The following is a 142,500-nucleotide window of genomic DNA, read 5'->3' as shown; positions in this document are numbered from 1 at the left end:
AGGATGTTTTTGATATTGTTGTGGGATATGTTTCAAGATTCAAGGGTGAAATAAACTATTATGCTGGATGGAAGGTTGAGGCGATCACACTTGAGGACCAGATATTTATCACTCTGATGAAACTGAAACAAAATTATACCAATCTACATTTAGCCCAGTTGTTTTCATGCAGTGTTGCAACTGTTGCTAACATAGTACTAACTTTTGTCCATGTTCTGCATTCTCTCCTGTTCAAAGACATCATGACAACTGTGCCATCTAGAGAAAAGAACAAGATGTGTTTGCCATCTTCTTTCACTGAGTACAGCAGTTGCCGCATTGTGATTGATTGTACAGACATTGAAATTGCTGCACCTAAGCTCATGTCCCAGCAGAATGCTACATATTCCAGCTACAGGGGAATGAACTCTTTCAAAGTCATTATAGGGGTTGCCCCAAATGGAGTTATAACCTATGTTAGTGATCTTTTCCCTGGCTCAGTCAGTGACAAGGTCATGGTTAAAGAGTCTGGGTTTTGTAAACATTTGAGTGCTGGTGATCTTGTTCTGGCAGACAAAGGTTTTCTCATCAGCGATGTAGTTCCAAGAGGTGTTTCAGTGAACATACCACCATTTCTCAACAATGAAAAGTTTACAGAGAGTGAGGCAAGGGCGACAAAATCAATAGCTCGATGTCGCATCCACGTAGAGCATGCAAATGCAAGACTTAAGAGTTTTCGCATCCTTGGCTTCATCCCAGCATTTTTGAGGTGCCATGCTGACAAGCTATGCCAACTGTGCTCAGCTCTTGTTAATTTGCAGTATCCATTGATCAAGGATGGCTGCAAAGACTTTGAATTTGACTGAATAGAACTTTTTTTCAACTAAATTATAGTACAATGAGTTTTTAATATTATTTTTGTATTACTAGAAGCCCTACTGTAACAGATCAAATGGTATTGACATAGCTTTGGTCAAAAATATGATGTGGTCAGTTTTACATTTTTCTGATATTCATCTCCTTTATGTTCATTAATACAAACTACTATGTGTTCTGTGAAAATAGATTATAATGAAAACCAGTGACATTCTTAAATTGTCATTTCAACTAAATCCAGGTCAGGGGCATGTGACCAGTATGGAATTCTTTCGTCCAGTAGTTCCAAGTGTGAAAGTCGTGCTGGCTTAAAGGTTTTACTTTTGTGTCTGTGAAGCTGGGAGCCTGAGTCCAGGTGTATAAAACTAAAGCCACACTTCAATTAGCTTAAGGGATGGTGAGAGGTAGTCAGAAAAAATAACCTGTGCTGCATGGATTTTGTTTTGGCTCTCACCCCTTCCCTTTGCATTGCTATGCAAGCCTACTTAAGTGTGGCATAAGTTTTATGTACCTGGGCCCTGTTGAGTAACCAGGATAAGTGTTACCAGCTACCAGTAGCCATTGGTTGCAAAAAAAAAATTGTTTAAGCTTGCTTTCAGGAAGAATGTAATTTATTATTAAGTTACTATGCTAAATGGAAAAATGTGGGTTCTTTATCTTGTGTCTCTATCTGAGTGTAGAATATGTAATGTTATATTAAGAAATTAATGTATGAAATTTAAAAAAATACCTTTTAACATTAGCTACTGCCTATTTACATTAGCTCCCACTCCCCCCCCCTCCGATTATGTCCAGCATCTGTGCACCACTTTTCAAAGTTCTCCCTCGGTAATCTTTGGGAATAGTTGATGAAAGTAAAAATCACTCAAGATAGTAATATTGTGCTCCCAAGATTCATCTCGTTCAATCTTGATAACTACACTATCCTTTGTGGTCCATACAACAAAGTAGCAGAATTTGCGCTTTGTCAGGAACATCTGGCCTTGACACTGATGCCAGTAAACATGTGTGGTAGACAGCGTATAATTCCCTTCCTTCTCCTCCAAGTAAAAGTCTTTGTGCCCACAAGCTTCCTTGATTGTCGCATTTCGATGTGTGTAGGGGCACTTACACTCAATCACCGAGTCGTCTCCCACAAGTCCATCAGGGGAAGCACCCAGAACTCCCGACTCGTGTAGCCAAAGGCCGGTCTGTACAGGTGTAAAGTTTGTGATGTTGGTGAAGGATTTCAGGGCCTCAGTCTCATTGTCCTGTCCCCATGCAATTGCTTTAACTCCACTCAAGTTGTATTCCCCAAGTAGTCGCTTGATAAGAGACGGTGTAACTCTTTTTGCCTGGAGGACGGAGCCAAAATTACTGGCAGTCAGGCGGCCTCTACGAGCTTGGTGCCATGCAGGGCTGTTTCGCTGGCCAGCCGTGAGGGTGCTCACAACATTTATGGTTCTCTCCTCTACTTTGGCATTCTCAATCAAGTACTCTAATTGTTTTTCCTTCGTAGATGCCATAAGGAAACCTTCTGAGTAAATGATATCCTCAATCGTCTTGATCGGGAGAGGGGTAGCAGGTTGTGGTTCGGGACTCAAGATCCAGCAGGTCCCTGTAAATTTGCCATAGCGCTTTAGTTCGCTGTACAGCCACATCCGATCTTCTCGGCTAGGATCGCGCGCCAAAGGGCTGTAATCCTTCTTCTTCGGTGGCGCTGGAAACATCTGGCTTGCAGACTGTACGCTTTCTGCCTTTCGCTTTCGTTTCCATTGGCATTGCAGGTCCGTCCTGCTAAGGTTATGGATGCCATAAATAAATATGGCTGCCGCGTGACTGCACTTGAACTCGCCGCGAGGACACTCGCATTCTGTGTTTTTTATTTCAAGGTTTTCATCGAGATAAATCTGATAAAAAGATAATTCGAAACAGACACGTAAGTTGCAATATATATTCCGCAATATAAACATTAAATTGGAGGTGAAATCGGGGTTGGGAGTTCTTCGAATTGAACATACGTGTTGTGATCCCAAATTGGCAACTTACTGTGACTTTGTAGTCCTTATTTTTCATGCTTGCTTGGACTTCACCTTTGATGACTCCCCTGGAATAAATAAAGCTTTGGACATGGTCGGATTTGAAGTGGTTTTCTCCGCGATCAAGCGATTTCCGCTCTCCAGAAAAGAAAGAAACGAGTGAGCATATCGATAAAGACGCCATGTTTGAAGTATGAGTTTAAACTGTTTAGACCAGAAAAAAATGCTGTCATGGCAACGTGACGTCACACTTTAGGACTCTATGGCGTCCTCGACGAGACCACGACGGCAAACACGCGAGGCAGGAGTTCTCGTGCGCACGCCCGGTTGTGTAAATTTACTTCCGGTAGCCGTCCTAGCTCGTCCAGTCGTCCTATCTTAAGGTCCCTAGTATTTTCATCTTCTTTTGACTTGTAAAACGATGCACTCGATTCCAATTTCATATATATATGGCGGCAACGACGGGACTCGTCCCAGTCTTACTCTTACAGTGCCGTCCCCGTCGTAGCTCCCCGTCCTGGTATCTTAAGGTCCCTACTCACGTTCTCGACACGACGGCAAAACTCCCTAAATGGCGTCCTCGACGAGACCACGACGGCAAACACGCGAGGCAGGAGTTCTCGTGCGCACGCCCGGTTGTGTAAATTTACTTCCGGTAGCCGTCCTAGCTCGTCCCGTCGTCCTATCTTAAGGTCCCTAATGACCCTGGGGGACGGGACGGCAGTGGAGGAATATGACAGTAATGGAGAATTTGTTCGCAGTTTTGGAGAAGAAATATTGAGGTATGCGGTGGATATCACTGTTGCTAACGATGGCCGTATTTTAGTATTGGACAATGATGATCCCTCCCGTAGCGATACTCTCAAAGCAGATTTGGTTGTTCACATATTCAGTGAACACGGCGACTATCTGAACAAGTTTAAACTGAAAAGAAGTTTCTTTAAGTACACGAGCATCACATTTCAACCAGCAGGTGAACATGTCGTCGTCGCTGGTATAGACTTAAACAGAAACCTCCTGGAGGTTAAAATATTGAGCAAAGATGGTGAGTTTGTTCGTAGTGTACAAATCCAAAATTGTGACGAGTTCTTTGAAGTAAGAGGGATTGCAATGAACAATGATGGACGCATTGCTGCTGTTACAACAAATTTAAAAAATGGTAAAGTAGTCGTTTTATAAACTGCTGTTTCTTGTTCCAAATTGTTCGCTAATTTTTTTTGGCTTGGGAATTTGTTCAAAATAAATTTAGTCTCAGTATATCGTAATTCGGTAAAATCAGCTAAGGCACCCGTTTGTAACAAGTTGTCGCGTTCTGAATGCAAACCCACGTCCGAATTTTCATTTCAGAGCTTTTGTCATCGGTGAACATGCTGTTCTCGAAAACTGGTTCATTCATATCGCCATTTAATCCAAAAACTAATAAGCTCTAATCGCTTATTTTAATGGTGTTGTGTTACAGTATGCTTACCTGTCACGACTACTTCTTGCTCTGACTCGTATGCAAATTTTTAAGAGAAACCGGATTTGCTTTTTGTTTCGACATTTGTCAAATCATTGATCGATGTTCACCAAATTGCTCGAAAAATGGGAACGGAAAAATTTACAGCAGGATACACATAGTTCAAGTTTGTTTAAGACTCGCCGGCGCGTACAATTAGGTAAAACATCAATACCATGGGTTGATGACAGATTTTAGAGTCTGTTCTGAAATATTTAGACGTTATTGACAGACACTTGCATATTAAGATACTGAACGGTAGTCTGTGGAAGCGTTTTCGGTTTTTTTAGGTGCATTTTCGTCTTTGACATTGCGATTTACTTAAATTTGACCTTTCATCGTTGTAACATTATGCGCTCCGCAATCAAACAAATCATCACGAGCGAAATGAAACTGTTTACATTCCAGTGCGTAAACACTGAAGCGGGCGCCGATTGCAATGAGTAAAAGTGAACATCATTCACAATCTTAAACAGGATATTTTCCGGCAAAATTTTCGCACAGCGCCGTACTTCATTTTGCATCCATATATGGAGCTTTATCATTCAGTGTAGCACCAAAGATGTGCATGCATAATGAAGTTTAGGGCTGTGCGGAAATTTACCTTATTTTGCTTCTGATCCTCATCGAAGGTGATCGAGGTAGGTTCGAAGTTTCGAGGAAATCATCACGTACGATGCAGACACCAAATTGTTTACATTCCGCGACGTAAACATCCTAGGGAGCGCTGATTGCAATGAATAAATTTTGAAGCATATTAGTGAGTATTTGTTTCGTTACTCACTCAATGAAACATGCGTTTCGATGCCTTGAGTAAGTGACATTTTCCTTCCCAGCTGATTCATCAGCAACTCATATTAAGCAAATCTACTGCTACTGCTCGTTATTCAATAAATTCGCGAAGCGACGGGACATGCGTGTGTAACATGGTAGCTTTTTTCATTAGGTAAATTTTTTGTTGTCTTCTCACCGCTTTTTCAAACCTAAAAGTTCTTTGTTTCACCCAACAATGTAAAACAAAGGAAACTTGTGTTACTGAATAACAAAGGCACACGAGTCGCGCATTTTTTTCGACCGTCCGCACCAAAAAATCGTATATACGCGTCTGACTACCCTGCTCAGTACCCTGAGCGGTACTGTAATTTTCAAGAAGTCAGTTTCCCACTTCCTTTTTGAGATTAAATTTACAAAATGTACCTGGCTTTAATCTACTGGTAGATTCTTTAAAGATTATGTAAGGTTTCTGTTTTTTATTGGAATTGCACTGTTGTTCAAGAGTTTTCTAGTCATTCAATAATAACGGTGTAATAATTTATAGCTGGTAATCACCAAATCCTATCTAAGGGTTTGACTAATTTCTTTACATTTTCTTAACATTTTCTTGCTTTACTGAAGTAATTTACCAATTTCGTTCACCAGATCAATTTGTATTTATTGTAAATATCAAATAGTATACAGTTAAATTTTGTTGCTAATTTCTCTTTTGATAGGGGAGGCGGGAGGGTGGGGAATGTGTATGGCCTTTTAGGGATAACATCACAATTTTCCTTCATGACATTTATTTGCTGCTATTCCTCTAGCCAGGTTCATAAGTTAGTTTCATAAAAGTAGTTTGAATACTTTCTTTTCATATAATACTTTTATATTATTTTTACAGTATTGTTTTCCTTAACAAAGGTGCTGTGCTTGTGATTGAAGGGACTACTTAGATATTGTAAGTGAAAAAACACTTGATCAATGTCCTGGGCATTGAAGCTAAAGCCCTCTATACTTTTTTCTCACAACAAATTACTTTATGATCACTTCATCCCAAAAGCCTTGCATAAGAGACTTAATCATTAGGTTAAATTAAAACAACAACAGCCCATTACTGGCTTAAACTCCAGTCAAACACTGTTATCTCAAAATCTCTTTTGAAACTCTTGACAAACTCCCAGACAAACTTTTCTAAAACGAAAACAGTATTTGAAATGCTTTAACATAATATAAGGAAATACCGTTAGTAGCAATCTTATTCTCTTTAATTTTGACCACAAATTTCAAGGTAATGATGTGTGATTCATTTGGTTTTGTATTCTTCAGAATTTGCATTTAATTTTTCAATATTGCTACTGAAAAGACCTGTTCAGAGAGTGCAATAAATGTATGTATGTATTTTTGTATGTATATATGAATGACTGTAGGCCAACTTTCATAGAAGACCATAGTAGCCTTCTTTAGCTTCTCCAAACAGTTGAAAGTCTTTGGAGACAGAAAAGATTATATTAAGTGACTGACATCTTATGTGCATTTTTTTAGAATGTTTTGGAAGCTAATATTATAATATAACTAACATTTTCCTAAGCATTATAGATTGTAAGACAACACTTAGAAGAATGTTTTAGAAAGTTACAGAGCATTGCATAATATATTGCTCCAGTATCCATATGACATAACTAGTTGGCTTCTAGAAATTCCCAGAAACTCCCTATATGTAGCTGCCCTCTATAATTACAAATTAGGGAGTGATCCTCAAAGTTGGAGAAGTGTGAATAAATCATGTTATGACAGAGTCCATATATTGGTTGAGCACTCAAACAGATGAGCTATGAAGTCATATGTCACAATCTAAAATGTAATTGTGGGGTCTTTGCTCCCATACAGGAATGTATGAGCAACAAATGGAATACATCTCGTTTTGGTCTGGGGATGATTGCCACTAATGGAGGGATTCTTGGCTTGCTCCTGGTGTGTGCATGGCTTTGTAGCTCAGATGGTAGAACACTCAACTATGAACACTTACAGAGACATGGGTTCAAACCCTGTCAAAGCCTGAATTGTTTCAGGCTTCTTCTTGTGGAATTGGGCTTTTCAGGGCCAATACAAACACATTTTAAATGAACAATGTGAATAAACACTAAAAATCTCTTAACTGGCCAGCTGCAAACCAGTAGGCCAAAATAGGAAGCACGGCCAACTATTTGACCTTAACGTAACCAAGAAAAAACTCAGTGAGTAGCAAGGTGGAAGGCTTGAACCTGGAACCATCTGATTACAAGACCAGCACATTAATCCTTTAATTCCCAAGATCTGATTGTTAATTCTCTCCTCTTGTTGCTACACAATTCCTTGTAAATTAGTTACAAGAATTTGGTGTTAGATCAAGATAAAAACTTTCAGATAAGTTTGAGTATTCTCATAAACTGTTTGCTAGAAAACATGGATATCATAGGAAGAAGTTACATGTTGGTCACTTCTGGGGGTTTAAGGGTTAACCACTCAGCTACACTGCCTCACTATGTCATGATTTTTTTTCGCAGAATGAAATTACATACCATAGTACCTGTAATAAATCTGAGACATATCTTGTGAAACAATGAATTTATTTTTCCTTAGTGCTATTTTTAAATCAAACTAAAAAAAAACGAGATCAACTCTTTCTATTATAAAACATAATTATTTCATTGAGTGTAAAATTATTTTATCACAATCAACCAGTGATGTTTAGTTGCTTTTTCAACTATCAGTGTCAAAGCAAAACCAAGAACAGAAAATAAAGATTGCTCAAGATTGATGATTATGAAATTCTGATTGTTTTAATTGTATCTTCCTTATTTTATTAATTACTTTTGTGATTAATGTTGATATATAATTTTGTCTTTGGCTAAGAATGATTTTGGGGATGAAATTTTCTCCAAATTGAAAACTGATCTTCACCTTAATGAGTCTTGCTCTTCATCTTATCCTCTGCAATCTTTAAGGTTGACTGGTCATTACCTTGAAAAAAAAGGAAACTAGTGACTTTAATGATCAAGAATCTCTTTCTTAAATAAAAACTTGTTAATTGTTTTGTCACAAGGGCAAAGAAGGGAAATAATCTCAATCCCCCACAGTCCCCCAAAAGGGATTGACCCCTGGAACTTCTGATGTCAAGTTAGGCCTCAATTAAGTTCATTTGTGACAGGTACAGTCAAAACGGTCTTACATGTAAGTAGTACTATATTAAGTGATCATCCTGTATTAGGTGATTGGTTGTCAAAGTCCCAAATATTTTCTCTTAACAACTGTAATTTTCACTTCTGTTCCGTGTTCGTGGTCACCCCTAACTGAATCTTAAAGGCAGGCTTGTATTATCTTCCACCTGCATTGAATAGTCACTTATAGCACAACCACTAATTAAATAAAAATAAGAAAAATCTCTCAGGTGCAATGTATTCCACATATATCTCCCCAAATCAATGTAAGTACTCTGAGTTAAAAAATGACCTCAACATTGCAGTTTACACACAAACATTGGGCAAGTCATTTGCTCATCAACTAGTATTAAGCTTTGACATGCTGCCATTCCCTAAGGGTGGGTGACTGCTTAATACAGGTTTGACTACATCTTGTGTACTTTTATGTTCTTCATCCTCAGCATATTCATGAAAAAAACTTTTACCACCTTTCTTTAACCCTTTACACCCTAATATTGGTATGCATATTCTCCTAACTATTCTCTATACAATTTCTAAGGTGCTGACAAGGAGAATTTGTTCAATAATCAAGAGCTTCTTAAGTTGGTGATCATTTCTTTTATTCTCATGACCTTGATGTGTGATTTAGGGGGTGACATTGTAAGGAGAATTAGATGCTAATCACTCTTAGGGGTCATGCAATCAACAACACAGCCTTCCTATTCTTTTTTATTCACTTACTTATTTTTAGGAATTAATATTAAAATCATGTGGAGGGGACATATTTTAAAAAAATTAGCTAATTAAGGCGATCTTCTATTCTATTATTTAATTATATTATTATTCTTTCTATGATAAGGATTACATGCCTTCCACTGTGCTTGAGCTTAACTTCTGAGGAGGAGTTGAAAGGAAATTACTACAATGAAGAGATTTGTGGATTCTGTACAACAAGAAGTGAGACAGCATTAAGGTTGGTTATTAACAAAAAATTCTTAAAAATGTATGGCATATTCCTTCTTCTTGGTTCACTATTTATGTGTGGAGTTCGCCTGCAGAACAGGCATGATTTTAACAGGCATTTTCTTAGTGAAAGTTATAGCTACCATCTCTGACTTTTTCAGCAGTGGAAGGCTCTGGAAAGAAGGAAATATTTACCAAGGGGGTGGGCAATAATCAAAAAGATGGAGAGGGGAGGGGGTGGGGCAATAGAAATTTCTTGTTGTCTTTCCATAGCACCTCCACAAATCAAACAAGCTTTGCAGAGCTTGTAACAATACCTTGCCTTGGTAAGAAGCCCTTACTGCAGGCAAGTGTGTGGGATGTCTTATTTAAAAACAAATATTCCAAAGCAAAGAAGTGTCTAAGGAAAAAAGGGTCAGTTGTGGCATGCTGGTTAATTGAAGACCAAATTCTCAAAGTTGGAATCCGAAGAAAAACAAGACAGTAAGTGCTGACAAAACATACTGAAATCTTGGAGGTAAACGATTATATATTATGATGACTAGAGACAACGAATGGAAGAGTTACATATGCACAGTAAAACAATGGTATGTAGTCACCTGTTTCACAAGGGTAATTTACATATATGCCAACTCTCCAGAATTGTCCGGGAGTCTCCCGCTCTACCGCACGGGTGACCAAAACTCCCGGATAAAAGGAAGGTTGGAACAGTTGCCCACAAAAAACTACAATTTAGTCTCCGTTTGTTCCAAAATTTCAAAATCATCTGGCTTCTTATGCTTGTATTACGGTTTCTTGTTTGAAGTCCCTGATAGATAGATCCACGTTTTTCCCTCGAAGTTGATCGGTGGGGGGGGGGGGGGAAGGGGATAGAGAGTCCGAATCAGAAAAAATTTTTCGGGGTGGGTCGCATTGGCAAATCCGGTCGGGGGGGGGGGGGGGGTACTGGTCCGGAAAAAAGTCTCAAGATTTGAGATCTCCAGAGATTGGCATCTCTGAATATGGGTATTATCAACTGAACTGATAACGTAAATTGGCTATAATAAAGAATTTCAAAGCTGACGTTTCGAGCGTTAGCCCTTAGTCACAACTACGGTCTCGGAAAAACCTCCAATCGGTCATTTTACAGCTATGTAACTTAGTTGCCAAGCTTTTGATTAGGACTGAGGCTGAAGGTGACCTTGATGACCATTGCCATGTTTTATGGAAGTCAAGATGGCCGATTCTTAAATTCTGGACACCGAACGTCGTAAAGACAAGGATAATCGGGCCATAAATCAGCTAATTTATCTTCCAGCACTGCATCAGCAACTATCGAGTTGTTTGCCGCCATCTTGACTTCAATAAAACATGGCAAGGACGCATGCGCGTTCGCATTGATTCCTGAACTGATAGCTCAAAACGCGCGCACACTGTGAGTCAATGTTCACTCGTGCACGAAATTATTCAACATGTTGAATATTCTAAGCTCATGGCACGCGTGACAAAAATCGCAGAACATGACACCGCACACTTGAGGAAACAGCTTACGCCAACAGCCACGAGTGACGCTCAGCTCAGCTGATAGCTCTAGTGTGCGCCGGGCTTTAAGACTCTAAAAGCTAAACTGTAAAGCTGAATAAACGATTATGAGTTTACAAGACACTATATAACATTTGGTTCTACAAGTGCAAGGGAATCAGTTTCAAGCGATGAATTTACTAAGATATGTTTTGTTTCGAACAGAGCATAAGAGATGAAACAGCAGAAAGACACTTAAAAGGTCAACAGCTGTTTTAGTAATCATATATCCTTTTCATTTGACACAAGCAGAGGCATATTCCTTTTCTGTCAATCATGCTGGCAAGAATTTCAATAGGTATAACCTGAGGGTGAAAGGAGGAAAATTTAGAACGGACGGGACTAACGTCAGACGTATGGACTCGTTACTGCAACAAAAATGAAGAAGACAAAACAAATGTTACACAAAAAAAATTGAAGGCATTCCGACTAAAAACGAGCAAGATGGCCGCGGTAAAACAGTCTACAAACCCGCCCAACTATAGTAAGGTACATATGTAGTTTGTTTCATTCAACACTCATATCGCTCAGATATTTGAATAAAGAATACGACTGCTTATTATCATACAAATCGTTATTTTTTTCAAGATGACTAGATGGCTGTAATAATAATAAGTTACTATCGCTCATTGTGTGCTTGAGTGCAATAGTGTTGATCAGTATCAAGTTAGTTTGCTGTACCTCTGTCCGTCCCAACCAACTCCAGTATAGATGAGTGTGAATATATGAAAATCATATATGTGGAATGCGGATTAAGAGGCGAATATGAAAGCGATCTTCTCAGTAATTATTACCATTTGAACAGTACTGAAGATAAGGCCAGAAAAAAAATTCAGGGTTGTGCGGGATTTCAACCTACGACCTCTGCGATACTGGTGTAGTGCTCTTCCAACTCAATAAACGCGGGAGCCAACTGGGAGCTATTCATTACGGTGGTTTCAAATCAAACCCGTGAAGTGATGAATAAATGAATGTGAATATGTGAAAATCATATACGCGAATTGCGGATAAAGACGTGAATATGGAGGGGATCTTCGCAGTAATGAACACTACTTCAGTATACTACTCGCAGTAATAAACACTACTCCAGGATAGCTGCTAAGCATCGCACGTGACAACGTGAAGTACCGACGGTGCTAAAGCTCATTCTAACCAGAGATTACAAAGTCCAGTCCTATCGAATGAATCTAATTTTTAAGTTACTAAAAGTAAAGACCTACTCTGATATCTTCTATAAACACACCCTAAAATAAATTTGATCAGAGCGCAAGAATAAGAAAGATCACATTTAGTCTCCACTACACAACAAAAAACACAGTAGTGTACACCAAATAAGTTTATTTAGGGAAGCCTGCCGAGAACCAACCCGAGGCACATATGGCCCGAGGCACATATAGCCCGAGGCGTGCATACATACATTCGCAACTGATATACCATATACAATCCTGATATAAAGTCAATTCCTTACACATTCAAAATAGGTATACATTACTAACATGCACACTTCACCAAGTCGGGATTAACAGAGGTGGGCAACCGCTTACAAGGACATTACTACGGTTATACGGAGGTCAGAAAAAACCTGCCAGAAAAAAAAAACCCCTTTGGGGAAAAAATATGACAGGAAATCTGGGTAGGAACCATGGCCCACACTCAGAGCAGTTGGCAGCCCGTCCTACGAGGCTTCACAGTTAAAGAAAATAAGTTTCAAACTAAAATAAATTTGTCATCAGTCAGAGGTGGACGGTTGGTTCTGAGGCCTAGATGGACGCCACGTGCTATACTCCCCTTTATATACCACTGCATCATTACCCATGATGCTCGGGCCTAAGGCCCGGGCCTTGTCGTATCTCGTGCCGACAATATATTTATTTCTGCCTTATTCGCAGACTCAATCGTCAGAAATACCATATTTAGTCTCCACTACACAACAAAAAACACAGTAGTGTACACCAAATAAGTTTATTTAGGGAAGCCTGCCGAGAACCAACCCGAGGCACATATAGACTGACAAAGAATTGGGCAAGACGCACGAGGTTAGGTGATCTTATACCACTAAAAAGAACATGAAAACGCCCTCAGAGCCCAAGAAAACGCGATACTTCGAGTCGTTGTTCAAGGTTATCGTCTACGTATGTGTCTTTAGCTTGTACCGATTTCCAACGACCATGTCGTTGGAAAACCCTGTCGTTTACTCCATTATTCGCAGCCATAGTGGCTCCTCCAGAACGTAGGGAATGCAAACCAAACTTGGATGGTTCAACTCCGAGACTTAGCAGGTCCCGGCGAAAAGCCCCTCTAATGGTAGAGTAACTAATTGGCTTATCAGGGGCAACAAGCTTACAAAAGCCCTTCCCTTTAGAAATGGGCTTGAAAATAAAATCTTTGGAGTCAGGGGGTATCTTAAACATAGCTAAATACCTCTTAAGCAACTCAACAGGGCATGCAGAACTAGACAATTGGGAGATAACGACTTCGTCACCTTTACGGAGCTGGTCATTCTTGCTTTTCAAAACCTTAACAACCATAAAGCCTGAAAATGCGCTCATCGGTTGCTTTTATAGTCCCATCAATGGTGTCGAGAACCACACCCAACCAGGTGATAACTTGGACAGGCTCCCAAAGGGACTTTTCCTCATTAGGAACAAATCCAGACTTGAGCAAATCTGAATGGATGACTAAACTGTTAACTTTAGCAGAAACAAAATCTGTTCCCCCTCCTAAACCGTCGTCAAGGAAAATAGCTATAGGGATGCCCTGGCTCCTCCAAGATTTCTGTAATGGCTTCAAAATTGATGTGAAAATATACGGAGCTGAAGAGAGCCCGAAAGGGAGCACACAGAACTGAAAATATCTTGAAACCCGGTTCCCAAAATCCCACTCAAAAGCGAGAAATTTTCTGTGGTCCGGGAAAATTTCAATGTGGTGATAACCAGACTTAAGGTCAAATTTAAACAAGTAATAATTACGATCAAATAACTGCGTAGCTACGCCCAGATCTTCGCATTTAAACTTCTGCTTGTATAAAAACTGGTTGACATGTCGAAGATCCAAAATGAGCCTTTGCTTTCCCGAACTACGGGTAGAAACCGAAAGCGGGTTAATGATATTGGGCTTACAAGCAAGTTCTTCAATTAGGTCCAAACGAAGTAAATCGTTGACAGCTTGCGAAACAAAATCACTATTCTCACGAGCAGAAGCATTGTTTCTCTTAGCAAAAGGTGTGGGAAGTTGGAAGAAGGGAATTTTGTAACCCTGCATAATGACATTCAGGACGAATTGCGAAACTTCCAAAGTACGCCAAAAATCCACAAATTTTCTAAGTCTTCCACTTACAGATGAATAAGACAAATCTACTGCAAGACAGCCTGAATCTTTGAAGGAATCTAACAGGAAATTAACAGCGCAAGCGGCAACACTAGGATCCGAGTCAATGGCACTGCCTAATTCCGATTTCGAAGGCAAACTACTAACTTCAATATTAACAGAGGAAAGAACTACACCTGAGTTGTGGCGGTCCTCTAGTCACTTTGTAGATGTATTTTGCTGGGCCATTGTTGGACAGGATGCGCGCCAGTGGCCAGGTTTACCACACGCAAAACATGTCCCGGGTTTGGGTCGAGGTGAAAAACCAGGCAGAAGTGCGGGAATAGGCCGCGGTTGGCTTGACACGGTAGACTCTGCCGGCGCCGAAGATTTCTTCTTCTTCTTCAGTGAGTTGACAAAAGTACGAGCTCGCGATTCAGCCTTGAATATCCACTTCTCATCATCCGAGTCAACTGCCAAACTGTGCTTTTTATATTCATCAACCGTAGCCCATCCGTAATCTGACTTGTCTGCCAATAGAATGTGTTTCTGCCGCTCAGAAATTAGTGTCTCACCTTCTTCTAAGCTGGTTTTGACTTTCTCGAGCTGTAAATTTTCGGCGGCGGATTTGGCGCTGTCAAGCGTCTCGCTCAGCTTCTGGTTAAACTTGAATTGGTCCTCGTTAGCCTTTTTCTTAAATTTATGCGACTCGTTGAATTTGAGGCGCTTGATCTCCTTCATCTGGCTTTCCGCCGATTCTTCGTTCGACCGTTTGATCTGGGAAACCGTCTGCTCCAAGAGGCCTTTGAAAGAAGCGAGAAGGTTGTCATTGTTAGCCTTGATTAGTGCTTACACGTCTTCTTTCTCGATTGACATGGCGACAGCAAGAAGGAAAGACCAGAAAAAGACCAATAAATTTGTCATCAGTCAGAGGTGGACGGTTGGTTCTGAGGCCTAGATGGACGCCACGTGCTATACTCCCCTTTATATACCACTGCACATTACCCATGATGCTCGGGCCTAAGGCCCGGGCCTTGTCGTATCTCGTGCCGACAAAATATTTATTTCTGCCTTATTCGCAGACTCAATCGTCAGAAATACCACAATATATTTCTAACAACGCATAAAAATTTTCCGAGGTTTCCCTCAACTTTATTCAACCGCTATGTCCTCGATAGTAATATCCGTGTTCAAATCCACCATCGGTTTGCTAGCCAGCAAAGGCAGAGATAAGGTCGCAGAGATTCTGAAAGATGGCGATGTAACAGATCAAAAATTCCACTCCCTGATCGTCAATGAAATCGAAGACATCAAGTCAAAGTTGGACGCGTTATCGAGGAAGGATTTAGAAGCGAGTATCAGTTTCTTAAGGGAAGGAATTGCGTTGTTGTATGAAGTGTTTAAGATAGCAAACGCCAGAGGCGAGTGTGGCACGGTAACAGCACAAGCAGCTTGCAATGAAGCTATTCCTCTTGTTGAAGGAATCAGAAGATTAGAGCTTACTGGCCTGGATGAATCTGCTATAAGAAAGCTTTCCACTGCAAAGAAGAGATTTGAAGATGCTCGAAGAGAAGCGACGAGGGCCTTTAAAAACGAAGGCCTTAAAACATCTGACCGCATTCTGGCCATGAAGTATCGAGTAATGGCGACCATATTAGAGACAGTAGACAATCCCGCCGATGCAGTGGTATCATGCAGAGTGTGTGTTGAGGAACTAAACTCTCTGCCAGCAGTACAGAATAACTTTTATGTTCAGCTCAAGAAAGGCATTCAGGCAGTGAGAGGTTTGTTCAATAAAGAGGAAAGAAGGGAAATCATCTCCAGTGTCTGTCACGTGAATCATGTCATCTACGATGTCACGCGAACATTCGGTGGAGACGTACACTTTTGGAACTGGCCTCCAGTTGATACTGGAGACAACAAAATCAATCCATTGTATGACGCAAGAGTAACCGAAGTACTTCTTCAACAAGGCATGGAGCATTGTTGTGTAACACCATGGTCATTTGGTCAGAAGGGTGAGGATGAACACAAGCTGAAGGTCCCGAAAGGTATCGCTACCAACTCCAGCGGAGAACTCATTGTCGGGGAATTTAAAGATCGTTGTGTGAAGGTGTTTGACAGAAATGGTACGTTTGTGAAACATATCAGTCTCCCTACCGATAACATAGATAAAGAATCTTTTGTTGTAGATATAACCACAGACATGTACGACAATATATTTGTGCTGACCAGACTGGAGACGCGTCGGCGAGAGTTATCTTCCTGGGTTTATAAACTTACTGAAACCGCTAACCTGCATCACAAGTTTCGTCTGAGGGGGGAGGAATACGATGGGTATAGCGGACTGACAGTCAGTGATAAAGGGAAAGTACTGACACTGAGGTTCTGGGGAGCAGTGGAGGAATATGACAGTAATGGAAAGTTTGTTCGCAGTTTTGGAGAAGAAATATTGAAGTATACGAAGGATATCACTGTTGCTTATGATGGCCGTGTTTTAGTATTGGATAGTGATAAGAAGTTCTACTCTGATAAAGGATATTACTTTGTTCACATATTCAGTGAACACGGCGACCATCTGAACAAGTTTAAACTGCAAAGAAATCACTCTTATGACAAATGCATTGCATTTCACCCAGGAGGTGAACATTTCGTCGTCGCTGGTAAGGAGTGCGGGAGCAAGTTCCTGGAGGTTAAAATATACAGCAAAGATGGTGAGTTTGTTCGTAGTGTACAAATCCAAAATTGTAAAACGCAGATGCAAGTAAGAGGGATTACACTGAATAATGACAGACGCATTGCTGTTGTTACAAGCAATAGTTATGGATTTCGTCCTCCCATTGCTATTGTTATAAACAGTGAAATATTCGTTTTATAAACTGCTGCTTGTAATGTTTTCTTGTTGTTCCAAATTGGTCGCTAATTTTTTTGGCTTGAATTAGTTCTTTAGAAGAAGTCAATTTCCCATTTTCTTTTAGAAATAGAATTTCCAAAATGTACCTGGCTTTAATATAGATTCTTTTAAGACTATGTTAGGTTTTGGTTTTTTATTGTAATTACACTATTCTTCCAGAGTTTCAAGTCATGCATTGATGACGGTGTAATAATAATAATGATATAGCAGGTAATCAGGGTTTGAGCCAGGCCGCGCCATTGCGCCAATCCCGCAATAAAATTTAAAATGTCCCGTCCAAAAATGATTCAGGGGTCAATTTGTCCCCTAAAAAAGCGAGCGATTTTTGCGACAAATTTTACTGAAGTATTTGTGCCCAAAAAAAAATTGCAAGAGTTGAAATTCAACATAAATTCGACCATAAACGGCCCAATTTTTCAATAAACAATTTGGTTTTAGCCGCAGAATTAATACGCTAACAGCAATTTTTGTGAAGGATAAGAGAAGCAAGATTTAGATGTTTGTTTTGTCTCATTTTGACAACATCGGAAACTGACCAATCAGAAGCAGTCATTCCCACGGCTTGTGTAAACATTGCAACACGATCTGACAGAACTCGGCTGAGTAAAGCGTTGTTTTTTTTAAACTACAAAATTGTGATTCAAAATAAAAGACTTTTAGACTTATCCTGACTCTTCTTCTCCCAAAACCACTTTAGTAGTGTTTCATCCAATTCTGGATACTTTGACAAAATGTTCAAAATTGCGGCTTTTTCCCCCGAAATTGTTGTGAGAGAGGCTTCAGTTCCCAAAACAGGATTAAAAATGCATTGAGAAACAGACTAAAAGCCAACAGGTTAGATGTACTTATGACCATAGACATCGAGGGGCCACCTTCTGTGGACTTTGATTTTTCATTAGCCCTTGAAGAGTGGGCTACAAAGAACAGGAAAATTTTGAAATCGTGAAATACTGCTATTATAAATGTACATGTAAGATGTTAATTAACTAAGAAGGATCTGCAATGAAATGTAGAAGCAAGAACAAATATGATATTGTTAAAATGATAATGGCACAACAGAGTTGTTGGTCTTGTTCTTTTACAAATAGTCACTTTCTTAATTATTTTAGTGGCCATGATCAGCTGCTGGTTGTAAGAGAATCATACAGTTAAGAGTTTACAGAGAAAGATAAAAAGAAGCATGCCACCTTACAATATAACTTGTTGCTATTTCATTAAATGTTTAAAATTTTAGTTCAGTTTGAAATTTTCCCTATGCTTAAGCGACCCTCAGAAATGGAAAATGTCCCCCCAAAAATAATCTGAAGGGACAAATTGACCCTAAATAGTCAAATCCTAGCTCAAACCCTGGGTAATCATCATGATGTTCACCAAATCCTATCTTAGGGTTTTACTCATTTCTTTACAATTTCTTGCTTTACTGAAGTAATTTACTAATTTCATTCACTGGATATGTTGCATTTATTGTAAATATCAGATAATAGACAGTTAAGTTTTGTCACTGATTTCTCTTTTGATGGGTGGGTGGGTGGGTGGGGAATGTGTGTGGCCTTTTAGGGATAGCATAAAGAATTTTCCTTCATGGCTTTTAATTGCTGCTAATCCTCTTATCTATGTTCATTAGTTAGTTTCATAAAAGTAGTTTGAATACTTTCTTTTCTTAGAATACTTTTATATTGTTTTCTTTAACATTATGGGGTTTTAAGACAGAATCTACATAGAGTGAAACAGAAGACTAATAACCAAGGTTATGTGCTTGTGATTGAAGGGATTACTCAGATATTGTAAGTTAAAATATACTTGATCAATGTCCTGGGCATTAAGGCTAAGCATAGTTAGTAGAGGAGACTAACTATGGGCTAAGGCCCTCCACACTTTTATTTCACAACAAATCACTTCATGATCACTTCATTCCAAAAGCCTTACTTAATTTCTTTAAGAGAGTTAGTTATTAGGTTAAATTAAAACAACAATAGCCCATTACTGGCTATTGGCCCAGTTGTCACCAATATAAAAAATCGCAGTAACCACTGTTTTCTCAAAATCTCTTGAGACTCTTGACAAACTTCTTGGCACTCTTCTGAAACAAAAACAGTATTTGAAATGTTTTTAATTTAACATTGGGAAATATTGTAGCACTTTTTTTTCTTACATTTTGACCATGATTTTTAAAGCAATTACTTTTAACTCATTTGATTCTGTATTCTTCAGAATTTGCTTTTTTTTTTCATTATTGCTGCTAAAAAGACCTGTTCAGAGAGTGCAATCAATGTATGTATGTCTGTATTTTTGTATGTATGTATGAATGACTGTAGGCAACCTTCCATAGAAGGCCACAGTAGCCCTCTTTAGCTTCTCCAAACAGTCGACAGTCTTAACAGATGAAAAAGATTATTTTGTGTGACTGACATACTATGTACATTTATTAGTCATTCTAGAATGTTCTGGAGGCTTACAAAATTAGTAAATTTTTTTCTAAGCATTATAGATTGTAAAACAACACTTAGAGGAATGTTCCAGAAAGTAACAGAACATTGCATTAGATGCTCCAGTATCCATATAACATGACTAATTAGCTTTCTAGAAATTTCTAGAAACTCCCTATCTGTGGCAACCCTTCATAATTAGAAATTAGGGAGTTGAAGAAGCCAAAAAAAAAACAGGATTTGACAGAGTACCAATCTGCACCTCCATATATCAGTTGGGCAGTGAAACAGATGAGCTTTGAAGTCACATGTCATAAGCTAGGAAATTATTGTAGGATCTTTGCTCCCATACAGGAATGTATGAGCAACAAATGGAATAAATCTTGTTTTGATCAGGGAATAATTGTCACAATGGAGTGATTTTTGGCTTGCTCCTGGTGTGTGGCTTTGTGGCTCAGTTGGTAGAACATTCAACTAGGAACACTCACAGAGCTTTGAGTTCAAACCCTGTCAAAGCCTGAATTGTTTCAGGCTTCTTCTTGTGGAATTTCCGTATTACATTTTATCTGGAAATATCACTGGATTACTTCCAGTGTATAATTTACACCTCCAATAATAACACAAATTGACCTTTCCCCTATTGGGGCCTAGGGCCAATACAAACAATTTGGAAATGAACATTATAAATAAACATAGACTTTAAATATCTTAACTGGCCAGAGGCAAACCAGTTGGCCAAAATAGGTACCATGGCCAATGATTTGACCTAAGGCAACCAAGAAAAAACTCAGTGGGTAGCAGAGTGGAGGGCTTGAACCTGGAACCAGCTGATTACAAGTCAGACCAGTGCCTTAATCCTGTAACTCCCAAGATCTGGCTGTTAATTCTCTCCTGTTGCTGCTACACAATTCCTTGTAATTTGGTTAGGAGAATTTGATATGAGATCAAGATTAAAACTTCTTCCTGGTAAGTTTTGGTATTCTCATTAACTGTTTGCTAGAAAAAGTATGGATATCATAGGGAGAAGTTACATGTTAATCACTTCTGGGAGTTACCAGGTTAACCACTCAGCTACTTTGCCTCGCAATGCCATTAATTTTTTTGCTGAGTGAAATTATATTGTAATACCTTAATAAATCTGAAACATTTCTCAAGAAACATTTAACTGCTTTTTGCTTAGTACTATTTTAAAATCGAAGTAAAAAAAAAAGTGAGATCAACTCACTCTTAAGTCTATCTTAGATTCCCAAAAGGTTATAGGAAACTTTTTATAATGATTTCCTCAAACATTTATAGAATTACTGTTAGTGTTTAGTATTATTGGTTGCAAACCAATTTTTAAGTTGCCTTTTTATTATTATTAAAATAATATTTCAATTTCAAATATTATACCAATGCACTTTTGTATCTATAGAAGCTAGCTATTAACTTAGGATGAAATATAATTTTTCATTGTGTACATGACAGGACGGAAAATGCGTACACTGTAAGTATCTCCCGTTGTCCTATACAAAGCCTTAGAAAAGTTTTCTAAGGCTTTGTATGGGACAACGGGAGGTACTTACAGTGCACTCGTTTTCCGTCCTGTCATGAATTATCTTATCACAATCAACCAGTAAGGTTTAATTACTTTTTCAATTATCAGTGTAGAGGCAAAACCAAGAACAGAAAATAAAGATTGCTCAAGGTTGATGATTATCAAATTCTGATTGTTTTAATTGTATCTTCCTGATCTTATTTATTAATTTTGTGGTTAATATCGATATATAATTTAGTCTTTGGCAAAGAATGATTTTGGGGATGAAAGTGTCTCTAAATTGAAAACTGTTTTCACCTTCATGAGTCTTGCTCTTTATCTTATCCTCTGCCATTGCAATTTTTAAGGTTGACTGGTCATTAACATGAAAGAAATGAAACTAAAAGTGACTTTTATGTGCTTCATCCTCAGCATATTCATTAAAAAAAAATAATCAACTCTCTTAATCAACAACACAGCCATCTTAAATTAGCACATAAAGGTGACTTTCAATATTCTTTCTATGATAAGGATTCCATGCCTTCCACTGTGCTTGAGCTTAACATCTGAGGAGGAATTGAAAGGAAGTTACTACAATGAAGAGATGATTATTCTGTACAACAAGAAATAAGACAGCATTAAACTTGGTTATTAAAAAAAATTCTTTAAAATGTATGGCATGTTCCTTCTTTTTAGGTTCACCATTGATGTGTGTAGTTAGCCTTCAGAACAGGTGTAATTTTGGCAGGTGAGTGGTTAGTATTTTATCAGTGAAAGTTAAAACTGCCATCTTTGACTTTTTCAGAAGTGGAAGATTTAAGAGTGAAAGAAATTTTTACCAAGGGTTTGGGCAATGATCAAAAGGAAGGAGAGGGGAGTGGGTGGGACTATAGAGATTTCTCCTCATCCTTCCACACAGCTTCCCCAAATCAAAAAGCTTTAGAGAGCTAGCAACATTAACTCGGTTTAGTCGGAGGCCTTTACTGCACCCAATAGTGTGGGTTGCCTCAATGAAAAGCAAATATTCCAAAGCAAAGAAGTGTGGAGAAAAAAGGGTCAGTTGTGAGATGCTGGTTGATTCAAGACCAAATTCTCAAAGCTTGAATCTGAAGAATACAGGACAGTCAGTGCTGACAAAATATATTGAAATCTAAGGAGTAAAAAGGTTAGATATTGTGAGGACTAGTGACAAAGGTTGGATGAGTTACACATGCACAGTAAAACAATGGTATGTAGTCACCGTTTCATCATTTGGGTACTAACAACTGAGTCGATAACAAGAATTAGGCACCTTCAGAGCAAATGATGAAGGGTTAATGCTCAAAATGTCAGCTTTGATATTCTTAACGATAGCCAATTAATATATCTTAAACTTAGTTCGCATATAATACCAAATTACTTTGTTGGAACAGTTACACATGCACAGTAAAACCATGATATATGTAGTCACCAGTTTTATCAGCTTGGTCAAACACTGTGTTGTAATGGAGGACACTGCCTTTTTGTGCATTTCAGTCACTGTTTAAGGTAACGTTTTGATACTGTCTGGTCACTTGGTTTCAAAAGCATCAATTAATACTATTAGTCAACCTAGCCTTCAAAGTAACTGGGCAATTTTATGACTGCTGATATCTGAAACACACAAAACACACCCAAAACACTCAATCTCCTGTCATTTATTTATGTATCATCACCTGTCATCTCTAACTTTCTGTGTTATGAATGCAATAATTTAAGAGCAGCTATTGAAATGCATAACTAGAACTTAAAAGAGTATCTTGGAATATGCAAGTCTCCTAAAGTGTTATTAAATGAGAGTCACAGAGAAACACTTTACCTGAAAGAATAGATGTAACCAACTTTCCTTGCTTGTTGACCTCTATTTTCTTCCCATACCCTGGGCCATGTATCTCATTTGTTCCATTTTCTATTTTTTTTTGTAGTTTAAAATAATTACTGGTGTGCATTTGCAGTGGGTTTGATTGCTGTTGTCTAGATAAGGAACTACATGGTCTCAAAGTATTTATTCTGAGCATTTTAAATTCTTTTCCTTTTTGTTTTTGGAATAGATGACAGTGTAGATTCACCAGGATTCTGTTGATGGAAAACAAACACAATGTTTCATTCAGTGATTATTCAGTACTGTTAAGACTTGAAGGGGGGAGAAATAATTGAAAGACTGGGAGAGTTGACTTGCTATCACAAGGTTTAAAGTGATTTAATAATTAAAGTTATTATATACTGATATAACTATACCTTTTTGACAATCCAAAACCAAATTCTCATGACTGATGTCTATAAAGTTCTTTCCTTCTTGGTCCATAGAATTTGGTGATAGATTCAAACATTAATGCAGTGGATCAAAATTGTAACAAGTAATCACTCTAGGAAGAAAAAGTTGACTCAACTTCACTGTTCTTATTACCTGAATAATATGAAGCTGCACATCTTCTTCAGCTGAAGATGAAATGTTATTTGTACTCTGACATGCTCCTGAGAGCTGCAAAGGAAGAAACCATTGCCAGTTTGGTATGATTATTCTGGGTGATATACTCTACAGTTTACCCCTAACTGTTTACAACTTTGAAAAAATCATCACAACTTCAATGTCCATGTACAATACTGTAAATCACATTGCACTCAAGCAATAGAAGACATTCTCTGTGTTTGAATAGCCTAGTCTAAACATGAGAGGGGTTAGAAGGATTCCAGAAAGGTATGCAAATGGAGGCGGTCAAGGGTTTGCATAACTTTTGGGAATTCTCTCCAACCCTGAGGTCTGATTATTTAAACAAACTTTAGCTGTTGTTTAACAACCCCATCCTAAACAATCTTTAATGTAGCTGTTAAATATATCTGAACATTTATTTTTGTGAACAGTATCAAGAGGGCCAAGAGCTAACAGTGGAAGGACATTTATTTCAAGAAATCAACCCTTCAGCATAAAACCCTGGTTTGGGTTAGACATCATGTAAATAACCAGCCCAAAGTGTTTACAAGAGGGCATAAAACACTAAAAAAATTCGATTGCTTTTTTAAAAAAAATATTTCTGAGAAACACCAATTGTATTCTCACAATCACATTCACATACTCTCATCAAAATTAACGTTCATCGACCAACAAGAGCACTTTCTATCATAACTACTTCATAATTTCTCATAATATTGTATGACAGACCAGATATCAATGATCAACATCAGTTTATTCACATATTAACTATACCTTTTGAATTTTGTTTCTTATAGTGTAGGCAGTTTTATCAAGTGAGTCATCACCAGTCTGAGAAACAGAGCAAAAGAGATGTAATAAGTAAATTATCCCTTGTAGTTGTTTCACATTTCTAGTAACCACCTGCATATCAGTTAGGAGAATTAGGGATTATGCATGTCTATAAAGGTAACACACTTAAGTGAAAGGATTCTTAATTCTCATTATCCCAGTTAACATTTGACAATGTGTTGGCATCTGAGAGTTGATAAAAGGAATATTTGAAGGAACATTTTCTTGGACACACCTGTATGAATACCTCCCCCCCCCTCTTCCTTCACTAGTATACACTGAGATATCACCATCTTAAAATTACACTTATTAATTAACCCTTAACTCCCATGAGTGACCAGAACAGAATTTCTCCTTACAATATCAATACAATATCAAGCGCACAAGTAATAAAAATAAAGAAAAATATCAACAAGGAGATTATTAGTTGAATCCAATACCAAATCCTTGGAACTAACATCATGAGAATTATATGGAAGACAGTAAGAAGCATTTATTTACTAATGAGATCTTTGGAGTAAAAGGGTTAAATGCTGAACCACCTGACAAGGTAATAAGTGTTTGCCCATACATGTAAGAAAATTCTATTCATGGATCAATACCATTCATAATAAGTTTGCTAATTTCCTTAAATCTCAAAAAAATAAGTTTTGAAATTTGATAGTATCCCTTCATGAAAAAAAAGCATGGGTATCAATTCTACCTAAAGATTGGGAGTCTTCACTTCCTTATTAAAAATATATAACATGCAGAATAGGAGACTGCTTTGGCATGATAAATTTACATTCCCAATTTTTATAAATTATAATTCTCCTGAAAATTTAGTTGCACAGTTCAACTTAAGTACAGACATACTCAAGGATGTGCCAACAGAGATTTTAACAATCATAACATCACAACCCAATTTTCTCAGCTTGAAATTTTTGGTGGTGTGCAGTGGTCTGTCTGGTTCTTTAGTTTAATATTGGCTGGTAGAGATGTTATGATGAAAAAACCATGAACACTTTCTGAGATAAATCACAAAGTGCAAAAGAACCTATTAAACACCACAGAAAAGTTATCACTGATGTTTTCTGTTCAGTTTCCTTGTAACTGACTCACTTCTTCCATGGAGAACGATACCATTCTTTTCATTAATATTTGTGGAATTTATATCCTCAAAATTAAATTGATAAAAATATTTATACATCACATAGTATCACTAGCACAATATTCACCAGTGAAGACTTGCTTGAAGAAGACCTGAAATGCAATAGAACCCACTTGTAGTTAATTGCAGTGTCATCAAATACAAATGATAGTCACAAATATCCCAGCAGCTAAGCCTTGATCATTTAATTATTGCATTGCAAAGATCTCCTTGAGCATGAGTACAAAGCTTGTCTTGATGTAAATTTGCTTCACTTCCATCAGATGTCAAATTGATTTTTTTGAAATTGAAATTGAAAATTCAAATTTGTGTCTTTAAAACTTGATAACAGCTGTTTGGTATTTTGAGACTGCGAGACTATGACCAGTCTAAATATGGCTGTTTAAGGAGGAGAGTGGAGTAGAAAAAAAAAAAGCATGGGTATTGATTCTACCTAAAGATTGGGAGTCTTCACTTCCTTATTAAAAATATATAACGCGCAGCATAGGAGACTGCTTTGGCATGATAATTAAATTATATTGCTGAGTATTAACTCACCCCTCTTCAAGTTGTGGTCCAATCATAACTTTTGACATATAAACAGTAAAGGCCTTCCCTTGTCTTGGAACTTCACTTTTGTTTGCACCTGTATCATGGCAAGTGCGTGATTCTACAGAATGGAATTTAGGGGGAGGAGAAGGTGGAGGTGGAGGTGGTGGGGGAGGGGGAGGGGGAGGAGGGGGGAAATTTTGTAAATAGGCTGGAAGTGTTGCATGTGCTGATGGTACACGGGGTAATTCCCATGGGGGTGGGGGAGGGGGATATTGGTATGGATGAACATGTTGAGGGGGTGGTGGAAGGGTTGGGTAATTGAATGAGGAACTTGATGACATTGTGTACATTGAGTAATTTATTCCATGTGACAAGCCTCTTGATGGACCACAGGGGTCTGTAATTGAAGCAGTAGTTTCAGTTGAAGATGATGCTGAGATTGTTTCATTGAAATCCTCTCTTGACCTCTTGGTTGAGGAGGCAGCAATGGGTGCAACTTTTGTTGTACATGCTTTCTCTTGTGCACCAAATAATTATGTAATGATAAACAATTCACATATTAAGGGCCTACAAACACATGTACTGCACAATAAAAAAGTTTCCAATGGTTGTTTGTCTGGAGTACAAGGGGGGGGGGGGGGCGTGTTCATTGTAAACAAGGGCAGAGAAAGTTGCATACCTTTTGAAAAATTCCTGTACTGGATAGTAGCCAAGGGTACTCTTTTTTTTTTTACCTTTAAACCCTCAGAGTGACCAGCATCTATCTTCTTCTCACAACCAAAATTTCCGATTCAGAATCATTCATTAAGATCATGAGAATAAGGGAAATGATTGCCAAACTAAGAAGCTTTCATTGTTCATAAAAAATTCTCCTTGTCAGTGCTAAAGGAATTGTGTAGAAAAGAGTATGGAGAATATGCATATTGATGTTTGCGTGTAAAGGGTTCACTGACGGCTCAAGCAAATCACAAAATCTATTTTTTCAAGTAAAACTCATTTATCGTTCTTCTCATTTAAAATCAATGTATTCCAGTAATTTTGATCATACTGCATTTATTTCTTCAAATCATATTCACCTCTTGTCTTTTTGGCAATGACTTTTCTTCTTTCTTGGAGTTTTTCTCTTGTGTCGTCAACTGTTTCAAATTCTGGTGCATAACACACATGCAAAATGCCTCCAAAAAATGACCTGTTATCCAACTTCTTTTTTGCAGTTCTAAAAGTGGGAAACGATTTTTATTGTGAAATATACAAGAGAAAATTACCAGTATTCTGATATCATCCTTAGTAACATTTTTGGAACATTTTTGGAACTACTGTTAAAAAACTTGTCTGATTAAATCATTAATTCAGATCTTACACACAGTTAGGATTTGTTAAATGCCCCCACTGAAACAAATGTTTGAATTGAAACTTTGTGCACCTGGCATTTGGAAAATGTATTCCTTTGCCTTGTGTACAGATCATGTGAAGGGTCCTCAAGGGCAAAACAATGAAATAATTCTGTGCACATGGAAGGGGCTTTTTTTTGACAATTATAACAATATGGGTAAGTTCAAACATGAACAGGGTCCAAACCAAAAGTTCCCTTAATTACTGTCTCCTATAGCGCTGAACATAAATTGAATTTGGCTGTTTTTCACTAGAATGAACCATTAGGCAATTTTTAAAGGTAATGCATATTTTTTGGTACCTTGCTGAATTGATTCTTTGAAACTTGATCCAATAAACTTCAGTGAAAGGTTCTGTTGGGTAGTCATCTAGGATGCGATACCTTAAATATTCAATAAGAAACATATTGAAAAACTTCAATTTTGAAGAAATTAAGGTGTCAAATGACAAAAGGATGCAACCGTATTGCATTCCAAGATGAACAGCAATACGTGCATCAATGGATGTCTCCTTTTTGTTCCTTTTTTTATACATATCTAACAAACAGAAAATATCTCCAGTTTACAAAAAAGGGAAATATTTCTACATTAGCTCGATTTTGTGGTTTGCACTAACATGATTCTAATTACCTTATGGTAAGGGATATTTCTGATAGAGGTTCATGAATCCATTCTGTTCAAACTTTCACTTTTAGAACAAAGGTCATTGAACTCAACAATAGAACCCCACCAACTGGGGTTAGGGGGGGTTAGAGTTAGCTGATAGTAAATAACTGAAAAAATAGGGTCAAGGGAAATCAGACCTTGTTTTTAGTTAATGGGGATTCAAGTCGACTGGATAAAGGTTAGGAAAGTTCTACAGTATTATTTTTGATAGAGTCAGGGGATTCAAGTTAACTGGATACCAGTTGGGGAAGATCTACAATATTAATTTTGATAGAGTCAGGGACCCTCAAACAAAAACAGTTTTGCTTATGTCAACATATATCAAAATATTGTGGTTTTCTTTTTTTTCCTGGCTAATAATTTTTAAAACCAGCCTGATTTTCACTTCCTTTTGTTTAAGGTAATGGTAACAAATACAAGACAAAGGAAAATAAGATCGGCAGGTTTCATTATGGAACAAAGCTGCTCAAATATCAGGTAAGCTTACTCATCAATAGCTCCATAGAGTGCAAAGAGTTCCAAGAGTTCCTTTTTCGCACCCACAGCAGGAATACCCTGGACCAGAACATACTTTGACTCCAGATTTATGGTGTAAACCTTGAAAATATAACAAGTCAAGGTAATGTGTCAATCAATTCAAAGCCATTTGCTTAGAAAGGCAGACTCTTTACCTTCAAACTCTTTGTGTATTCTGCTTGTTCAAATTTCCCACCCCAGCTGAGCAAGGTTCAAATTTTCATAGCACCCAATGTCACAGGTATTAACAAATACAAGCATAGCAGAGAAAGAAGACCATTCTATTCAAAACCTATCCCCCACATCCCAGGTTAATTTTTAGAGAAGACAGCATCAGCATGATTTATATAACTTTCTTGCTTCTTTTCCTCTTTGCCAGGAATGAGATCATATGATGTTCCTCTTGTCTTCCAACATTTTAATATCAGTGCACATGTTGAAACCTTTCAACTTCCAGTGAATCACACACTAGCGCAAGTAAGTTGGATTGCGTATTCCGATATAGACACGATTTCCACAAAACCCCGTACTCTGTTATGCTCGTGGTTCTAGGGTAAAAGAAAATGATAGAGTGCCTCTGGGATAACGAATGACAGAATAGTATGAGGTTATATGGAAATCTTTCCCTAGTATTTTATGCCAAATCACACCCAGATGCTCTTCAACAAGCCGACAACACCTGTATTCCACCTCTTCCCAATATCTACAGTTCGTTTCATAGACTGGTGGTAAGTTAAATTTGAACTCAGTTTGTACGAACGTAGAAAGCTGTTCCTAGTTCATAAAATGCTATCTTTTCACGCTTTTACTGTTTCAATTTCTTTGTTGTCTTTGTTCCATGTCACATGTGAACAGAACAGTTTCTTACACCGAATATGCAGCCACTTCTGTGGCCGGTGAGCCTTTTTTGCTCAAGTTTATTTGCAAACATGATGAAAACCCAACTAAAGATAGTGACTACAACACAATCACATACCTTTACTGCCCTTTCCCAACGAGCCTCTCGGTACTTTGGCCTATTATAATTTAAATTTGCCTGCTGGTGATGTTTCTTTACTGTAGACACTCTGTTCGAGTCATCCGCCATTTTGCCGAATAGTATCACATCAATTATATCTACACCACATCAGGAAATATCCTGTGATCGCCGCTGACTGTGACACACAGCAGAAGACGAACGCGAGACAAAAGAACAAGTCACGCTAAAATCACGAAATACTTAATATTGCGCTCCAAATTATTTTTGGTTATTTGGTTAGCATTTAATATTTTTTCAGCATGACCACGAAGAAGAAAAAACAAGCTTCTAGTCAACAGAGCCAGAAATCTGGCTCCGCAGGCACAGCACAACCCAAAACTCACGGGCGTTTCAAAATGAAACCAAAACAAAGAGACCAGAACGCTAAATATTCTTCACCGTCGATTGTTCCATTTACGAAATATGGCATCGGCTACGCTTCTTTAGTATTGATTATCGGTATGTATTTCGTGCTCTTAAGTTTTTGCTGTTTCCTAGGATCAGGTTTTCTTACACGTGAGTTCAGTGAGGCTTGAGAATTTCTAAAGTATCTTCAGTTTTGTGACATGTATTCCCAGATAACCCTGACTTGAAAATTTCTGATTCTTTTCTGTAGCTGTGAGTTTTGGGATATTTCAAAGGTAAAGTTGTCTTTTTAAAATGATTGCATTTATAATAATCAATATCGTCTGGTAGACTAGAATTAAAATTTTAATATTAAGGATACCCTGAACAATAAAATTGCAATTAGAACCTTTAACAATGACTGTAAACAATTGCGCTCATCTGGTGGTTTATTTTTGTTCTTTCAGCTACCACGTGTCTAGAATGTTTGAAAACGAGCGATTTTTCTCGCATTTGTCAGCGTTGGAAAGAGAATTGTCTTTTAGGACAGAGATGGTAAGTTCTTTATCTCTCTTTTGAAGACACATGCGGGGTTTTCATGTAGAAGAGAAAGGATCGAATAATTGTGAAGTAATGACGGCCCCACGTTCGAATATGATATAGTTAAGACTATCAAGAGCTCATTGTAATTTAACTGGTTAATTCTTCAAGTAAATATCTTGTACCTGAAGCAATATGTTTAGATGTACTGGCAAATCCAGGGAGTCGCTTAGGGTCTCGAGGTTCTCCCGCTCCCCATTGGTTATAAGGATTTTTACTATTGTTTGACACCAAAATTCTTGCAACAACAGGATTAAATATTACTACTAAGTATAAAGTGTTAAAATTTCACTTCTTTATGAAATATTTTTTTAAGGTTATTTAGGCTATAGTGAAAAAAAGAACTATCTTTTCTGATTTAAAGTTTGGAACACTTCCCACCCTCCCAGTCAAACACATGCCAAGTTTTGCTAATTTATTGGTCAATAACACTTTGACACTGAGAGAAGATGGAGATTCCATGAGACTGCCTCAAAGCCAACACCGCCACTGCTATATATAAATTAACTCATAAAGCAGTCTTTTACTAAACTCCAATAAGCAAATTATTTTTTGAAATTTGCAGTCAAAGGAGCATGATATATTAAGACACTGTTAAGATTCATGTAGAGTTTTTCCATCCTCCAAACCTGTAGAAAAAGAATGAGAGTATTAAAAACTATTAGTTGCTCAGGACCTTTGGAAGAAGCAAATTATTTCCCTGAAGTTATTTTATTATATTGAGTGTAATCTACCAGTAAATATTTTGACAGCTTTTTTATGGTTTCATGATTATTTGAAAGTATAACAACAATGTATAATTAAATGATGTGTTTTATCCAAACAGGGCTTGTACTATTCATATTACAAAACTATTGTGGAAGCTCCAACATTCCTTGACGGAGTTTATTCTGTTATGAATTGCAATGTAACAGAATATCCAGACACCATCAACACTCTGAAAAGGTTTAATTTATATCCAGAGGTAAATAAAAAGGAATTTGGTCAATGACTAAGTGGATTAGCAGGACTCTTGCTAAAGAGTGAACTCCTTCAACAATGCAACACTCTAAAGAAAAACTGATGGTACATGTATACCTGCTAACTCTGCTAATTTGGGTTTTCCTTGTTTCTCACGACTTGGAAAAAAAACTCAAGTTTACTTAGCCTTAACTGATGCATTATTGAAATAATAAAATACAGGGTAAGATAAACTTGAATCAAACTGAGAGAAGGAAAGAAAATATGAAATTATGTGGCCTGCTTCCAACATATGCCTTTCTGTAGCTTAACCCTTTAACTCCCATGAGTGACCAAGACAGAATTTCTCCTTACAGTATCAATGCAATGTCAAGAACACAAGTGATGAGAATAAAGAAAAATATCAAGTAGGGGATTATATGTTGATCCAATACCAAATTCTCCAGACTAACATCACAATGACAGATTGTAAGGAGAATTACTGACAAGATCTTGGGAGTTAAAGGGTTAATGAATAAAGGAGATAAGATTGTAAAGAAACAATGGTGCTGTGTCAGTGGGAGAATATAACAGGGTAATTAATTATTATCAACTGGTATGATAACATAAATTGGCCACTGTAAAAAGTTTTATACTATTTACAGTGGCCAATTTATGTTGTAAACTCAGCTGATAATACATATAAAACAATTAAACTTTCCATAGCTTAGTTGCTAGTATTGCTCAACTGTTACCTCTGAGGCACCAGTGTGAATCTTGTTGAAGCCTGAATGTTTTACTGGCTTCTTTTCTGCAATTGTTTAAATTACAGCTCACCTGCAGGGATCATTGCTTTATTTAACCCTTTAACTCTCAGATCAAATTTGTAATTCTCCTCACTGTCAACCACACAATACAATTCCTATTAATAATGTTTGTTTAGAGAATTTAGTTTTGGATCAACTAATTATCCCCAAATTGATCTTTTTCTTTATTCTTATCACTTATCTGGTTGATATTGTATAGATATTTTAAGGAGAAATTCTGTCTTAGTCACTCATGGGAGTTAAAGATTAAGTAGGTATTACATGTCTCAACCCTTTTGTTGCTCATTGTTGGTCAAGAAAAGCCTTTGTATGTAAACATAGTTCCTTTTTGCCTACAGGTTGTGTTAGGATTTGCTTTCCGCATGTATGACTGGTTAACCACAAGTTTTAATATCCACACCAAGACATGCTATACTGTAAACAGAGGTTACAACCAACCTCCTGTACAAAGCTGTGAGGGTAAGAAATACAAACAATATGCTTATTGATTTCCCTAAATGTAATGTTTTGCTGGTATTATTTTTCAGACAAACTCTGCCGATCAATTCAAAACTTGCCTTGCTTTACTCTTTAACCCCTAAGAGCAACTTGATTAAGCATCTTATTTCTCCCAACTGTATTATTCCTGAAACAAACATTTAGGTCACGAGAATAAAGGAAATGATCACCAACTGAAGGAGCCATTGATTGTTATACAAATTCTCCTTGTGAGCACTAAAGGAAATGTATCAAGAACATTATGGAGACTTTACATACTGATATTAGGGTATAAAGGGTTAACAGTTTTTCTCCCCTTTTTATGTGATTTGTCTGCCTCCAAAGGACTGTATTGATAATATTCTGCTCATTTTTGCATCTGTGCAAAGTGAAATTTGTCATGGTTTGTATTTGATAGCATAATTCTGTTTTTTTATTTTTAGGTATGGGGGAGCTGTCATTTTTCTATGTTTATGCCATCTTCTATTTAAGTGGACTCATGATATCCATGTTTTTCTTGCTCTGCTTTTATCTCAGGTAAATTTTTTTTGTGTTGTCATGACTAGATATGATTCTCATCAATGGTCTTAGGTTGTTATTTTGGGTGTAATAGATATTTGATCTGCTAAAGATCAGATACACATGCATTATTGATTAAGCTTGTTTGGTCAAGATGGCTGGATATTGACCAATTTCTTTTTTTGTGTGTTTTCATGGATGGAGAAGAAGTCAAGGCTTATGCAAAAAAGGAACAAGACAAATATCCAGCTATTTTGACCAACAAACTTGGTCAATAAAAGATTCATTACTTAGCAAAAAAATTTCACTTCGATAAGAATAAAGAATGACTTTTTTTTTTTGAGAGCTGGGAAAGAAAGCCGGCCATGTTCCCAACACAATAAACCCACAAGAGTCATTTAATATGTTTTCTTGGTTTATTTTTTTTTTCTACCACTTTTTACGAACTTTTTAATTCCACTCCATGAAACTCTCATGGGATCGAAGCAGGTATTTCTGAGAGAGCAAGATGTGCCCATCTTGCCTGCTTACTAGGTAACCAATCAAAACACAAGATTTGCACCATATTGCCCACAGGTGCTGTCAGCAATGTAAAAGATGATATGACTGTTCCAGAACTGTTGGCCTTTTAGTACTTGTTTTTAAGGTCTACATATGATAATAAAATTGAATTGAAAACATGAAACTTAAATGCAGATATTTAAGATTAATTAAAGAGCCAGTGACTAACTGACCTTTATTTTAGAGAACACTGCAGGTCTGTTACAAGTCCTCTATATTTTTCTGTTGTATCCGTTCATTCATATTACCTACTGCCTATTCACCCTGGCAACATTCAAGCTTGGAGTTTTTATGTTTGAGTTCAGTAGAGTCAGCTTTGTTGCAGGATTACAATGAATACAAATTGCCTGGCCAAAATGTTTTGGATTTTCTTTCAATTACTTTGCTATGAAATTGTTTCAAATAACTCATGCTGGCCACTCAAGTAAAAAAACAGATCACAACTTAGTCACTTAAATTTTCTTGCACAAGGTCTCTTATTTTTTATTTTCTATTTTTAATTGCTTTCGCCATCAAGGTGCAGGACACACAACAGAGCGAGGCTCCAAATTAAGTGTGCCCCTAACCCTTTAACTCCCAAGATCTCATTAGTAATTCTCCTTACTGTCTACTATACAATTCTTGTAATGTTAGTTTAAAGAATTTAGTATTGGATCAACTAATAATCCCCTAATTGATATTTTTCTTCTTTCTCATCACTTGTCTACTTGATATTGTATTGATATTGTAAGGAGAAATTCTGCCTTGGTCACTCATGGGAGTTAAAGGGTTCAGGGAGGCACTGTGACAGTAAAGTGTCTTGCCCAAGAACACAACGCATTTTCCAGGCCAGGCCTCAAACATGGACCTCTCACCATGGAATCAAGTGCACTGACAATTAGGCCACTTGTTGTATCGATGCTAAGTTCTGACTGATCCCCCTTAAATTTTTTTGTACTCTTGTGTTTGTTAGTCTTTAACTTTCTGTATAATAGCACTCGATGGAAATACACATTATTTTATTAACTGTCAGATTTTAAACTTTTATTTTCTAGTGGCAGTATTCTTGGTGGACTTATAGGCACATTGTCATACTTGTATAATCATGGTGAGGTAAGTATGGGAAGGGGACAATTTTCACAAGAAACTTCAGTTGCCAACCAATCTCAAAGTTTTCTGTGATCTATCTTTTTTCACTCGTACAATTCTCCATATTTAAAGATATAGCACTCATATTCTGCTGGAAAGACATGATACTACCGGTTTAAATTCATGGATGAATTTGAATGGGGATGAATTTGCTTGGATGACAATGAAATGCCTGTGGGTTGCCTGGTTGGAGAGGGGGTGGAATATTGAAATTTCAAATTAATGGGTGGTTTATGTTTATGTTTATGTACAAGGTTTTATTTCTAGTGGGAGCTTGCCTTAGAAGTGATCAACTTGTAACTTCTCACTGAAATTCTAGTATGTTACCTTACAAACAGGTTATGAGAAATGAAAAGCTTATAGGCTTTAGGGTGTTATCTTGATATACCTCCAAATTCTCCTGTCTAATATACAAGGAACAGCAAGGCAATCAGTGGGGAGAATTACTAATTGGATGTTGGGAGCTAAAGGGTTAAAACTGAGCTCAAACTTTACCAATTTCACAACCTATATGAACTTGGTACTTGTTAGAAATCCTTTGATGTGAAATAATGTGAATAGGGATCTACTCAGGATGATTATGGTGCAAAATAAAGCTATGCAAATGCAATAAGTGTTTGTGGATGATCTGAGAATTGTTAAATTCAAGAAAGAGATGTGTTTCTGATAAAACTTATTTTATTTTTAATCAGTGCACTAGAGTTATGTGGACACCACCCCTACGAGAAAGCTTTTCATATCCTTTTCTTGTCTTCCAACTTCTGGCTGTTACCTTAACAATTAAGTAAGTCACCAGTTGTAGATCTTTTTATTGTAGACTAATGATAAAACACTTGTGGTCCCATATGCCACAAGGAGAGGAAGGAACAGTTTACTGGAGTAATGATGATGATAAAAGGACTGAACAACAAAGTGCTACTAGACCTCTCTCAAGTCTGTGAAAATGAAGCCCTGCTGCAGGGCAAATGGAATGAAATTTATTCTTTTGAATTTATTTAGCAAGACACTTCTTAATTGTGTTTGCCACCAGTTTGAGTTTGACTTAGTTTATGTGAGTAAACCCAGAAATTATGCAGATAATAAGCCCCCTATACATGTCAGTAATAAAATATTATCACAGAATTTACATGTCTTTCTTTTTTATTTTTTGTTAGGTCACCTAAGGCTGACTGGAGACACCTATCATTAGTTGCCATAACAACAAGCTTATTCATGATTCCATGGCAGGTATGGCTAATCATTGGGGGTATGATCAACACTTTCACTCTGATGATCTAAAGATCAGTTATCAATAAATTCCCTGTAATTCTGGAACTGATAATTTGACATGAAATCAAATGATATCCCCTAAATGATATTTTTGTCTTTATGGCCAGTAACATAATAATTTTGTAAGGATAAATCATTTGAAGTCACCAGTGTTAGTGAAAGGTTTCAATGTTTGATATATTTTATGAAATAACTGATACCCTCATGCATGTACTCTAGTTAATGAAAAATGGGTTTTTAATGTGAACTTATTAGTTACCAATAACACCTGTTGGTAGATGACAAATTTTTAGATGTTTTACTTCCTTAAAATTTGAAAAAGAATAAAACTGTTCTCTTTTGATCAAAGCAGGACATGCATATCGTTTTATTTTATACTTTTTCATGAATTGATTTAAAATTATAATTTTTTCCTCTGTTCTTTTAAACTTATTTACTATCTGTTTTGATTATTTGATTATTGATAAAGAAAGTTCTCTCTCCTTTTTTTCCCAGTTTGCTCAGTTTGCACTGCTAACACAGGTGGGTAATTGCAGTAGTATACATAGCAGTGAAAGATTCTTGTACATACTCATGGTAAAAGGTGGTTGAGTCTTGGGTCTTCATGATTTTTTGGCTGTCCTTAGAGCTGGAAAACCTTGTGGAGATGCCCATAAAATGTGCACCTTATTATAATCCAAGGCTTACTAGAAATTTTATAGCTTTAGCTTCTCACTGGGTTCGACAAACTCAAAGAACTGATTATGAATGACATTTAAGTGAAGTTTTTTTATCCATTTTTTAATTTTTTGTTTAAAGTGAGCTAGAAGAACATTGCAGAAAGGAACAAACTTTTTTAGATTGTACATTACTTATTCAATATTGTGACAAGTGTATTTAAAGGAGAAAACTGTATTTTGTTGCAGACTTGTGCCTTGTTTGGACTGTACTTTCTTAAGTTTATCACTTCCCGTAAACTGTGCATTGTGTTATATGGATTGCTGGTATGTAATTTCTTCATTTTTGGTACATCCGTTAGTTTATCAATTACTTTGTGTCAGTTTGGTAGTTCATAGTCTATCCGTTCTCAATGAACAACAGCAAAAAAAGATTTAAATGAGTGTCAAGTTTAGGGACGAAATTAATTCAAAACTGTTCCTTATCTATTATATGCAGGTGGGACATTTATTAAATTTTGTGATTCAGTTTGGAAACTCCATGCTTCTGAGGTATGCAGTTTGGTTTTCGTCTCAGAGGAGTGATAAAAATAAAACTTCTTCCTACAATTTAAGTACGTTGTCGCATAGACAGGTGATGAGAAAAACGAGAATTATCAACAGTAGGGTGCTTTCTTGATAAAACTACATATTCTCACCACTACAGTACATAGAAATGTAAACACTATAGAGGAGAGGTTTCCTTAACGTTAGTTTTCAATTTTAAAGTAGAGTTTCATCAGGTGACTCAGCTTGGTAGGATCTTAGTAAATAAAGACGAGCGAAAAGAAGGGTGCGCGAAAGATGGCAAACAAGTGGACGCGGAGGTTGTGGCCATCAACGAGACAGTTGCGTTGCAATTTTTCTTTACTTCCGCTTGTTTTATGAGCGACAGTTTTTGCGCGCCCCAAATGTTCGCTCGTCTCCTCTGGTTGAGAGTCTGACACCGCCTAGAAACGAATGCCTTTTTATGGAATTTCATTTGTGTTTTAGTGGTCGTTGTATCATTTGTTTTTCTTTGAAACTGATCGAAGCTATATTTTTGAACCATCAGCTCATTCTTCTTGTCGGCCCTCATCACAACTTTGGTGAGTATGTTCAGAATTTTTTGAGAACAAAAGTGCACTCAACTCAGTGATTAAAGTGAATCTTCTCTCTTTATACAATAAATGACCGTAAGCTGTTTTTTCCCGGTGTAATGCCGCCCACAAATAAGCGCTGCAGGTGGAAGAGAAGCTACATGTCCTTATAAAAGCTGCCCAAGAATATACAGCGCAGAAACATGTGTCGTGTATTCGAGGATAACGATAAAAGCCTTACAAGTACGGTACTTATCGGTAATTTGCATCATCTAAATTTTGCAATCACAAGGGAGACAAATTCGATTCTATCCCGGCGAAAATCGAAACTTTGGAACCTTAGACGTGCTTCTGTTGTAGATAATAGTTTAGAAATGGTCTCTAATATTCGGTGTTCAAGAAATTTGATTCTGAAGTACACGCCCTCGATTTGAATAAAACCCGTTCGTGGATAAACGCTGCATCCGAAACGCTTAATTGTCATAAACGCTATCAATCGTTGTTCAATCGAGTAAAGACGACAATGATTATGGGAGATAAGGTGTCACCCGCTCTCAGACTGAGTATAAGTAGATACCGTCGAACTTTCCTAGAAACTTCACATTTTTCTGAGGGAGGGGTGGGGGGGAAGGAGCGACTTGCGATGGAGTATCATGTCTCGTGGATGTAGAATTTACTCCTTTGTGCTTTAGTAGACTGCTATAGACTCGCAATATGTACCCTCCAAAGTGTGTTCTTCGTTTTTATTTATTGATGGACAGTTACTCAGTAATTTTTGTTTCATTTTGTTCTGTTTAATTTTTATTACAACACAGATCATTGCCAATCTTGAGCCGTTTATTTACCAACTGCCCCATCAGCTTGTTATATGGGTAGGTGAAAAAAAAAGTGTGATCTGTGATTGAACTTCTAAGGAAATGTTCTTGAGCGTTAACGCGAGTTTCAAGCCCTTATTAATGCAGTAGACATGAGGCACACTTGATACTACCTTTGTATAGCCTGCCTAGCAGATACTAAGGAAAAAACGAGTTACAGCGACTGTACTAAACACGAACAGCGAGAGCGAAAAAAAAATTACACCACATTACTCAGCACTCTTAGCTTCTGTAGTTTCTTTACTATTTTATCTGGAGGTTTCTACATGAACATCACCATAATACAGCAGTATACCATAAACTTATTAAATGAAAAGAGAAACGTGTCTTACAGACAATCTTAAAAGCAGTTGCAGTTTATCATTTTTTGTTGTTGTTGAGAACTGATTAATGATATGTCACAGGCTGCCCAGGCTGTCATCTTCCTTACTGGATCTGTAGGAATCAAGATCGCCATAGCAAAGATCCTGGGAATTGCAGATGATGTAAGATATTTTAGTCTCTTTAATTTGCGTATTCCAAATGAAATAGCACTGCTCTCTTCAAATTTCTTCGATTCATGCCGGAATAAGTTAAGATAAAATACCTCTCTTGTTAATGAGCACAGTAGCGCTTGTGCAGGTAAATAAGTTATATGTGGTGCATCTTTCGAAACATCAGCGATCAGGGGGTACACTCCCTGTTAACAGTGATTTCTCCTCAGTGAACGACTTTTCATACTACTGCGGAAGAATTCCTTAAATAGAGAACTTAACCCTTCACCCTCAGGAGTGTCTGTCTTCTCAGTGCTTTTCTCCTCACAATATCACCCTTGAATCAAATGTGTAGGTAATGAGACAAAAGGAAGTCATCGCAAAATTAAAAAGCCTCTAATTGTCAAACAAATCCTCCTTGTCAGCACCTTAGGAAATGTATAGAGAACAGTATGGAGAATATGCAGAATGATGTTAGGGTGTAAAGGGAAGATACTTTTAAAAATTCCCCATAGTTTCTAATTGTACTTTATCACTGTTTTATTGTTTCTTCGTTTACCTTCATTCTCAGGCACACATCACAAGTATTTTACGTTCCAAGTTCTCCAGCTTCAGGAATTTTGACACGGCTTTATACACGTGTGCACCAGAATTCGACTTTTTAGATCCAGAGGTTGGTGATCTCTTGTTCTTTGTGAGGTGAAGAATTTTTCATCTGTGAAAAATCAGCCAATTTTCTCAGATTAGAGAGAAGCTCCTTACAGCAGGTTCATCAATTTTGACATGTGTACTCTTCATTCACCTTGATTGTATTCTTTAACTTCAACATAACATATATGAATTCCAGAGTGGACATATGATGGCCGAGATCGCTTGAATTAGTCTCCGCAACTATTCATTTACACCACAAATCAACTTGCTTTTGCTTTATTCACATTTTGATTTCGTGTCGTAGAAAATATAGCTATAAGACTAGAGGAAAGCCAATGTTTAGTCGACCGTCTTAAACCAGACTTCGTTACTATGAGCTGGGATTCTCATTCCTGCTTATTCCTTCCGAAATTAGTGAGAAGCGACAGTTCCACTATCTTTCAAGTGTTCTACTTCAATAACTTTATTTGACATGCATTTTTGTATTCTATGCCATGAATTGTTACTAGGGAATGTTTTAAGAGTTTAAAAAGCGTTGTTAATGTCGTGAACAATGGGTAATCCGTTCAATGTCACCGAAAAGGAAGACTTCGCGGATATCTCATTGTTTGAGTTTGCCTTTGTATGTTCCACGGCACGGTATGGGCGACACGCTCTTGTTAGTTTTTTTCGCACTTTGTGTCAAACACATTAGCCCAAAAAAATTCTCTCATCAGAAACTCGATCTTCCAGACGGGTACCATAGCTTTTTAGGGAGGGCTTTATCCAAATCATCTGTTTCATTGTTTTCCCAAATAGAATCCGACAAAGCTGACCAAGACGTTGCTGTTACCAGCTGCAATTGTATCTTTTACAGCTGTTTTACTGAAGGTAAAAAGTCATTAAAGTTGCACAATATTTTAGCAACAATTTGTAAGATTAAGTGGTACTGACCACACAAGTTTTCCTTGGGAAGGTTGTTTTTTAAGGGAAACTTGTATGCTGCATAGAAATCTTCTCATTGATTTATTAATTTGCCGAAGCAGAGTTTCCTTGAAATCCTTCATAGTCTACTTGACCAGTGTCTTCAATTCATTTAAACCAAAAAAGGTTGTCCTTGAGAAATTCTTCTATTAAAAAGGGTCTTTCTTTAAAATCTTGCTTGTGAGTGAAATCCAATTTTATGAACAAATAATTTTACGATGCAGTTTTTCTCACGAAGCATTATGAAAGCTCATGATTTAAAATAATGTTTGTAAAGTTTCATGTCACTATATCTAAGTGTTTTTTTATCAATAGGGTCATTTGTATAGAGCTGTTTCTAGAAAGGTTGTTGTCAGAAAAAAGGAAAAAAGTGCACATGACAATCTCGAAAGCTAATCAGGGTATCCGGTAATCAATGATTTTTAATAAGTCAAAGAAATAGATAAATTCACCATCTTTACAATAACGTTTTCTTCAGATTTCTCTGAAATCCTGAGGTCAAGTAGTCGTAACCTAAAAGCTACCCACAATACCTTTAGGGGTTATCGCGTGCGCTTTTACGCTTTTTTTTCGAAAACCTTTCTTGAAGCAGCTGTAATTAACCTCATTCCAATAACGATAGAAGTCCATTAAACTCCGTTTTAGATTCTGAAGAATGAGTGGAATACCTTGATGGCTACAAAAGACAAGAAAGAAAATCCTAAAATGTCAGACCCTGAATCGGATGAGGAGGAAACAGACGACTTCAAGTAAGACTTCCTGAAAAGTTTTTCTTCGAGACAGACACCACTAATGTTAGACCCTATTCACACCAACACAACATGTGTAGTTAAACCTGGTTCAACTGAATTAAAATCAGAAACAGAGAACTGAAAAACAGAATTTTTCACGACAAGATAATTCGTTTTTATTAACGGAATTGATAATATACATTGGCCTCCCTAAAGAGTTGCTAAAGCAGACGTCTCGAGCGTTAGCCCTACGTTAGAGCGAATGACGAAGGGCTAACGCTCGAAACGTCAAGTTAGAAACTCTCTAGGGAGGCCAATTTACATTATCATCTCCGTTGATAAAACCAAATTATCTTGTTATACTCTCCCACCGAGGCAGCACCACAGTTTCTTTAGAAACGTACCTTCTCTAAGAATTTTTCATTGGTTTCAAGTAGTCACTAACTTGAATTTTCAATTTACTAAATTTGAAGATGACAAACATCGGTTTAAGCAGCTTCTATAAAGAAAATGATTTTGAAACTTGTTCAACAAGTCTTTAAAACATATTTAAGCGTTGTTTCGAGTATTATTTTTGCGGTCCGCTATATAATCAACATACGTTAAAGAAGAGGTTATTAACTGAAATTTAATTTTTTTGTAGGAAGGGGGTGAATCTTAAACCTCACGCGGAGGTAAGGATAGAAACTTGTTCGCCTCGCTGTGTTATTTCTAAACATATCATTTCCAAGATCTCCTTACTGTCTTCCATACATTTCTTTTGATTTCAACTCTAAGAATTTACTGCTGAATCAACTGATAATCCCTTTGTTGATATTTTTCTTTATTCTCATCACTTGTCTGCTCGGTATTTGATCGACCCTGGGGGTTTTCATTTACCCCCCCCTCCCCGCCCCCTCTCTCATTGCCAGTAGAAAATCCTAACTACGTTTTCCCGGTCCCATTCTCTCAGCATCTCTATCACGTGCTGCAGTCACTGGCATTTGTTGCCATGGCGATCATCATTATGCGATTGAAGTTGTTTGGTACCCCAGCTCTGTGTGTCATGGCGTCCCTTCTGGCCTCTAGACAGGTAATTCAAATTTATATCCGCTAGCTTTTTTCTTATCTAATCGTTTTACACAAGGGAACGTTATAGAAAGATGAAAATGTATCACCTCCTGGCCTTGTTAAGGACGATAGTTCAATAAAGCGTGTTCCATACTCATTCCATCGTATTTGCATGAAACGTGGGTTTAATGTCAGCTTTTTGCAAAAAGAGTAAGATATTTAATTGCAAAAGAAATTAACGAAGATCATCATGGTTTTCCTTCTGTTTTGATTGTCTTCAACACTTGTTTTGCAATGCCATTGGTTTAAAAACTGTCAAAGTATATCTTTTGTAACCGAAGGGTTGTCCCAAAGGTTACGACGAAGGTATTTAAACCGGCGATAATAACTAACACAGGGAATTTTTATTTCTCCGAGAGAGAATGAAGGCAATATTAGCCCATATTGCCTACTCTTGTTGCCAATCGGAATCCCTGACTCGCTTCATCTTGCGTTATCGCGCAGCCAGCCATTTGATAAACACCTTTACCATGCGTGATTTTGAATAAGAGAGGAGCGCGCGTCAAAATAAGTCAAAGCAATTTATGTTCTGCCGGAAAGATGTACAGCGTTGAGTTTGTCTTCCTCTGTTTTTTAGCTGTTTGGTTTTATTTGCGACAAGCGAAAGCACCAAGCAGCCGTGGTGGTCCTGATTGCTGCCATGTCTGTTCAAGGAATCATGAACCTACAAACTCAGTTTGTGAGTATTTATTATTATCACTATTTGATGTATGTGATAAACCTATGAAAGTTTTTTCGTAAACTTCTGCAATCAGCAGTTGGATGCGATGTCGTTTCTGTGCGTTTCTTTCTCCATACTGTTCCCTATGCACTTCTTAAGGTGCTAACAAGGAGAAATTGTTTAAAAAATCAATGGCTTCTTTAGATGGCGATCATTTGCTTCATTCTCTTGACCTTAATGTTTGATTCAGTGTTGATACTGAGAGGAGAAGTTAGATGTTAATCACCCTCAGGTGTAAAAGGGTTAACAGACTCTACCACTTAATCAGTGATAGATAGAAAGATAGATGGATAAGTTATTGAATTATTCAAATTTACAAAAGGTTAAAGTTCTGTACACATTTATAAAATGATGAGTTCATGTGATTTAAGATTTAACATGATGATAAAAAAAAAACTACGCGCAAAAGTTCTACCGATTGAACATGAATGAATGTGTTCGTGTAACGATTAGTGCGCATGTTTGGCTGGTTTCTAAATTGTATCTGCTAATGTTATTGGCTGGTGACAGATGATCAGTAGACTTTATGCCTATTATTAGATACGACTGAGATAACACTGTTCCTCGCGCCTGTCGTTCAAAGATCTGATGTTATGTAATGCTTGATCGCGTCAAAGAAGTTCAGCATTTCTTTTGATATCGTTGCAGTTGGAAGAAGTCGATAAAAAATTGTTGATGTTTCCTTATTTTAACTCAGGCGACACATGGAGAGTACAACAACCCAGAACAAGAGGCACTGGTGAGTAACGACCTCTACTCACTCAGTTGCTAGGAAATGATTCCATCATCAACTATAAGAATTGAGTGCGTAGACATTAAAAAAGACTAACAAAACCTAATAAAAATAACTGATCTTGACTCCTTTTAGTAGTACTCTGACATTTTTTTTCTTTGAGTATGCCTTTGTTATTCAACGAATAACATCATCTTTCACTTAACTAACCACGTTTCACATTTACCATCTTCATCAACAGCATCATTGCGCAAAAGCATGATATTCGACATTTCTATCCTAGCAGTAAGGAGGAAGTTTGTCAGCATGGACCTAGTTAAACGACCTAGCCAGCCACAAGCCTTGTGACGTTCTACCACTGCGCTATAGGAGACGCCGGTCTCCTACAGCGCAGTGGTAGAACGTCTGAAGTACCACTTCGAAGGTCGTAGGTTCGACTCCCGTCAAGAGCCCTCGGAATTTTTTTTTCTCCGAGTATGCCTGAGTCATTCAGTGAATAACATCTAAAACCAAATCGTCGCATTTGTTTTAGCATTAAAAGATCAAAAACCAAACAAATCAACGTGCTTAAACAGGAGAAGCAGTAGCTGTAATCTGCACTTTAGATTTTTCTACATAATCGATTGCGCTGTTTTTGATGTCGGTGAGTTTGTACATCTTGAATTATATCATTACAGGTTGAGTGGATCAACACCAGGACACCCAAAAGTGAGTAACAAATACATGTAAAATGAGTCTGATTAACTCTGTGATTTCTGTCTTGTGTTTGTTTGTTTAGTCAGGGACTGGGGCGGGAGAGCGGGAATACATTTCGGTAAAATGTCAGTATCAGTTTCTGCGAATGATGCAGTACTTCAATACCTGTTACTACGACCTTTCTTCCTTAGGGAGTGCAATACAAAGGCCATTTTTCGATGCCCCTTTTTGACAGAATTACAGATTTAGCTCCACGTGTTTCTTCTGGGAAGTTGACATGAAGATAGCGCTACGCTTAACGTAGACAGCTTCACGGAGTGTACGGACTGCATATACTTATTAACAATCACCTTATACAAAATCCCTTAACTGTTCGCTAGTAAGTGGACAGATATTTGCCACCCTTCTGTTCTTCCCGTTCTTGAACGAAAAGGGTTGAACTTACCCTGCCCTTTGGATAAAACGAGTTTTTTTTTGTTCGTGTATGAAGTAGTCATGCAGTGTCGCGGAATTCTTGAGCGCCGAATATTGCAGACGAAAATTCACAATAACTCCAATCTTTAGGGTTTTCAAGAGACGATGCAGAGCAACTCGAACGCGAGCACTCGTCATCCATTTACACCGGCAAGGACCTATTCTTTCAGTGTGGCCGGACCCAAATTCATGGAAATTTCTCTATGTGACCATGCTATTTGTTTCTTCACGTAGCTGCTGTTTTTGCTGGTGCCATGCCAACCATGGCAACCGTCAAATTGTGCACCGGACGAGCCATTGTTAACCATCCTCACTATGAAGACGTTGGCATAAGGTAACCTGCTCTAACCTTAAATAACGATTTCAATCTCCTAAGTGGCCTAAGTCTCTATGTTGAACTTTGGCGAGTTTACGTGTCCATATGTTTCATATGTAGAGTATCGGAGCGCGGAATCCGAGGGTCTGGGGTCCAGTTCCCCCTAGGGGACAGATACTTTTCCTTCGTCCCAGGCCCGTGTCAAGACCAATGACATCTTCCCCTATATCATGACCAAGCTCGAAATCGAACTTCTTTCTTGTTCAAAGCGTAAACCAGTTTTTACCCTGTAACTCCCAAAAAAATCATTTCTCCATAAATTATCGATACAATATCAAGCAGACAAGTAATGAGAATATAGAAAACTATCAGTTAGGGGATTACTGGTTGATCTAATTAATACCAAACTCTTTGAACTAACTTCTTAAAAATGTTTTGGCAAACACTAAGTACTTATGAGATCTTGGGAGTGATGGGGTTAACAAGGTGTTGTGTTCTACAGCAAGGCACTTTATTTTGACAGTTCCTTTACCCTACTAGGATTCTCGATAGGATCCGGTAAACTTTTGGGTAAACCAGATGAACTACCATCGATTGCCTGCAATCGAGTAGCATTCCATCCAGGGTGGGGGAGGGGCGGGGGGTTAGGGTTAGGATTAACCTGAGAGCAAAAATATATATTTTGTAAATTCCAGAAAATGTGGTCACTAAATCTTTCAAATTTAACTCACAATCTTCTTCCGTTCATTTCTTGTAGAGAGAGAACTCACAAAGTGTATCAGATTTTCAGCCGGAAGCCGCCAACTGTAGTTTGGCAAACTCTGAATTCCATGAAAGTTACCCATGTGGTTGTTGACATTCAGTGGTGCAGAGGAAGACCGAAGTAAATATATTTGTTTCGAATGCAATCAATGCAATCCCAACCTTCCTTCTAAAAGCAATTTTCAATGTAGGGATGAAAGTAATGCGGGATTTACTCAACTTTGCTCTGTGATTGGTCCAGAAACTTGCGCAATCCTCTCAACCAATCAGATACAAAGCTTCAAAGAATCGTGCCTCGGTCATTCGCATTTTTCCGCGCTTCAGGCAGTTTGGACAGTTTGCTTGTTTTCATTCTGAGTTCTCATTGGCTAATGATAACATGAACCTTTGTTCTAATTGGTCGTTGAGGTTAACCTCTCAATTCCTGCTCTAAAATTAATTAAAATTGATTGAACTGATGTATTAATTAACATTAACATGTTTTTTTTCTGCAGAGCTGGCTGTGGCATGGTCGACATTTGGGACCTAGAAGACGAAGAAAACAGGTCTCGACCGAGCTGCTGTAGCGTTTTAATGGACAATCCAGCGCCTTTTAAAAAGGCTTTCAGCAACGACAAATATTACGTATTTCAGCTCCATCACAGATAACACTTCAGAGCATTCTTTCCCTCAGGGAAATTTTATTTTTCAACTAGAGGTACGCCGTCTATGGCGGTCGCTTGTTTGAGTTTTAAAATAATTAACTAATTTATGAAACTGAAGGAGGATTGAAAATAAATTTTTACGAATTAAAAAAAAAAGAAAGCTTGTGTTTTTATGAGCTCTCTCAGTTGCAGCATCCGAGCAGTCCCTCATTGGATCTGCAGAACACGTGTTTTCCGCTCGCGGGAAGATTGAGACGAGTCGGGGAGAGGTTTGCCTAGGGTCTGGCACTAATTTTAGCTGGACCTCTTGCGAACCTCTTGGAGGTTCGCGTTGCTGAAGGCTTCATACTTTCCCGCAGGCAAAGAAACGCTAGTCCCGAAGCGCTTATGATGGGAGCCTTCTCACTTGCTATTTAGAGAAGGGGCGAATCACGAAAAAACTCTATGTACGGTATCGTAAAGAAACACTTTTTTTAGGCTCGATTACCAGCTGCTGTTCGAGAATGTCCTCCCCCCGAACCCAGGAGCGAAGACTGGACACGAGAGAGCGGCGAAAATCGAGCTTTCACTTTTTACCTCGTGGACAATGAGATATTAGGTATATAGTTTCATACTCACTTCGCTCTGATTAATTTATGTATTAAACTTGGATTCAACGTGTTATCCCTTGCCGTCCTTACGAAGTTTCGTTCTGTCCCCAGAGTCGTGCTGCTGTCTGCTGTTCATATATCTAAAGAGACAGGACTAAGGCGAACATTTTTTCCCGAGTAGACAGAGGGAATCGAATATAGTTCAAAATGTCGTCTGTTGTATCTGGCCGGACGCCTAAATTATCAAGGTGGTTTTTCATTCCTTTCGCTCCAACCCTGATCAAAGTACACCTTTGCAGACCTCACAAACGAAAAGGAAATGTATGTAAGGACGCTCAACTGGACAGAAAAGGGCTGTAAAGTCTTAAAAGCCAAAGATGAGTATCTGATACTTACTTTTCTCGTTAGATATGGAGTTTGGTCGATGTATTTTTGAAATTCACTTTTAAAATATTTTACACTTAAAGCTTCGTAAATGGTTAAGCTTTGTTAATGCGAGTGAGTATTAATTTGAAATACTCAAAGGTTTTTGAGGAGCTGGGGTTTTAGTCTGTTTGTTTAAGTTTTTCAAAGTATCTCTTTCTCTTCCTCTCTCTTAAATTGAAAATCTGTCTAGAGCGAAGCATCTTACTTGATTTTCAGTCGAACGGATCAGCCTGAAATACTCGGAGTCGATTATTTTGAACCCGCCTTTTGCAGTCAGAGAACTCATTTGAATTACAAATCATTTTCAAAATTAATATTCATATTTGCGCTCAGTCTTGCACGTGGAAAGAGCTTATGAAGTACATGAAATTTTAGCGTCCTTTTTAGCCTCGATGGAGTCCAGAAACACGTTATTTCGACCCTGTTACCTTGGATGTTGTCTGTTCAGTTCAGGTCGGCAAGCGTTTCTTATGCTGGAGCAAGCGGTTCAGATACCATGCCGAGGATTCATACTTTTCAATTTGTTAAGACTATTCTTCAGGTAAATAAGCTACCAAAGGATACTTATGGGAAGTAATACAGTGTCAATTGTTCTTATTGTGGTCTTTGTTAAATCTATTTACTGAATCAAATGGAAGAAGAAAGAACGTAATGCATATGACGACAAATTCTCTGCAGTATCCGCCGCCATGACAGTTCTGCTTGAACGTGACTTTACTGGCAACGAGAGAAATTCACACTTTATTGTTAGTGTACTTATTGCTTATTTACTTATTCATCTTTTTATTCCTGTACATATTTTTAAATTAGCTTCTGTTACTATAGTTTATTGAAATAAAGTGTGTTTTAAACACACTACCTCTTCCCTAACCCTCCAGCCCTGTCAAAGTAGAGGGTAATCTTAGAAACGTTATAGCGTAGACTCCTGGCAAAAGAGGATTGGTTCCCATCTTTCAAATAGAGGCTGCTTTACTTGCTTTAATTCATACTTCCAAGAAAAGTGACAAAATAAGCATCTGCTTCCCAACCAAGAAGAATCGTCGTTCTCCTTGTTACTTCATAAATGCTACAGAAGATAACTCTTGCAGCTTTTAGAGGCAATCTCGTATGCAAAGACAGGCCTTTATCTGGAATATTTTTCTTTTACTCTTCCTTACCATGTCGAATGTTAAAGCACATCACTGCATTACACTTGTAGATTTTATGATTTCATTTTTGAGGACTGTCTTTCTACTCTCATTCAACATCAAAAGTGGGAGCTTGTTTACTGCAAGTCACCTTCATTACTGCTCTTTTTAGGTTGGTGTTAAGATAAGAATTTCAAAGAAACACCTTTTCACTGTTGGCAGTATCTTGACCATCTTCCTGTCTTTTCTAATTACCATTATAGACGACGCACACCAGCAATAGGTTTTCACTTCGATTTAATGTCTCACCATAGTTACGTAATTGCCAATGAGTTTCTAAATAGATGAATAAAATAAAATTACTCGGGGAAATCGAACACAAGGAAGCATAAACTAATAAGCAAACACAACTAGAATAAAGAACGTACCAGACGTGATGGGATAAGGGCCGTAGAAGCGAAACTTGACTGCGAAACTTGACTGACAACGGACAACTGATAACTAACTCGAACAATGTGACTCGCAGACTGAATAATAAATTAGCATGCAGAGCGCGAAATAACTAATGTTGACGAGGCGGCCTGGGTCGAGGGATGGTTTTTACAACCATAGCAACAATTCAGCACGTCAAATATCGATGTAATATTATGGTAAGGTGCCAATAGTCAAAGTAAGTCCTTACCTGAAGATAGGCATGCATATAGTCATATTATCTTTCCTCTTTCCAGTCAAGACAGCGTCAAGCACAGCATGAAACAGCTTGGAAATCGAGAAATGAAGAGAGGAAAGAAAAAAGGATAACATCCAATTAGGTTAGTCTTTAGACTTTTAATGAACTAAGTCATCTAAGCCTATAACTCTGGTTAAATTAAAAAAAAAAATCTTAAGTTTGAAATGAAGCAATTCTATTGCTCGATATTTCTTGGTGGCAAACATTGGTATTAAATTATCAAAGGAAAAGTAATCTTGGGGAAGTGGGTTTCACTTGTTTTCAGCAGTGTTCGTTTGATGGATAAATTCTGCCATGAATACTTTTTATCTGTTGCACCAACGTCAAAGGAATATCTTGTGATCCTTATCTTGTTATGACTATCTATCCGGCTGACCAAGTTACCATATTAGTAAAATCGAATCAAATTATTTTCAAGTTCTAAGATTAGGGAATCATTGTAAAAATGATATTGGTCATCCAGCTTTTCCTCGATCTTTTTAAAAAAGATTGTCTAGAAACCCAGACTTCTTTTCGAGATCTGAAAGGTATAATAGTCGTATAATTTCTTACAAAAATGAATATCGTATAATTTCTTACAAAAATGAATATTTTTTTCAATTGAGAGGATTAAACCCTTGGAGCCTAATTGTTACGAAATTGAGTTGTGAACCAAATTAATTAAGGGTGTACAGTCCGAACGGAGATATTTTTTTGCCAAAGTTCTTCCTGAGTACTCATCAAATTATAAAGAACTTTTTTTGACATGATCCAATAACGATCTACGAGCTTAAACAGTTACACCGCCTGAGCTCTAGAGGCTAAAACCAAATTATTGTGGTATGCTCCAAAATTGAATTTTGTTTCTCGAATAGCTTCCTGAGTATATCATCAACTTAAAAAGATCTCTTTTTTTTGACGTCATCTCAATAAAAATCTTAGACTAGTTTTGAGGGTGAGTAAGCTTTTAGCTCTTCTCGCTTTTTCTAAAATTGCTTTTAAAGTTTACCGTACACTGATATATTAATTCATTCTAACATGACTCGTTAAAAATATTCGAGCCTAATCTTTAATTAGATGTATTCAGCTCTAGGGTTCGGCTACAACTAAACTGAACATTATGCTTAGAAGTTGGGTTTTATCTCTCAAATTTCTTCCAGAGTTTTTCATCAACTGCAAGATACCATGCTTCCTTTTTTATTAAAAAATCTTAAAGCGTTATTGTTTGAGGCTAAAGCCAATTGAAAGAGGATGCTAAAAAATTGATATCTGTTTCGCTGATTTTGTTTAAAGTTCATTGTGAGCTCAAGATCTTATTAGTAACTCTTCTTGCTGTCTACCATACAATACATATGATGTTGGCTTGGAGAATTTGGAATTGTATCAACCATTAAACCCCTCATTGATATTTTTCTTCCCAAGATCTGGTTGTTAATTCTCCCCTTTTAGCTACACCACATTTCCTTGTAAATTAGCCACGAGAATTTGGTGTTAGATCAGGATAGCAACTTCTACCTAATAGGTTCGAGTATTCTCATTACCTGTTTGCTGGATAATGTGTGGATATTCTAGGGAGAAGTTATACGATAATCACTTCTGAGAGTTGGGGGGTTAAAATGGTAGGACACCAAAGAAATCTAGTTTTAAGTTGATTTAAAATTCTAAGATGTCACAGGGAGCGAATCTTACCAAAGCTATTTTTCAGAGAATGATTTCAAAAATACAATTTGTCAAAAGAGTAACTTTGCAGCTATCAATTCTTGAAATACCCTGCTCAGCCATTTTTATTTCCTATTGCTATTAGCATATTCACCGATTCTTATGAATTCCCACTCACCAGCAGTTATATTTACATGCTCCCAGACTGAACTGAGGAGTTTCAACAGTATTATGATTCTGGTACTTTTTTAGCATACTCGTCGCAAAACAAGAGTACAGTATTTCATTTTGAACAAGGGTGGATGACTGAGAGATATCATTTAATTAAGCACAAAACTAGATTGATGCCATTATTGCATCAGAATTCATTCGTGATCTCAGAGGAATGGCCGGCGAGCGTAGATGACCTGGTTGTTGTTGTTTGACCGAAATTTTAAATTTTCGGCCGAAAATAAAATGGTGTAAAGCTTGAAAACAAATTTAACTTTAAGTAATTTCGACGAGAATAGCTACTGACTACAAAATTCCTCGAATTTATCAGAATATTCATCAGTGATCGTTTGAATTTATTGTTAAATCCAATTTACGTTTACGTTCACGTTCAAGTTCATTTGTGTAATCCAACAGTGCTTAAAAATTTAAGCTCGGAATTTCATTCGTCTTAAGGCCTGGCTACATAAGTCGGGCTGGTTCAGTTTTGCCGGGGTTTTGCCAAGATCTCAGCGCTCAAGTCAGTTAAACGCAACAAAAATCAACCTAGTGATAACACGATAACCAGGCTGGCTCGGTTATCGAGATCTCGGCAAAACTGAGCCAGCCTAGCTCATGTAATCAGGTCCCAACGTCACAAATACATGTTTTTGCAACAAACCAACACTTCTTTATTATCGTTAGAGGAATAATGTTTAAATTCTGGCGCATTTGTTGATTTATAGTTTATTTTTGTTTTATTTTTTTTGCAGACTGACTGTTAAATATCCCAGATCCTTCAAGCACGAATCAAACAAGAAAGGTTATGATCCAATTGAAATACAAGATTTATTCAGAGGTATTAAAACAGATGAGGTGCATTTTTAAGAACAGCATCTCTCGATTCAGAGCTAAGACCCAGACGCCTAAATCGGAGACTAATAACTTTTATTTCTTGATATTTGGGGGCTCGACTCATGTTAAGGGCAGTTTAAAATAAATATTTTTGGTGCAAAAAAACAAAAAACAAAAAGAATATACGGTGCTTGTACTACGCATATGCTAATTTTTCTATATTCATTCTGTAAGTAACATCTGTTCAATTCTGGTGAATTTTCCCGCCAAAAGAAAAAATACGGCGCTTAAAATACGCATGCGCCACTTTTTTTAAAAACACAAGTTATATCTTTTAAGTACTACAGAGGTAATAAACTGAATATTTTACTTGTTCTCTTTGTGTATTATTATTATCTACTATTAATAAAACAGATATTTGTGTCATCTTTTATTGTCCTTAAATACATACTCAATAAACCACAAAAGTCACACAAAGTATTTATTCTTTTTAATCACAAAATAATTATTTAAGTAGCGTAAAAGTAGTTGTCGAGAAAAAAAATTTCGTATATATATAGATTGCATCTCGTGCAAAAAGAATTAAATAGTTATCGTCAATTTCCCCATCACTCTTAAAAAAAAATCCAAACAGTTTAGAAAGTTTCGTTTCTTTCAAAAGAAATCCTTACCCGAAATACCAATCTCTCAACCTTTTTTGAAGACTTCGACTTTTTGCACGAGATGATGTGTGGAAGTTTTAAACGAAAGAGCATCATGGCAAACTATTGAGTGTCTAATCAGAAATATTAACTTCATCACCAAAATTGAGATCAATTCTTTTTAACTCAAACTTTGTTTTTAAGTCTAATTATTTTTTTGCTAAAAGCCTTCAGCTTGCCATTATGCCTGTTTCGAATGTAACACAGGACACAGGATGCAAAAGAACCGAAAAAAAAAATTCAAAACCTCTAACTAGATTTCCTGGTTCAAAATTCTCTTTCGACTAAATTTGGATGAAAAACTATAAATTATTGGAATATGGTGTTTGAATTTAGCCATAAGAGCTAAGACATATTATCCTTTGGCTCCAAATTTCTTAAAACTTATTTCGCTAAGCTTTTGAGAAATAAAATATTTTTTCGACTAAATTTGGATGAAAATCTATAAATTATTGGAATATGGTGTTTGAATTTAGCCATAAGAACTAAGACATATTGTCCTTTGGCTCCAAATTTCTTAAAACTTATTTCGCTAAGCTTTTTAGAAATAAAATAAATTCAACAGCGAAGACATTTCACGATTAGAGTCCAGGTTTCAATTTGATTTGCGAAGAAATTTCATAAAATGGCCTCGATGAGAGGAAGTTGGAGCAAACTCTTACAATTTGATTTTAGCCTTCAAAAGTTACGACGTGTAACGATTAGGCTCCTAGTTTCTTTAACTAGATTTGTGAAGCATTTTGAGAAATTGAATAAAAAAATCATCAGCTCTTTGAAATCGATTCTACCCTCTTAGGATGAAGAAGTTTCTTTTGTTAGGCTTCAAATCATTAACGACTAATTTTTGCAGGGAATTGTTTCGCAAGAATTAGTCGTCAAACGCGTTCAATTTCTTTTTTAAACCGAGTCTAAAGATCAAAATTTCAAACTTCTACTCTTTTTTTTCCAGTATTCCTGTATTACACACCAACTGACTGCCCGAAAGATCCTCCCTCCATTTAAAACAATAAATAAATAAATTAACTACAATATGTTTTAAAAACCGAATGCCTGTTTCAAAATGGTGACAAACGATCCCCTTTCTCGAGTGCAGCTTAATTTTTTAATAATTAATCTCTTGCAAGAAATGATTTATCAAAGAGACAATATTATGTAAACCAGCAAAATGACAATCATTGCGGTGAAAGGAATCAAAAGTACTTGCTTTTAAAAGCGATGACCGTCATTTTCTATAAACTTTAATCAAATAGACCCAATTTGAGTTTTGGTTCGCGCTTCAGTTTCGTAAAATCAACTGCTTTCTGTACAAATTTCAATTCTGAAAAAAGTCAATATGTTTACAAATCCTTTACTTTTCACGAAACTCGTTATCAATATATGAAAGCATTAAACAAGAAAAAACGACAACTGTTTTAATTTGGTAAACTGTCAAATCGTGTCATTTTGTTTAATTTGCACTTCTGATTCGAACTATTTATCAGAATTTAAAATCGCGATGAGCAAACAACAAAGTAACTCTTGTTCTTGTGAGAAAATTATGACCTATCATTACAACGAATATAATACACCTGTTCTTTTTTTTCTTGATTTTTTTTCCAATCTGTAAACTACTTTCCAAAGATTTGCGAAACTCACCCTCTCAATTTTTATCGAATAAATTTTTCTCGGAAAAGTTAAAATCTCTATTTCTTTATCGTCAAAACTGGTTTATATAAGAGAAATTTCAACTCAATCAGTTTCTTGAAGAGCTCGTGACCAGGCATCAGAGTTTTAAAACATATCTTACTTTTAATTGGAAACTGAACTTAGTTGATGGCACAAAGTAACGGATATAAACTAAGATGGCACTGTACTAAAATCTTGCTTTGTGTGTGAAAAACTAGAAAAAACTCCTCCTTGAATAACGTTCCTAAATTTTCAATTTAATGCTATTCATGCCAAGAATGAATTTTCATTTAAAATCAGTATTATTTTGCCAAAGTTTTCTCCTGGTTTCATTCAATTGTCAATAATGAAGTACGATGGTTTAGGTTGGAGTAGTCCTGAAAAGGTTTTTGTGACTAGTGACTAGCCTGAGTTGAAGTCATCAGAGTCGAGTGAACAATTGTTTATTAATCAAATGTTACACTTCTCTGGTTTGTAAAAGTGATCGGTTAGTTTTGCGGTAAAGTGGCTGTCAGACTCAAATATCGTTCGTCCATTGATTAGTCAGTTTTGATCAGTTGGTTAGGTCAGTTCTGTTTGTCCGTTGGTGACTGCGTTAGTCTGTTTTTAAGTCGTTTTTAAGTGCCGGCGCAGATAGTTGGTCTCATCTGTTGTAAGACGTCAGTCCACTCTAACTTAGTAAACTAACTTTTCAAGGGCAGTCTTTTGAAAATTTGTTAAGTCGATGTTGTTCAGCAATCTGATTTTCGACGTAAAGAAAATACGGAAATTCAATCAAATTCATCAACATATTTCAATTTTAAATCCCATTTCCATTTTTTCAGTATTTTGTTCAAGTGCCACCCTAGTATCGCCTTTGCGCTACTTCAACTAGAACTCTACTGTGATACCAATTGTAAAACAGACCAAAAAAAGTGAACGATCAGAGCTTCGAAATTAATAATTTAAGTGTTAGCATTCCGTAGCCAGGATTATATCAGATTCTAGTTGTTTCTGTCTTAACTTCGATACAAAGATATTCTCTAAGATACATTACACCAAATTATTGCTGGTAGTTCAAATAAATCAATTGATCGCTCATGGTCTGTATAACAATCCGTAACACAACAAACTATTCCAAAAATGATGGCTTGTTAGAACTCTTCCCTTACCATGTAATCAGTTTTATCCATTCCAAGACAATAGGCCATTTTACAGTTGTGTACTTAGTTGCCAAGCCTTTGATTTGGAGTGAGGCTGAAGGTGACCTTGTTGTGATAGAAACCAGTATCTAGTTAGCATGATAACAAAGTAATTTGCATTTGAAAAGCAGCAAGGTTTGTATCATAACAAGGTCACCCTTAACCTCAATCCTGTTCAAAGGCTTGGCAAATAAGCACACAACTGTAAAATGGTCGATTAGCGAAAGAACGAAGACTTCGTGCAATAATTAGACTTACAAAGGGCCACCATTTTTGCTAGTATTACTAAATAATTTCAAAGTTCTTATCTTTGCAGTGTCCACTAAAGATCCAGTGATTGCAGTGTCTTCTCTTGACCAAGACCTTTGTTCTTCCAGTCTTCTGAAAACATTTTACCTTCTGAAAGTAGAAAATATGAATGTGATCAGGGAATGTTTATTTTCCATGAGGAAAAAAACTAAAACTGAATTAAAATTCTGTATTAAATGCCTTGCTTATTGACACGTTAAAGCAAAAGCTGATAGTAAAACGGGAAGCATCAGAACGTTGTCAAACGTTATTTACAATAAAGCAAACGCCATTGAATGGAAGAGTCATCAGAACTCCACGTGGCTGCATTCAAATACAAAATGTTGTCCCAAACACACATAGCAAGCAAATATAATTTTTAAGTGAGCGTTTCACTACATATTTTAGAGTTATATTTTTATGCCTTTTTCGAAGCCGAGACCTTAATTCGGTTTGATGTTTCGATGAAGAGCCGTTCAGACCGGGCAACCGATTCGTGCTGTGTTGTAGAACCGAGATAGAATTGGATCTCTGAGAGGGCTCAAGGTGATATTTTCCAAAGTCAATGTTCACCTGGTGTTATAGCGATATGTTTTCTTTGCCCTTCTTTAGAGGTCCAGTGACTTCTTCCTTCCAGAGTGCAACGTCATGCTCAGCACAACGGACACCATGTCTTCACTCTACGACTGACAGCGTTGTTGGCTGAAAATTCTACACCTTCTGATGAATATGGATGAACAGCTGCAGCCGCGGCTATGTCACAGATTTGGCGAGGATATCTGTTTGCACGCTCAGCAAGTAACAAGAATCAAGCCTAATGAACAGGCATTGTATTAGAGTGGTTTAGCAAGAGGACGGGAACGTCATTTCAGAACGGGAAAGCGCGCGGATAATCTGGACACGACTCTATTTCGACTTCCGGTGTTAGCGTTGCCGTTCTCCCCATCAAGTTCAGGACGTCATTTCGCTAGTTTTCCCGTCGTGATCAAAACGCCAAGTATTTGCGTTCATTGTGTACTCATAAACGAGATGATGCTGTTTGGAATGATTTCAGAACTCATTTCCAATATAACCAGGTTACTTTCTTTATTTTATTCGGTGAATTTGTCAAAGTTTACCGCTACATTTATTCTGGATTCCCGAAAGGAAACACGATCGTCAGCAAGCGATCTAAGATTTTAGGACTCAGTTACCTTTTGTAATTGAGCGTGGCTTTAAGCAACGTAAGGGCTTTTCTTTGATACATTTCTTAAACCATGTATGAAAACTCCAAGAATGGTTGCTGTTAATTTTATCGTGAATCATGTCATTAATAAATTAAGCTTGCTTCATGTTGAAGTTTATCAAAATGAAACAACACGAAGGTTACCTGCTATATTATTCATTGTTATTTGTTGTCATTGTCATTTTAACCGTGACTAAAAACTGTTCTGCGAATTGAAGTCAGAGATAAAAAAAATTTGAGAATAGCTCGGGTTTTGCACTTTTTTATGTCTTTAGTTTTTGATCAGCGCCGGTGAAAACTAAGACAAGAAAGTCATCTACGAAAGAAAATAACAATCAACTTGATTTCGGCACGGCTTTCTAAATCTATTAATTTGATTCAGTCTTGAACGACTTTATTCGTTAAAAAAAAAATCAAATTAAACAAAAACAAAAATAAAACAGAAACGAAGTCTGATTCCTCAGTCTAACCGTTTCGTTGGTGACTAGTTTGAGTGCATTTCATTTGTTCATAGTTAAACGGGAACTCATTGTAAACAACTCCATCGTTGGGTCGCTTGATCTCTAAATGTTTTCGTCATAACTTCTGATAACTCCGTTCAAAATGCATTGCAACTCTAAGAGGGTGGTGCTCAAAAGAGGTGTACCGTCATGATTGAGAAGAATATTCAGTAAACAAGGGAAAAAACCGCGACGATTTAAATTCCAAATTATACTTTACAAAATTATGAAGAAAAACGAGTAGTGCTAAAATCTAGAAGCACGAAACGAAATGACAGCGATACAAATCATAGAAAAAAAATATTTAGTGGGCTTCAAAATCTGATAGACTCGAGACTAGAATGGAATAATTTCAAAGTTTAACCGCCCATGTGGATTCATATTAACTACTCACTTGTAGTAAACTATCCTCGGTTTGTGCTTGTTACACCCTCAAAGAGGATAATTTCGTTGTCCTTCGAGTGGTCTACGAAACCGAAAAAATTCAAAGCTGATAATGATCCTAAAGAGCCAAGGTTAGGATATTCAAGAACGAAACAAAAGAACAAATATAGCGTGGACGGTTCGTTGAAACGACTGCTAAGTCACTTTTCAACACAACGCGACGGCGTTCTCGACCCAGTTTCTTCTCGGCATTTTTGCTGCGCGTGCCGTTCTGAAATGACGTTCCCGTCCTCTTGCTAAACCACTCTATTATCTTACGAAGGGAGCGTAACAAGAAGAACGCAAAGATGATAATGACGTAATGTTATTTACCGTGGAGGAAAAACGTGGAAAAATTAATGCATTGATACTCTCTCATGTAGGGAAAAAAGATTAAAAGTACATAAAATGAATTAAACATAATCAAAGTGCTCTGTGAGCAAACTCGTGAATTGACACATGATTTTGACACATGATGTTTAATGTTATCTGGTTTAGGGAATTTTGTGGTTGATTGTCATATCTAGAGTACGAGCAGTAGTTTAGTGTTCGCTAATGTAGCAAAGAAACAAAGTAACGTTGGGATAAGAAGGCATTACAATTGAAATGATCATGCTGTTACATTTGATAAGGTGGATGATGTCATGTGTTTTAAACGTCTATCATTTTTGTTTCTGGTTCAAAAGAAAAGGTTGGAAGTAAATGTGGGTGAAAAGTGAAATTTACTCTCTTTTGTTGTAAATATTAGAAAATCAAGGCAATACTGTCTTAATGAAAACATTAACGATTCCCTCTTTATCAAATCAGACAAACTGGAACGAGTTTTGAGTGATATAACTAAGCCAAGCCTGCCACCGTCATTTTGGATCTCCGCCTGGGTAGATTTAAGTCACGTGCTAGGCAACGTATAATCAATAACAAGATAGAATTTCATTTCAGGCCTATTTATCAATTTTGTGGTGTGTAACTTTCGCATTTTAGTACGTTGTATGTATGTTGAATCTTCAAATTGTCTTGAAACTTAAAAGAAAATTGTTCTTTAAAATTCACTGAAAATCGGTAGCTAAAATTGTTTGTTTAGGTGTTATCTGATTTTCGTGTTAACTTGTAATTTCGTCAGTCGCCGGCATCTTTTGTTGCTTCACACAGGAAAAACACACGCGACGAAACGTAATGATCAATTTTGTCCTCAATCTCACGCCATAACAGAAAAAGCTTTTGAACATCTGTAAACTTCGAGCGCTTCGCAGTAAGTAATATTTTCCATGAATCTTTGGATTTTTTTCGAGTTCAAGGATTGTAAATTACAATTTTATGAAAAACGAAGGTTGTTCTGTTATTTCAGTGTAAATCCTTGCATGCCTGCCAGTCGCTGGCGCCGCTTGTTGAAACTAAAACGAAAAAAAAACTCTTTTAAGATTATCATTGGCTTCTTTTTCACCCCACCACTATTCTTAGCAACAAAGGTCGCCATTTCTTCTGTTTACTGCTCGCTAAAAACTATCAAATGCACTCAAAAGCCTAAAATCTAAAAAAAGTTTACAGGAATCGACCAATCGAGCGAGCGAGCGAGCGAGCGAATGCCATTCCCCACATGGTATCTATAACTCGCTCTTGCGCATGCGCGCAATTCACGAGTTAAAAACGCTATAATTTTATCAAGCAAACTAAGGAACAAAAAATCTCCATTTTCGAGTAAAGAGAAAGAAAAGTTTAAAATCCAGTCAAGTCCCTTAATTTAACCCCCCAAAGGAGGAAATTCTTCCAGCACACTCAAAAGAAATGGCTTCTCATGAAGGACCCTTTTTCATCGAAGGATGTTTCATTTGCTACTTATCAAGATGATGAACCTTCTAACAAAACATATTTAAAGTCGGACACTTTTGGTTGGAAAGGAGGTAAAAGACACCACTTAATCGAATAATTCGCCAAGGGGTGGCTCCAACTGGGAGCCTCTCATTTAACCTGTCAACTCTGCTAACAAAAACAAGGGTAAGACTTTTCACAGCGTTGCAATATTTAATTTTGCACTTAGCAGTGTCTTAAAATTTAACAATTTAGCGTCGTAGGTCATCTCACAACTTCCACTTATACAAAAATATGCCATACACTACAAAAACTATCAAATGTAACAAAAAATAACGACTATGAACCAAAAACAAAAATTAAAAATACTTTCTTACTTTGCCTTATATAGTACATTTATATATAAATAACGTGGAGCATTAAATATCTCTCTATCTGGATAAATACTTTGATCAACTACAGCTAACTCATCTAAGCCATGTCCGAACTCGCCTCAGGGTGCGCGAGGCCACAAATGGTGTTCAGTGATCTGGGGACGAGTATGACTGCTCAGTTCCAAAAGGCTAAAAGTTACTTCAAAATCTACCTCACAGGCCCTCTCCAAAACAGCATCTGAGTACGTAAGTGTAAAATCTCAAAAACCATTTTGAATTGTAGTCTTTTTAGAAACTTCTTATCGAGGAAACTATGACGTAATCGTGAAATTAATGTCGTCAGATTTCATTCAGATTTTAAAAACTTGTTATTCTTTCCCCAATCACCGTCTAACTCGGATAGTGACCAAGACTGAATTTTACCTTAAAAGATCAATACAATATCAAGGAGACAAGAAACGAAAATAAAGAAAAAATATCAATTGGGGGATTTTTAGTTGATCGAAAATCAAATTCTCCCAATTAACATTAAGAATTGTAATGGAGAGAGAAAGGAGAATCACTAATAAGATCTTGGGAGTGATAGGGTTTATTTCATACCAAGGTTTGTTTGTTTAATTGTTTTCTTTAAATTACCACTTCCTTTAGATTTACACGTACAATTTGTATGTAGAGAATTCCAAAATGTCTTTTTCAAGGAACATGGATGTATAAATGTTAAGTATGTTAATGATGAAGTCTCTGGACGATGGCGAATTCCAACAGCAGTTCTATCCCACAGAGAGTGGAAATGAAGTGATATTTTCGAGCTAAAGATGAAGTGAAATGTTGACTCAATACCGTCTGCTTCTTGGTTGATAACTAGTTGTGGTACCTGAAGAAACAAAGAAAAAAAATTTAACAATAATAATAATAATAATAGAATCATAATAATTGAATGTATGAATATGATTCTAAAGTAAACAAAATCATGACGTTAAGAGCTTAATATCCATGCAATTAAGCCAAGGTTAAACAGTACTAAAATGAGTGGCGAGTCTATAATAGCTCTGTAATAAATGCCGCATGCCCCCCCCCCCCGAACCATGAAAAGGCGTAAAACAATTCCGACATTCACGAATTTATAGACGTTAGACTTGTAATTCCAATGGAAATTGTGAGTCGAAGTCAAAAAACATTTTCACGTCGGAATCTTCAATAAAACGTCAAGCCTCCCTTTCAAGATGCAGACAGTTGCATGTCAATCAAAAAGTATTATTAATAACAGGTATTAGTAAGGACTGAATAACTAGATGTCTCTCTAGGTGGGTTGAACTATAATGGTTTTGCGTCAAAACGAACGAAAACTAATAAACATTAAGGGTAATAAGTGCAAATGTCCTAAATTATATAAAGCTTATTTTTCCCAGCGGTGAAATAACAATTCCTTCCCAGATTCCCGCACTTTTCTGGTACAAAGTCCTTTTTTTTTTCAGAATGAAACTTCAGTATACTTCGAACGCGTTGTTGGAAATGTCTTACCTCTGTCAAAGGCCCCAAGTCTGTTCTGTAAGGACTCCAATCTATGGATGTACAAATTCAGCGAGTGATCACCACTATCACTGTCGTTATGAGCCGATCCCAACGAAGATGCTCTTGACGGTGAAAGTGGACGATCGTGGTGATTGTGGAAGTCCAGTAAACCCGATCTTTCTCCGCGACGAGGCGAAGAATGCCGAGGTGAAGACTCTAAACGATCTCGATGACTGTAATCTCTCTGTGTAGTTACAGAGTCCCTAACCGGTGGCGATTTTAAAGTTCGGGTGTAATCGGTCGTGGTCGGTTCTCGAGCGAGCGGCGCCGACGTCGAGCGGGTATCCGACCAAGATGTTGGGGAGAAAGTTCTGGATGATCTGCTTGGTGACGTGACATGACTTCTGTGCGACAAAGGCCCGTCTTTACCAGACGTAACTCCTCCGCTGAGTCTCTCACTCAATGACGCACTCGTGGGTGGCATGGTATGACTTCTGAAGTCTACATGCCCATTTATTCCTGTTTGATGTTTGTCGCGAGTTCTCCGGTCACTTCGCGGCGAATATCTGTTAGCATACGAAGGAACACCATTGGGCTGATACGAATGCAATGTTGGCGCAACATGGACGCCATTAACACTACCGGGCCTTTCCTCAGTCGACCGAGGTGCGTAGGTTTGACTGGGGGCCTGGTAAACAGAGTGATCGTGACTGTTTAAGTCTCCGTTGACCATACGTGATCTACTCGTGTTCTCACGCGTATCGCGTGATCCCGTGATGGTAACACGTTTCGATTTGTTCACCAAAAAGTTCATGCGTTGGATTGCGAGGACAGCGCGCCCGGCAGTGCGGAATCTGCTGATTGCTGTCCGTCTGAAGGAGCGGTCACGATCCTTGGGGTAAGCTCCCATCTGAGCGATCATGGCCAGCGTAGTAGACTCGCACTCTTCAAAGCCTCCCAGAAGCAACAGAAGATATTTCTTTTGATACACAAGAGCTTTCCGAAAGCTCTCAGCCTTGATAAATCGTTTATAAAGTTTTAGGAGCTGCAAAACAAGAAGGACAATGTTAAGGTCGATAGCGGCCCAACGAGTGCAACAGGCTTTGACGTAAGACCACAAGCGTTTAATGACATGATACCAAAAATAAAAGTCCCAAACACAGAAAAGCAAAACTAACAAAGCAGACAAAAATTCACAAATCAAAACTTAAGAAGGTGACTTTTTAAGCCATCCAGATCCAACAATTTTTTTCCGAGAGTTCAACATTGGGATTAACAACAGCTCGACGCATTATTGACACAGTCGCATGTCACCGACAGGAACAAAGTAAAGAAAATGTTGGAAGTTTTCAACGATTCATTAATGAAACACACCCTTATTTAAGTTTTTTTTTTCAAATAATTGCTCTATACTGTGTTTGACGATTCGAGAATCGACTTGCGCAATTGTTTTTTTATTCAAGAGCTGTAAAAATATCTTATGTATTAAGGAGCATTACGCTCCCATCTCCCATCACTTCACCATCACAAACCGAAACCACAGGACTACAAACTGGCCACTCACTACCCACCTTAGAACGTGGCCACGTGATCTCGTCGGTATCTGATTCACGGCTGCTGAGTGGTATGCGCGGCGTACCAGTGTCTTTACTGATTTCTTCTCTCAAACGAGCCAGCTCTGCTTCAGCTGACCTCAAGGCCTGCTGAGATCGAGCTTTTTCCTGAGCCCACACTTCACGCTCAGCGTTCAGCACAGACTCGGCATGCTCTTTTGTAAGGCGTGAGTTCTGAAAATGACACGGAGTAAAACAATCCTATTAAGACTAAAATAGTATAAACATCTTTACAGGACAGAGAATGGTATACTAGACGATGTTTCTATGAGGCAACTTGAGTTCGTTACCTGTTCATTTGCTCTATCCCGCTGTCTAAACTGCGCAATTTGTTCTTCTAAATTAGCTAAAGCATTTCTCAATTCCTTCTTTTCCTCGTTTAACTTGGAGACAAATTCAGCCAGTTCTGTGTTTTGACGCACGATCCTCTCTTGTGCAGCCGCTTTAATAGGCGACAATGGTACTGTCTGGTCGTCCTGAAAATTATTTAAGGCGGGTAAGGTCCACGTATTACTTGCTGAAATATTGATAAGGCTATTTGATAAGGAGTGTTTTTTTTTCGGGGGGATCACATGGTTTTCAGGGGGGAAAGGACGGGGGATCAACCGTCCATGTTTTTGGTTACATGCAGGGAAGATCGTTAACAATACACTAAACACCTGGCAGGAGTCGTGCTGGCCCGTGAACATGTTTAACCTGGCGTCAAGAAATGATTCGTAAAAGGAGAAGCGTTACGCATCCAAAGAACAACGACGCGCACCACGTTTAATAGAAACGTATAAAGTTTCAAAATGCGCTCTAAGAAGGGAATAGAGGATACGCGACAAAGCGCTGAAGAAATTTATGTCAGGAGTTATTTACTCCGGTAGAGACGGTAGAAAATTGACCACCAACAAAGGGGGGAAGTTTTAGAATACTCCAGACCCTTAGGGGGATCAGGTAAATTTTATTGTGACATAGCCCCCACCCCTTAGGCGATAAACAACGACCGATACCTAAATACAGGCTACTTACGTCTATATGCACAGTGAGTGTTGATCTTATCTGCTCAAGTTCTTTCAGAAGATTGGCGAGTGATCTTTTCACTTCTTCCACCTCCTTGTTACCCCTTGAAGTAAATATCCAGGACAATCAGGTAATACAAATATTCTATTAATTGTTGTGCTTGAAATAGGCGCAAGGGTTCGGACCAACACTGTCGGTCGACAGCCAAGAGGAAAGTTCAATAGCTATAAGCACTTTCGCGCACGAGCTAAGCTCCTCGCAAAGATCTACCGGCGAAATACCTAAGATCTACCGACGACCGTCGACATATCCTCAGCGTTCACCGGAAAATCCATCATTTAATTAATGGAGCTCTTCACTAAACAAGGATCCCGGATAATCTTCGAAAATGGAATTTAATCAGAAAATCCTTGAAGTCTAAAGTAATCTTAAAATTGAACAAAGCAAAACGCTGAAAAGCCGAAATAGTTGGCACACAAAAGCTTCGCCCATATGAAGTAGTGTTCCTTTAGTGACTAAGTTATTCGGAAGAGTAAGTCAGTTACCTGGTTGAAGCAGAGTCAACAGAATTCTGATGTTTATTGATCAGCACCTGGTGTTGTTGTCTCATAGACTCCAATTGTTGTTGATGAAGAAGGAGTCTCATACGAAGCGGGTACAGAGACGCCTCCTGTGAAGAGAATAATTGTGTTACAATCACGTGACGGTAGAACCGCGTTAATCATTAAACACCTTTGAGTGACTAGAAATTTCCTCTTCAAAAAAGTTCTACTTAATCGAACATAGGGCTCACGAAGATTGAGCAAATTCGCAGGGTCAGAACAAAACGTGGTGACCGTCAGACAAATTATGTTCATTAACATCAAGGTAAATATAAGGAACATTAAGCGGAGAATTTTCATGTTAATAGCAGGGTTTACAGAGGTTTACCAACCTCTGCAGAGAATTTCTCAAAGCTTATTTATCGAATTTGAGCCCTTCACGTCTCAGCCAAAAGCTTGAAAGAATTACATTATTCATAAACGTGCCTTTCTTTGAATAGGTTAGGAGTAAGAGTACTAATTTTACTTTCTCTACACCGATGTATGTGATTGTCGTAAGACGCTGATATGTCACATAAGGATTTCCTTAAACCAACAGACCTTTTCTGACTGTTTTAATGCCTGGCTATCCAGATCTTGTTGTAACTCGCCCAGTTTTTTATCCCTCTCCGTCAAATCTCTGTTAAGATCTGCGTTCTTTTCTCTCTCGTTCCCCAGTTTCTGTTCGAGTTGAGCTCGCTTTTTCTTTTCGTTTTCCAACTCTGTATGTAGATGGCGTTCTCTTTCCTTGTGACTCATGGCAGTAGCTTGTTGAACATCTCTCTCATTCTGGAGCCTTCGTGCCCGGATTCGTTCTTCTTCCAGCGTGCTTGTCAGTTCAACCAATTGTTTCTGGGAATAGAGAAAGGTAGTAAAAGATGATTTTCGTCTCTTGATGAGCGTGGGACAAGGAAAAACCAGGAATGGAACCCTACAACTTCTCTGATAAGATGGAGGCAGTTCATTAACTCATAACACTCTAACATCAACATGGATATTCTCCATACTGTTCTCTGTACGTCTACTAAGCTGCTGACAAGGAAAATTTGTTTAACAAACTATAATTTGTTTATTCAGTTGTTGGCGATCATTTCCTGTATTCTCGCGACCTTAATGCGTGACTCACAGAAATAAGATGCTGGTCACCCTCAGGAGTCAATGGGTTAAGGAATGGTTATGGGCATCAAAGAACTCGTTAGCTAGCTGGGTTATGCACTAAGGTTGTATGCCACAAGCAAAGTTCTGCATACTGCTAGGAACAAGTGATGTCCGTACTACTCAAGCTCATACCACTACCACTAAATAACAATTTTTATCTTTAAGTTCCCTTCACCCAGACAGCAGAGACAAATAATCAAATTTATGTCACAAAGGCCTGGAAGTATGACGCCTCAGTGTCTCCTAGTTCCTTTACTTAACAAGATTAATTCCTGACGAAGTTAACTGTTTCATGTTCATGAAAAATCTGTATAGAAATTGATATAGTCTTTGTAATAACAGTAAAAACCTTTTCAGTACCTGGACAACATCTAGAGCTCCCTTTAACTGATGAGCGACTATTTTCTCTGTCTTGACGGATTCGTCGTTCTTGTCTTTCTCGTTTTCCAGAGACACTTCAAGGAACGCGCTATGATTTTTCTCATCTTCAAGAGAAGTACTTAGTTCGACAGACCTCTCTCGGGCAGCATTCAACGCCGCTTGTAGCTCTGACATCGAAGAAGACATTAACATATCAATAACTGAAATAGGAAGTCACGTTCAAGAGCGATTTTGTTCCCAAAGTCCCCACAAGTTTAACTGTTCAAACAAAAAACGATCATCTATGCTGTCTTATTTTCCAATGAATTATAAATAACCTGGTGAAGTATAAGTGAAGAAAAAAGAAGACTGTTATGACAAATACCCAATTTCTCAAAAAAACTTTTCATGAAAAGCGAGGAGATCGCATCACTTCGAAGGCTGTAGTTAAAAACTGCAGGGAATGCCATTGATAAAGTTAACATCGGGGTTTCAAAAAATGATTTCACTCAATTGTTTTTTTTTTCTTGTTTCCTAGTCCTGGAGTGGACCCCAATCGAGTGCGGTAAAAACCAAAACAAGGTTATCACAATGACCAATTGGAACAAAGGAGAGAACCATAAATACTAGTTAATGGCTTAAAGCGCGGGAAAATGCATTTTACGAGATGATTAGATCAGAGGGTGGATAATTTTTCTGACCAATCACAGAACGTGATAAAACAAAATGAATCAAAATACAAAAACTTTCGACATTCAATTAAAAAAAAAAATTAAAGCTTAAAAGACTTCTCTCTTCTTCACATCTCGCCTAAGTTTACAGATTTCTTATCAGTATAGCTGGCCCACTTTCCTTTATGTTCTACCTTTATTGGTGTTTCGCAGCTGATCTGCGCGTTCCTTTGAGTGTCTCAGCGCCTCTGTTTGACGTTTCTCGTTCGTCAAGGCCAACTGAACGTGTTCTGCTCGAGATTGTTCATCTTTCAAAGCCGCAGTCAACTCATCGATTGTCTCACGATTACGCTCTGTTGAAAAGAAAAGTTTAAGATATTGAGTTACTGATTCGTGAACGGAATGTCATTACCACAATAACAGAGAACACACCCTACCATAAAAAGTCTTAACAATGAGGTGTTGTTCGGATATGCAAAGTTTCCCTTTACACTGCACTGCTTGAGAAAAACAACAGATGCATGCACGCACACCCACAGACACGCAAGTAGATGCACACGTACACATAGACGCACACGCATAGGACAAAAAATTACAGTTTTTTGATCAAGGCCAGACCACAACACTGGGAGCTACGTTCCCCACTCTTTGCGAGAAGTGCGAAGGTTCACTCACGTCCCCGACTAACCAGTACGGAGGAGATGCGGGAGACACAGCTTATAGTTTTATCGGGAAGACTAGAATTTCTAACCATTCATAGATGTCGTAGCAATAACCCTTCAAGGCGGAGGAGGCGAGAGACGAGGTGGCCGAGTTGTAATCACTCAGAGGTCTGGGCTCAAGCTCTGTGTTGTATTCTAGGGAAAGACACTCAACGCAAACCACAACAGTCATTATTATTACCTAGAGCCTCTACTTGTAATGCCTTTTCTGTTTCCAATTCAGACTCCAAAGTAGAAATTGCAATTCTTTCTCTCTCCAGCTGCACTTCCAACTCTACCTTTTCCTGTTTATTTGCTGACAGCTGTCGGCGGAGAGCCTCAATGTTCTCCATCAGTCGGTTGTTATCTTGTTTGCCTCGCTGCCGTTCGCTTTCGACCGCATCTTGGTACTTTTTAGTGTTTGCTCTTTCGAGTTCTAACGCTTGCGTTTGGTTTGAATGACGCACTCTCTCAGCTTCAAGACTTGTTCTGCAAAGAAAGGGGAAATTTGTTAAGTTTTAATGAAACAGTTTTCTAAAATGGCGCCTTATTATAAAAACACGTCGTCTTTTTCCACGGGGACATTAATATTAGCACCTTAGTCAGTAGAACCGTTTTTCACGTAACCTTGTTATGTTAAACAAACATAACTATGACTAGAGCTAAATGTTGATCCCGCAGTTATGCACCTGTCTGCAAATATGAATAAAAAGCTTCTTACTAACGCCTCTGTCTAATGCCTCTCACCACCCCTCTTCGGCTCGTTCACTACGCAATGTAATTGGCCGGCCTAGAAAATAGCGCCACTTTCTTAACCAATCAGATGCAACACATAAACCAATTGCGACTTGGTCCCTTGTAATTTCCCGCCCTTGAGGTCGATCTCGTGTACTTATCTAAGTTCTCATTGGCTCTTTATTAAATTAACTTCTGTTCTGATTGGCCAATGAGATTCCTTTGGTTTTTGTGTTACAAAACTTGATCGGAAAGTGTTTGAACATATATTTACTCACTTAAGGGACATGACCTGGACCCGTTCCTTCTCTAGGGTAGCTCCAAGTTCTGTGATTCGACTTTTCTCTTTCGCCAGGGCTTCCTTCAAGTCAGCCACTAAGGACCTCTCCCTCGTTAGCAAGTTGGTGAGATCGTTTTTCACATGATCCACCTGCTGTCCTTTAAGCAGTACTGAAATGAAATAAAGAGGTTCAAGCGCTCCCTTTACTTCATTTGACTCACATTCTAGGGTAATATAATATAGTCAACTGAGTTGATAGCGTAAATTGGCCATCTTTAAGAGTTTCAAAGCTGACATTTTGAGCGATAGCCCTACGTCTTTTAGCTCTGACGGTGGCCAATTTACGCTATCAGCTCAGTTGATAATACTTAATTACCCTGTTATACTCTCCCACCGACGCAGCTCCACAGTTTCTTTAGAAACTTACCCCTCTGACTCAGATTCCACCGTGGTTGACAGACTGATAGATTTAGAGCCGCGCTTATAGAAAACGCGATTAGCGGAAAAAGTTTCAGTTGATTTTGCTTACGTTGCTTATAAACATGAAATATTTCCAACGGCAAATAATAAATGTCCTCTACTTACTACAAATGCATCTATAGCAGCATTGCATCAAAAACGGATTCGTGGCAGACAGCAAATAAGCTTCTTTGTTTGCGTTTGCAATTAACATAGCTTTAGTTTTTACTTGGGAAGCCATAATACTAACACCCGGTATTTCCTGGTTACTTAGCATAAAAAAAAAGACAGATTTCTTACACTGTGCCCTGACGTCTCTCTCTCGCTTTTTAGCTTCCTCTAACTCAACATGCAGCTGCTCCACGAGATTTCCCTGCTAAAAAAAATAATAAAAATAACAGCTTAAGAACGAAGGGTTAGAGTTTTAAGAACGAAGTCCCAGGCATTTCCCTTGATTTGCGTCGTTTGAGTCACCTCAATGTAAACAATTCTAGATACCATAAATAACCAAAACACCTATTAATATGCTACTAGTGTTATCAGACTCATACCTGCTCCTTCAACGGTTTCGTAGAGGTCTTACGAAGCTCGTGAATCTCAGCTAGCAAAGAATCACGATCCTTTGTACGAAGGTGTTCCATAACACGACTCGTTAGTTCATCCTAAAAAAAAAATATGTAAAATTGCGCATTAATCCAAAAGGCCAAGATTTTTCCTTCAAAATTATGATTCAATGAGAATTTAAAACAATTGAAAGAGTATGAAAATTAAGAATGTGGAGTAACTTTGCCAACCAATCACCAGTTTTGAGAAGTACAAAGAGTATGACTCGGGATGATTTGTACCTGTGCGTGTATCTGATCCCGCAGTAATCTGGCCCCGGGAGAGTCATGACCGTTAGTAATCTGTGAGGTCCTCAGCTCTGCCACAATGACATCCCTGTCTTTCTCGAATACCTTTAAAGGTGCACGAAACAAATGAAATTGTTATTTTAATAGACTCCTGTTTTATTTTAGTTAATTTGTCAAAAGTATTAAGAATTGGATTTATATGACACCAGACTTCCCCGTGGCTATCCTATCATTTCAACACCCTCAAAAATCAAGAAAAATTCCAAATTGGTTACAAAGGAGCTTGACTGTGAAATTCTACTGAAAAAAAAAAAAAATCTCAAATCTAGGAGTCCTACTTTGTCGAAGAATTTTTTGAAAGAATCTGTCAAACCCAAAACTGATTGGTTCATGGATGCATTTGAAATTTATTTTTATGGGTACACAGCCTTAGCCCCTTTCTTGCTCGTGTTTATGTCCGTTTGTGCAAGTTTTTTTATATTTCTTTACATACGATTACCCCTTTTTCCGCATGGCTCGGGCACTTGTAGTTAGCAAATATGGCATTAACTATTTTGGGTCAACAAAGCTGAAAAGAAAAACACATACGTACCTTTTGTACGGCGTTTAACAAATCTGCCCGCCAATCAGCTTCCTCGTGAAGTTTGGAGGGCTGGAGAAAAAATTACCATGGTATTAGAAGGAAGAACGAGTAAAAGAGCAACCTTAAAATTGCAACTTCAGTGCAGGCTTGATTATGGTGGAAAAAAAAAAGTGTCGTAGTATTTAGCAGAAACAGAAGAACCAAGCAATCACAAGGCTAGTTTTCAACCCCTGCGAGTGCTTGAGACTCTAATGATCTAGTTGTCGCTAGATCAACTCTATCGTTAGCGGTGAAAAACCAGCCCTTACCGTGGAAGCCTTTCGAGTTTGCGCCACAAGATTTTTTAAAGACTGGACAGCTTCAAGTAACGCCTGTTTCTCCGCTGACCAAGAAGACTGTAAAACCGTTACATCCGAGCTTGCAAGTGATCGGTCTTGAGGTGACGGAGATACTGCACTGACAAGTGATTGGATGGTCTCAGCCTCGGTATGAAGATTGTCGAGGAGACCCTGGTAAAGAGAAGATATGCGATACACTCTTTGTAAGATACCTCAAACAGGGGTAACATTTACTTCGGTCTGATGTAAAGAGCTGTCTTGCCAACAGTGTCTTTTTCTGCGTAATAAGGGCCACTTGCGTCTTTACAATTGGCAAAACCAGATCTGTGCCCGACTCAGATGGCCCAAGCCGCTAGATAGCTCTCCTATTTCGCCAGCGTAAAGCGACCTGGAGTATTGTTACTTCCCCTGGGTGGGATGCGAGCCCATCACAGGTTACCACCTACATTTAGTAAGCTTCATTAACGTTTTTCCCGCTGGGCACAATTATAGTACAATGGGCCCAGGCTCGAACCAAGACACTCCATCCGAAATCAAGTGTGCTCACAATTTCACCTTTTGGCCACAAGTTTGTCTTTCACTGATCTGTTTACAGATCAGCCTTCTCATAAATGGATAATAACTGATATATCAAGCATGCATTAGAAAAAACCCTCTCTTACTTCGATAGTGTTTCGGGATTTTAGAGGTGAAGTAGTTGCTGACTTAACGCGAGCCTGCCGTACGAGCTGTCCAACAAGTTCATTGTCCAGTCGCTCGTTCTCATCCAACGCCGAGTTAAGACGCACGCGCATCTCTGGTGACGCAGATTCGATGCCTATACATAGAAAAAAATTAAGACCTCTTTTACGTCAATATAGGATTCGTGTGTAGTCTGTAATTAAAAATTAATTGGATCTTCTAACGGCGGCAGAAACTTAAGTCTGTCATTCGGCTGAGTAACTTTCAGAGCAGTAAAAAAAAAACATTGCTCAACTATAGTAATCGCTGAAATTATAATCAATCAAATATTTTGCCCGCGAGTAATTGGCATCAAGTGATTCAGTTAAAACTGTGGAATATCCAAGGATATACCCTAAGTGACATTTCCCAATTTTCAAACATTACGTCCTATAAGGAAAACTTTTCATTAAAAAGTTAATTCATAATGAAAGTGCGTTATAAGGTTTTTACAAAAGAAGGAACATGTTTTTTTTCTTTTACAATCTTCATATCGCGTTGAAAAATATTGGAAGGATAACATACACAATAGCCTTCATTTGGTGTAAAACTGTGCTTGTAAATTTGTCCTTGGACATAATCTGTTCCTCGAGACTCACAGTGTTCCTCCCGCTACGCTCTCGGAGAACTGTTCGATTGTTGGAACAGATAGAGTCCGCGCAAAATTTCGCGCCAAATGAGCGCTATTGCTTATATAGAGGATAAACTGCATATCTCCTATGAAGACCAACCTCCCACCGCAGGAATACCAACGTATGAGGTATTACACATTGACCACCAACCTGATATAGTCATCAAACGCTCTATCTCTCGTTGATGATCCTGTCGCATTCTGTTCACCTGGTCATTATGTGTGGTGAGCAGATCTTTCCGCAGATTGTTCAGTTTTGTCAAGTTGTCCATCTCTAGTTCAGCCTTCACTTGTTTTATATCCCGTTGTCGTCTCTGCTCCTCGTTCTCTTTCACAGCCACCAGCTGATTCTCGTATTGCCGTTTGAGGTTTTCCTCAACACCTTTTAGTTTCTATTGATATGCATTAACACGGAAATAAATATCACGACACTGTACACTTACGAACGAGAAAGTGGTCGAAAAACAATCTGCAAAAACGTGAATTGCGTGTCGAAAGTGATCCGAGAGCGCACTGGTTCTTGCTCGCTTCGCTCTGTGATTTGTCTTCAAAACTTGAGCCACTTTCTCGACCAAAATATGGCAACGGTAAACCAAACACGTTTTCGCTCTTATTTACTTTGGGCGATTAACATTTCACTTTAATCAGTTCAAGCATTGACAGTAAATTAGCGAAAGTCCACTTCAACGTTTGGTAGAAAAATTACGATCGTCTCAAAACCAACTTCTTAGCCAACAATAAATCGAAGCAAAGAACAGAGTAAGTTGATAAAAACTGGCATTGCTCTCCAGCTCCACCGATCAGTAGTTATAGAAAAATTATACGCTCTTCATTTTTCAAACAAATAAAAGTGTGAGTTAGGTAACCAGGCAGCCACACCCTTAATTTCTAGTTTGCAAAGAACACCTAACCTGTTCAAAGACAAGCTGTTGACTTGGACTTAAGGTATCTTCAGCTCCCGTGGGTACCCCCCTTGTCAGCTCCGCTTTAAGGGCGTTGACTTCATCTCTGTGCGTTTTTTGTAAGTCAGTGATTACAGACGCGTGACTGTCCTCTTGAGATTTGAATTTTTCACGTAATTGGTCCATCTCTGCTCGGAGAGCTGCCAACTGGCGCGACTCGGCCAGAAGATTTTTACGAATCTGTTCTTTTTCTTGCTCTTTGGCTCGCACGATCTCTTGCGATTGATTTAATTTTTGACTCATCGCCTCTAACTACAGAAAAAAAAAAGAACAAAATCACTTTGTTAGAGTGTGATACGGATCAAATTAAAAGGATTAACTGCCGTGAACAGCACCATATTCAGCATAATGCAAGCCAAGAGGCCTCACGTTTACACTATTAACATGCGAACAAAAATTCTGCGCATTTGAAATCAGGAAACTTCAAGAGATGTCACGAAAACAATTTCTTGCAAATTGCAAAACAGCTTAAGTCTTCGTGCTGGATTGAAAACTTTCTAATCTAATGAACATGATCTGTTCTCTGTGCATCGTAAAACTGACACAGTCGTCTTACCATGAGCTCAATACTTATTACGCAAACAAACGAAGACCATCGCGAATCGCTCACGCATTCACTCGCGCGCGCACTCACTCGCGCACGCATTACGTCACATCCGGTTTCGTACTAACCTGCTTGGCTAGAAGGGTTTTTGCTTCAGAATCCCTCTCTTCCTTCACAGTTTTCTCTCGATTTAATTCGTCCTGCAACAATTTGATTTCTTCTCCTTTCGTGGCAAGCTGTTCTCCCTGTAGCCTCATCTCTTCTTCTTTAGAAGCCAACTGTTCTTCTGCATTTCTTAACTTTTCTCCGTTCTCAGCTGTCAACTGCTCCATGGCATTTACTTTACTTTCGAGCTCTTCAATGACCTTTTGTTGTTGGACCAAAGCATCTTGGCTCCCTTTGAGCGCTTTGTCAAACTCTTCCTTATCTTCCACCCCTTCTTTGCTCTCTTGCAATAGTTTTTCCAATTCTTTCGTGCGGTCTTCGCGCTCATTTATCAAATTTTCTTGTTCCTTTAGTTTGCTGTGCTGATCTTCCAATAGTTTCTGCTGTTCTTCCATCATCAGATTCATTTCTTCCATTTGCTCCGCCAGGTTTTTCAATTCGTCTTCTTTCTTGTCAAGAGCCTCTTTGAACGTGTCTAATTGCTCGGCTAACGCTCGAGATTCTTCGTCTTTACGATCGTAAGCTTCGCGTTCATCTCGGAGCATTCGGACAGGGGTTGGGGTTTCGTCGCGTTCTGCTCCACCCTCGTGCTTTGTCCGATTGAGCTGCTCCTTAAAAGGGTAAAGAAATTTCCCAGTAACACATAGGTAATGGTTAAATAGGAGATTATTACAAATTAAGGTTCCTTGGAGGTAAAACTACAAAAACTCGATTGCTTGGAGCAGGTTCTATTGGAGAAGATTGACTTAAAGCCGTTTTGGATCAGTTTCCTTGGCATACAATGAGCAATAATACAACTGTTCCTCTTGGATTATCAAGACACGCTAGAACTCCGAATTCCATATTCGCAGTTATGTGTTAGAAACAAATTTCAAGGAATTTTCTAGGACTTTTCCAGGACTCAGATTGATTTGTGCAGGGCTTCAAATTTCACCTCAAACCCTTTCGTTCTCAAGATTTCAAAATCAATTCTTCTTACGGTCTACATACATTTCTTAAAACGTAAATTCTGAAAACTTAATTGCTTGAATTAAGCAAATTTCCAAGATATTCCAGAACCTGTAGTCTTTTCCAGGACTTTCCAGTCCTTGGAAATGTCAAATTTAAACTCCCGGACTTTCCAGGTTTCCCAGGACCCGTACGAACCCTTTTATATGTTTAACCCATTTCCACGTAGATCTTTTGACGGGTAGCCACTGTGAGGTAATGCGTCCATCAATTCGAAGCTTCGACGCCCCCCCTCCGCGAAAACCCACCTTAACCATAGATGCTTTTAAAGATTAAGAATTCACTTTCGCGAGCAATTGGCTCAAAAGTAAAGGTCTACAAGGTCTAGGTTTTAAAGCTTGGTCAATGAGTACAAAGTCACTTTCGTTGATTTTTCCTTTTTCAAAAAGTTGACCATCAAATCCATATAACAGAAAAAAAAAATTTGGCCACGAGGGACAAACTACTCCACAAACGTTTAAGTTCCAAGGGGGTTGCTTGAAGGGGGAGGAACTGATTGACGCATAATAGTCTCGCCAAAGAGAATGGTTACGATTTCGCCCTGGGGTCATATCAAAGTACAACTTTTTAAGGCCCTCACTGGAGGGCTACGAAAATGACCGGAAAAAGGAGGGTAGTTATCTCACCTTCAGTGCAGAGATCTGGAGAAATCCATCATTGAGCTGTTTCTGCATGGTCACCTTCTCTCGCTCCAGGTCCTTCTGAGTCTCCTCGCTGGTTTCCAAATCCTCTTGCAATTTATCTTTCAATTCCTCTAATTCCTTAAAAGCTTCCAGAGCTTTGGTCAGTTCATCTTGCAGATCCTTAATCTGCACCAACGAGTCGATCTCAGATTGCGTCTTTACACTCAGCTCCTTCTCTAACTCTAAGTTACTCTGTTCTAACTCCTTCAAGCGTGTTCCCAGCTCTTCAATAGCAGCCTGCATATCTTCCTTAGATTGTCCCTCCTCGTTCACTTTCCCTTCCAGTTCCTTGCACCTGCTCGCTAAGTCTTCCCGCTCAGAGCGAACCTGTTCAACGAGTTCCATTAGCTTATTTGCTTCCGGCTCCTGAATACTTTCTTCCAAGACCTTTTTATAGTTCTCTACCTGTTGCTCAAGATCGTTAACTTTTGCCTTTAATTCTTGAACGGTTTCCTCGTCTTGTTTGGAATCTCCGCCGTCTGTTTTATCATCAACTCCCCATAATTCTTCGCCATGAATACCTCCCTCAACAGTTTCTACAGTCGTAACCTGTTGAAGGAAACAAAAATGATATGCAGCTATTTCACGAGAGGGTGGCGGGAAAAGAAGCTCTCAAGTACACACGACAGACGAAAGACGTTGTGGGTAGTTTAGAGGTCACGGTTTCTCGACTTCATGATTTCAAAGAAATCTGAGAAACGTCAGTTATTACTAGATACCCTGATTTCCTTTCAAGAATGTCGCGTGAAATTTTGTCCTTTTTTTTCGACAACCTTTTATAGACTGCTGAAAGGTTTCTCACTGCCTTGGCGCATAAGCTTCACTAGCCCAGATATCCTACTACACACAAACTAAGATTTTATAACAGCAAATTTTTTTCGAATCTCAAAATCTTGCCAAGAAGACCGGGAAAATAAAATCCGATCAAAAGAAACTTTTGATCGGATTAACCTTCATTAAACTTACTTTACAGAGATGCAATTGTCATTTGCAATTGTCAGACAAGCGAAGTTGAAAAACATTACATTAGTTTACATATGCAAGCGGAAACGAGCGGACTATGCGATCCATACAGATCTTTAGTATGATCATTACTCGATTTTGGAGCACTTAGTATTTCAAGGTCTAAACAAGGATCCTTAATATTGTGAGCGACAGACAGTAAGTCCATCCAGCATACCTGTATCAAGGGTACCTCCTTCTGCAAGGACGCAGCGCGTTGAAGTTTCTCGATCTCTTCCTTATTCCGCAGCTGTTCCTGCATCAACTGATTCACGAGTTCATTCTGTTCCTTCGCCTCGGCTTCTAACTCAGGAATTTTTTCGAGGTGAATCTGCGCCTTCTGGAGCAGTTCTCGTTTCTTTTCTTGCTCCAACTCAGCGTTTTTAAGCTTCTCCGTAAGCTCTTCATTCTGTCCCGTCAGTTCTTTGGTCTGCAATCTCAGCTGCTGGAGCTCGTCAAACTCCAAGGTGTCTTCTCCTCTCGCCTTGGACAGCTCGATACTCAATTCTTCTTTTTCGTCCCAAAGCTGCTGTACTGCCTCCCTGAATTGTTCAATGGCGTCCTTCAGCTTTTCGTTTTCTTCCTGTAACTCGCCGATATCCTCCTGTAATTTTTCGACTTCCTTCTTCAAATGATCATTCTCTTGAATAACTTGAGCCTCAGAACCCGTCATTTGAGACCGATTCGCTTCTTTCTCTAGAGAAGCAACTTTTGCCTCCAATACAGAGTTTTCTTCTTTAAGTCGCTGAGAAACCTCACTCAATTCCTTCACGTTAGCTTTGAGTTCCTCCGGGCCATCAAGTTCATCGAGTTTCTGCGCCTCTACCCGCACCACCTTTTCCTCCAGATCTTTCTTCTCTTTGACCAGTTGCTCTACCGCAGCCTTCAGTGCATCATTCTCTTCCAAGAGCTCGTCGCCGGATTCCTTCAAGGTTTCTAACTCTTCAGCCAATTCATCTCTGGCCTTGATTAACGTTTTTAACTCCATCGAGTGTTCTTCTTCCTCCATATTCTTTTCCGCCACTTCCTGCGCCAGGCGAAGCCTTCCTTCTTCTCGAAGAGCTTCCACTTCAGACACAAGAACTCGTCTTACCTCTTCCAGCTCCTGTTCACGATCTTTTACTTCTTTTAGCTCCTTCTCGGCAGCCTCGACTTTTGATTTCAACTCTTCGTTTTCTTTTTTCATTTCCTCGTTCTCTTTGTTCACGTTATCTGTGGCTTCACCTTGTAGTCTGTCGTTTTCAGCCGCCATTTCTTCCATGTGTTCATTCGCTTTATTCAGTTCGTTTGCCAGGCGTTCTTTTTCCTCCAGTTCCTCTTTCAACCTCGCCATTAGATTCTCTTGGGCTGCCATTACTTGTTCGAGCTCCTCGTTTCGTTGAGACGTAGCATTAAGAAGCTCTTTCTGCGCCATGCGGGCCTGATTCCACTGCAAGAAAAATTCAAATGATGCTTTAGCCAGGAAAATTTCCACTGCGTTGCGACACGTACGAGACTTAAGTTGACTCTTACGCTATTCAATAGTAGAAAAAAAAAAGCACGATGGTGGGTAGGTAGTCGTTGAAAACGGCTTAGAAAAGTTTACAGTATTACTCGTTGGTTGTTAGGCTTTTAATCGGCTGCGAAGTAGCGGCAATTAAGTATATGGTGTCGTTGATGAACACCCCCACCCCCCCAAGGCCGACTGTCTGCGCAACAAAAAAAATTGATGTTACCTGTTTGGTCATCGTGGCAACAACTTCGAGAAGTTTTTGCGCAGCAGATCTGAGCCGAACCCCAGAATCTGAAAAGAGAAAGCAAAGTTAATTACTCTTAGAGCTGGTTCTTACTCGGGGTCAAAAGAACGCGCAGACCTACTCCTTACGGGTACGTGCAGGCAAATTGTGTTTCGCGGGCTTTCAGTGCCAAAAGGATTAGAAATCAGTTGCACCATCGTCTGCAATATTAGGGCCTCATACTGCCACGCATGTCAAGAGTAATCTATACATAAACGTGAAAAATTGATATGCTCTACTCAAAGGACAGAGCTTTTTGAGCCAGATAAAGTTCAGTCGGTTCTTGGAACAGGCCACTTCGATGGACAACCAGAACGGTTCGACTAACTAGTTCTTAAATAAGGGAAGCGGCTGTTCGGAAATCGTTTGACGAATTAATAATTCAACCTTTTTGTTTCATTACATAAACTGTGTCTCAGTACACACATTAAGTGAGTTCCTGCTGATTGGCTACGTGCAGTGACACGCAGTGTGCACGTTTCACGCTTGTAACGCGTGGGAATGCATGCGCTCAAGCGCATGCATTTCTGTAATACACGTGAGCGGAACTGCGTATCAAAGGAAATGACAAGAAGTGGAATGTGTGAGAAGAGTGAAAGTCTTGGTTTTAACGAGACCCATTTCTTTCCAGAAGAACTATGATCCGCTCGATTAAAGAACGCTTTCATCATTTTTTCCTCAAGATATTGGATAAGTTCCTTTTTTCCAGCGTATGAGGACACTAAAAACTTTCTTTTCCACACAATTTTTGGCCCTACCTATCACAAGTTCCTCAGCTTGTTCATCCAAACTCGGCCCTTGGAAGATTGTGTCCGTTTGTCGCTGTGACAGTTCCAATCCTTCATCACTGAGAAGTGACAAGTCAGTCTTACTGGTCAGCGTTGCATCTTCTGACTCGGACAGGTCAGCGGTAGCGCCTCCGGTTGGTGTCGCAAAGTTGACCGCAGGGGCACTGGGTCCCGCAGCAGGCGTTGACGTCAATAGCCCGGCAGGAAGCGAGCTTTGCGGGCGACGAATAGAGTCTGGTGGGATCTGGGACTCATTTACTGTACCGGACTCCAATTCATGTAAGGGCCACTGTGTAAGTTGTTCTTCATTTTGGCTTGTCTCCTGTATTAGGTCTTCAAGCTGTTTGTTTATCGTCTCCTCGGTAGAAGCCGCCTGTTTCATCACGTCTGAAAGAAGCTTTAACAGGCGCTCGTTTGCTCGCTGCAACGCATCCCTTACAAGAAGAAGAAGATAAAAATAATTGAACTTAGAATCAGCTCAATCAGTTGAACATGACAACACAATCTCATTGGACTGTAACTTAGTTGTAGCAAAGGTCCCTTACCTCTCGGCAGCTAGTCTCTCCACATCAGAGCGAAGCATGGTGACGAGATTATCTTCCTCTTGGTGTTCTCTGTCTCGACGTGTTAAAATCAAGTTATAGTTGTCTGACTGACGCTGAAGATCATTTTGAAGACGAACCTGTTCAGCCTCCATCTGGAAAGTCAAATGGGGGAAAAAATGAGGAGATTTTGGATAGAAATTTTGTTAACGAAACTTTTCGTGAATTTTATGCAGTTTCTTGAGGAAAAAATGGTGATAAATTGAATGTCAAGAAAAAACCTACTTTTTAACCCCTGAAAAATATCATAGAAGACTGAATGACGGGCAAAATAATAAAATCTAGAAGTTCAGTAAAACTTGAAAACCCATCCATCACATATCAACAGTTAAACATGGCATTCCAATATGATGCTGATCACGAGAAAAAAAAAAGCTCTTGCTAAACAATGTCTAACACACACCTCCTTAATCAGAGACTGTTTCTCCTGCAGCTTGTTCAACAGCTTTTCGTTCTCATCCTAGACAAAAGAACAAAGATTTCAAATCAAAACTAGATTGGCAGAGCTAATTATCATTACCAGTAATACCTTTGCTTTAAAAAAGTCAGACTGAATGTCCAGTTTGGGTTTTCTGTCTGATGAATTTAAAAACACCGCAGTTTTTTAAGGCTATAAAGAAAAAATCTCGAAATGCAGTCCCACCTTAGTCCTATCAATTTCTGCTATAAATTCTTTCTCTCGGGAATTCAGGTAATCTTGTAGTACTTCCACTTCTTTACGGAATTGCTCCTCGACTTCCTCAAGACCTTTGGCCTGTTCAGCTTCTATAGCAGCAGCTCTTCCTTCAGCAGCGGCGAGATCGGATTTGACACGGTCCAGCTCCTGCCAATATCAAGCACAAACAGTTAACCAGGGACTAGTTGTTCGAAGGCCGATTAGCACTAGCCTGGGGTTAAATATTAATCCATTTGTTCAAAAATTATTTTTTTAAGGAAAAATCTTCCCTATTACTTTAAGGAAATCCAATGATAAAATTGCGAGCAAAAAGATTTGAACTGAACTCTCTTAAAGCTTTCAGACCTAAAATCAAATTTCACACTAACCCTGGGTTATCTTAACCCAGCTTTGAACAACCCGGGCCAGGAAACAAAAAGTAATGCTAACATCGAGCCGGGAGACAACGAAAGCCAGCACTGCGTGCAGAAAAAAGAAAAAGATGACATGGCTACTCTACATGTCATCTTAGCCGCCACCTGAAAAGTCTTTTGATTTTCTATGGCTACTGATTTCATCATTGATTTTCATAAATATGAATTTTCACTTATGATTTTCACATATATTCCCAGTTACTTATTTCGCCATTCTAAAGTTCATCTGATCTGGTGTAGTGCCGACGCTCCATCTAATAACACTAGCAAGTTGCCTCATGAATGCTTCGTATCCTTTCAAAATAACAACACAAACGACAGACAAAGTGACGGAGGGTGGGTGGGTGGGTGGGTTTTTGGGCAAAAGAGTGTAAAGGTAGGTATCCGCGCTAACCTTCACCAAAGACTTAACCCCAGTAAGGTTTGTGCAGCCTCCCTAATTGGTATTTATCCTTATGTTACCAAAATATTTTTCTAGCATCTTTACCATTTTGTGTCTCTCCTCCAACAAGCTCTGTAGCTCTTGTACCTGCTCTCCATGTGCAGAGTCTACATTACTCCTCACATTCCCCATCTCCTTGTCAAAGTTCTCCTGCATCCGTTGCACGATGTCATGATGGGCCGCCTGAATGCTGGCCTGTACCGCCTCAAGCGCAAGTACGCGAGACTTTTCACGCTCAAGTGCGTCTTTGAACGCGTCAATCTCTTTGCTGTGAGCTTCGTCTAATTCCTCCTTCACTTGGGAAACTTCTCTCTCGGCGTCCAAACTTACGGCGGAAAGCTGATCGTTGTATGCTTGGGCGACCTCCTTTTTAAGTCGTTCGATTTCCGTCACGTGTGTAGCCTTGAGGTTGTGAATTTCATCTACGTGTTTCTGTTGTAGTTCAGCCAATCCGCGTAGCTGTTCTGCGTGATTCTGTCCCAGGCTTGCCTCAAGCTGTCGGAGGTTTTCCAAATGTTCTTGTTCAAGTTCATAACGAGCCACTTCTTTGGCCTCTTCCAGTTCAGTTTGGAATTTCTCAGACATCTCAGCGCGTGTGAATTCTCTCATTTTTTCCAGATCCGCCTAGGACAGAACAAATCGAGGTTAATTGTACTCGGTGTCAAAAAGAACATGAAACTGACTATACTTTCTTATGAAAATTTTGAAGCCTCTACGCGTGTTGTGTTTGAGAAAAGGGTACAAAATTACAAAAAAAAAAAAAAAAAACCGCGAACGAAATAGTTCCTAAGCGGACCAAAGGTAATATTTATTAGGAAAAACTAGGACTGCTCGGGGAATAAAACTTTCCCAAACATAGAACAAAAGCTTTTGTGAGAATGAGAGTGATGAAATATAAATGAAGAAATCTCCTCATTAGATTGTCAATATCTCTTAAGTAGACAGTCTGAGGTTTTTTCCACTTCTAGCGTATTAGAGAAATTTACTGTATCACACGAACTGGATTTCTCTACTTCAACCTTTTTTTTTTTAAAATAAATACAATAAAAAGAAATATCGTAATAATTACAACACTTGTAATAATATTAACAGCACTTCAAATATCAACTGTTATTGCTTATTTCAGAATACTATTTCCAAGATTATGAATGTCCTACATGTTTTATATCCCTAACAACGTTTAATTTCTGAAGCAAAAAGTGTTAGGAAGGAAGTTGCACTAAAAAACAAACAGACAAACAAACCTCGTGTTCAGACTCTAACCGAGCAGTCATCTCGGTGAACTTTTCCATGTGAGTTCGAACCAGTTCTTCTCGGACAGCCTCGAGTTCACGATCATGCTGCTCCTTTAACATCTGTAGCTGTAACTCTTGTTGTTGGCTGAGGTTACCGCTGAGTGCTTCTTCTAACCGTGCCATATCAGCGTTTTTCTCCTCTTCCAGCTGGGCTTTCTCGGTGGCCAGCTCTTCGTTGAATCTCAACTGCAATGCTTTCATCTCAGCATCGTGTTTTTGCTGTTGAGCATCGAGTTCGCTCAGATGTTGGGCTTCCTGTTCCTCTCGAGCTTGCGCCATGGCAGCTTGGTGTTCTGTGAAAGATGCAAGAATCAAAACAAGAGTCCCTTGGTTAAATTCTTCGTGAAAAGACGGCAAACCTACATGAAAATCTAGCCTTTATGAAGAGCTCCTATGCGGTCTACGCACTCTGTAATCAACGGAGAACCAGAGTACATCAATCAACCTTGCAACTAGGTTCATCGAACGATGTCAAAACGTCTCACCTCAGAGTCAGGACACAGTAAAATTACGAGAATTCAAAGCATTTTAGGGGAGAAATTTCACCTTTGATTTACTGCGGTTGAAAACCTGAAGTCTGCACCATTACTTTCTGAACTAAACCGAGGGATTGGACCGGAAATTTTGCAAAGATATCGCTACTAAAATCGCTATAAACATCACGTGGCAAACATTATGAAAGACGAAATGTATTCCAAAAACTTTGCAGCCCTGGAAAACCGCAGTTCTTTGTCTTTTGAGATCTCAAGGGACCTTTTGGTAAATCGGAATTGCTAGCTTTGACACCTTCTCTCACAGCTTCCAAACTAGCGAGTAAATCTAGAATAGTAAGTAAATATTGAGAAATGACACGGTCACTGAAATACTGGTTCGATAATTGCTCAAAACTATTCTTCTGAGGCAAAAAAAAAAAAAAAATACCATGGAAATGCTGGCAGTTAATCCTATCAATTCCCTTTCCCGTAACGAATGCAAACAAACAAACAAACAAAGAAATTACAATTGGTAATGAACGTCGCGGAAATAAAGTTGTCCCAAGAGATGGTTTCTGAAAAGGAGTCGATTACTGGAATTATATATATATAAAGAGCTTTCTTTCAACCCTTAACACCCAAACATCAGTATGCATATTCTCAATACTGATCTCCACACATTTTCTAGTGTGCTGACAAAGAGAATTTGTTTAACAATCAAGAGCCTCTTAAGTTAGTGATCATTTCCTTTATTCTTGTGACCTGAATGTTCGATTCAGGGTTGATATTGTAAGGAGAAATTAGATGCTAGTCTCTCTTAGTGCTCAAAGTGTTGAAGACGTATATAATTTACTTCATTGAAAGAGGAAAATTCCGTCTCAATTGGCTACTTCGTAACGGTCAAAAAAATTTCATCGTCATACTAAGAACACGAACAAAAATTAAGCAAAAAAAAAATATAGATGTAAAATAATTCTAATAATAGGACAAAAAAATAGATTCCAACACCTTTTTTTGGTTAAGCAGTCAAATGAATTTTTTTCTCAATTTTCGTTGTTATGAGGCTACTCGTCAAGAACGTAGAACAACTAAAGGTTTACTTTACCTGCTTCAAGTTGCGATCTCTCTTCGGCCATTTTTTCGTCTAATCTATTTTTTATCTCGTCTTTCTCTTCCTCCAAACGAGCCCTCGTGGCTTCCACCTCATTATCAGCAGCTAACTGAACCTGTTCCTGAAGGGTTTTCACTTCATGTAACATATCCTCTTTGAGTTTTTCCATTTCTTGCAAATGTTCCGCTTCAAGTTGCCGCTTGACTTCGTCAAGTTGTTCATCAAATTTCTCTTGAGAATACGGTTGTATTTCACCTTTGGCTTTCTCCTCAGCTTGCACAGCGTCTAAAGCTTGTGCGAAAGCCTCTTTAAGCTTTGCTATCTCCTCTTCGTTTTCTCTCTCGAGCTGCTCACGTAGGGCCTTTAGTTCGTTTTCATGTTCCCTTTCCAAATCATCCTTCAAAACGTCAAACCTTTCTTGTTCGGACGAGTCAAGAATCTGTTCCCTGAGAGCTTCAACCTCTTCACTCATCTGTACTTTGAAGGTTTCCATTTCATTTTGATGCTCGGCACTAAGTCGTTCTTTCAGAGCGTCAAGTTCTATCTGATGCTTCTTCTCAAGTTCCTCTGCGATAAGCTGCAATTTTGCCTCGTCTGAAGCGACAAGGAGTTCTTCCTTCAAAGCTTCAACATTTTCGGCAAAAAGCTCCTTCGTTTCTTTTAGCTCTTGTTGATGTTTAGCTTCCAGCTCTCTCCTTAAAGACACAAGCTCTGTTTCTTGTGCAGTTTTTGTATTATTGTATATGTCTTTAAATTGTTCTCTCTCAGTTTCCAGCCTCGCTGCTAACTCATCGGTTTCCTCTCGACATTTTTCCAACTCCTCCAACAGGTATTTTTCATTGTCGCCACCTTCACTGTCATCCTTAGATAAGCTGTTTTCCTTCAAAAATTCAATTTCCTTCTCATAGTGCTGCTTTATGTCTTGAATTTTTGCTTCATACTGTGCGAACAACTCTTCCTCGTTGCTTACGCCTTTGGACATCCATTGTTTGGAGAGTTCTAATTCTTCTTTGAGGTCTTTGAGCTGCGATTCATATTCTTCGCTCAAGTCTTTGACCTGCTTTTCATGTTGCTCGAGAATTTGATGTATTTTTTCCTCGTAATCTTGAATAGAAGCGTCCTTCCTGGAGCTATCTTCAACCATCTCCAACTTAGCTTCTTCCACTTTCTGAACTGCTTCCAAAGCAAGCTCTGCTCTTACACTAGATACCTCATCTAACAAATCACTGAACTGTCTACGTTTTAGATCGTTTACTTCCTTTTCATGGCTCTCATTCAAATCTATCAAAAGCTCCTCTTTGCTGCTCACCTCTCGTCGTAAAGCCTCCATTTCCTTTTCATGCTTTTCGTTCAGGTCCATTTTCAATTGCCGTAGTGCCTTACGATGTTCAATTTCCATCCCTTCAATTTGAGAGGATAACCTCAGAGCAGTTCTCTCGTAGTCTTTCTGACCTTCCATTCTCAGTTCCTCCATATCTTTCTCGTGTGTTTCGCTCAGATTAAGTCGCATCTTTTCCAAAGCCTGTGCATTTTTCAAGGCCATTTTGGCGCTCATTTTCGCAAAATCCTTCATCTTTTCCTCTTGGAACTGCCCCCTTAAATCTTCAAGTTCAATCTCATGGCGTGACCTAAGCGATCGTATTTCATCTTCATATTGTTCTTTCACCTCTTCTCTGCACGCTTCTAGTTCTTTTTCCTTAATCTTTTCAAAATCAAGTTTTAAACTTTCAATTTCTTGCTCTTGTTTATCCTGAAGATCTCTCACAATCTTTTGAAGGTTTTCTTCATATTTTCCACCGAGATCTTTCATGGTACTTTCTAGCTCAGAGAACTGTTTCTCTTCCATGTCTGTCTTGACTTTGAGCAATTCAGTTTGTAGTTCACCAATTTCTCTAGCATGCTGTTGTTCCTTGGAGATGTATCTAACAATGGAAGATGCAAAATGATAATTCGACTAACCATGTTACCAGAATGACAAAAAGACAACGACATTTCTGATTCGTGTTTACAACGTTCACGCGTCATCTTCAAACAAATACCACGCGTGTTTTCCACGCTCGCACGTCATCTAAAAAAAACAAAACACCACGCGTGTTTTTTTAAAGCTGATGAGGGTCATCATGAGAATTGAAAACCTTGATTGATTCTTACTTCTGGATTAACGTTGATTAGCTTTTTAACAAAAGTATTGAACATAAGGTTACTACTAATTTTGAAATGCTTCGGAGTTTTTTTTTTTTTTCATGGACGCTAACTCGGATTTGAACATCTGTGAGACTCTCGTGGGTACCGTTATTGCCAACAACCCTTCTAATATTTGGCGAATATTTCAAAATTTCTTTGCAGTTTTGATAACAAAATACACTCGCTAAAAAACACTTCACCTGAACGTATACTTTTTTTTAATCATTATTATTTTTTTTTAAATACATGTACGTTACCTTCTCTCCATATCTTCCGCAAGTTTTTCCAGCTCCCTTACATGCTCTAGCTCTCTCTCCATCTTCTCCTGCTCCAACTGCGATCTGAGCTTCTCTACCTCTTCGGCGTGCTTCTGATCAGCTTCAACTAAACGCCTCTCGAACTCGGCCTTCAAATTCTGCAGCTCCGACAAGTGCGTCGCCTTCAGCTCATTCCGCTGCTGCTCCAGCTGCGCCCGCGCGTTTTCCAGCTGTTGCGCATGCTCTTTAGCAGTGTCATCGTAGGTTCCTTCTAAGTCCTCTCTCATCCGTGACAACTTTTCATGTTCGCGTTTGACTTGTTCGTTGATCTCTTGGATCTCCTCCTCGTGAATCTTCTCCAAACGCCGTCTTGCCTCTGTAGCCTGTTCAAGCAGCTGTGCTTGTTCGTTCCTCATAAACTCTATTTCCTCAGCGTGTCTTCTTCCCAGATCATCTAAAGCTGCATTTGTAACTTCGGATCTTTCCTTTTCAAGCTCTTCACGTAGCTCCTCCAACTCCTGTGCATGTTGTTCTCCAAGAGTTTGTTCCATTTCTTCAAGTTTTTCTCGGAACTCTTCCATAAGTTCATTTCGCAATCCGTTCAATTCGCTCTGATGTTTTTCATCTGTAGCAATTAGGCTTTGCTGTAATTCATTCTCAAAATCTTCCTTGTGTTTTTCAGTGATTTCTAGTACTTCCTTTTCTAGTTTTTGTTCAAATTGCTCTGCCTGTTTGGACAGTTTTTCGCTCAGTTCGTATTCATGCTTCTCCTTGAGTTCATCCATGTCTTTCTCAAGCTACGAGAAAAAGACAGTAAAAAACAGCATTCAAACTTTTAATTACAATAATTCTCACTAAAACTACTTGGGAAACTGTGTTGTAGGTTTTCTCTTATAGGCTTTGAGAGGTCCTCGTCACGCTAGTTCAAGCTGAGTGATTCTTAACCAGTAACTCGAAATGACAAAGCTACGCAAGATTGAAATGAAGGAGTGAATAAAGCCCCAAATTGGAAGAATTTTGACGAAAATAAGCAAAACAGAGCTACGACATTTCGAAGCTATCTAGACTCTATCACCAAGTAAAAATTCACCATTACAGTTTCTTTAGAAAGAAGAGCAAATGAATGCTTTGTTTTTCAATTCGAAAACGCATCAGTTCCGTTCCGTCAGTTCTACTAAATAACAGACTTGCGAGGGTTTGGAAACGGCATCGTAGTTTTGTTCTGCTAATCTTATAACTTATTACTCAGGCGCTCCGTTGGACTACTTAGTTTAATCCTATAATTCCCAGAAGTGATTAACATGTAACTTCTCCCTATAATATCCATACATTATCCAACAAACTGATAGGGAGAATACTCGAACTCATCAGGAACAAGATATTACCTTAACCGAACACCAAATTCTCATAAAACAATTTACAAGGAAATGTGTAGCAGCCAGGGGGGGAGAATTACAAATCAAATCTTTGGGGTTAAAGGGTTAAGATTCGGGGTCATTCGTGTTCAGTCAGTTATCGTTGTCGAGACTCTAAACTGCATACGTGAAATCAACCTGTTCATACCTGGGCTTTAACAACTAATTGAAAAGCATGTGAAAACACTGCGTGGCAGGGATGACATTGTTACTTACTTTAAACAAGTCTTTCACAAGGCAAATTTCGCATGTTTATATGTAAAAAAAAAAAAAATGTGTGAAAATCATACGAAGACTGAATGGGTCTAGAGTTTAACATTACGACACCATGAGTGCACGCTTATATGCATCTAAACGTGAAACCCACTCTAAAGAAAAAAAATATTGAAGAGGAAAAATTTAAGGGTGAATTCATCACTCACTTGTGTCATTTTTTCAGTTATTGCATCTACTTCCAGCGCGTGTTTTTCTTTCATTTCGTCTAGTTTTTGTTGCCAATCGTGCTCAGTCTCCAAACGGGCAGTCTCGACCTTAATAGCAGTCTCAGCCAGGAAACTGGCGGTGAGTTCGTTCAACTCGTCGTGATGCGAAGTTTCTAGTTGCAACTGAACAGCTCCCATGACTTCTTGGTGTCGCTGGTCAAGATCTTAACGATAAAAAGAAAAAAAAACGGATTGTTAATTCTCCTCTCTAGCTTCTTCACATTTTCTTGTAAAGTAGTTACGAGAATCTGGTGTTAGATCAAGATGAAAGCTTCCAACTGATAACGTTGAGTATTCTCGTTACCTGTTGGCTGGATAATGCATAGATATTACAGGGAGAAGTTACGTGTTAATCACTTCTGGGAGCTTGAGGGTTAAATAAATGTGCACCGCCACTCTATTTATAAGGGGGGAATTTACCTTCAACCTTAGGATGATTAACCCTAATACCTTTACACCCTGACATCAGTATTTATATTCTCTACACCATTCTCTTTACAATTCCTATGGCACTGACAAAGAGAATTTGTGTTGCAATCAGGAGCTTCTTAAATTGGTGATCGCTTCCTTTATTCTTATGACCTTCACACTTGTTTTTGGGGATTCCAACATGCTCTTTGTCCCGCGCTTGTTAAAACACGATTATAAAAGTCTTTCTTCACTCAACTTGGGGCTAAAACTTTACCATCTTTCTTAGGCTAATAACTTCACGTTAATTCACAAGTCAAAAGAGTAGATTCAATCATTTGACTCCTCTGATCGTAATGTTTTCGCAATGTCCGAACCTGCGAGGTCATCGCTCATTTATTTCTCCTAAGATGTCCACACAATTTCCATTATCTTACCTTCCCTCAGTTCTTCCATTTGTTGCTGATGAACGTCGTCAATCTCCAACATGTCCTTCGAGTGTTGTCTGTCCAGCACATTCTTCATAGTTCCAACTTGTTGAAGACGCTGCGATTCCAGTTCGTTCTTGAGCTCCCAGAGTTTTTGCTCAAACTCAGAATTCATCCGTGTCATCTGGAAAAGAAGAAACACAGAAAGAAACTCGAGTTAGGCCGAAAGCGTAGAGGACGCCATCTTTGTTTACCGACTGGGTGACGCGTGTTAACACCAGACAGGAGCTTTTGTTGTCTGTTTGTTTTAGCACAGTGTTCACGACCTCAGCAATTATTCATCCCAAACAAAGAACAATAGAACTGTACAATTGTGATTCAACAATTCATCAAAAGAAGTTCAAACTAAATTAGAGTTTAAAAGGTTGTGTCATTTATCTAAAAGATATCTGTTTTGCATATCACACCTTTGCGTCGATCTTACTCTCATCTGCTCTGACAAAGAGCTAACGCTCGAAACGTCAGCTTTGAAACTTGGTGTCCAATTTACATTATCAACTCAGTTGATATAACCAAATTATTTTACTCTGATTGGCCCAAGTCGAGTGGTTTTTTTATACAATTTAAAAACTTCGACTCAAACGGGTCAGGTGGAGAATAGAAGGCTATAAGAATTTTGGACCGTTACTTCAATCTTTGTTACTAAATTTTTCATTAATGCATTGTATGAAAAATTTCGCTGTCTTTTTTTCTTGGGATAAACAGATATCCAATATCTATCTTGCAAAAAGCAACTGACTTCAAGACAAGTAAGCACTTGTGTTTAGAATGCAATTTTTCTTGCCGAAAGAAACTGAACTGTCAGACGTGATGGTGTGATCCATAAATCTTGAAAATGCATAAAAAACATTTGACCTCGTTCTGTAAAAATCAATCACTGCTCTAGCGCACTAAAACTAACGATTAACCCTTTGATCCTAAATAGTGATTTGCATCTAATTTCTCCTTACAATATCACCCCTGAATCACACATTTAAGTCACGAGAATAAAGGAAATGATCACCAACTAAAGAAACTCTTGATTGTAAAACCAATCCTATTGTCACAACCTTAAAAAATGAGTACAGTGTGCAATTTTGCACGTTCGGGTGTATGGGTAAAAAATGTGGTTACGGAAACAATATTTCTTTATGCTTCTCTGCTCTGTTGTTCATTTTTTTTCAGGCTGACATGCTTACAATATATGTTGAATTTGAAGCACCGCGTCAAAAGGGCTGAATAAATTCATCACGTTCGAAGCTTGGTCTCAATCAAAATCTGTTTCCTTCTTTGCTTAAAGCACTAATTTTGCTCACATAGTTCCGAAGAAATTTCCTATTCTTTGTTGTGGGATACACCAAAGATTGTCCTATGAGACATTCGCATTTGCAAGACCAGAAAAGGGTAAAATCGAGCTAACAAATGAGCTCTGCATCTCGTAAAATTAATTATTTTTAAAGAATATAGCTCTCTTTACCGCAACACTCTGTGTCAATAAGGAACCACTAACATGATGAAGGAGCTAAAAGTTGTTTTCTAAAGACACTATTTCTCATTGTTTCGATGATATAGCAGCAGAATATTCTGATCTTATATACGATGATATCTCAAGCCTCAAGGATTTACAGCTTCTGCTTGGGGTTGATGATTGTCAATGAGAAGGGTTCCCGCTTTCTAACTGAATAGATCATCATATAAATTATGTAGATAAAAAAAAGGTGTTGTGTCTGCTAGAATCGAGGGAAAAAACACATCTCTAGCAAGTAAACCCACAATTAATTGAGAAGATTTGTATTTTAAATTATTCTCCTTCAAAAGAGTATTGGGAACAATGAATTTTAGAAAAACGTACTAAGGGAACTACATAATTCTGAAAAAAAAAAACATATGTATATGTAATTGGAGAACTGTGATATCCCACAAGGTGGGAACTTCTAATCTTTGGAAAAAAAAAAAAAGCGGCGAGCGGATTAAGAACATCAAGTACAGTATTTTATAGGGATGGCACTACATGACCGTTATACGACGATCTTACAAAGCAGGGAAGTATTATACATAATCACCGAAATCTTCTACGTGACTTTTACGCTACAGACTCTTCTGATACACCTGCCAAAACTGAGTGTTACTTTCACTTGTTAATTGGACCAACCTCCTTTTCAATTTGAATCGCTTTTGTAGATATTTTCGTACGCCCAGTTTCGACCAAAAGCCACAATAATGGTACTCAATGTGACATGAAAAGGACAAAGGAAACAAACAAAACAAACACAAATAACTGCCGACAATGCAAACAACAGTCACCCAAGCAATTAAAGATTAACAATGGCTCGCCGTTAATCGAAAGCCAGCTCGATGATTTCTAGCTAGTGAGCATGTCCAAGGCGTCAGATTAACACTGGAATAACTATCCTGAAGCAGTCATTAAAAATAAATATTCAATGCTTACTCTCGATTTCTTGAGCGAAATTATTGATATTTGCTCATTAAGCGCGGGAGAACGATGAAATATCACTCGCTTATGTCGTTAAGTGCACTCCGGCGATCGCAGCTCGCAAGAAGGTTCTATTTTAACTGAGCATAAAATGTTTCACGGCAACAAGATAGAAGAATAACGCGCAAAGAAATCCTGATCGCAAACTAATTTAAACTACACGTTCATCTGTAAGCAAAGTGGTCTAATAACCAATAACTTTAATAACATGTGCTAGGTTAGATGACACAAATTAGTTCCAATTCCTTTGAAACATTTCTAACTTTTTCGGCCGATCGCAGGGCGAAAACAAATCTACCCAATGATACGTTTTAGCACATCGTGGTAAGAAAAGAGTAGTAGAAACAATTCCAACAAAATTTATATGTCAAAAGATCGAAATGAAAGAGCTTTCAAATTAACATCGTAAATGAGATATACTATTGTTTACCTGAGTATTTCCAGGTACAGTCCAGATGTAGAGCGAAATAGATTCACAAAGAGTAAAAAACCAACGTTTTTGTCGGTTAAAAACCCGTGCAACGGTCCATCGCTGAAATTATCGCCTTTTCAGTTAATTGCTATGTTTTGGTGCGCCTGATGTTTCGATGGCCGGGAGCCAATGAGGTTATGTTGTGGTGAAATTGGGTGATGGAGATTAAAGATTTAAAACTTTTCATTTCTGACGGGTTTGTTTACTCGTGGAAAAGGAATAAAAATAAGCGTTTTCTTTCACACAAGGCAACGACAAAGAAAACTTCACCAGATGTAACAAGCTTCTTTGACATTTTCAATTTGGCTTAAAAATAAATTCTAACAAAATAATAATAAACGAAAAGGAAGCGAGAGATGGCAAAATATTGCTCAAAGGGCGTCTGTAATTAAATGGCGTGACACGAAACGACACGTAACGGAAGGGTCACTATTTTGACAGAATAAACTGTGCCGACCAATCACAAAATTCGTTACATAATTAAAAACAGGTGGGTAACCGGTGATGCACGTCCTCTCGACAATTTGGATTGGTTGGCCGGGAAACGCGTCGAGGAATAATAAATTCGCATTCTCCACGGACAAAATAAAAGATACGAACACATTCGGTTCTAACTTGTTTCGATTCTCTAGAAGCTTAAGTGGCTTGCGTTTCATTCAGATTGAAAGTAATCTCAAAACTCTCCAAAAATGCGGAATAAAAATTACTAGATAGGAAACGGCAAATGCTAGCGCTCAATCTTGCTCAGATTGGTGAGATTCTGTTGTAATGGTTGTGAAGTCGAGTAAATTTATAGTCAAGTAACAAGTCCAAAATGCAAAGTATTGTATTAACGACTCGCTCGTGTGTAACGTAGAAAAAAATCACTGGCACAAGCAATATCACTGACAACATCGGTTACTAGACTAAATTACGTCTATATTAACATAAAGTACCACAATAAAAATAAAACGCTAGGAGCAGAAATCTTGTTTCGTCGAGGCTTACAAAAAAACCCGAAAATTTCCCACCTTGAAACAGTCTCGCTCTAGCAGCGAGTTGACGAGCCACAACGAAAGATCGCACCATTCCATATGTAAACTTCACTCGAGCCACCGGAGTCAAGAAAAGGTCGCTTGTGAATGACACAATTTACAGCACATTCAGATGAGTATTCAGTTCGGATCAAAAAAGCAATTAGTCCGCCGTTTCATCACAAAAATAGGCCGTTCGTACTACTGCTGTAAACTGGTTCCATCTTTCTTCCGGCGTTAATCCCGTCGGGAATTTTTTTCGCAACACAACAGGACATGGCGAACAGCTTCGACTCGAGACGCGACGGCTTTCAGCGGATATTAATGTTTGGCCTGGCCGGTGGATATTGTCATCAATATTTGCCTGGGAATTTGGTTTTTGACTCCCACAAAGGTTACGTATATCCAGGCAACCGGCGCTATCGGAGTAACGATGAACAAACCTGACTATATTGTTGTAAACGATCGAAAAACCTTTTTGTTTACACTTTGCAAAACAAAAACTTTTTTCAGCAAATGAGGTGTTTCAAAATGAGAAGAGTTGATATTTTGACTGGCGTTGACAATAATTCTCGACAATGTAGTTTGCCGCGAAACAATGTACCTTGAGAATGGAACCGACAAAGTTTATTTTAAATTTGAAAGTCACATTTCAAATTAATTCGTAAATTAAAGGTTTACGAAGTTTTTTATATGACAAATTTCAGCTTTACCAAAAGAACACGTGATCAATTTAGGGACTGAAAATCGCTGTCACGCGAAAGAATTTCTAGGGAAAAAAATAAATGCAGTTTTATTCTTAAAATTCAGAGAGATATTTTGTTTATTTGTTTGTTTTGAAAGTCACAGACTAATCAAATTGCCAAATTTATTTTCGCAGGGTATTCATGAAATCATTGGACATCGCTATGGCAACAATCAATCGCAAAAATCACGATAACAATTTTAAAAAGTGTCCTCAAGTCAGGTCTTTTAGACACTAGTTCTAAAAGTCGGTGCGATAAAATGATAGACGGTGTCTTTTTTTTTATAAACCAGTCTCACATTAACTCCTTTTACACATAAGAGCCTTTCCATATACGACGTGTGAGCCAGAATGGCACTGCATACGAGAACTCGCCCTACGACGCTTTCTTTTTGAAAAGCCATCATAATGATGTTTTTGTCTTTCATTTACCAATCTTATCTTTAACCTTAATCGCACGAGTCAAGCGCACGAGACGAGCGAGCGAGAGCGACCACCCTTACCCACTTCCCTTCGCGTTCGTTAGAGGAGAAGTATCCTCAATAAATCATATATCTTTCCACCGCCATAAAAAGGCGTACATCAAATTTTCTCGTAGAGGTGTTATGACGTTCTACAGAGGAGGCATCCGTTGGGATGCTGTGTTCAAATTTCTAAAAGTTTGACCATGAACGCCGCCATTTCTAAAACAATGACTAACCCAGCTGTAAGCCCAAATAGCGGAAATCATCAAACGCGCTTCGCGGTTACGGCTATCAAAAAAAAATTAACAACAGAAGAAGAAGAACTGGAAACATGTCGTGATAAAATTAAAGTATAAAGAACACACAGTTATCGCAGTCTGAGTGAAACCAGGGCAACACAAGAAGCAACGAAACTTTTTGGTCCTCTCTTCAAGAATTATCCCTTTATTAAAATTCACCGCCATTATATAAAAAAAAAATCTTATTTTCTCTTTGATAGCAAAGTATTTAAAAATATTATTATTTTTTGTTTGATCTCACAACAATCCATCATTTGAGATTATTTCTTTAAGAAAAAGTACATAATATTGCCTAGGGTTCCACAATATTCGCTTTACGAGACCAGACATTCTCCACTTAAATTTTTCATTTCCTATATGAACATTTCAAATATTCCTCTACCGAACAACGTATCTATTTGTTTATAATTTATTTATCAAGTAAGGCACATACTTTCAACCATTGCGTCTATGAAAAATATTCAGTTTATATTATTCTGTATTTGAATTGTCATTTCTGAAATTTAAGTAACCATATTTAATACAGTTTTTGATATTCAATTCAAGCATTCACCTGAGTCAACGAGGGCATCCATGCACGAAAGAAAATTTTAAGATTTGTTTTCTGTTATGTCTTTCACGCGTCTTTTCATAAAACGTCACAAACAAATAACGGACATGCTGACAACCTAAATGCCCTCAATTAAAAAAAGTTTAGCCTGGTAGGTGCCGAAATCGAGAAATATTTTGGAAAGCCAGCCGTCTGACGCGGGTGGCCAGAAACGGCGGGAAAACTCAATAGGCCAATCAGAGAAAAGAAGGCGGCTGCCCTAGTTCACTCAGACAATACAGATGAAACTCACCACATGTACAGATCTAGATTAAAATGTTACAACAAACATTACGTTTTACATATTAACACATCAACAAATCTGTGTGCGACGACCCCTTCCCCACCCTCGTTTCTCCACCTCGAAAAAAGGAATTGTAAGTATCACAGTTTTACAAGATTACCCACGGTTAGCTGGCTACAATTAGAACATTTCTGAAAATATTTTGATAAAACGAGAGGTAATTTCACCACCAAACGACACGCATTTACAGTACAAAATGGGTAGCTGCTAAACTACATATTGGGGACTCTGTTGGTTTCTTCTTTTTCAAAAGACAAAAAGCAATGACAGTTTGTCTCCAAGTAGTGTATTCACCACCAGATTTCTCTGACCATTCCCTTTTCCCTAATTTCTATAAAAACACTATGAAAACTCTTAAGTAAATACAAACAGAATTCTGTTTAGGAAACGGAAGCGCAACAACCTCTTTGTAAATTAACAACATTAGGATACGTACGGAGATGTATGAAAAGCTTCAAATACTAATGGTAACTTCAAAATACGTGCCAGGCACCATTCCATGATAACACGGATCAATGACAGAATCTAAACAACTGCGCACCAACCCCTTCCCCAAAACAATAACAGTAAACTGAAAACATGTTAGAATTAAAGTTTGGTGAAGGGAAGTTACCCAGATACTGACATTGATCTGATAACAATATTTTAATACTATAAGCAGTTTTCACCACAACACCTGTTCCTGATGCAAGGCTTTGAGCTGACCAATCTCGCCGCCATAATGATCGTTCAAGCTAGCTTCCAGTCTCCTCAACTGCTGCTGGTAATCCTCGTCCAAATCGGTCCGCAACTGTTGCATCGAGGTGGAGTACTGGTTCTCTAAGTCCGAGCGGGTCTCTAACAGATTTTTGTTGTACTGCTCTCTGATGTATTCCTCTTTGGACAAGAATTCCATCTCTTTCTGATGGAATTCGTGTTCCCATTCCTGCAGTTGTTGCTCTTTTTGTCTCATTTCCTCCTCGAGGCGTTCTTTCTCGTGTAAGAGCAGCTCTTCTTTATCGAGCAGTTTTGACTCAATAGCTTCCAGTTCAATCTATGGGAAATAAATCTCTGATAGTAAATAAATTTTTTTTTACTTTTTCTACACGAGAACTATATCGCAGTTCATCATGTAGTGCTTAGCATTGTCTAAGAGAGAAAAAAAACTAATAGTTTACAAATTTGGTCCAACTTGAGTCAACTCAAGCCATAATGGGGGGAGGGGGGGGGGTTAAGTGGTAAACGAAAAGTTAAAAATTACTTCAGAGCTTACCGCGGTTTTCATAGCATGAGGTGATTTGGAGTGTTCTAAACCGGATGCTAAGCTATCGGAGATAAAACCTGAGAAGGGGGTTGGGAGTGGGAAAGCAGTTATATAAGAGTGAAATGACTTGCTTAAATACGCAACCTAATCCCTCACGACGAAGCTCGAGCCCGCATTACTCGATCCGGAGTTCAGCGGGCTAACCACTTGGAGACTGCGTCGACCACAAATCGAGTGAAGTCAAATCAATTCAAGTAATTACGTCACTAGATGACTTCGAATCAAAATTAACACTGCTTTTCAAGGCAAACCTAACCAAAATTGAGAAATATTCATCCACAATACACGTGAACCGTCTCGAGTTACCTGAAGTTCGTTCTTTTCCTTCCTAAGTTCTTTCTCAAACAGATCTTTCTGCCTGATGATCTCGTTTAGTTTGGCTTGCTTGATCAACTGTTCTTGTAGGGCAGCTCTCTCACGACTCAGTTCTCGCTCCAAAACTTCCTTCTGGCGAAGTTTCTCAGATAGTCGTTCTCGCTCAAGTCTAAAGAACAAAAAAACCGAGTCAAAGACTTAGAACGATTAAATTGGGGGAAAAAGAAAGAGCTTGAGCGCTGTTACAATAAACACTGATAAGTTTTCGAAATTTCACACTCGGTTTTTCCTGATAAAGATAAAATCCCTCTCGTAAAAAAAAAAAACTTTCCATAGGCCATCGATTACCTTCAACAAATCACACAGTTGCCTCAACAAAACAAACCAAAGTCAGGGGCACGGACGAGTTAGGAAGTTATTATTTCAAATTTCACTAAATTTCATTTTGTTTTGCGAGGACCTCGCTCGCAACTTATTGTTTCCTCGGCTGTTTCCTGACCCGTAGCAACCACGCTTCGAGTTTTTTATCACGTGAAAGTCAAAAGCAGTATGGAATCCTCTCGGTCCAATTTCGGACATAAGGTCGTCTAACGCGAACGAAAAAATCGAACACTCCAAAATCAGATCCTAGACGAAAGAGGTAACTAAACATCCTGCTCATCTACCTTAAACTATCTTCTAAAGCGTTCTTCTCCTCCAGCACGTCCACATAAGAGTTGCGGTCTTTCTTTTGTTGTTCAAGCTGCTGTAACAGCGAATCTCTTTGACTCTGAAGCACGAGTAACTGACGACCGAACGCGTCCTGCACATCATCAGAGACTGAGTCCGACGTTGAGATCCTGTCGCGCAACTCCTGCGATTGACAAATAAATGAGAAATTTAACTGACTGGTTTGTGAAGCTAAAAGAGCAACCTTGAATCTCTCGCAATGTACAACCACAGCATCGTGAAAGAAAAGACGCAAAAATTCCAAAATGATACTTAACAGGTAAAAGGGATCCTACATAAATTTAAGTGAAAAAGACAGATTTTAACCATACCGTTATCTTCATTTTCCAGACTGGGCCTCCTCTTGGCGCCCTCATACAACGTTTTGGACGAGAAACGTACCGTAATTTACAGGAAGGAAGATTTCACTCAATTATCAAGCACTCATTGAAGATTAGGAAAACACACAAGACTTTCGCTCAAATTTCGAAAAATTTTTAAGTCTTTCATATGATTTTTAATAATTTTTTTTCTTACATACCACACCCAATGAATGGTACACACAAAAAGAAGTATTCACCTCAATTACTTGCTCGTGTTGTTGCAGTCTTTCCGTCAGTTCTCCCCTCTCCTTCGCCAATTCGGCGTCCTTCTCCTTGATCACATTCAGCAGCTTGTTCTTTTCTTCTCTTAGCTCACCTTCGACTCGAATTCTCTCCTGAAGTCTCTCTTGCAACAAGTTCAACTCCTGAAGGGACTCATAGTTCTCTCTGTCCATTGCAGTCAATTGCTCCTCAAGCTGTCTTTTACTGAGTTCCAGCGCGCGTTCACGGGCCTCTCTCTCCTGCATCTCAGCTCTGTAATTTTCTCTTTCCTTATCGAGCTCTTTCTTTGTCTCCTGCAGTTGCTGGCTTAGTTTAACTTCGACCATGTTTTTCTGTCGGACCAACTCTTGCATCTGGTTGAGTTTTGTTGTTAGATCAGATTGCTTTGAGACAGAACCTTAAAAAATAAACGACACAAAAGAAAAAATGGTTATGGGTATCAGGTCCCGAGGCATCCACTTAAACTCTTGGTTGATCTTCTTTTCCGGCATTTCGCTTCCATCTGTACTAAGCACAATTGAATTTAAAATCGCCTATATGCTCAAGTAACGCTTAACTTCAACGAGGGTCTTTTCTAATGGCAACACGCGTGGGTCTCGCGCACTTCACGTGCTTTGGACTATCGCTGCTGGACTTTTTCAATAAGCATGTATTTGTTGAATATTTAAATTGCATAGTGTTTCCTCCTGAGCATTTTGATTTTCACAATCAACCAAAAGTTGATTGAGGATAGATTACCAACCGAAATAGATTTTGAAGTCATTAGGTTTCGAGCAATACCTTTTCTTCGTAGCATAAATGAAAGTAATGAAATAAAAATCTCCATACCTTCGTTAAATCCAGCACCGGGTAAAACCTCCAGAGTATCGACAGATTCTTGTACAAACAGTGGTTCCTCTTGCACAACCTGACTGGAGACAGGGCTGAGACTTGGCTCCAATGGGGCCGTCATCTGTTCAAGCACCCTATGAGTATCTGTCAGCACCTGAATCTCATTCAGAAGCCTGTCCCGCTCGCTAGTTACCTCAGAAATTTCCTGTTCCTTGTTTGCCAACTTGTTTCGTAATCGGGTATTCTCCTCTTCTTCCTTTGCAACTTTATACAGCAACGCTTCTTGCGTGGATGCGATCCTTTCTTCGCTCTCTTGTAGGAACTGTTTCTTCAGCCGTGAGATTTCTCTCTCCTTCTCCTGCTTCAGCTGCGTGGAGATCACCAGCGGGTCATCTTCTTCTCCAAACGCCAGAGGTCCTTCACCAGTGTCTGACAACTGCTGCTCGTAGTAACTCCTTAAATCTGCCACTTCTTGTTGATGCTTCTCAAGGACTTTCTCAAGCACCTCCATAAATTCTTTTTCTTTGTTGCTAACCGCATCGACGGCCTCTTTCTCTAATCTTTCTCTTTCATTCTGTGCATTCTCTTTTAACGTTAGTATCTGGCCCTCGTAATCTTCCTTCAGTCTTGCAACCTCTTCACTCTGTCCCACTGAATCTCCACCTCCTTCTTCACCACTAAAACTTCTTATCTTCGTCTCCAAAGCTTCTTTCTCCTCAGACAACGTCTTGACTTTTCTCTCCAATTTTTTCGTCGCCCCAAGGTGTTCTGCCTGAAGTGCTTTCATTTCGCTCTCGTGTTCCTCCTGAGCTCCCGATTGTAATTCTCGCATCTGTTCCTCTAAGTTGCTAGTGTACTGAGCAAGATTCTCTCTGAACACCTCCATTTCCTGTCCGTGCGTCGCTTGCAGTGTTTCGTTCTCCGATTCTAAGTCCTTCACTCGCTGCACTAGCTCTTGAATCGCTTTCTTATATTGCGCTTCAAGGTGAGCTTTGGTTTCGGCAAGCTTTTGCTCGTACTTCGCAGATTCATTGCCAAGCTCTAACACCAACTGTTTCTCCAGCTCGGCTGTTTGTTCTTGTTGTTTCTGCATGGATTGTTCATACTGCGCAACGTCGCTGCTGTGTTCTTCCTCAAAGCTCGACAAGTTGTCTTCTAGTTCAGCAATTTCCTTTTGTTTTTTCTTTAACTCGTTCTTCAGCTCGCTAATTTCACTTGCACTTGAAGTTTTCATGTCTTTCAACTGTTCTTTCAGATCTTCTACAACTGCATCTTTCTGAGCAACGACATCTCTCGCCCGAGCTAGATCATTGTCAGAGTCTTCTTTCATCTTTTTCATCTGTTGTTCCAAGTTATGATTTAACGCGATCTGCTTGTCTGAAGTTTCCTTCAGCACGTTCAGTTCACTTTCGTGGATTTGTTTCAGCTTCTCAATCTGTTCCTGCCTTACTTTGTCCACCTCGAGTCCCGATTCCTCCAGTTGCTCACTCATCGATAGTTTCAGATTCTCAAACTCGGCGACATGTTTAGAACTTAGGGCCTGTAGCTCATCTTGGTGCTCTACTCTGAGTTTCTCAATTTCACCAGCATTCACCTCTTGAACATCACGAAGCTTTTCCTCCAATTGATGCACATTACCCTTGTGTTCTTCTACCTCACTTTTAAAAGTTCCAACATCGGCGTTTAGCTGATCAATCGTTCTAGTCTTTTCCAGCAGCTCCTCGTTAACTTGATCAAGCGTTCTATTTTTCTCTTGAATTTCTTCGTTCATTCGATCAAGTATTCTATTTTTCTCTTGCAGCTCTTGACTTGTTTTTTCAAGAGCTCTAATTTTCTCTTTTAACTCCTCGTTGATTTGATCTTTAGTAGCCTTGTAGTTTTCTTCGTCTTTCTCCTTCAGACGGTACATTTCAATGATTACATTGTCCTTCTCCGATATCTCGCTCTGAAGATCTTCTATCAAGGATTTGGTGTCTTGCAGTTCTTTGGAAGCCTTGTTCATTTCTGACTGTTGGGTTTTGAGGCTACTGTCGCTCTGAGAAATTAAAATATATCAAACTAAATGTTAATCGCGCAAACAAGAGGAAAAATCTCAAAGAAAGACAGCTTTGTAGCTTAACACTTGTTCCCGCACAAACCGCATGCTGTTATTTGAGTTAATCCTACACTGCAGGGCCATTAAAAATGGGAAAAATGAAACCACCCCAAATCTGTTGGTCAAATTTCTTAGCCTCTTAAAGAGCTTTACCAACCTGTACTAGTTGCTCCTGAAGCATCTTAATCTGTTCAGTTAACTCCTTAGTTTCCAGGGTAGCGTCTTGCTTAGCATTTATCTGCTCACTTTCACTTTCTGAAAGCTTGGTCATCAACTCTCTCACAGTCTCTTCTCTTCTTTCCATGGCCTCTTGGAGCTCTAGCAACTGGTCCTGGGACCCACTCAAACGATCAGCAAGTTGTTCAGATTGAGTGCGGTACGTGGAGACCTTCAAACAAGATATTAAGGTTAAACGTTTTTATTATTGGGGGCTTAGTTTTTTTACACCCTCACATCAGTATGCATATCCTCCATACTGTTCTCTATACGTTTCCTAAGATGGTGACAAGGAGAATTCGTTTAACAATCAACAGCTTCTTTAGTTGATGATCATTTCCTTTACTCTCATGACCTTAATGTTTGATTCAGGGGTGAGATTGTTGGGAGAAATTAGTTGCTTATCACTCTCAGATGCTTAAGGTTAATAACCAAACAGGCACTAGACCCTATGGCGGTTGAAAATGAAAACTACTAAAACTTCAGCCGTTTACTTGCGAAAGCGACCAAGAAGTAGTTTTTCTACACTATATCAAATCATTTGTAAGCACACAGGAAAAGAGAATTATGAAAAATATTAACTGAAGGACATTGTTAAATACCAGTTGCATCATGGAAGGAGGTACAGCTGTGAGGGTAATTAACAGTGCGATCGTCGGAAAAAAGATTTAACCCTTTAACTCCCATTAGTGACCAAGACAGAATTTCTCCTTACAATATCAATACACTATCAACCAGATAAGTGATGAGAATAAAGAAATATATCAATTTGGGGATAATTAGTTGATCCACTTCTAAATTCTCTGAACTAACATTATTAGAATTGTATAGTTGACAGTAAGGAGAATTACAATTTTGATCTGGGAGTTAAAGGGTTAAGAGGGCTATTTCTTACAAGATTAAGAACTAGTACACGTTCAGAAATACTTACATCACTTTCAAGCTGTTGAATTTGTGACTTCATCTGCTCGTCGTTCTTCCTCAGATCCTCAAGTTCCTCATCCTTCTCAGCAAACTGATCCATCAGCTGCATCAGTTTTTTGTCCCTCTCTCCTATCACTGTGTCCAACTCATTCTGCTTGTTCAGGAGCTGCTCTGACAGTCCATCCAAGCTTGTCTTACTCTCCATCAGCTGCTCTTGTACTGCTTCGTAATCTTTGCCAAGTTGTTCAACAGTTTGTTGCTTGATTTTCAGGTTTTCCTTCAAATTTTCCAACAATGATGACTCAGACTGTGAGTTGTCCTCCAGTGCTTCTACCTCACCCTGGAGTCTGGTGACTTCTTGTTCAAGTTCAGTGCATCTGGCCTGGCTTCTTTGAAATTCATTTTGCAGTTCTTCAAAATGACTCAACTCATCTTTCTTGGATTCTAACTCTTTTGAAAGATCTTCAACTTTAGCTCTTGTGTCTTCCATATCATTATTTCCTTTTTCCAACTCTTCTATCTTAGCTCGCAGTTCCTCATTTTCATTGCTGAGTTGCTGAACTGTTTCTTGTTTAAGTTTGACATTTTCTCTCAAGTTCTCCATCTGAGATGATTCAGAAAGTGAGTTGTCTTCTGCCAAGGCAAGTTGATGTTTCAAATATGAAACTTGCTGTTCAAGCTCTTTGTTTGCATCTTGACTCTTCTCAAACTCTGACTGAAGAGTTTGTAGTTTTTCAAGCTGTTCATCCTTTGCTTTTGATTCCTCGCTTAACTCCTGGAGTTTCTGGTAGCTTTCCTCAAGAAGTCCTTTTACTTCTGTTGTCCCTTGGGCATCTAATCTCTCCTTAAGTTCTTCATTCTCCTTGTTAAGCTGTTCCATTGTTTCTTGTTTGAGTCGAAGGTTCTCTCTAAGGTTTTCCACTTCAGATTTCTCCTCAAAAGATTGATCTCCTACCCTTAAATTTTCAAGTTGAGCTTCAAGTGCAGTCACTTGCCTTTTACTCTCTTCAAGTTCGTTTTGGACGTTTTGTAAGCTTCCAAGTCTCTCCTCAAGTTGTGACTTCAAGTACTGCAAGTTTCCAATCTCACTCTCTTTCTCCCACAACATTTTAGAAAGTTCGTCCACTTTGTGAGAACTTTCTTGCACCTTTCCACTGGCACTTTGGTCAAATGATTTCAATCGTGCAGCAAGTTCACTGTTTTCTTGCTGAAGTTTCACTAAGACTTCCTCTTTAGCACTTAAGGTCTCTTTCAAGTTCTCCAACTCTGAGAAGTCTGTTTGCATATCACCACCTTGTGACGTCTGTTTCTTTAACCTTGTATTTTCATCCTCAAGAAACCTATTTCTTTCATTCAGTCCATCCAAAGTCATTTGCTGGGCGTTCATTTTAACCTTCAACTCTTCAAGTTGCCCACCATCAGGCTTTCCTTCCCTCTGTTCACCTTGTTCTAGTTTGGCTCGAAGATCCTGATTTTCTTTGTTTATGTCTTGAAGAATGGACTGCTTCATCTGTAAACTTTCTCTCATTTCTTCTACTTGCCTGCTGAGGTCCTTGATTACTGAGCCTCCAGACTGATCTTGCAACATTAGTTCAAGTCTTCCCTTTAACTCAGCATTTTCGCGACTGATCTGCTTCAATGCTGCCTTTTTAGCAGTAAGCTCTTCTTCCAATTCTTGTGCCTTGTTCTTCAGTTCATTTCGTTCTATGTTTGCAATGTCATAACTGTCCAATCCACCTTCCTATTCAAGGAGAGAAACAACAATATGAACAAAGCAAACATATCAACTAGGAAAGAATCACATGCTTGCACTTGGCAAACAAGCCATGCAAAGAAACTGTACCATGCAGATACCAGCATTACCACACTGTAGAGATTGTAGTCAGTTAATAAAAGCTGTCAAAGAATATGTTGTCATGGCTGGTTTGCAGCAACATCATAATAATATAGCAGTTTTCAACAGAGTCTCAATAATAACCAAGGATTGATTTTGTTTTGCTTTACATGTCCTTTGCCTCTTGATAGGTCAGAAAACTTGTAACATTTTCTCAACCAATCAGATTCAAATATTAAAACCACTTGCAACTTGGTCATGCGTGTTTTCCCACCCTTCAGGCAATTTGAGCATTTTTTCTTTGGGTTGTCATTGGCTGCTCTCAGCATTTTCCTTCTGTCTGATTGGCCTTTGCTGTAATTTTGGTTTTGGTTTAAAGACTTTTGATCTAAAAACAATCTAGTTGGAAAGTTTGACAGTATAACAGTTTTAGAAACAGTTAACACATTTGTTTCTGAGCCTGGTAAAATTTAAAATTCTTTAAATCTGCATTTTAAGGGAAGAACTGAATTCAAAACAATAAGAGCTTAAAAACAGGAACATTTCATAGACTCTCAGGGAAAAATAATGTGTTGCAATCAAGTGGACCAAGTAACATTTTTAAGCCAGTGGAAAATTCAAAGGCTCCCTGAAGGCAACTACTTTAATTAAGACAGCTTTTGAGGAGAAGAGAGGCAACACATTGACATAGCAAGTCACCATGTCATGTTCAACCTGAGAGTTGAAAAGCCATTCTATACCACAATAATAACCTAATTCTATACCACAACAATAAGCTAATTTTCACTCAACTTCTCAGGTGATCTACCCCAGAAAATAAAATGTAATCCTAAGGTAAATTGCCCAAATCATTCCATACACTAGCTAATACATTGTCTGTACTGTATCCAGATATTCGTTCAGTTTTTCTTTTCAAAACATAACGTAATTAACAGATTTGTTCTCGCAACTTTTGCAACATGCACCAAGCAAAACACAAAACCAAGATGGCAGACAAAAATCAGACAAAAGGTGAAGACAAGTTCTCAGATTCTCTTGGGAACAAAAAACTAGTTACCAGTCTCCCACAAAATCTATTGTGGTTCTTGGGTGCTGGTTCAAGTTGTTTCTGGTGTGCTGAGAAATTTGCATAAAGTCTTAAAATTTTGACATACTCAGTATGTCATATAGGCACCTGAGAGGAAAAAAACATGACATACTCAGTATGTCATATAGGCACTCAAGGGGTAAATTTGGTTGCCTCCTTTTGACAGGATTATTATGCCTAATTAGGGGCCAATAAATTATAAAAAAGCCAAGCCATACAAATACATAATGTTTTCTAGGACATTGTTGCTTTTTTGTGTTCCTAATAATGTTGCAAAATAAGATATCAAAACAAAAACCAACGGGAAAATATGAATACATGCTCATATTATTTCACTCTGGATGGATATTCAGCATTCAAGCTTAGAAACATACAGATTATATATGTCTTTCGTTTGGAGATTATTGTGTACAAAGCAAGATGCTCTATGCAGACTAATCTTCACAAACATTTTGTGGAATTATATCGATTCGGTGTCTGTATTAACCTGTCTAATTTTACATCCAAATAACAAGCTAAAATATAACAAAACATCCTGTAAAGATGAAATTTCCTTTAATCTGACAAGTATTGAAACAGCTGCACACACTCATGCATTACAATTATAATTTTAAATTGCTTGAGGGGTTTTATAGTGCATGGGTTTATATTGTTGTAGCAACAAAACTATTTAATGAAATGCACTGCAAACAAAGTTAAATGCAAATAATATGAGAGCCAGGGCAGAAAAACACCAGTAGATTTTACTAAATGGATACTTATGTTGTCAGTTTTATGATGCACTAAATTCTCCCAAAATCAATATATTTTCATGTCTGAACTAAACCTGGATAAGTGATTTATTCCTCTAATCTACGCACATAACTGGCCATGAAGTTAATTGTGCAAGCAAATAATTTCTTCCATATTGACTTCCCAGAAGGACAATCAAAGAAAGAATGCAAATGGAGAGGTGTTAATGACCACTTTGGTGAAATAATAAATTTTTTTTCAAGATCACGTTTACATTTTTCAAACGAAATATCATCTCGACAGTTTCGCATAAAATAGACAAGGAATCAAAATTGTAAACTAGTCAGCACACCCTGCTGTTCCTGTACAAACATTTGTCTAACAAGACTATTAAAACGGCAGATTACGGAAACTTGATATATATATTATCCTTTACAACAAAGCCACAACAAAACACAAGCTGCATGAACATAAATAAAAAGCACAACTTGTTTCCCCACCTCAGAATAATCTCCGCTGGTATACTCACTCCCACTGACAAAGCTTCCCGATTGCGAGTTTTGCTCTTGTTCCGCCTGAAAATGGGTAAAATATAACAGTGTTATCTTAATATTTTATGAGCATACAGCGTTGAAGGTCATTGACTACAAACACCGCGTCTTCCGTTGTTATGCGTTTGCCCACGCACCACAAAGCGCTAATACTTTTCTAATCAATTTAACTTCTTCAGAAAAACAAATTCACGAGAAAGTAGACTTAAGGAGCAACAAAGAAACACTGAAAACAACATATTAAGATCTGCAGCTTCTTGTGTATTTTCTCTTGAATATATATCGCACGGGTATCATAATCTGTTTATGCCTGAACATGCGATCTACTGATCTCAATATCGGATTTCCGAAAAACGGTAGTTTGCGAGCCAACAAGTCAAACTTCAAAACTTAAATAGAATCTATATTCCGAGTTCTAACTTAATAAACACATAGTTCGTGTAGAAATTAATCAATTTTCCAACAAAAACTTAGTGAATATCTTTGCAACTCAACGTGTCTATTTCGTGTCAATATCAACGCACAGTTGCTACTTTCGTGATTCATTTCCTCTCTCACTTTGATCGATCTTTAAAAAAAATCTCTTTCCAACTCACGTCAAAAGGAATTGGAGAGCCCACTTCGGAAGCGATAGATGGCGCATCTCTATCCGTGTCTGCTTGGCTTATTTCCTCCACTTCCATGTCTTCTCCTTCATTTTTGGGAACTTTTTCTTCGGCAGCAACTGCAGCTTCAGGTTGTGCAGGCTTCGTGCCTCGGTCTTGCGAGGTGCTTCTTCGTCGTCGCTCTCCAGGTGAAGGACTCCGCGCCGAACCACTCGTTGAAGACCTATCTTTTTTCTTTTTTTTCTTCGTCCCTGATCCCGATTTCTTCTTCTGGAACATCTTCAGCTGCAAGTGAAAAACAACGAGGAAGGATTAGCGTCAAAGAAAGAGCAGCTGAAATGCAAACTAGCGAGAGTAGTTTATGAACTTCGCGCGCTCGGCCACGTCACACAGTTGAATTCTTACCTTTTCCTTTCCTGCCTCCAGTTTTTTCTGCCTTTCTGAATCGTCACTTTCCATGGCGAAGAAATCGAGTTTCTGTCTCGTCCACGAGGAGATTTTACGGAAATATCATTTACGCACGTTCCGATCCACTTTGACTAACACAACCGCCATTTTCAGGTTTGTTGTCGGCTCTTCGTAATCTTGATCACGTGAGTTCCGGTTACGTTCGGCTAATTTCCAGACTATAACGAAATTTTCCGAGACATGAGCCTGAGAAAGAACTGGGAAACAATGACGATGCAAATCACGATCCAAGTGCAGTGTGGGTAACTTGGAAATATTAAAAAATCAATATGGCGACAGGGAATGAGCTCGATTTAGCCGAAGAAATGGCAAATTCCTCGCCGGAACAAGCAATGGAATTACTTTCCTCTATTGGTGGGTTACGGCTATAGTATTCAAGGCTAGCCTAATGTTCTTTTTCTAACGAATGGACTCAATATTTCAATGAGAAGTAATTAGGGTCTCATGGATATACTGTCTTTCAATGTCTTTTAGTAAAGCGTGACATTCGCACCGGAGATGAAGAGGGAATCAAAATGAAAGAGCAAGCCATTTTAAATCTTGGGAATATGCTGTCGAAGCACGGAAAAGCAGAGGGTATGAAATAAACCTTCGTTCATTTTTCCTTCAAAATAATTATAGTAACTGACAATTCCTGACAATTCCATGGCCACTCTCTCATAATTAACGTTTCAGAATATGACTTCCTCGTAGTACCAATGATTTCAATGAAATTAGGTTCAGAGGGATAGTTAAGAACAACAGGCTGTTATTTTTGAAGGCCAGGAGGGCCTTCTTTTCCTAGGGAAGCATGTTGTGTTTTGAGTTGGTTCAATAAAGGCTCTCTGTTTATCTGAGTGGTCTAGCAATTTAAAAATATTTAGCTTTATCTTAAGAGTACAGTAAACCTTTGTGGAAAGGTTACATCACTGTAATCAGCACATTAAGCCAGCAACACATCTGGCAATTTTTGCTAATCACTCACAGCAATTGGCCTAAATTGCCTACTGTGCCCAGTGCAGCAACTGCATTTTTCCACAGATCATCACAGTATGGGTGCACAAAATCACCAATATCTGACATGCAAGATATCTGGAATTTTTTACACCCATCACAGTGATCAAATATGCCACGATCAGCCAATAAAATTGCCAGTTGCATCATCAGCTTAAGAAGTAGATTGATCTCCCTGCTACACAACTGATATTGAAACCTCTAAGTATGTCCTTTGAGGGCCACTTTAAGTAACTATCATCTGATTTGTTCATTAGAACTGGGAGGACTAATCAAGTATATTCGCCCATTCCTGAAAATGGTATCAAAAGCAAAGGCTGCCAAGCTTGTTAGGAACCTGGTTGATTTGTTTCTTGATATGGAAGCATCAACTGGCATGGAGGTAGAAACTGTAGTTTACTACTGATTTAAAAAATAAGTGAGATACTACAAGCACCCTTATTCGACAAAAAATTATTGTGTATTGCTCTGATGACCCATAGAAAAGTTAACTTAATTTTACAAAAGCAACAGACAGCACTATCTATTGAAAAAAAAGTTTGAAATCACTCACCTCAAGCTACTGATTTATGAGGTATTGTCATGTTCTCCCAAAATCCTTTGTGGGTTATTGCACCTGTAAACCAATAGAAAGAGTGTTTTTTTTTCTGAAATATTATGAATCCTTTATCTTATCATTCCAGGATTATGGTTTTGATTTGATTCTCAAACTCTGCTACAAGTTAATGGTGAAAACAATTGTAAATGTAATTTTATATTCTCCTGTGATAAGGTTGAGCTCTGCAATGAATGTATTGATTGGGCCAAAGAGGAAAAAAGAACATTTTTACGACAAGCTCTTGAGGTTTGTGTTGTTTAATCTAAATGATTGCAATTTAATGTCTATTATACATGCATCTGACTGTGAATCTTGGAGAACCTTGAACACCAAAATTATCAGTGGAATTTTTCTTCTGTTTCAAGGAAAGTGCCATCAGGCATCAGAATAAACCACAGATAGTAATGGTAATTAATTTAGGGTTTTTAGGTTTGATTTATTGTTTTGATAGTGACTGTTAAGAACTCAACTGATCTCTTAGGAGCACATCAGTATCTTCCCAGTTTTCTGAGTTTCAAAATAAACCAAACTCCAGATTCTGATTGGTCCTTACATCTATTTATTTTGCAACACTTATTTTTGGATATTTTTAGATGCTGGTTATAAATAAAAAGTAGAATAAATCAAGAACTGGCTGACTCGTAAACTTCACAGAAAAGAGGGAAACTAAATTTTTTCCCTGATTTGATTTTTTTTGGTTTTTGCTTTACTTATAAACAAAAAATTCAAAACATCAAGATTTGTCAGTCATTTTATCCTTTCTGGGAAATTGACTGATTAGTCTTGACTGCTCTTGATCCAGTTTTCAAGGTTCAAGTCCAAAGGCATAGGGCTAGTTACTTACATGAGGTTTCACCCAAATCACCGTTTTATCCACGCAGTGGGCCTTATGTAATCTTTACAAGAGGATTGTTGTAATTAAATAAATGTCCTTCCACTGCTAGCCTCTGGCCTTCTTGACACTGTTTACAATTATAATAAATGCTCAGATAAAAGATTCAGCTAAATTCAAGGTAGCTTAGAATGCTGTTTTGTTCATCGACGGCTAAACTTTGTTTAAAAATTAATAACCAGCCCATAGTTCAGTATGTGGGCTATTGGTAATGATTTTTAACTTGAGACATTGTCATACTTAATTTATTCTAGTGTGTCTTGATTAAAGTACTGGTAAATGAGGTACAGTGTAAATCATTTTGGGGTATCCTCCAGTTTTGTCAACTTGAATAATAGAAATGGTGTTTTTTTGGTAGTATTTACTTGCCCACTTTGTGTTACTTTTCATTTCAGGCAAAACTGGTTGGTTTGTATTTGGACACCAAAAATTATACCAAAGCTCTGCAATTAGGTAAGTATACAAGCACTGACTGAATTTTTTAAATTTCCATTTATATTATGAATACCTATTTCTAAGCCACAAATGACTTGAACCTTGTATTGACTGGTGATGTGGTCTGATTGTACAGTAGAATGTATTCCTGAAAAGGACTGTTGTTATTAAGAATAAGTGATGTTTTGACAACCTGAGGTGAAGTCACCATCAGAGACAGGTGACTCAATTCTTACTCTGATGATAACCTAGTTACATCTTATGGTGACTTTTGCCGAGGGTGGGGAAACATCAGTCAGTGTTACTGTCATTCTGACAATCTGACCATATGGTTGCCTTTATAACTACAGTATAACAACAATAGACATCAGGTACTCCAAGGTGATGAGGTGGGGAGGTTTACAAAACGTGGTATTTACAAACTGAGTATCTAAAGAACAGGGGTATTTGTCCTTTCAAAGTTTGTTTTGCCTATTTTCACATTGAATATCATCCTTAAACAGGTTCAAAACTCTTAAAAGAGCTAAAGAAACTTGATGATAAGGCGTTACTTGTTGAAGTACAGTTATTGGAGAGCAAGGTTTACCACAATCTTAGCAACATTCCTAAGTCAAGGTAAAGTATTTTGGTGTGTTTGTTGTGTTTTTTTTTCGAGATGTTTTTTAATGGTATCCTTACCAAATTGATTTCCCCTTGAAAGCAGCAAAAGTACTACTGAAAGCAAGGGAAGCAACCCTGTAAATCTGTGTTTGCAGTGAAAAAGAAAAGTTTATACAAATAAGCAAGTAATTGTCATTCCACTTATTTGCTGTTGATTTAACCTTACCAAGTACAAGACTACCTCAGTATGGTCAGCCATTAAATTTATATTATATACTGTCTTCACCTTCCATTAATTTTTATTTGTAACACAGATTAGAAAATTGTTGAAAATACCAGAATATTAATATATAAGCCTGCTGAAATCATCTGTAATGATTTTCCTGTATTAAGCTTGTAATGTTGTAGGGGATTACCCATAATTGACTTGTTTTTATGATATATTCAAATAGGGCTGCTCTTACATCAGCAAGAACAACAGGTAATGGTATTTACTGCCCTCCGAAACTACAGGCATCACTTGACCTGCAATCAGGTACTTAGTATACAGTATTCTCATTATACCTACTTCTACTGTTGTCCAGGTTATATAATTATCTTCTTACTGATTAAGCAAGAGGGCTGTATTGGGGAATATTTGCCCTAGGTCATGGCATTACAGACTGAGTGCAATGATGTCCATACAAAAGCAACAAACAGCCAATATCTCTAAGTAGTGCTTGAGTAAACAAGATAAGTACTCGTAAGTAGTTTATTATATGGCACTCGAACCATATTTGATTATTTTGAATTTGCTAGCTTTCAAAACCAAAAATACATGGAAACAATGTGTATGGCAAAATATGGACCAAGTAAGAACCAATCAGAACACTCAGATTTACCTCAGGACTACCTTGCCATATAGTAAGACACATTATTCAGCATCAGCTGAACCTTCCTTTTAACATGTTGCTTTTCACCTCAGGTATTTTACATGCTGAAGAGAAGGACTTTAAGACTGCATACTCTTACTTCTATGAAGCATTTGAGGTACATTTTGTAATTGATGATTTGTGATGAAAGGTGGAGGGAGTATAGAATGTAGTACAGTTAATGAAAGCAGATAGCTATTAATCACCACTCTGACAAAGGGCTAATGCTTAAAATTTCAGCTTTGAAACTCTTTATGGTAGCCAATGTACATTATCAACTCAGCTGATAATACTAAATTACTCTGTTATACTCTCCTACCAATGCAGCACCACAGTTTCTTTAGAAACTTACCCCCTTTGTTCATTTAGTTTTAATTACTACCACTCTGACAAATCCAGTTTTTCATCTTTTCATAGGATCACTGTTTTAAGGGGGTTGGATACAGTTCTGCGAGACAAATACAGACTATATTCAAAGCACTCATAAACCTGCTTTCACTCTTCCCTGTCAAACCAGTTGAATTCCAGTTATTATTCTTATTTTTAGGGGGAAATCCAGGTAAAAAGTTTTTGGGGATGGTCTCAAAAATTATGGGACAGATTTTCTCACAACTGTAGGAATTTTTTTTTTTTTTTTTTAGATACATGTAAGGCTTTGCTGCAGAGGGAATTTTGCGACATGTTAATTTTACTACTATTGCTGAGTTATTGGTTAATGGTATTGATGCTGATCCATATACTCATTTTTATCTTAGGGCTTTGACTCTATTGACAACCCTAAAGCTGTATCAGCACTAAAATACATGCTTCTGTGCAAGATTATGCTGAACAGGTAGGTTTAGGCAGAGTGTAGAATAAAAAGAACTCAGCCAGAAATAATTACAATAGACAAATAAGGTGAAATGATGTTATGAATATTTTACAAATGGGAACTAAAAAAAAATGCATGTTTTCCTTGTTGCTTAGGTCCAATTGCAGGAAAACTTGTGTGACCCAATTGCTGCTGATTTCAATTCTACATCCACTTGGTTGAATGGATATGGCAGCCTATCCTAGCCTTTCATGTAGCTTGATAACAAAAATCAATGATTCAGTTGCAATCCCCAGTTAAAGATTGCTCAATTTTCCCATGTTAGTAGAAAGTCAGCTGGCAACTGTGACTGTCACAGTGGTGGAGCTATTCCCCTCCCCCCTCCTCCCCCCCCCCCCCCCATTTGAACTAAGTCAGTTTTGTTTGCACAGCCTATGAGTCAATTAACCTCTTGATTGATCGGTATGTAAATTTTCATAGAACTTCTTGTTCATTGTTGAGGAAGACAGGTCATGAGAATTCAGAAAATTATTGACTCAACAAAATTGTTTTGATGAAACAATTCAGCCCCTTCCTTAAAAAGTGTGTTTCGCTTTCTTGTTTGGGGAATTAGCATGAAGATCTTTGGAGTTGATTTGGAATCAGCTACTTGAAAAGATTTTTACTCATTATATACTGTGCAAAAGGCACCAGACATTTCTTTTCTCATTTATTTCAGCCCAGATGATGTACAATCAATAATCAGTGGAAAACTAGCACTGAGATATTCTGGATCACAGGTTTATAGCCATGCCCAATTATCAACTTTTTTTTTTTTTTCATTTTTGTTCTAATCTTCAGTCCTAAGTCCAGATTTAACATTGCCAAACAGTGACATACCTCACATATTTTTTTACAGTTAGTTGCCATGAAAAGTATTGCTAATGCAAGCCACAACAGGTCACTGTCTGAATTCCAGCAGGTGTGGTAACTTTTTTCATTGTTTGCATTTTGGTTTTGATTTCCCTCACTATTAAAATGATGTTTAATCACTTTGAAATGAACTTTTAAGGAATTCTACCATGATATCTTATGTCTTGTTGTCATTTCATAATTATCATCATCCCTTCCCTTAAGATTTTGAATTTCTCATTAAAAAAATTTTGTTATTTTGTTGTTCCTTCAAAGGCCCTCAACACTTTCAAACAGGAACTCACTGAAGATCCTATTATTAGGGTATGTACAAAAATGAAAGAAAAAAGTTGCATACTGGCAAGACAACCATAAGGCTTTTGCAGGAACACTTATCAGTTAACCCTTACCATTTACTCCCCAAAATCAATATGCATATTCTCCATACAGTTCTATATACATTTCCAAAGGTGTTGACAAGGAGGATTTGTTCAACAATCATGAACTTCTTTAGTTGCTGATCATTTCCTTCATTCTTGTGATTTAAAAGTGTGATTTTTGAGTGATATTGGAAGGAGAAATTAGATGCTGGTCTCTCTTAGTGGTCAAAGGGTTAATAGAGTAGAAATTGAAAAGGATATCAGATAAGCTGAGAGCTATTCAGTGTTTCAAGCTGTGCAAACACATGGATAAACCTTTCACTTCCAAAATCTTTTTTGTAAACCTCCAGGGCCATGTTGTTCAAAGCTAGGTTAAGATAACCCAGGGTTAGTTTGAAATCTGACCTCCGATCTGAAAGCTTTAAAGGCGTATTCGGTAAATTTATTTTTGCCTATAATTTGATGCCTGGATGTTCTAAAAAGAATTGAAGAAATTATCTGAAATAGGCCTTTGAAGAAGGGAATAAAGAAACCCAGATTAAAACTTAACCCTGGGTTGCTGCTAATCGGCCTTCGAACAACTGGGTACAGATGTTTGATTTCTTAAATGCTCAAGAGAATTAGCATCTATTCTCTCCATCTGTATGGTGAATTGATAATGGACATTTCAATGACAAGTTGCATTTGTTGCTCTTTTAACCCTTCAACTGTCAGAAGTGATTGACATGTAACTTCTCCCTATAATATCCATACACTATCCAGCAAACAGGTAATGAGAATACTAACACTTATCAAGAGAGAGTTATTATCTTGATCTAACACCGTATTCTCATAACTGATTTTCAAGGGAATTTGTGGGGACTAGAGGGAAGAATTTTAAAACAATCAGATCTTGGGAGTCAAAGGGTTATAAGGCTGATCCTGACATTTTTCATGCTTTGTGTGTCATATTTATCTTTTGTAATGGTACATCTTATTTTATTTTTGTTTTCTTTTTGTTTTTTTTTTCCTTTAGACCCACTTGGATGCACTTTATGACAACCTCCTGGAACAGAACCTCAGTCGGATTATTGAACCATTTGCTCGTGTTCAGGTACATATTTTTTTCTTTTATTTTTGGCCACTTCAGATTGGTACTCACAAGTGTCTCAGAAGTTACCAAATGCAAGTTTAATTTTTACCGATTTACTTACTGTCTTTTTTCCCCTCAGATTGATCATGTTGCAAAGCTCATTGCACTTCCATTGGTATGCATACCACTTATTGTAATATTTTATGATGTTTTCCTCTTTGGTTATTAACGGTAACTCAAGCTTCTGATCGATAATATGCTGAAGTAATTGAAGGGCCTGACTTGAAATCTTTGCAGGATTTAGAATAGACACTCGAGAAAGAATGAACTGCGTGAGACAGGGTGCAAGGGAAGAAAATGCAGGTTAAGAGCTTTCGGGAAAAGGTGCTATGTCTGCTACGTTGCTCTCGAGGGCAACAATACATAACTTGAGATGTCATACGTGACATCATGCTCCACATGCCTTACCACAACTCACCCTCTTTTTTTGGCGCTCTTGGGCTTAATTTAGTCGAGGCCTTTTATGAACGTAAGTTTCCTTTATGTTATGTTTTATTTGCAGAATGTGGTTGAAAAAAAACTCTCTCAGATGATTCTTGACAAGAAACTTCATGGTGAGTTAACTGTGCTTCAAATTTTTTTGAAACAACAACAAGGTTGTTTTCACCATTTTTTATTGAATTGTTTTATCGTTTTTGAGAAAAGTGCTTAAAACGGCTAAGCTTCAGGGGAGCTTTGTGTGTGGATGGACTTGGTTACAGATTATATCCAACCAAATAAGTGCCATTCCTTTATGAAAATTCTCTTCAAAGATTGTTTACCTTGTCAAAATAGTCATTTTGATGGCGATCGTCGAAGGTTTCACGACGTTATGAATCTTAAATTTTGATTCTTGATTACTTACTAAGCAATATTATTCTTAACCGATTACTAAGGTTGGTAAAGATATGCCAGGCACTTGCATGGGCCTTCTTAAACAACCTTCTATCGTTGTCCAAACGGCTAAATTGTCTCGTCTTGTGTTTCAATTTTTCTTTGAACTTTTTCATTTTTGTGAAATTGCAGGAATTCTTGATCAAGGTTCTGGAGTGTTGGTCGTGTTCGACGAGACCCCAGTTGATAAAACTTACGAAAACACCCTGGAACTGATTCATGAAATGGGAAAGGTTGTGGATGCGTTGTATAGTAAAGCGAAAAAGCTTCAATGACTCCGTCATTATTTATAACACATGTATGTAGTAGATGCGGAATATTCTCCACTTTGACCTTTATAGTGAAACTTCAAAATAAAAATGTCAATTTTGCGTTTATTTGTGTCCATTATAACCAAAAGAAACGTTATGGAAATAACAATCTCTTGCCAACAAAATTCCCCGGGTAACTTATATATGACAAACAGACAGTGTCCATTTTCTAAAATTGTTTCATTCCTCTTATACCTTTATTGATAATATGAACCTTGAATAATGTGAACCTTTGCCCTCATCCTGCATCTCTCTTTCCCGAAATCCCGAATCCTGTCACCCGAATCTCGAGTCCCGAACCGTCCGATTTCAGGCTCGTCTGTCCGAATTTGCCTCTTTTGCAACATATTTACGGAGGCACATCGGGCGAAGTTAGGCTACCTGTGCTCCGAGCCGTTTCAAAGGCCTTTTCGTTGAAAACGCCGCTCTTTGTTTTATCTCTCATATCCATTTATCAGGTACATGGCTCACTTTTGATTTGGGTATAGAGATTTTAGCTCGGTATGTCATCTGTTTCCTGCATCATTTGAATCGGTCTTTTTACGGGAAGAAGTTCATATTGTTTTTAATAATCCACGGTTTTGAATGTGAACGTGAGAATCTGGGCTCTACACTTCTTAGGCTAGTACCAAGTCCTTCTCGAACATTATTATGGTCGGCCATCTTGTCTTGTAAACTGGTAACACATAACATATATAAATAACGTTGATAGTTTTTACGTGGAAATGGATGAAGCGAGAAAAGGTTACCAACAAAGGATACACCAAGATCTCCTCACAGATGCTATTACCGGACAAAATAGGATCAAGTTGTATCAGCAACATTTTCAGGTACATTATTTTCTTATGGTAGAGTAGTTGAATATCGAAGTTTATGAACAAACTGTGTTTTACGCACGTTCCAAATAGATATGGGCATAACTTTTCCATGGTTCCTTCCTCTGCCATTTTTCTTTTATTGTGTCTTTCGCTCGGAAATTCGCCGTCGGTAAAGCTGGATGCATCGTATGGGTCGGTTTTATTATTCTTATAACAATATGGTAATCAAAATTTGCGTGCACGGAAATTTATTTGCGACGCACATAATCAGCCAAGCTTATCGACGTAATGAAGAAGGAATGGATTTTCGTTTTTCTTTTCTTTTGGTGAGGGATGGCGTTTCGATTAGCAATTCTCACTGAAGAGTTTTGGTACCTTGAAATATTTGGAGTTCAAAGATAGATGTATGTACATATCATTAGTTGTTGCGAATATTTATTGTGAATGCAGACGAAGAAGCTTTTGACCCTATCCCTCTAAGTCCTGAAATACAGGAAACTAATTCTATTCTACTTTTCTAAAAGAACTTGGAACGCATATTTTTATGTTTAGGTAGCTTTGTTCTGTATAGCTTATTACGTTTCTTACTCCATCAGTTATAATATTCTCTACAAGGCTGTTCTGAAAACTACTTATTGTGGGATTGCTCCCTGTATAAAAATTATTGTTATTATTATAGTTATTATTGTTTTAATATTATTATTATTATAATTATTATTATAATTGTTATTATTATGAGTGAGATGCTGTAGGCATCACTTAACTGGGGAGTTAGCCCTTCATCATTTGCTCTGGCTCAGTTGATAAAAGAAAATTGGCCTGTGCTTGATTTGGTTTTGTCACTGCATTGGTCAGTTTGTGGTGTCCCCTAATGCAACATTGTCACTTTGATGTAAATTCCCTTGAGTTTTGTCTATTCTATTTACTGATATACTCATTTTGCAGAAAAAAGATGGATTGCCTGTGCATTTGAAAGGAAAATATGGAATTCCATTTACAAGGTAAATTATCTACACAAGTTTTTAGAAGCATTTTTTATCCACCTAAAAAAGTAGAAATTAACTCTTCTACTCCTAAGGGGTAAGTATCCATTCTTTTTTCACTCTGTTGTTCATTTCTGATAATTTCAGCCTGGAAAAGTTGTTACTGAATCAGGCATTATCATCTTATAGATAATTTTGTCTCCTCTCATTACCTCTGTAAACCTTGTTAGGTAGTTTTTAACAGACTTATTCTTTCTCTTCAAAAGAGTGTCTGTGCAACATTTCCTATCTGTCACAAGCTAACAAAAATTAATGGAATATTCTCATAGCAGTTTGTTGAGATGGGAGGAAAGAGAGCAGACTTGGAGTAACATGTTGCTTTTTTTTTTTCTTTTTTTTGCTGTTTTCATGTCCTTTTTCTGGGATTTGTTCTCCAAGTTATGATATTTTCCTACTTGCTCAAACAAAAAACTGTACATGGATGTATGTGTGTGTTTGATGAGATTGGGTTGTGTTTGACAATGCTGCTCAGTTAACAAAGGCTATCAAGCTACATTTGCAGAGGACTAGTATTTAACCCTTTCAGTCCCAAAATCTCACTAGTAATTCTCTTCACTGACTGCCATTCAATTCTTATGATGTTAGTTTGGAGAACTTTGTACTGGATCAACTGATGATTCCCTATTTTTAGTTTTCTTTATTCTCTTCACTGTCTGCTTGATATTGTATTGATATTGTATAGAGATTATGTCTTGGTCACTCATGAGAATTTAAGGGTTAACCAAAATAGTATGAATTCTTTCCATACAGATTTATGGTCTATGGATGTGCAGTTGGTTTCTTTGTGGGAGTGGGAGTCATTGGAATGATGGCTACAAACACAATGCCTAAAAAACAGCGCTGATCATGAATAACATTCATGTAATGAAGAAATCTTACAGCTAATGGGATGTCTATTCTTGATAAGATGATGGAAATGTTTTGAATGTTAAAATTTGTGAAAATAACTGTGTGTGCGTTGAATAGCTATATGCTTTAAGTGTTTACAAGGCTCCTCAACAAGGATAATTGTAATAAACTGGTCATTTTGATATTTGTGTCTCTCTGTCTTTGTGGTCTTCCTTAGTATTGAATCATAACGATCAGCTCAAAGATTTATTTTTGCCCAACCTTTTTTTGTACAAGGTGGCACATATTCTTATATTTTGCAGCCTGTGTGTGAATGGTGTGATGGTATTAACCCTTTAACTTCCAAGATCTCATTAGTAATTCTCCTTACTGTCTGCCAAATGATTCTCACTATGTTAGTTTGGAGAATTTGGTATTGAATCAATTACTAATCCCATACTTGATCTTTTTCTTCATTCTCATTACTTGTCTGCATGATATTGTATAATTACAGTGGGGAGAAATTCTGTCTTGGTCACTCATGGGAGTTCAAAGTTTAATTACTGTTTCTGCTTCTGAAAGTGGAAGGGTTAAATAAGTCACTTCCAGAATGCAACCCCAACCCTCGAATAAATGTAACTTCTGATATGCAACCCTCAAAGAAACATAACTTTCTTTGATTTTCATGATTTTACCACAAAACTTTCTGACTAGGAAGGCTTACTAGTAAACAATGATTCAAATGTAAGGAATTCCTATGTAGTTAAAACAAAGAAAAAGCTCAATTTTGACTGAGTCATATTGTTGGCAAGCTGCATTCCAACCTCCTCCCCTTAAATTAATGTATAACTTTCTCTAATTTTCTTGATTTTACCACGAAATTTTCTGACTGCAAAGTCTTTTAAAATACACAAATAAAGGTATAATAATATTTTGGGTAAAATTCTCCTCTTTTGGTGGTAAACTTTATTGGGGGACTCCAGTTCCAATAATATGCACATTGCTGCTCCTAGTCTATCTGCCATTTTCAATAGCAGCAACTTCAACTGATTGATCATTTCTGTGGATTTCACAAATCTTGGATTGCAAATCATTTTCTATAAAATCAAAGGTCTTTCTGTGGTAAAAGAAGGAAAGAGGCTAGGGAACAGTTTATAAATTATCTAAAGGTTTCTTCTCACTGACGTTTAACATCAAAATTAGTGGTTGAAATTTTTATGGTTCTATTTCAGTAAAACACTGAAGTAAAGGTTTCAATAAAATACTAAAAGAGATAAAAGTAAAAAGCCCGTTACCTCTATTTCATTTCTAGAAAACTCCAGAGATGAAGAAAAAAAATGCCTCGGGTTAAAATAAAATGAAAGAGTCACCAGATCAAGTTAGAGAACTCAATTATCTTATGTTAACCCTTAAACTCCCTGAAGTGATTTAACATATAACTTCTCACTCTAATATTCATACATTATCCAGCAAATAGCTATGGAGAATACTCACACTTATCCAGAATTTGTTATCCTGATTGGACACCATATTCTTGTCGCCAGTTTAAAGGGGAATGTATAATAGCCAGAGGAGGAATTACAAAATCAGATCTTGAGGGTTTAACCCTTTAACTCCCAGATCTAATTTGTAATTCTCCTAACTGTCAACCATACAATTCTAATGTTGGTTCAGAGAATTTAGTACTGGATGAACTAATTATCCCAAATTGATGTTTTTCTTTATTCTCATCACTTATCTGTTTGATATTTTATTGATATTGTAATGAGAATTTCTGTCTTGGTCACTCATGGGAGTTTAAGGGTTAAGCTAGTGAGAGCTCTCACTTATGCCAAATCCTGAAAATGCATTACTACTCTTTAAAACAGGTAGCTTTCTATTAACAGTCCACTGCAAACACAGAAGAGTGCATGTTGAACCAACAAAATAAATATTCCTCATGGGAACTCAGAATTTTTTCTTAGGCCCATGCTTGTGGCAAGATGAAAACATCTTTCTCTAAAATATACATGGTTAAGTCTTTTGAGCCTGAATTCATTTTAAGCCCTCCCCCCCCCCCCCCCCCCCCTCCTTCCAGGCATAAAGTGTCATTATACCCCTCAACTTACAATTGGCTGTTTTGCTTTAGATAAACTATTTCTTGTTCTGGCAAGATTTCATGAAACCAAAATTCAAATAACACTTTATTTGCTGTTTGAAATTTGTGTAATTGTCCATTTTGGAAGTTAAGTACATGCACAGTAGTCTCATGCCCAGATCTTCCACAGCCAAGCAATTTTAACACTTAAGTTACAGTTAAATGGTAGGATCTGGCTGATGAGTTACACACACACAGTTGAAGCTAGAATTCAAAATTAGGACAAGGGTTACTGGAAGACAGTCAGTATTTAATGAGGCGCTGGTAGGGGTTATCAGGATACGGGATATTTGGGTAAAAAATTTTAGGGATATGGGACACTTAAGGAACAAATTAATTTGGGATATATCAAAGTTCACATGTCAACCAGGTGGACAATCAGACATAGTTTGATGCTACTCTGGTTTAAAGATTTAATGAATGTAGCCGAGAAGTTACAATCCATAGACCCAACGTTTCGACACTCCTGTCCAGTGCCTTCATCAGGGGTGAAGATTAGTGGTGATATTTTTAGACTTATCCCACCTAATTGTGTGGTTGGTTAGGTATGTTTGCTCCGATAAAGCTGAATTTTCTTTATTGCAAAAGAATTAAGACCGCTTTTTGATGCTCTTTCAAACGTGTACCAAACTGACGTTTGGTCTGTCCGATATACTCGTTATCACAGTCATTGCACGGAATAGAATAAATAGCGTCCGTTCGTTGTTCTTTCGTAACAGGATCCTAAGGTTTGGCAAAAATTATCACCACTAATCGGCGTTACCACCAGCGTCTTTGTTTGAAAGCCTGGCATATCAACTCCGCCCACGCTCCTTTAAATCGCGATGATGACGGCTCACTTCCTGACGCCTATTTAAACTTCCACAGAAAAAGGGGCAGCTAATTAGTGAGCGTATAAAGGGATTTCTTGCTGGAGCGTTTAGATCACCCCTGATGAAGGCACTAGCTAGACAGGAATGACGAAACGTTGGGTCTATGAATTGTAACTTCTGGGTTACATGCATTAAATCTTTAAACCAGAGTAGCATCAAACTATGTCTAAATTTGGGATATTTCAAATAGACATTCTGGGATATCAACCTAAAATTACTGGGATACAAACCACCGGAGAGAACAAGATTTGGGATATTTAGGCCGAAAATTAATAGGATAGGGAATGTTCAAACCTCCCCTAATGGGGCCTCTGTATTGATTAAAGTTTCTGCAGCTTTTCAAACAGTGTTCTGCTGTTCCTGATTTTAGAAAATGCTAGTGCTGATTTATCAAGAACTGGACCCCCCAAGGAATAGAAAAATGAAAAGAAAACTATCTTAAAAGTTTGTATTCAGCGCATTAAAAAATATACTGTCGATAACACGCTTCCCGCACGAATCGCAAGAAGCACGTTTCATTGGTGACCTACCCTCCCCTGTTGTATTGCATGGTTATTCGTGGCCCGCCCCTTTTTTCATGCAACTGATATGGTCCCTCAATCCGATGATTTAACCAGCCCACCCCTCTTTAACTTTTTAGCTAATCCATTATTACCCCATTCAGTTCCAGTGGGGCATTCTAGCACTTGGCTGGTTATCACAACATCATCACCGTCAAAAATACAAAAATCATTAGAAAAACTAGGTAAACCTAGACTGAAATTTCGGTATCCATCGTCACTGCTGTGGCATGATTAAAGACTTTTTGGCCGGTACTGTAACTGAAGTGTTTGTTTTGTTTTGTACCAGGTCCCACTACCATTTTGAATTTCAAAGAAAGCGCAGGACAGCTGAAAATTGATTTTAATATTTGTTTTCCTGTCAAGTTATGGGATCAATTTACTGAAGTTCTAAACCTTTAATCCTTTAAATCCCAAGACCTACTTGTCATTTCTTCCCTTTAGTTGCTACTCGTTTCCTGTAGTAAATTAGCTATGGGAATTTGGTTTCGATCAAGACAAAAAATTATACTTAATAGGTTTAAGTATTCTCATTACGTGTTTGCTGTATAATTTATTTGTATTATTATAGACATAAGGTACATGTTAATCACTTCTGGGAGTTAAAGAGTTGATTCACTCCCCGAGGAATCGACTTTCAACTTGTTAACATAAAAGTTAATTATTTAAGCCAAATACTTGTGTTTGTTTCTTCGTATGATCTTTCCAAGTCACTTGTCGGTAACTGACTTAACCTGTATACACTCTTTAGATTTATTTACTTTTTGGATTAGAGCTTGACCTTGGAGTAGGACAACGGACTTCCCGGACGATTTACATGTTAATCAGTTTGCGCCGCATATTTTGGCACCAGACTTGCGGGCTAAACTGATCTCGCATAAACGGTTTTGGGTTATCTTCGAAATAAATGATAAGTAATTCTTTTTTAAACAAAATTAATTTTTCCTGACCGTTGGCAGAACAACCACACACCCACACACTTTCCATGAAGGCCAAATTGATATCCAGGGTAAGTAGAGTACGTGCAGGGGGAAAAGCCTGTATCACATCAACCTATAACACACAGCTAACTTGTCCAGCGCGCAAATAATAAAAATTAACAAATCGAATTAGTCTTTGCTGGTCCAGTATTTTCCGGGTATTGAACTGGCAAATACTGCGAAAAAGCAATCCTACACGACCCCTCTTAAATGTTTCTAATATTTTCGCGGGTTCTTTTGTCTAAGAGTGAAAAAAAATTTACCAATAAGAGATTCTTTCCTATTCCTTCCGTATTTCTTTTAACCCTTTAATTTCCAGGATCTGATTGCCAATTCTCCATTCTTGCTACTACACATTATCTTGTTAATTAGTTATGAGAATTTGTTGTTAGATCAAGATAATATCTTCTGCCTGATTAGTTTGTGTATTCTTATTACCTATTTGTTGGATAATGTATGGATATTTCAGGGAGAGGTTATATGTTAATCATATCTGAGAGTTAAAGGATTAATTCCGTTTTTCCGAAACTTCTGATGAAAGACAGTCATATTTGGCAAGAGAGTGCTGCTAGGGTGGCCAGTGACAGCGCAGAATTTGGTATATCTTTCTGCTTTAGAACTTTTGTGAATAATCAAAAGGAGTTGAGTGGCATAGACGACATAGCCTTATTTACAGGTGGTAAAGAATTGAATTTTGATTAAGGCACTTACAATTGCAGGAGGCCTAAGGAGGCGAGAGAACAGGGGGCGGGAAGCGGGAAGCGGGATCTATATGAGGGCGGGCGGCGGGAGCAAAAATAAAGAAGGCGATAGTTTGTTGTTTATTACTGGGTATTATTCAGTCAAAAACATTCATCGAGCAAAGTTTTGAAATTTCCATTTAACATCCACCAATGCTCAAAAGAAAATTTGGAAGCAGGAGAAAGTAAATTTGTACTAGGGCTGAAAAAACAGCATTTATTCCGGTGAATTTGGAAATCCCTTCAATTCGATTACGTCATAGGTCATGACCTGTAACAACTTTCATTGGGACCCAATAATCCCCCCGCCAAAACAAAGACCAGAAAATGAACAAGAATGTTACGTTTTGGCACAGTTTGAAAGTTAAACCCGGGTTTCTGATCGTCTTGATTAACCTGAAGACGGGAGCAATACAATGAAGGGCGGGAGTCGGGAGGCAAAGGGGCACAAAAGTACGGGAGGCGGGAGAACGTACACGGGAAGCGGGAGACTCTGACCCCCCTGTCCCCCCCCCCCCCCACCATCTTCACAACCATCTACAAAGCCCCAGAGTCCTTTGGTCAATTGAACTTTCCAAGGATTCCAGTTGCTCCCGTCAAGTTTGTCGATCGATTACTTCTTCTCAATGTTTATCAACAAAGCTTACTGCAAACCGAAGGTTATTGTAGACCTTTAGAACCCCAGTGCGATGGAACACTCATTCTCTGACTTAAACATTTGTCTTCAATTTGGTTGTAATCTGTTGAATGATGGCGAGATTATTAAGGAAAACTGGGTTTGTGACTTAATAGTTAATACTTAGATAAACTTCTAGTTATATTTAGCTTAAACTACTCCTTTTTCGGTGGTAAACTTTATCTGGGGACTCCAGTTCCAATAATATGCACAATGCTGCTCGTAGCAGTATACTGTCGAAACATCACAATCCATGTCTAAAGTGACCACTTTGTAAGACAAATGATTTCAATTCTGTTTTCAAAATGTTAATCACCATGACGGCAAACCATAACCTGTATTGGGAATTCAATAGTGGGACAAACCCACAGTAAAATCCTACCAACTTGTTACAGTGAAAGGTTAAAGGTTGCCCCTCTTCGCCTGTGCATGCATTTCTGGTAAAATATTCCAGCTATCCAAAGTCAAAACCAGCACACAGAGATTGAACTGTTAAAAATTCTTAACAAATGCTTGCTAACATCTAGGTGGTCAAATTAATTTGCCGCAAAAAAATTGTGAAATAAAAATATCTGCTCCTGCAGAGTAAGCTTCTTTCAGGTAATTTCTATCAGTAAAAAATCTTTGTTACATTTGAACTCAATCATAAACTAAAGTGAAGCGAAATCCGACATCTGAAATATCCTTTTGTTTTCCACTATCTCCAAGAGCTTGATGGAGGTATATCAGAAGATGACTACATTATGATGGTATTTCCATACAAGACTTTGCTACCCGTCTAGAATTTGTAATGATCCCGCATAGGAGGCTATGGACATTTTCTAGGACAATTACATTTGATATCAATCTCGAAATTCCAAAAATGTTATCAGCATTGTAATGATTAGCTATGATTCTATGATTGTTAATTACGTTATTTCCGTTTTGAGTCAAGTTTTTAACCCTTTAACTCCCAAGATCTCATTACTGTCTGCCATATAAATCTTGTTATGTTAGTTTGGAACATTTGGTATTGAATTAATCAATTATCCCCCAATTGATATTTTTCTTTATTCTTGTCACGTATCTGGTTGGTATTGTAATGATATTATTGTAAGGAGAAATTCTGTCTTGGTCACTCATGGGAGTTTAAGGGCTAACCCTTTACACATGCATACAGCTATTTCAATTTACGTTGTCGGATCAAAGCCTCAAGCCTACAAGACAAGACCGAAGGGGAATATGGGATCTTAATCTGTTCTTGTTGCTCTTTGTTAAGACGCGCAAGGCAATACTAATTGTATTTTCAGCCTCCATGTCCATCTCGCGCCGACAACCCCGAAAGCCTAAAATTAATTCTAATCTACCCATACCGCCTTTCGGTCTTATCCCGTACCCTTGAAGCTTTGATCCGACAACGTAAATTGAAATAGCTGTATTCTTCATACATTCCTAGTTGTTCACGGACGCCAAATCGAAGCTAAGAAACTTGCTTGAAATAAGACTGTACAATATCAGAAATCTTAACCGAAGAAAAGAGGTATGATTTCGCTTATGTAACTTCTATTTGTATGCTTTCGGATTAAGTTTGTGCGTGATTTAATTCAATTCTAAAATAGTACTTCCGCGTAAGCTTGTACACGAATGATTGCACCGCAGTAGCATATGTTACGTGTAGTTTTTCTAATCGTTCATATTGGTAGTTTATGTCGTAAATTACCTTTCAGTTCTTACGTTTTCAAGTACCTCATTCAAGCATATCCCCAATAACAAAGATCTCGATTTAATACAAAAGATGAGTGCTTGAAATCAGAAGGTCTCCACCTCCTAACAAGAGCAATGTTGAGTTCTCCAAAATAACAAAATGCACACGTACGTAGTTGACAATCGATACTCGTCACAATCTGTTGCCATACGTGAAACCACAGCACTTCTGAACCGAACGTTTCTGTATTGGAAAAAAAAGAAGAAAACCGTCGTTGCACGAAACCGAAAAAATTAGCTCAAAATGTGCGTTACCTTGCTAAGATATCTCGTAGTCAGGAGCTGACGTCCGTTGAGTGAGGAAGGCGGTAACAAACAAACAAACAACAATTTCGCTGGACCCGACCAAAAATCGACCAATCCAAGGCGGTAACACCGTGTACACACAGAGTTGTAATTTTATATATTTGTATGCTTTCATTTTCTTTTAGAACATTCAGATTTTAAAACATCTTTAATTGTAAATAGGATTTTTAATTGTAATAGGATTATTCTTATAACATTGTCTTCGAAAAGCCCCCTTGGGGAAAGTCAATAAAGTATGTTGTTTGTTTGTTTGTTAATAACCTTTCTTTGTAAGCAAAAGGCCCATTACGTCTATTTTATTTCTAGAAAACTCTAGAGAGGTAAAAAACATGCTTCAGGTTAAAGTAAAATGAAAGGTCGTCGGATCAACTGCCTCAATAACTGTTTACTATGGAACCACATTTACTGTTCTACGCGGGTAGAGCGAGCAAGGTGACTCTTTAAGCGGGGGTGGGGTAAGGTATTGCCTTAAACTCAAGTAAGACTCGATAAGCCGATAAATCTGACTGAATTTCAAACCATTTTCCATATTCTATTGAGTAAATCTGGAGGAAACGGCTACAAAGATTGAAAATAATGATATTATTGTACAATTTTAATCAGGTATTTGGCTATAGCTTAACAAAATTAGTGCTTGAAAAATCAAGGCTCCTTGGGGTTACCTCAAGATGGTATCTCTTGTTATTCAATTTAAAAAAAAAAATGTTGAGTAGTGAGAACTATCTCAACTCCTTTGCCATGCCATGTCCTTCCACTGGCTTGTGGTGTACTACAATTAAACCATATGCACAATAACAATAGACAAGACAATGTTTCAAGTTATATTTGATATGCTTATAAATTGACGATAAAACAGTACAAAGCAATGGAGGATAATGATGACCAAATTGAATTTAATGTGATGGAAGAAATGAGAAAGTAATAAGATTTAATGCATCTATCAATTTGAAGCTTTAACATCCCTCCCTCCCTAGTGAAACCCTGGGGCATGTGAACTTTGATAATTGGTTTGTTGAAATTTCGCCCCCTCCCCCCCCCCCCCCAGCCAAATTGTGTTCCTTTCATTTTCATACATTATCCAGCTTATCAAACTTATCAACCAGAAGTTTTAATCTTGATTGGACACCATATTCTTGTTGCCAGTTTAAAGGGGAATGTATAGCAGCCAGAGGGGAGAATTAAAAAATAATTAAAAATCAGATCTTGAGGGTTTAAGGGTTAAGCTAGTGAGAGCCCTCACCGATGCCAAATCCTGAAAATGCATTACTACTCTTTTAAACAGGTAGCTTTCTATTACCAGTCCACTGCTACTAACAGAAAGTGCACTTTGATGAACCAACGAAATATATAGTGGACTCCTGACATGGTTAGGTCTTATGAGCCTGAATTCATTTAACAGCCCCCCCCCCCCTCCCTCCAGGGGTAAAGTGTCATTGTTTCATAAAAAAAACCAAGGTAAACTTAGAGTGAGATTTCGGCACCTATCGTCACTACCGTGGTGAGATCTAAGTCTTTCTGGCTAGTACTGTAACTGAAGTGTTTGTGTTGTTTTGTACCTGGTCCCACAGTTACGATAAGTTTTAAACATTTTTTTAAAACTTGTTTACTTAAGAGTAAATAATTATTCAATATGTAAGAATTCGTTCGTATTTCGCTTTTAAAAACAAGTCTAGTTCTTCTTTGACTGTAGCTTTTGACTCGAAGCAGTTTTACGTCATTTTTGTCCTAAATTTTAGCTTTTCATCCCGTGACAGTTTTCGGATGGCGGGCAATCTCTAACTAAACCCAAGAATTGGGAAGAGAACCATTTATCGACCTCCAAGATTCGTTATTAGCCTAACGATTTATGATTCATTAACAATCTTTTTTTTTTTTAAGTATTCAGGATTAATTTTTTAAACTTCTTTTCTTAATTCATAATCAGTCATGACTCCCAAGTTTTAAACACCAATGATGACACATGATTCTGCGTTCCGCCCCGACCGAGAAACTTGATCTGCAAGTTTTTATTGCGAAGGAAGTCAGCAATTTTTGTCTCTTCAAATCTTTATTTCTGAGTAAAACTTAAAAGCTTTTACAACGCTTCTTCTTCGACCGTTATCATTTTCATAGCTGCGTTCTACCCAAGCATTCGCAAAATTCAGGGGGAACAGTAAAAGGGAATTATTTTACTTTTATCCTGGCTTAGTTCATTTATTTAATCATTTATTCGTTTATTCTTTTTTTCCCAGCCTGTAACTTTGAACAGAGAGAAAGAAACTGCAACTGAACAGCTCCTGATCTAATTGTTGATTTGTAATACCCGCACTGTTTAGCTGAAGGTAAGGAGTGATCGCTTTTTTCTTCATGCAACAGAATAAGTGGCTCGTTGATATGGCGTAAGTTTGGCGAGTGAGTGTGAGAGCGAGTGCAGGGAAAGAATGGGAGAGAATTAAAATTGTCCTAGGGGGTGAACGACGGTCAAAACATTGGACGGGTAGGGCAATATAAGTCCTCACTTTTCCCCGGTCCTCACCTCAAATAAACGATCGTGAGCTTGTAACGTTAACTCGCCCCAACAAGACGCCTGCATTGTAGGCTAATATAAAGGCGATTTACTTTCAATTTTTGACGCCTCTTTCCATTCAGGATTTTAAATGAGCATCAGCAAACGGTCACAGTAACTTGCTGGGATTTAGGTGTCAATCGACAAATTAAATACCATTGACGCGAGAAAGGAAGCTTACACATTCAGAAGCAGCGATCTTTGCGCTCAAATGTGGTGTTTGAAAGTGGGTAAAATTATGTGTAAATAGAATAAGAGAGATAATAGATTTTGAGAACGGTAAAGATGTAGAGAAAGTGATATCTTTTGTCTTGTCATGAGCGTGGGACGAATGATAAGTTCTGATTCTCCAGGCGGAGTCGAATCTCAAACTTTCGGATTTCATCGGTGCGCGGAATCCGACGGTTTCGCAAATGTTTTTCTCTTAGCTAGAATTGACCAAGATCCACATTTGTTGTACGAACTCTCTGACATCCCTTGTCAGCAGCAATGATATCATATAGCAGGACTGATAAGAGCTTTTCATCTCAACAGATTTAATTTCGAGGTCAAGATGCAGAGCCACGACAACGAACGAAAGAAACAACGTATAACACCAAGTGTTCTCTTTGGGCTCCTTTGTATTTTTTTGGGAGGCTTAAGCCTCATAGGGTATTTCCTGACTCCTGATTACTCTGCACCTACTACTCCTGATGATCCTGGTTCTTTCAGTAACAAACCGCATGCCCTACCATTTGGCATAGCTTTTATGTCGGTTGGATTCTTACTCCTTCTTGGTGTCGTTCTTTGCCAGAACGAAGGTACTGATTGTTAAAGAAAACCAACCCTAACCTCATCCTACAAATACAGTATATTTTTTGGAAAAGTAGTTTGTGTGTTTAGTTCACATTATTGCAATTACATCGTTAAGAATCGTACTAAAAAATATTTGCAACCTATTAAGTGAAGTTACCCTTGAAGTTGTATTATCGGATGACAAAAACTAGCTGATCACAATGCAATTGAGTCAGGTTAACGGAAGAGTCAATAACTAAAATATGGAGTTTTACAAGGACTTTGTTTTGGTAGAGATAACTTCAGTTCTGTGTTGGTAGCCCTCAAATGGTCCAAATAAGACATAAACATTCCAAGTATCTCTTTATAATCTACATCCTGAATATCATTTTAGTGAAAAGCCGGATGCCCTACCATTTGGCATAGTTTTTATGTTGTTTGGATTTTTACTTCTTGACTCACAGCGACACCATCGGTGCTCCTCCTAGATGCGGTTCAAAGGAAAAAAGGGCCTCCTACCATTGTTTTCTTTCTTACTCTGGGGAGTCCCCTGGCAAGCTTCGATCTCGTGTAGTAGACCCAGTTACCTTGGCTCCCGCACGGCACGCTTTCAAGCATATTGAACATGTGCTTTCATAAGGGTTGACAGAACGGGAGTTAGTTATTGGAGTAACTTGCACGGCGTATGTTAATTCCAAATTTTGTGTTTTGTATGATAATGATGGTATAGACCCGGGTGCTTTATTCGAACAACTTTTAACTCAGCATTGATAACACGGTCGAGTAAGTCCCAGTCCTCTCCACCCCATTTGTATTTGTAGTCCTCGGTGTTCATTCCTATAGAGAATACATATGCCTACATAAGATTTAGGAGGTTTCAGTTTACTATTGGAAAAAAAAATTTCCGTTAACTACAGATATTCACAATTTTAAATGTAACCTTTTAGAGATTACTGACTTTCAATTTTTTTTAGAGCTAAGTTTAAGGTAGTTGTATTTTTTGCTATGCAACTGAATGAAAATCGAGTAGTTAAATTGTGCATATTGCATGTCAGTTCTAGGAACTGATGAAATTATAATCAGTATTTTTTAAAGAAGCGTCAACTGAAAACTGATGTTTTTTTTTACCTCTGAACCTCACCCAGTCTGATTTATAAATGCTCATTAAGCCAAATCCTTCTATTTCCCAATAACCTTTATGATCTACATACGTACTGCCACAATGTAACCGGCCTACAATGGGAGCGTAAACAAGATGTCCTTCGACGGTGTTCTGCAAGACAAAGAATTATTATGAAAGCTAGAAATGAGGACCGTAGAAACAAATTATGATTAAATCAATGTAAATAAAAAAAGATTGGTGAAATGTGCTTACATCAGATAGACTAGAGCAGTCCCTCCCTTTCGGCGACGTCCGTCGCGCGAGTTAAAACATCGGCGCACAATACGATAGCGCGCCACGCGGAACCTTGGAGTGAGGCCCACGAACTCCTAGGGTTCTCTCGGGCGCTCTAACTAATTTTTTTTACTCGCGTGACGGACTTCGCTGAATAGCAGGGACTACTTGTAATCAAGCATCAAATGGCACAACCAATCTAAAGGCAAGCACCTGTATAAAGGTTTACTAGTGTCAGTTCATAGCACACCAATGGATATCCGCACGACACAATAAAGCTCGCGAGATTGATCTATAACATAAATACTAAGCAAATATATAGATTAACGAGTAAATAATCATTACTCAAATCAAACTCACCTTACGAACGCTGTCCAATATGTCCTGCGGAACGTCGATATGGAGATCAAACAGAAACAAAATGTCATGTATACTTGGAATATGCTCAACAGCTTTGTTCAAAGCCAGCGTCTTGTAAAATTTCCCTTTTAATGGAATAATCGTGTGTTTGTTTTGAAGAAGAGTGGTGTTAAATGCCTTTGTCATGTCAATATCCTCGCTTTCAAAGTCAACAACAATGACATGAAAGTTCGTATCGCCCGTTAAAGAGCTGGCTATTGTGATTTCGTTAATAAAATGATACACCCATCTTCCTTGTTCCTTGACAGAGAGAATAAAATACACCTTAGCTTTATTGTTCCAGCTCATACCTCGAGGAAAACACAAGTTGTGGTTGGCATCCTTACCAAACACATGCTCTGATAAACGAAATGATTGATTGACGTCTTGTAAACCGAGCTCAAGATCTACAGAATAAAGATCGCCATGAACTGGATCTGGGATGTTTAAAACCTTGTGAATTCTCTTCAGAAAATATTTCCTGGAAGTAGATCAAAGAATGATATCAGTTTGATAGTGTAATGGACGTCATTGGATGTAATGTGTATCTCTAAAACAACCTTGGTTTCCAAGAATTTTTTTCCTCTCCCAAGATGGAGGGAGTAACTTGGGAAATCGAAATTAAGCCAGTTAATGAATGACATACACACACCTCTTTGATACATGTGATTGGCTCTGGCCTTAAAGCATTAGTTCCAAACTCAGCCCGAATGGTTACCCAGCAAAATATATTACTTTGCTGACATTTCAGCATAGCGTATCATAGTAATGGTCTACAAACATGATTAATAGCAGAAGAATGACGATAATCATGATTGCATTCCACTAAGCATGAGTTTTGAAAGACGCTAGTCACGGTTTGTGGGTCTTTGTGAGTGCTGTTCGTCATTTGCAATCCGTGCGAATCGTGGCCCATTTTTATACCGTTTTTCTTCCTAATAGACTTTAATCGTTACGTAGCGCATTCGCATTAGTTCACGAATGTTTTGGCATTTGCCATATTGTTGATAGTTTAATTTTTAGGTCAACTTACTTTGAGGTTTTGTGGTTTAGCGACGTAATTATCTCTTCCGTGACTGCATGAATTGTTTCCCTGTCAGCAATTTTGTTAGGCCAGTTCCGCAAATTTTTATCAGTCAGTGCACTGCTATCATCAGTAGGGTAGACGCTGGATAACTGCACCACTTTGCGGCCTTGATAACGATAAACTTTTCCTCCGTTTGACAAAGAGCCGGACTGGAAATCACACAAGGGAAGATAACTATCTTTTGGGAGCAACGGAAGTGATTGAAATTGTAAGCGTTTATGATCTGTTAATTTAGATTTCAGGTCAAGATCTTGACGATAGCTCTCTGAAAGCAAACTATGCAAAACATCTTTTGCTTTGGTAATCATAACATCGTTTGCATGGGACGATAAGTACTCTGAACTGATAAGGTAGAAATTGGTATCATTGCGACGCTTCCAATAAACTTGTACAAAGCCAAGAGCAACTCCTTGCTTATGCACAACTTCTATGTAGTATTTTCTGTCTCCAGAGAGCATTAGATGTTCTGAGATTTGTCCGGGATATTTACGAAGTTCATCCTTTTCCGTCCACGCACTTACTCCTTCTTTAAAAACACGCGCAATTAACTGTTTCTCCTTCGGATCATCGTTAGGACTGAGCCATAACTCTGACTCGTCATCAGAGGCTATGGCGAAGTTGTACTCGTCGCTGTGAGGAGGATGGAGGAAGCCAAAAATCCGTTGGCCATAATCGATGGTATTGTCGATAATTTGAAACCTAAGCATATTGAGCTTCATGAACATTTCGTCAGGGTAATGCGGAAAAAGCAAATGTTGACGCAGATTTTGGATGCTTGAGCCACAAACCTCTCGCCATACGTGAATATTTAGAGCACCCACAGCTGCGATGACAGGTGGTGTGCCGTTTGTAGCGGTCACTGCATCATTTTTTACCGCAACATGAACAGCGTCATACGTTTGTGAATGGTACAACGTACTGAAGATATAAAAGCAGATTGAACAGAGCATTAAAGCGGAGAGTATGACCTTCAATCTTTTTCGAAATCGAAAGCAGAAATTAACTTTTACGAAGACAATGAAGCGGAAGAATCGACGGGTCGTCATGCTTTCTCGCTCAGTTTTATGCTGACCCGGAAGCAAATATAAACCAGCAAACGATCGCAAAAGCGGGTAATGTTGGCGTTAAATGCTCGTGGAAGAATTCGTCACAAAGTTCCTAAAGCTCCGATATGCAAGTATTGTCAGTTCTACTCGAGTATCTAAATACCAAGGGTCAGCTGTCGGCAATTTTTGGTCGTGCTATGTCGCCGATGGTGGTCTGGCTGTTGTCATAACTGATAGCCCTGGGAACTAGTTTGGAACGGTGTATAAGTAAGTAAGTAAGTAAGTAAGTAACTTTATTTAACCACATATCGCATATGAGCGAATAGCTCGTTTAAATGCAAATGTGCCATAAAAAATTGACATAATTTACATGTATAAGTAATGAGTAATAGGTAAGAAATAAAAATTAATTATGTAGAATGAATGATTGCTATTAAAGTAATCAATAATTTAATAAAAGGGAATATCGGTGACTAGACTATTTGTTTACAAAACAAACAGCTGCAGTCATACGATGAGGACAACTGTATGTCTTGCAAATTTTTCCTAAATATAGAAAGGGAAAAATTTGCAAGACATACAGTTGTCCTCATCGTATGACTGCAGCTGTTTGTTTTGTAAACAAATAGTCTAGTCACCGATATTCCCTTTTGATTGATATTGATAAAGAGCTCGCGTTGCTGTCTGGGAAAGCGCGGAATGAATTAAAAGTAGTATGCTGCGAAAATGGAAACTACAAACCTTCGGTAAGAAACGTATGTTTTTCGTTTTGGGGATTTCGCTTTACTTTTTCAGAAATATTGCTTTTTTTATGAGTGGTTTGTGTCAGACTCTGGCACGAAGAGACCGGTACTCAAATGATTAAGACTTACTTTCTGAACCTTCAACACTAGTGATATACCTCTCAAGCGAAAGCAATATAACCGCTTTGCTGTCGGGCAATACACGAAGGCAAAGAAAAACTTGCAGGAGGAGTTCGCTCGAGAGAAAGCCAGCCTTTCTCAGCTTTCAAAAGAGGTGAAAACACTTCAGCGAAAAGTTTAGGGACTGGATGATGAGGTAAACAAATTAAGAGTGACTGCCTTCTGTTTGTATAGGTAATCACATGATTTCGAGTGCAATAAATAAGCACGAGTAAATTTTTTTAAAGACTAACAAAATTGTACGAGCCCGTAGGGCGAGTGCAATTTGCGGTCTTTGAAAAAATTAACAAGTGCTTGTTTATTCCAAATTGCACGAGAAAAATCATGTGATTACGTGTTAATAATATACATGGAAAAATACGAGATTGCTTATCATAATTAAACATAAGCAAAGCGCGCGCATCAAGTGCAAAAAATAACTTATTCAAACCGTGCGTTTGGTCAAAACAACCGCGTACGATCAAAACAATAATATGCAATGATATCTTCCCATATTTAAGGTGCAAGAAAGTTCAAAGTCGGGCTAAACAGTTCAAAGAATTGTTCAGTCTGTGTCCGAATCACTTTCGATGAAATGGAATCGTCGTTTCCGAGGTTTAACCATGTTTGTTTTTAATTTCGGCGTTGAATCGCTCGAGCAAAGTGTTAAGCTGGGTCGGCTCGTAATTTTCGATTTCCTTGGCAATTCCCTTCTCTAAACACCACTTTTTCCAAACCGACAACCAAAAAGCAGTGCTTTTTACAGTGTTTTCGTTGTTTAAGCTGTTTTTCAGCTGTGATGGCGAAAGAAAACCTACTTAAGTGCCGCTCTCGCTAGGAGCGGTTCTCTCGACTTCCCGTCGGAAAAAATTTTTCTTTTACTTTTTTGCCCATGAAAAGGGTCTAGGACACATGTTTCAAAAATAGTTTAGTTGTTCTCCAATTCTCTTTTTTTGCGTCGCCACAAGTCGAAAATGATTTTTGGCCAGACCACCCCTGTGGATAGCGATCGAAAGTGTAAATTTCAAAGATTTTGTCCAGCGCGCAGCGACTGCAACAATGTAGCGCACGGAATTCTATCTTTCTACAAATTACAAGATGTATTCAGTTAGTTCACAGACAAAATATGAAAACTTCAGCTGAAATATTTTTCATACCAGCGTGATCAGAGGAGACCCTTCTCTTCGACCTTAATTTGCATATCAAAAATTCACTACTTTGTACGAAAGAATTCTCAAAATGCAGGCGTTGATCGGACTGAAAAAGCATATCAGTGCGTAGTTTATACACCAATGAGGTCACGGATTGCCTCAAACCCGCGGGTATATCTCTAGCTTCCATCCACCAACATCTTAAAAACAACGCAAATCCATGTGTTTGCTTAATCGCGCTCGTGTCAAAGATCATTTGCACGATTCTGAAAATTGACCAAGATCTCCTTTTGACCGTTCAAACTTCGTTCGTTTATCTTCTACGTTGAGGATTTTAGGTTTTCATAGCAACTGAATGGAGAATAGATGCCGAGTTGTCCTAAAACGTTGCGTAAATGTGATCGGCCGTAACGCTTGCGCCGGCTTGCGTGGCTTACAAATTAGACAAAGGTGATCAGGAAGGCGTCTTCTCGATAATTTACGTTGAAATATCAGGTCATGAACTACGCACAGTGTAAAGAAGATCAACTGGTCATAACAGACATCGCGTCGCTTAAAACGACACAAAAACAAGTTAAAATGGGTTATAGTGTTTCCATTCACACTGAACACTCTGACACAATTCTTGCAGTTTCTCCCGAGATTTAGTACACGGAACCCGATGAACTAGCCCTCCTTTCTGCAAATTTGTTTCCGTTATTAATGATGTTACGCTCTTTTGAACCACAACGGTTTTGAGCGACAAACTCGACATTTCCCAGCGACCATCAAAATCAATTGGACAAAACCAACTTGATGTATTGCGTGACGTGATTGTGCAAACTTTTCTCTTTGTCATACGACCTGTTTTGCGGGTTCTACAGGTTGGAACCAAAATTAGTTAATGTAACGAATTAGAATCGAAAGTTATTAAAATGGACCGAAGAATTTTACATTTTAATGAGAATTTGATCTTTTAAAATGTTTCCTTGATTCATGGAAAGCAAAGATTGGAGTGGCTTTGGGTATTTCAGCCCTGATTTGGAAAAAATAAAACAGTTATTGGTATGTTCTAAACATCAGAACACCTGAGAGGACACTGGAAATGTAGTAAAATTATTTTTTAGCATCCAGAGCAAAATGAAGAATGTGAGGCAGTGAAAGGAGACTGAGTTTTCAAAGCCATTTGTCGTAAAAGCTGCCACCAGCTCGTTATTGAACTCACTAAAATTTGCCTGGAAGGCATTAACTTTCTTTTGTCGCGAAACTAGTGGATTTTTTGAAATTTTAAGCGGATACAAAAATTAACACAAAAACTCGTCGTAACACAATTTTTCCTTTGATTTTGTCAAGAGAATTCTGGTTTTGTCTGCTAGTGCAGATAGCCCAGATAGGCACTTACGAATCAATTTTTAGTAAAATAATAGCCTTCACTCTCGAGAAATTACAAATATATTACCCATGTGATCCGACTACAACTTCAATCACAACACAACATTTCCTCAAGAAAGGTAAAAAAATAACAACAACTGCCATTTCGTTCCAATTCTACCGCATTCATTATAGCGAGTCGAACAGTATACGCAAGAATTAGATGTGAACAAACTACTGCATTCGAACTATTGAAATTGTTACAATAAATCTTTGCTTCTTCTGATGCGAATCAACATTGGTACGAAACGTTATAACAATAGTGGAGACTTGCGTCCAGTCACAAAAATAACTCAGTCTGATTTTCTAAAATAATAACATTAAACAGTTTTTGAACAAGAACGAAGAAACTACTCGTATTACAAGTAGTTCATAAAGCCTATGATAAGTAAAAATGTTGCTATTCTGAACTATTGGAACTCTCAGCTTATTCTCAGATGCAAATCAACGTTAATGTCAACGTCTTAACAAAAGTGGAGACTATTACATCGAACTCAATCTTATTTTCTAATTTTAACGATTATTAACTGTTGAGGGATCCGAAATAACACCTTAACAATTACGAAGACGTCCAGAGTCTGGCAATCTGCAGACAATGCAGAGCCACTCGTCCTCCGAGGCAGTCTTAAATCCCTCGCACTGTACCATGTCGTCCCAACACTCGGGCATTGACAAAATAAATTAGTCTCACAAGTTTGTTTCTTATTGAATCTAACGGTGTTCGACTATCGCAAAAAAGGTTCAAAAACGACCTCTCTCCAGACATTGAACTAAATTCTTGCTCATTTCCCCTTGGTCAAAAGAAACATCCGACGTGATGCCAGTTCGTATGCATTAACGATACGCATGTTTTGAATTGAAAACATACTTTAGTACGCTCTGGAACGTAAAGTGTCATCCATTTTTACTAGAACGTTAAGGATGATGTTTTCACTCAGTTTTGTTGAGGGGTCCAAATCCGTGGAGGGGGGTCCATATCCGCTAGCGGATTTGGACCGGGGGGTCCAAATCTAGGGGGTCCAAATCCGCTGGGACACCGGCATTCCAGGAGAGAAATCAGGGCTGAAATACCCAAAGCCACTCCAATCTTTGCCTTCCATGAATCAAGTAAACCTTTTTAAAAGTTAAAATTCTCATTAAAATGTCAAATTCTTCAGTCCATTTTAATAACTTTCGATTCTAATTCGTTGCACGAACTAATTTTGGTTTCAATTAGTAGAACTCGCCATATGGCAAGGGGAAAAATTTGCTCAATCACGTCACGCAATATGTCAAGCCGGGTTTGTCAAGTTGATTTTGATGGTGGCAAGGAAATGTCGAGTTTGTCGCTCAAAACCGTTGTGGTCCATAAAAGCGTAACATCATCAGTGATGGAAACAAATCTGCGGAAAGGAGGGTTAGTTCATCGGGTTCCGTGAACAAAATCTCGGGAGAAACTGCAAGAATTATCTCAGAGTGCATGACTTTTGTTTTGTAAATATAGACAATGTAACCTATTTTAACTTGTTTTTGTGTCCTTTTAAGCAACGCGATATGTCTGTTATGACCAAAGTGCCAAGTTTTGTTCTTTAATTTTAATCTTCTCCGCACTGTGCGTAGTTCATGACCTGATATTTTAACGTAAATTACCGAGAAAGCGCCTTCTAATCACCTTTGTTTACCTTGTTAGTCACGCAAGTGCGCAAGCGTTACGACCGATCACGTTTACGCGACGTTTACAGGACAACTTCGCACGAACGAAGTTTGAACAGTCAAAAGGGAATCTTGGTCAATTTTCAGAATCATGCAATTGATCTTTGACACGAGCGCGATTAAGCAAACACATGGATTTGCGTTGTTTTTAAGATGTTGGTGGATTGGAAGCTAGAGATATACCCGCGGGTTTGAGGCAATCCGTGACCTCATTGGTGTATAAACTACGCACTGATATGCTTTTACAAAATATACATATACAAAATCTTTGAAATTTACACTTTCGATTGCTATCCACAGGGGTAGTCTGGCCAAAAATCATTTTTGACTTGTGGCGACGCAAAAAAAGAGAATTGGAGAACAACTTAACTATTTTTGAAAATAGAATTATAAAGTACTGTCGGCGATTTCTGAAAAAAATCGATATCTCCGGTTCTAGTGGGCCTAACAAGTCCATTAAAACGGGAAAATTCTCTTTAGCTCAAGCTAGTGTTACTGATACGCCGGATGTCTTTGGATGATTTTTGTCACCATCAAGGTTTTGTTTTCACGCGTGCCGCTAGCAATTTGTTCGTCACGCAACTAATTATGCGTGAAATAAACTCGAGTCGGCATCATGTTTTCGTACCGCTTTGTGGCACTCTTAATACAATAAAATTCACTTGAGAGCTGGAAACACATGTTGGTGATAATTTTTTTCAATTCAACTACCAGTAGATTTTAAAATTGTCATATAACTCGCACCTACTCATTACCCACAGTGACGCGCGTTTAATGCAAAATCAACAGATTACCCGCGGGTAAACGGCCGGAAATTACGGTAATACAATCAAGCAAAGGTGAAGTGACATGAATTGTCAAATGAAGTCACCACATGAGTGCTTTTAAAGCATGCAATCATTGTAATTAGCTGTTGTTGCCTTTTTTAGTTCACAGAAAACTCAGCATTTTATTCATTTAATCAGTTGAATAACAAATGACTGCAAAGAAATGAATTTATGTAATTTTTCCTTGATTTAAGAGAAGACACAAATGACCTTTATAAAGTACTAATCATATCTTACAAAAGGGGTAAATCTCGAAAAGACATGCCTGTAAGAGGAAAGCTATAATTTGAAGGCTTTGATATTGTGACAAAAACACAAAAACCACATTGGAAGTCTGTGCAGGCCTGTTTTTGACTTCCTTTTAACTTAACAGTAATACACTTGTAATTGCTTTAAGGAAAATGATAACTGTAACAGTGTTAATATGAAAACAGTGAACACCTACTTGTAATTATAAAAGACATTGAAAGGTTTTGTGCAGTGATCAATTCAACCCCTAGTTGAGCCATAGGAGAAAGGCTGCACAAAACTAATTTTCTTAAAGTTTATAGTGTCTTCATCTTCCATGTGACTGGTGTTCTTTCCAACAAATAGCTACTAAAAGTTTCTATAGTTTCACTGTCAAATAGCATAAAAATGCAGTAACATAGCCATTGTCTTACATAGTGGATGTCTAGAAAATAACAGATTCCTAGTGCCTTCAGTTACTGCATGTTATTAGATTATTACTAAAATATGACTGACATTAGAAAGCAGTGGTGAATTTGTGTCACTACATTCTATCACTAAATGTTAACAGTACATGACTCCTTCAGCCCTAAAGTTTTTAATTGGGAAAACAGGGATTACAGGAGTGCTATAACAGGTCCAATAGACTGAACATCAACT

The 142,500-nt window shown here is 38.1% G+C and overlaps 10 protein-coding genes, 1 long non-coding RNA gene and 2 pseudogenes across 14 annotated transcripts in view; 7 read left to right on the top strand and 6 right to left on the bottom strand.

The window, feature by feature from the left end:
* Positions 1-1,597, top strand: part of LOC149040376 (uncharacterized) — a 2,756-nt gene extending 1,159 nt beyond the window's left edge. The window contains exon 2 of the mRNA XM_089182382.1: positions 1-1,597. This exon is cut by the window's left edge and continues 440 nt beyond it. Coding sequence (XP_089038508.1) covers positions 1-845 — 845 coding nt within the window. The 3' untranslated portion in view covers positions 846-1,597.
* LOC113667883 (uncharacterized) overlaps positions 1-4,130 on the top strand; it is an 8,327-nt gene extending 4,197 nt beyond the window's left edge. The window contains exon 2 of the mRNA XM_089182399.1: positions 3,576-4,130. Coding sequence (XP_089038525.1) covers positions 3,576-4,052 — 477 coding nt within the window. The 3' untranslated portion in view covers positions 4,053-4,130. The remainder of the gene's footprint in view (positions 1-3,575) is intronic.
* On the bottom strand, positions 831-3,140 carry LOC149040375 (uncharacterized). The gene is made up of 2 exons (XM_089182384.1): positions 2,884-3,140; positions 831-2,744 (listed from the first exon to the last, which is right to left on the bottom strand). Exons 1-2 carry the CDS (start codon positions 3,055-3,057, stop codon positions 1,668-1,670), a joined length of 1,251 nt encoding a protein of 416 aa, XP_089038510.1. The 5' UTR covers positions 3,058-3,140; the 3' UTR covers positions 831-1,667.
* Positions 4,131-14,212: 10,082 nt separating the features above from the next.
* LOC149040374 (uncharacterized) lies at positions 14,213-15,186 on the bottom strand (annotated as a pseudogene).
* A 76-nt stretch (positions 15,187-15,262) lies between these two features.
* On the top strand, positions 15,263-17,013 carry LOC149040373 (uncharacterized). Its single transcript, XM_089181555.1, has one exon. It carries the CDS (start codon positions 15,301-15,303, stop codon positions 17,011-17,013), a length of 1,713 nt encoding a protein of 570 aa, XP_089037681.1. The 5' UTR covers positions 15,263-15,300.
* A 5,914-nt stretch (positions 17,014-22,927) lies between these two features.
* Positions 22,928-29,646, bottom strand: LOC113673199 (RNA-binding protein 48). Its single transcript, XM_089182368.1, has 9 exons — positions 29,502-29,646; positions 28,497-28,606; positions 27,646-27,726; positions 27,029-27,168; positions 25,959-26,487; positions 25,489-25,513; positions 24,215-24,271; positions 23,417-23,491; positions 22,928-23,085 (listed from the first exon to the last, which is right to left on the bottom strand). Exons 1-9 carry the CDS (start codon positions 29,610-29,612, stop codon positions 23,029-23,031), a joined length of 1,185 nt encoding a protein of 394 aa, XP_089038494.1. The 5' UTR covers positions 29,613-29,646; the 3' UTR covers positions 22,928-23,028.
* A 47-nt stretch (positions 29,647-29,693) lies between these two features.
* On the top strand, positions 29,694-47,291 carry LOC113673203 (protein C-mannosyl-transferase DPY19L1). Its single transcript, XM_089182367.1, has 26 exons — positions 29,694-30,002; positions 30,160-30,184; positions 30,356-30,443; positions 31,315-31,452; positions 32,593-32,713; positions 33,175-33,268; positions 34,846-34,903; positions 35,632-35,723; positions 36,094-36,166; positions 36,704-36,730; positions 37,114-37,191; positions 37,364-37,416; positions 37,958-37,991; positions 38,798-38,854; positions 39,262-39,342; positions 39,902-40,003; positions 40,780-40,851; positions 41,590-41,693; positions 42,319-42,349; positions 42,628-42,747; positions 43,363-43,464; positions 44,204-44,245; positions 44,917-44,947; positions 45,644-45,743; positions 46,483-46,608; positions 46,982-47,291. The coding sequence occupies exons 1-26, from the start codon at positions 29,804-29,806 to the stop codon at positions 47,133-47,135; spliced, it is 2,202 nt and encodes a 733-aa protein (XP_089038493.1). The 5' UTR covers positions 29,694-29,803; the 3' UTR covers positions 47,136-47,291.
* Positions 47,292-60,668: 13,377 nt separating this feature from the next.
* Positions 60,669-108,987, bottom strand: LOC113673198 (uncharacterized). Of its 3 annotated transcripts, none has more exons than XM_089182363.1 (43): positions 108,791-108,987; positions 108,377-108,670; positions 107,730-107,804; positions 103,584-105,317; positions 102,594-102,824; positions 100,339-102,376; positions 99,486-99,907; positions 98,863-99,050; positions 98,189-98,366; positions 97,256-97,612; positions 90,170-90,344; positions 89,265-89,488; positions 87,428-88,224; positions 84,981-86,908; positions 83,352-83,695; positions 82,153-82,731; positions 81,220-81,399; positions 80,980-81,036; positions 80,520-80,671; positions 79,945-80,408; positions 79,127-79,194; positions 77,590-78,840; positions 76,353-76,958; positions 74,682-75,329; positions 73,959-74,261; positions 73,199-73,439; positions 72,359-72,513; positions 71,667-71,867; positions 71,368-71,427; positions 70,770-70,880; positions 70,476-70,586; positions 70,225-70,300; positions 69,464-69,635; positions 68,653-68,939; positions 67,944-68,102; positions 67,079-67,266; positions 66,122-66,412; positions 65,525-65,649; positions 64,989-65,082; positions 64,265-64,450; positions 63,933-64,148; positions 62,371-63,406; positions 60,669-61,723 (listed from the first exon to the last, which is right to left on the bottom strand). In XM_089182363.1, exons 1-43 carry the CDS (start codon positions 108,842-108,844, stop codon positions 61,683-61,685), a joined length of 17,097 nt encoding a protein of 5,698 aa, XP_089038489.1. In that variant the 5' UTR covers positions 108,845-108,987; the 3' UTR covers positions 60,669-61,682. The 3 variants fall into 3 exon arrangements, with proteins under 3 accessions (XP_089038489.1, XP_089038490.1, XP_089038491.1); XM_089182364.1 differs by having other exon boundaries at positions 70,225-70,297; XM_089182365.1 differs by having other exon boundaries at positions 74,682-75,323.
* Positions 108,988-109,050: 63 nt separating this feature from the next.
* On the top strand, positions 109,051-117,746 carry LOC113673200 (26S proteasome non-ATPase regulatory subunit 11). Its single transcript, XM_027189572.2, has 16 exons — positions 109,051-109,207; positions 109,328-109,429; positions 110,104-110,228; positions 110,619-110,690; positions 111,732-111,789; positions 112,275-112,386; positions 112,824-112,906; positions 113,336-113,400; positions 114,038-114,114; positions 114,812-114,872; positions 114,992-115,054; positions 115,261-115,308; positions 116,380-116,457; positions 116,576-116,611; positions 116,999-117,050; positions 117,502-117,746. The coding sequence occupies exons 1-16, from the start codon at positions 109,123-109,125 to the stop codon at positions 117,642-117,644; spliced, it is 1,260 nt and encodes a 419-aa protein (XP_027045373.2). The 5' UTR covers positions 109,051-109,122; the 3' UTR covers positions 117,645-117,746.
* A 585-nt stretch (positions 117,747-118,331) lies between these two features.
* LOC113673205 (uncharacterized) lies at positions 118,332-120,574 on the top strand. The gene is made up of 3 exons (XM_027189575.2): positions 118,332-118,510; positions 119,444-119,499; positions 120,292-120,574. The coding sequence occupies exons 1-3, from the start codon at positions 118,406-118,408 to the stop codon at positions 120,383-120,385; spliced, it is 255 nt and encodes an 84-aa protein (XP_027045376.1). The 5' UTR covers positions 118,332-118,405; the 3' UTR covers positions 120,386-120,574.
* A 7,183-nt stretch (positions 120,575-127,757) lies between these two features.
* Positions 127,758-131,793, top strand: LOC149040372 (uncharacterized). The gene is made up of 3 exons (XR_016179745.1): positions 127,758-127,853; positions 130,615-130,704; positions 131,463-131,793. It is a non-coding gene; the product is annotated as an uncharacterized LOC149040372 (long non-coding RNA).
* On the bottom strand, positions 131,763-135,862 carry LOC149040371 (beta-1,4-N-acetylgalactosaminyltransferase 3-like). Of its 2 annotated transcripts, none has more exons than XM_089182361.1 (4): positions 134,531-135,862; positions 133,459-133,978; positions 132,831-132,975; positions 131,763-132,539 (listed from the first exon to the last, which is right to left on the bottom strand). In XM_089182361.1, the coding sequence occupies exons 1-4, from the start codon at positions 135,628-135,630 to the stop codon at positions 132,391-132,393; spliced, it is 1,914 nt and encodes a 637-aa protein (XP_089038487.1). In that variant the 5' UTR covers positions 135,631-135,862; the 3' UTR covers positions 131,763-132,390. The 2 variants fall into 2 exon arrangements, with proteins under 2 accessions (XP_089038487.1, XP_089038488.1); XM_089182362.1 differs by having other exon boundaries at positions 132,165-132,539; positions 132,844-132,975; positions 134,531-135,846.
* A 5,844-nt stretch (positions 135,863-141,706) lies between these two features.
* LOC149040370 (uncharacterized) overlaps positions 141,707-142,500 on the bottom strand; it is a 2,207-nt pseudogene continuing 1,413 nt past the window's right edge.

This window comes from Pocillopora damicornis, chromosome 9 (genome assembly GCF_964200805.1).
Source record: "Pocillopora damicornis chromosome 9, jaPocDami1.2, whole genome shotgun sequence".
Lineage (NCBI taxonomy): Eukaryota > Metazoa > Cnidaria > Anthozoa > Scleractinia > Pocilloporidae > Pocillopora > Pocillopora damicornis.
Note: the sequence above shows the minus strand (reverse complement) of the source record. Positions and strands in the feature narration are given on the sequence as shown.

Excerpts from the sequence above, each read along its gene's own strand:
- LOC149040371 (XM_089182361.1), bottom strand. The coding sequence starts at position 135,630 with ATGACGACCCGTCGATTCTTCCGCTTCATTGTCTTCGTAAAAGTTAAT. Across the intron at positions 133,979-134,530 it reads CTAAACCACAAAACCTCAAA|GAAATATTTTCTGAAGAGAA; the intron begins GTAAGTTGACCT and ends ATCTACTTCCAG. Across the intron at positions 132,976-133,458 it reads TATTGGACAGCGTTCGTAAG|AACACCGTCGAAGGACATCT; the intron begins GTGAGTTTGATT and ends TTTGTCTTGCAG.
- LOC113673200 (XM_027189572.2), top strand. The coding sequence starts at position 109,123 with ATGGCGACAGGGAATGAGCTCGATTTAGCCGAAGAAATGGCAAATTCC. Across the intron at positions 109,208-109,327 it reads GGAATTACTTTCCTCTATTG|TAAAGCGTGACATTCGCACC; the intron begins GTGGGTTACGGC and ends AATGTCTTTTAG. Across the intron at positions 115,309-116,379 it reads CTGAAGATCCTATTATTAGG|ACCCACTTGGATGCACTTTA; the intron begins GTATGTACAAAA and ends TTTTTCCTTTAG.
- LOC149040375 (XM_089182384.1), bottom strand. The coding sequence starts at position 3,057 with ATGGCGTCTTTATCGATATGCTCACTCGTTTCTTTCTTTTCTGGAGAG. Across the intron at positions 2,745-2,883 it reads ATAAGGACTACAAAGTCACA|ATTTATCTCGATGAAAACCT; the intron begins GTAAGTTGCCAA and ends TCTTTTTATCAG.
- LOC113673199 (XM_089182368.1), bottom strand. The coding sequence starts at position 29,612 with ATGGCGGATGACTCGAACAGAGTGTCTACAGTAAAGAAACATCACCAG. Across the intron at positions 26,488-27,028 it reads CATTGCCAAAAAGACAAGAG|AATTATTTGGTGCACAAGAG; the intron begins GTGAATATGATT and ends TTATCATTACAT. Across the intron at positions 23,492-24,214 it reads TAAGAAACAAAATTCAAAAG|CTCTCAGGAGCATGTCAGAG; the intron begins GTATAGTTAATA and ends CTTCCTTTGCAG.
- LOC149040373 (XM_089181555.1), top strand. The coding sequence starts at position 15,301 with ATGTCCTCGATAGTAATATCCGTGTTCAAATCCACCATCGGTTTGCTA.
- LOC113673198 (XM_089182363.1), bottom strand. The coding sequence starts at position 108,844 with ATGGAAAGTGACGATTCAGAAAGGCAGAAAAAACTGGAGGCAGGAAAG. Across the intron at positions 105,318-107,729 it reads CCAGCGGAGATTATTCTGAG|GAAGGTGGATTGGACAGTTA; the intron begins GTGGGGAAACAA and ends CTCCTTGAATAG. Across the intron at positions 65,650-66,121 it reads CATTAAAACAGTCAGAAAAG|GAGGCGTCTCTGTACCCGCT; the intron begins GTCTGTTGGTTT and ends TTCTCTTCACAG.
- LOC113673203 (XM_089182367.1), top strand. The coding sequence starts at position 29,804 with ATGACCACGAAGAAGAAAAAACAAGCTTCTAGTCAACAGAGCCAGAAA. Across the intron at positions 36,731-37,113 it reads AGTTTGCACTGCTAACACAG|ACTTGTGCCTTGTTTGGACT; the intron begins GTGGGTAATTGC and ends ATTTTGTTGCAG. Across the intron at positions 46,609-46,981 it reads TGGTGCAGAGGAAGACCGAA|AGCTGGCTGTGGCATGGTCG; the intron begins GTAAATATATTT and ends TTTTTTCTGCAG.
- LOC113673205 (XM_027189575.2), top strand. The coding sequence starts at position 118,406 with ATGGATGAAGCGAGAAAAGGTTACCAACAAAGGATACACCAAGATCTC. Across the intron at positions 118,511-119,443 it reads TGTATCAGCAACATTTTCAG|AAAAAAGATGGATTGCCTGT; the intron begins GTACATTATTTT and ends CTCATTTTGCAG. Across the intron at positions 119,500-120,291 it reads TATGGAATTCCATTTACAAG|ATTTATGGTCTATGGATGTG; the intron begins GTAAATTATCTA and ends CTTTCCATACAG.